This window comes from Centruroides vittatus, unplaced genomic scaffold (genome assembly GCF_030686945.1).
Source record: "Centruroides vittatus isolate TY-2023 unplaced genomic scaffold, ASM3068694v2 contig_634, whole genome shotgun sequence".
Classification (NCBI taxonomy): domain Eukaryota; kingdom Metazoa; phylum Arthropoda; class Arachnida; order Scorpiones; family Buthidae; genus Centruroides; species Centruroides vittatus.
In genome coordinates this window covers 900,295-1,022,228 of record NW_027122389.1, presented here as the reverse complement: position 1 = coordinate 1,022,228, position 121,934 = coordinate 900,295, and the positions used below count along the sequence as shown (strand labels likewise).

Below are 121,934 nucleotides of genomic sequence, written 5' to 3'. Positions count from 1 at the left end.
GCTCGGCCATTTTAATGGGTGGCGGTGGAAAACGGAGAAGCGGGACAGAAAGACTGCGAAAGGGCGGGAATAAAAATTTTTTAATGCGACGAATTAACGAAAATAAGTTTTAATTTTTATATCGTACCCAATATATACGTATTTTCTCCAAAGTTATATTTCGTAATCGCGAACGGCCGAACGTAGTTAAAAGAATGATTAGTCCGGTCCCGTGCCGTCCGTTTACGAGTAATTTCTGGTAATTGTACGAAGTTGCGGGATGGCGGCATTTCCCGATAATAGGGGGGTCCCCGGTCCGGCACTATCTCTCGCTTCCGGGAATACCTTCCCTCTGGGTTTCTTCATAATCCATCCAAATGTCGTATATCTCGGCAGATAAGACGAGGTATAAATTTTCGTCAAAGTTTTATAGTTTTAGCATATATCTGTCCTATAAGACCACCCCCAAACTATCGACGGTCTCTGAATTTAATTTAGATCGGCGATCGTCGTCCGAATAATAACACTATAGCTTATGCGGAATTATGTCCTATTCGTAATTTTTCGAATGAACAAATTTTCTTTTCTTCCTCGCTATTGTTGCAAACGTTCGCACTGACGGACGCAAAAACGTCGTACGGGCTATTCTATTTTGTGGACATGCCCTACTCTCTACTAGTAAATACGGTTTGTCCGTTTTTTATAATGGTTTTAATTTATATAAATTTCAATCTAATTGTTTTTGTATCTGTTCTATAAGACGACCCGGATTTTGGGGGCCCTTTTTTTATGATTCGACTATCGTCTTATCTGCCGAGATATACGGTAATAATAATTTCATTCGACGAGGAACGCGACTATAACAAAAGATCTAGCCTCTACTAGGAGTACCTTTCGCGCTTTATCCGATTTTCCTACGCGGATCTCGAGTTACGCCTTATTAACCACACAGAAGCGTACGAATCATTCTAAGCCGAATTTCGGAGCAGTGACCGGGCCGACCCGAAGATCCGTTAGGCCAACCTCTCGAAGTTTACGTTTTCCCCCAGTTAATGTTTGGTTATAACGGAACGGAAACGTCACAAATACGGCGCCGGGAAAAATGCACACGGGCAACGCGTACAGTACCGTACATCCGGGACTCCAATACGTCACACGCAAGTTGTCTATACATAACCGGGGAAAGTATTGGAATCGTGCTAGATTTGACCCTCCGAGTCCTTTGCAAATCTTCACGTTTTGAGACCTAAATCCAAAAAATCGACAAAAAATTCTGTGTTGGTGTATCTTTTAATATCGCGGGACGAAGTGAAGATAAACGAAATTTGGCACGGTACTTTGTGTATATTTTACAACGAAAGGGGCGGGAGACCGGGACTACTCGGAGGTATCGCCCGGGATGAAAAAAAAGAGAATAAGAGGGGTAATGGATAAGATGGGGTGAAAGACGATGGAGATGGGAGAGACCGTCGGCGCGAGCATCGCAGTAGTTCAAATAGAATAATGCGTGTGTTAGGCTCAAGACCGAAATCGCTCGTCGAGCGAAAAAACGACCACCACGCGTTGTGGTTAAGTTAGGCTAGGTTACTCGGACGGGTTGAAATTGGTTCGGATGTTTTAGTTAGAGTGCCCGATGTTGATCGGGGACGTGCGGCTCCCGAAATGTTTTAGCTGTTACGAGCATTAATCTATCGGGTCTCTATCTGTTAAGAAACGAGGGTCTTCTCGATCGACTTTACGATCGTAACGAATTTACAATTTCTGAGAGTAACTTTATTAATATTCGGGACGTACCCTGACAAATTCACTCTTCGCTCGGCATCCACGTTAACATCTGGAAATAAGCGAGGGTTTATAATGTGTCACTGTAAAAGATACTATATTGATTAAAAAAAAAAAAAAAAAGTCGCTTAAAGAACAAAATGCAACTCGAAACGTCACGTCATAGTTTTTGTAAAAATAAATAACTCTGCAACATTTTCGATTCTCATAAAAAAGACTGATTTATTAATAAAAGTCCCTGACAAAGTAAATTAGTTAGTAAACGACATCTCGAGCACCGCGACAGATTTTTGTAAGACCGCCGACTTCCAGGGGAAAACAGTTAATCACGCGTCAGGAAAACCTAGGGTCGAAAACGTACGTGGGTGGTGGCGGTAGGAGACAAAGATGACAAGTGTCTTACACAAAACCGTTTATTCTAACTACTAAGTTAACTTACATATTATTGGTACAAATTGCGATCTAGATCGACTCTTGTGGTGATAGAGATCTCCGGTTGTCGGTAGTCGGATGCGGTCCGTCTTCCGAAGATGCGTGCCCGGGGCTGGGATGACGAACTGTCTATTGCACTGGACGTGTGGCTTGGACGGGGGTCATCAGCTGGCGGACGTAGGTTCTGGCGTCTATGAGGTAACACTGGTCCAGAGGAGAACTGCTGCACTTCTTCTAAGAACGACGGAAGGAGGGTCCACCCCCTTGACCTTGCGACTCGGGAGTTTTATAGGAGTTTCCCCCCTGAATTTCACCGTTTTGATTGGTTCTATTCTTCCTCTCCCTTACCCCGATTGGTCATTTCTTTTGTTTCTAGGCGAAACTGGAGACCGATCTGGGTCGGGAGAGTTCCGAGAGGTGTTGACGGAGTCTTTGTTTCGTGCTTGTATATTCCGGCCGTTATGGCCCTCTCTTTGACGTTTTTGACCTCACGCGGTCCGCCAGATGCTTCGGTGGCCATTTACCCCCCTCTGTTTCCCGTTTCCGACACTCGTACACGAGCACCTGGACAAAGCTCCCTCTCTCTCGGTTGACATCCCCTCGGTCGTTCATTATCGTGTCGCGTTTGTTTTAGGATAAGTTTTGGGAGAGTTTCTTTCGTGTCTGGTTTACATCACCAACACATGTTCCTGACACGATTTGACTCTCGAAACTTTTTGACTTCGGAACTTTATAATTATTCACCATTTTTTCGCGTTTTTGCGATCCCTACATTTTCACAAATTACGTGTCGAAAAGTAACCTAACCAACGTAACCAGAACGCTTTGTTGCCGTTCTGAAGCGACCACGAAGCCAACATTTTAGAATTAGGATGTTATACTTAAAACCTAATTTTTTTTATTTATTTTATTGAGTAGAAAATTAATATATATTTTTTTATTAGAAGGTAAACACGTACTTGATATATTGTTAAAGTAACACATTAATTACATTTGGCATATCTAAAAATAATAGTCCGATGTCAATTGCAAAAATAATACATAAAAGTAAGAATAACCATAACACATACCAACATTAATAATAATAATAATATATATTGTATCTGCTACAATATATAGTATAAATATAGAAATTTGAAAACTAGAACAACTGAACAAGTGTGCCAGTTTTAAACCAGTTAGGAACTTGTGTTGGAACAAACCTAGTATTTGCCAGAGATATTTGCGAGTTAGAATTTTAAAAGTCCATTTTCTCTCACTCTTAATGGCCGGTGGTAGGCCATTAGGAGTGACGGAAGATATTAATTTCTACGAAAATCGGAAAAATTAATAATTAAAATTTGGACCACGAATTTAATTCTAATAAATGCCCTCCAGTAGCCGAGTGTACGAAACCGACTAACTCTGGTAGTTAGTGGGGGTTCGGGAATGGCTAACGGCCTGGCCACGTAGAGTTTTCCGGGTTTTCTTCACTAAACAGGGTCCGGCTTCCCATAAAAGTCTTCCCGGAATACATCCCCCGACAGATCGCTCTCGTGTCGCGTTGCAGTAACCAAATAAACCAAACTAATTCTAACGAACGATTGTTTATTGTGACAACGTCGCAATGCCTGGCTGCAATTTTTCGTCACAATGTTCTCGGTTCGTTTAGCGGTGTCTCGCCTCTGTACTGTACATCGTTTGCAATAGAGTCGTGTCGGTCATCTATCAAACTTCGTTTGGGGAACATTTTGAATCGAAATAACGTTACCTTTTTCCAAACCGGACGTTCGTATATAGTTAATCCGGGCCTCCCGTCCCTAATCTTTCCACTCGTGGTCTCGACATTTATCTAACTCCTTTCGCCAGATTAACGAAGGACAGGCAGACAGCTGGACGATTGTGGAAATTTTATAGGTTTACAATTTTTTCAAATTGTAGCCCAATAATTTCTTTAAGGTCGACAGCAAATGTCATATGTCAAGAATATATCGAGCCTTACGCGGGAAACCGTAAGTAGTCAAACACGTAATGATGTAGAAAAACAAATTAATCGTTTTAGGATAGTAGTAGTATTGCATTGACAAAAATAATAGACTGAAAACAAAAGTAATTATATGTGGAAAGCAAAATATCAAAAAGACATTTACGAAAACAAAAAGACAGTTTATAGCTATAAGGAAAAAGACTGGGGATCGCGGAGTTAATCTTTAACCTTCTTACGAGCAATCGCACTCCACGAAAAAATTGGTATGCGCTTACGCGAAAGCCAAGCTACAATTTGTATGGGTCACACTACGAAAAGACGTATAGAACCTCAAAATGAGACATTGGTTCGGGAGAACGGTACCGAAACGAAAACGTTCTTTAAATGAGGCTCCGATTGCGCCGCTAGAGAAAATCGATATAAATAGCATTCCGGCAGTAAGAACCACAGCGGTGGGCAAAATTTCGAGATATTGTGAAATGCGGTTTGTAAAGGAGTCAATGTCCGATCATTAATTCTTGTTTTGGGGCGTTATTTTTATTTTGTTCTTTTCTTTTTCTTGGTTCCTTTTTTTTTGTTGTTACGGACAAACTCCCAAGCACCAATGACCAAAAGAACAAAAAACGAAAATTTTTAACTTAGTTTGCATCGGTGCCCGATCCTGGAACATCATCCTATGTAAATTAAACAGTGCGGAGCTACACTGGATGAACAATTAAAAGCGGAACAGCCAGGACCAAAAGGAGAGAGAGGTTCAGGTGACCAAGGTGGTAAACGTCAGTGATAAGTTCGAGGAAATTGTGTTTGGCTGTACACTATTTATAGCTTGAGGAGGAGATAAAACGTTTTCTTTATTATGAGAAAGCTGTACAAGATTTTGATATTGTCTGTGGTTTGTGGAAATTATTAGTTTTAAATAAAGTCCTGGTCTGGTACTTGCCTCATTATTATGTAACCTATTGTTGTTTCCGAAAACGGTGAGTTACAGGTTGCCGAAATATAAGCGATCGAAAAGCGCAAAAAACTATTTTCTTCTCTTTCTTCATTCGGCACTTTTTTTTTGTAACTCTTTCCGCCCTGTGGGCACTAAGAGGGCCTCTTTTAGTAGGCCCATTATGGGTTCGGCCAGGCCCACAATGGGGCGACCGGGTGGTGAGGGACGGGGCCCGACATATCCGAACGGACCACCCCGGAAAAATTCCTGGGAATTATTCGACCCGTTCGGATTCGATCCCGGGTCCCCAGAGCGGCAGGCTGCCACCTTGACCGCTCGGCCATCATTCGGCACTGCAGACGCCGGTAGAGAAAAACTATTGGGTTCAGAAAGCCCAAATTTTAAACTTAAGCCTTTCTGGTTATCGGCCAAACTTTCGGGTCGATAGGTCAAAGTTCACGGGACTTTCCCTAAGAGCTATTTCGGTTTAACGGCTTAATTTTGTGCTTATAAAGATAAAAATTGCACGGAAAGAAATGAATTTTATGCAAAATATTGTCACACGCGAGTGTCCGTTAGACACCTGGTCTGGCTGCCGATAGATGGCGCCGAGCCTAGTCTACGGCACGTGGTAGTTTTCCTTTGTCTAGTTAGTTCGTGTTAGACTTCGTGCTAGAGCACGTGTTATCTAAGTGTCTCTTTGTGATTCTCAATAAAGTTTAAGTATTCCGAGTAGTTCGACTGGACTTCTTTAAAGTGTTCAACGTAACCAAACGTTACAAATGTTACTCGGAATTACAAAAGCTCAAATTTATGCCAATTAAAATTTTTTATAAAGATTTTTCTAAACGGTGTAGCGAAAGCATTTGGTTGGCAGCCCGTTTAGTCACCCGGCGCCGCCGACCAAATGCGCCCGAATCGTACAGTACGTGATCGTCTTATGTCTCGACGTAATGATACTATTATTATACAAAAACACCCGAGATGTAAAAAATCCTAGGTAAAAATTTATGACAATTGAAAAATTTTCTTAGCAGGATTTCTTTGGTCAAGATAAGCTCGGCGCTCGGAAGAAAATTTTTCGATTGTCATAAATTTTTACTTGAGATAATTTTTTACATTCAATTAATGATCTTAATTCGCAGACTGCCAAAAATTTAGTACAATTTGTGCGTGGAAGTTTTGTATTTTTTATAATCTCGAAGAACTATAGACAGCGTGCAATGAAATGCGTTTTTGCAAAACAACCAACTTTTTTCGGGTACCGTCACGAAAGTGTGGAGAAAAGAATTCGACGAAATGTGGAAAAGCTACGAAACTGAGCAATCCGAAGTAGTACATTTGCCAAACACTCGGCAAGTTACCAATAATTTAAAAACGATTCGACGACGTAACGATGACGTTTCTCTTTGCCCGGATCGGGTTACCGACGCGGGGGTAATTACCCAGGTCCGGGCGGAGAAAAGACGGACTCTGGTCGCTTTTAACAAAGCCGGAAAAGCCAGCGACGGACGAGGCCCCCACCGATTTGCCGTTTAAAAAAGACAGCAAATACCGGCCGGAAACAAAAAGGTAGACGCCGGCCGGGAGGGGAGATCGACGTCCGTACCTCTTCGGTCTGCGGAGAGAAAGAGAAAATAATCCTTTCCCTTCCGTAAACTTCGTTTGGACTTTTTAGTTTTTGCCGACTTCGGCCATCTTTTGCCTCTCCGCCGATGAAGGCGGAAACCGCGGAATTGACCAAGAATAATAACCCACCGTTTTACCCGTTTTATTTTATTAAATTATTTAAATATTTCCCATAAGAAACGGTGGGTAATTTTCTTCCGTCCGCCGGGCAGATTTTTTTCTGGCGCGTTTTTGGCTATGTTAGAAAATTCCGAAGTGGGAATGCGGACAGACATGGCGGCGCCCGGAGCGAGTATGACAATTTAAGAAATTTCGCCTTTAGTCGGGTTTTAGTATAAAACAATTCGGGGCCTTAGGCGTCGATCCGAGTTCGGCAGTTATCGTTTTGTCGGCGAAGTATTAAGTACGATAAAAGGCGAAAAGGCCGTCCCGACGTACGGAAGAATAAAGGTTTGGAGAATTGGATCGAGGGTGCCGGTTAACGGCATATTATCATGGAACTGAAACGTAAGTATGCTTTTTAACGGTAAATGGACGTTAGCGTAGAGCTTTCTCGGTCCGAATCGGGCGCCAATTAACTGCAAAATCGACGGTAGTTATTCCCGTTTCGACTGCATTTACGTCTTAGTCCGTCGGCCGTCGGCAGGGAAACGAGCCGCGACGGAGTGCAGCGATTACCGTCCCGAGCATCGGTAAAATTTACGAACCCGGGAGAAAATAATCGAGCGTGGCCACTCTGTGCCCCGGGCCGACTACTTAATCTGCCTATTGTAACGTTTTATTAAATTGGTGCCCGTTTAATTGGCGCGGTTCGGAGGGTTTTACCGAAGGTTGGTATTATCGTCGTACCGTCGTCGCGTTAGACCTCGGACGGAAGTACTATACGTTTCGTTGACGTCGACGATCCTTTTCTGCCACCCTTGCCGTCCTACCCGTAGAAGGATGGAAATTGTAAAATTTAACATTAAATCGTTGTTTTTAATACGAATTACGGTAAAACAATTTACCGCGTCGGACTGGAAGCGACTCGTCGACAAATGACGAAATCGCGTAGATTATAGATGTATTCGTTCTAAATGCTCGCAACGTACGAAATGCGCGAACCGGAAAAAGCGGCACGCGTGCGAACTTGCCAAAAAACGAGGCGTCCGCGGAGGACGGACGGGGGTGCCCGTCGTTTTCTCCTCTACGGGTGTCGTACCGTGCGAGCCACGCGGAAGTCCGGAACGTTACGATCTAATAGAAACGCGTGCGTGGCGTTACGGAAAGCCGCCGCGTCGAATACGTTCCCGTCGTTGGGAAATTCCCGAAAACGACGCGCGTTTTGGTTGCCGTGCCTCGACTCCGGTCCGGCGTGACCGCGGCGACCAAGCGTAACTCGCTAAACCCGAAATAATAATAATAATATAATAATTATACTATTACGATACGGTATTTTGATTATTTCGAGAAGACTGCTATATCTATATATATAATCGAGACGAGTTGATAATAATAATAATAATAATAATAATCAGCGCAGAGCCCAAACGGTTAGGAGTTGAAAGTTGAAACTTGGTACATAGTTACGGTACGTCACAAAAACACACACTAAGAAGGGATTTTTCGAAATTTCTCCCCACGGGGAGAGGGACAGGATTAAGGCTTAACACTTCCATCAACAATAGAAGTGTTAAGTATCAATAGAAGTGTTAAGTAACAATGGAGAACAAGAGAAAGCGACGTGCTAGATTCACGGGCGCAGGAGGAAAAAATAAAAAAAAGAGTAATAGGCTCTGTTAGAACATATTTGATTTTCAAATTTAAACAGATTGATTCGGTTTTTCTCGACCCTTCTTCTTTAGAACATTCGATGAAAATCGAACGATATAATCAGACACGTCGTGAAAATCGAACAATATTACAATATTCGAATTTCAAATTCGACCTTTTATTAGAAATATTTAGTTTGTTGATGAAATTACTCTTTTTCTTTTGTGACTATAACGTAATAATCTTAATCTTTGCTATGGTTACTTTTGCCCAAGCAACGCCGGGCCTATCTGCTAGTATATTTATAAATGTTTTATATTAAATTTTTAGAATCGTTTAAAATATAAATTATTTTATTTACAGATATATTTAAAAAAGTGAGAGGATTACAAAGAGTAAAAGTTATCTATAATTGTTGTATTAAGAATTTCTATAGCACTACTGCGTCGCCAGTTGTTTGTGAAGACGATGTTAAACATTTTAGAACGTTAGAATCAAATCCGGTAAGTACTTTGTTTTGTTTTTTTCTAGTTTGGAAAATTTGGCTTAGCATATGTGAAAAGAGAATCACGATGTGCAAAATTTCTCTTTTGTCGTTTCCTTGTCGAAATTAAATCAAATTTACGGTGGGATGTAACAAATTGCTGGAAATAACTGGATATTTCGGCAAGATAGTGTCCCCGATCGTGTTTCTCGCTCGACTCGAACCTTGTTTACAAAATGAAGTGGCCGACTAGAAGCCCGGACCTTGAACCCTATTGAAAATTTTTGGGGCATTATATCTAGACGGGTATATTCCAATTGCAAGCAGTATTGAACCGTACGTGACCTAAACTCTGAAATTGAAAAGCTTTGGAATAATTTTCCGGACAAAACTATTAAAAATTGTATTTTAACAATGAGAAATAAAGTTTTTGAGTTAATTTTATATAAAGGAAAAGTTAATTAAACTAAATATAAAATGTATTAAAATAAATCAACAAATGCCATTTAGGCTGCTGGGATTTGCTTTTATTTAACAAACATTTTCAAATATTTAAATGTAGTTATTTTTATTTTCGTACAATATTTAATGGTATAATATGTTCCGAGAAAGATCGTTAGCCCGAAGATAGCCTATTAGACTAGGTTGAAAACATTTGCTAAATAAAAGTAAATCCCGGCAGCCTAAACGGTGTTTGTTGATTTATTTTGAATTATTCTGCCGAGGTCGATCGAGACGATAAAATGTATTTTCTTAGCACGATGTTGCCGTCGAGAACGTATCGCACGGGAAACACTTTCGGAGAAAAAAAGGTCAGTTTATTGGCGTGAACGGATGTGCATTTCGGGCTTAATGCCCCTCTTCGGTCCTATTATTACATATTTATCGGCTAATTGATTACGGGTCTAAAAATTTACAGAATGCATTGAAAGTATTAGGATACGCGTACAATGGTTTAAACAATAAATCTTAATTACCGGAAATAGTGACGGTTAAATCAACACGACTTGTAAGAAGATATATACGTAGTTCAAAAAAAGGAGGTGAAAATGGAGCTAAAAATTCTTTCGGCTCCACATTTATACACATTAGGACCATATAACATGCGCTAAAACAAAAAAGGGGTAAACTTAAATCTAAATTTAAGTAAATATTAAGAGGCAGAATTTTTATAAAATTAATAACGGAATACCTGTAGGGTGTGAAATAATTCTGATGCGATGTACACAGAACATAGACAAGATATGAGAGGTTAAAAAGAAATGAGTATTCTCTGTATCGTACACTGAAAGTTTGGCGTGACTTGCACAGTGGAGTATGATAGAGGGAGGGCGAGGGCTTTTTCCTCCGAAAGTGTTTCCCGTGCGATACGTTCTCGACGGCAACATTGTGCTAAGGAAATACATATAATAGAGAACGACGAGCAACCAAGATTTAACGATAAAAATGAGGAAAATGGAAAGCAGAAAATTTTACAGTGTTAGAAAACTCAGAGGAGACTAACAATAACACTTCTCATAAATACAACTCTATTCCATATGTACGTGATGCCATTGAAATAAAGACGACAGATTTATGATCTGTAATAAATCTAAGATGGATTGATGGAATGTAACGTCATTTTTGAAACACGTTCTTTAGCGAAATTATTTGCGTTTGGGAAGTCGAGGACAACTATGCACTTTTATTCGCGAGAGCCAAATCCCGAAAGTACTTTAACAATTACAAAGAAATACAGGTGAGGAATTGGTAATTCTAAATATGTGGCAATAAAGATCATTAAAGATATTTTTCTACGAGGAAGGCGAGAGTTATGCTTTTCTGAAACTACACGAGGGAATTTCCTTCCTCAAACCAATTCGTTATTAAAAACAGTAAGGTAGTCTCGAATAATCATTATAGAACGATCATTTTTCTTATGCTTCTTAGCATAGTTTTGATTTAATATTTTAATAAAATTCTCATCATTTTATATGAATAAATATTTTCTGTTTTGATATGTGTGTTCTGTTTTGACCTCATATTATTTGGAGTGTTTTTAATATAAAATATACACTATAATAGATTTAATAAAGTAAATCTTAAATTATTTGTGTTTATATTTATATTTTTCAAGATTATACATAAGTGATACCATTTAAATAAATATTAGAAAATATTTAGAAATAAAGTTTGAAATTAATGAAAGTATTGTTTAAATGATTTGCAAAATAATATATATTCATTTTAGAAATATTTTTTGTCAGATGAATCATACACTGCAGCATGAAGGCAAATTTTATTCAATCCCTCCCAAAACATACAAGAAACTTTTTACTCTTGGAGGATTTTCAAAATCATATGAAGTTCAGGTAATAAATTGTTGTGTGTCTTCTATATAATATACTCTTTTAAAAAGTATTTTTATCTATAAAGAAACAATAATAATAATATTTTAAAGGATATTTATTATTGTGCTGATAATTAAAAAATGTTTTTAAAATTAGAAATTCTTCTGCATGAATAATTTTTCAAAAGCTATATTTAGAAATACTGGACACAAATGTGCAGAAATTTGCACATATTGCACAAAAATTTTAATGCTTTCAGAAAGCCTACATATTTTAAAACAAATGAATGGATAGGATTCTCTGAATTTATTTAGATAAACAATGTTCTGGTTTTAAGAAAGTCAAGAAGCCACGTTCATTTACTCCAGTCTACAAACATACATCAGATGGCAGTTGATGCATTTACTCCAGTTTACAAATTACTAAATAATAATAGTTTTGAAAATTTTTTTTTTTGAAATTGTTTACCATCACATCATATTTACATGCATTTCAGAATTTCAATTTTTCATAAAAAGTAATGAAAATATAATGAATAGTAATCATATTAATAAAATATATCATATACATATCTTTTTCTTGAATAGTAAATAATGTTTATATATGAGGTGAATCAAAAATTCTTTGCCAACAATGTTTTTCTAGAAATTTGACTGTTATTTCAGAATTTCAATATATATATATATACATGTGAAAGTCCTGAGTGTATCCTGTTTTTCTATGTAGTTTCAGAGACGAGTCAAACATTTCTTCAATTGTGGTGTAAATTTTTGGATACCATTTCTGTAAAATGTGTCCGGTTGTGTATGCAGCCAAACTTTTTTATGCAAAAAATTTGAAGACAACAGTCAATACTTTCAGAGCAGTGAGTGATCTGCTAAATCCTTTTTCAGGAGACAAAAAAGGTGATAATCACTAGAATACCAGATCTGGGCTGTATGAGAGATGATGAAAAATGGTCCAACCTGGGGTTTCCTGGTACTTATCATTCCATTTCTAAACTTCTCACACGGCTAACTTATACTTTGAAATAATTTACAATTGTCCCCATGCGTGGTATTTTTTTCTTGATAAATTTTGCTTGCATTCTTAACAGGTGCACACAAAAATCAAATCACACTTCTGTATTCCTCCAGAATGGAAATTCACAGAACTCCCATCATTTTTGAATGCCCATATTTCCACCACATCTTATCAAACAGTATTAGAAACTGCTGAGACAATGTATAAGGAATTTTCCTCTCTTATGTATATTTTAGTTTAGAATTATAATTATTTTTTCAAAAAAATCAGTTGGCAAAGAGTTTTTGATTTCCCTCGTAAGCGAGAAGGGGACGTAATCACACGAGACCGACTTGATTACGTCCTTATATTCCTTATGCGATTAGTAGACGTTTTCTGTATCGTTAACCGAAGTTGCATCACTCAAAATCATGATTACAGTGACTCTCAATAATTTCATTAACTAAATATAAATATTTTTTCAGTTTTTAATTTACAACAAAAGAATTATAATTTTGATATTGTCTCTTTATTAGAGAAAAATGTTACTGTTTTAATAATTATATCTAATTTTATTTACAAAAAATATATTATGCAATAAATGAATTAGCAGTACTACAAAAAACTTTTTTTAGATATTGATTTAGAAACCATTATTTTTTATATCTTTAGATTATTTCTTCTCAAAATATTTTGTTATTCGTATACAGTTTTAAGAGGATTTTGGTTAAGAACTATTTAATGTTGTTTGAAATATATTATTTCTGTTATTTATGTAAATTAAAATAATTATTTTAAATTATTAATTACAAATATTAATAATACATGTAGATATAGATTAAAAAATTAATTATAAATAATAATTCAAATATTTATTAAAATAAGTGAAAAAACATTTTGCAAGAATATTTTCTATAAAATATTAATATCAATTACCAAATGATCATAAAATTTGTGATATAATTTGGCAATTGAAAGATAGAATCATTGCTTACAAAAAGTGGCACTTACATTAATGTTTCACAAATTCAGTAGAATTTTTGTTCAAATTGTTCTTATTCCTTATATACTTTTTGATTAGTTTGTTTTTTAAAAATACAGTCAAGTTTGCATAAGTTGTCATAGGTCTATATAACTATATATACTATAGGTCAGTTAAGTAGTCAGTTTTCTGTGGTCCTGACTGACTTACATAAGCATTAATGTTAAAAAAACTCTGGTTTGCTCGACACCGATTAACTCGTCACCACTGGATAAATCGACATACTTTTTCTGCCCTACACTTGCTTAGACATCCGATAAGTCGATTTCCCTCCTGAAAAAACTGAGTTTACACCACACGGCTTAAAGTTACGGCAGAATCCAATTTTGCATTTTCTCACCTTTCATTTGTTCGTTATTTGCAGCAAGTGTTTTGCATTTCTGTTAGAAACGAGTGTCCAAAACCTAACGATGCTTACGCCGAAGGAAAAATACGAACTTGTGTCTGAATTTGAATGTAATAAAACTTCATAAGCCGACAAAACAAAACAAGAAAATCTTCCAAGAACAACATTAGTGGGAATTCTAAAGAAAAAAGAGGAAATTAAGAAACTTTTTCTTGGGTTTTTGTCCCGGCTGTCTCGAAAATGCCAGAGAAAGTTGCCGTACAAAGATGTAGATGTTCTGGTACCTCGGCTAAAGCAAATTTGTTTGTCAAATCTTCCCGTTTCGGGGCCGATACCAAAGCAAAAAGCAATGGAAATGACAAGTATTTGGAGTAGAAACGAACTTTAGTGCCAGTGATGGATGGTCAGAGAGATACATTGCGTGTACTGTATAAAGCACTACTGTATTTTCCTAATTGTAGTTTTGTGGTTTTTTCAACTTCATTTTAGTCGTCATATTGAATAACTCGACACGTTTCCACTTTCCCTTGAGATGTCGACTTGTGCGGACTCGATTGTATGCCCTGTTTACAATGATAGAAATTGGAAAATGGTAGGCAAACAATACTATGCTATAGGTACTGATTTATAGTTTTTGTCAAAATATTAGCAGTGTTAAATTTATTTTTCTTTATAAAAGATTGTTGTTTTTTCTACAGTCGACATTGCTTTTTCAATAGAATAAAGGTTATTATTTCTCTTTATTTGATTCGTTAATAAACTAACACCAAATAAACAAAATTCATTAACATATTTTAATATGAAATTAGAATTTTTTTTACAGAAAATAATTCAAAATTTGTTCTTATTTTTAGAATAACATAATTATAGTTTGTCCAATGATATCTAATCTAGAAATTTATAATTTAAATGAAAGAATTGAATTTATTTGATAGTTAAAATTTTTAAAAGTAGCGAAATCAAAATAGAATTATTTGATAACAGCTATAATCTTTCTTTTCTTTTTTGTTGTCGTGCATATTGTAATTAATGATGTAAGAAACGATAAGACGAAGTTAATGAAAGAGTTACTGTTCTAAGCTGAAGGTTTGCGATTCATTTATATTGTTTCACGAACAAAAGAAATATTCTAGTTGTTTTCAAATAGGAAATAAGAAACCAGCATCCAATGAACAAGAATAAAAAGGGTGTTTTTTATGGGTTGTAATATTTTTTGGTAATTTATTACATTAAATTTATTTTTTAAAAGATCTGTAGAAAATATTTAAAATTTTTACATTAATGATTTATGTAAAATAATTAGTTTTTTTATCTTTACAAAATATTATAATGAAAACTTTATATTGTGTAGTTCAAAACTTTTAGAGAAAACTGTATTATGGTGCGTTACCCAGCTTTGCAGATTATGAATTATTTGGAGACTGCAAATTATTCTCTTCCACCCGTTCATTATGTGATTTGTATCCTTTGAATGTAAACTTATATTAGTTGAAATGTTATTTAACAATTTATGATTACATCTATGAGATTTATAACTACCCTTAATGTTCTAAATCGGTGGTTCCCAAAGTGTGCACCGTGACTTTCTCACGGGGGCACCACAAAATGTTATAAAATTTTTATAATATTAGAATTTAATGTACTTGTTAGAATTTGACATAGGGCACCTTGGGAAAATCTGCACTTAGCAAGGATTCTGAGAATCAAAAAAGTTTAGGAACCACTTCTAAATAATAAGTAGAGTGTAAAAATATTACATTTTTACATCTACTTTTAAGAAAGATAAAAAATTTAGAAAATATAATATACGACAGACAGCTTTTTATGCATCACAGTGGAACCCGTATCGAGTTAATTAATCAAAAATATTGGTTAAAGCACAGAATAGATAATGAGCTATTATTTGTGTTATATATTTTGTAGTACCGTATTTTACGGACTATAAGACGCATCCGAATTTTGGAGGCAATTTTTCGAAGAAAAAAGTGCGTCTTATAGTCCGTAAAATACGGTAACTGTTTTAGGTCCAAATATTGAGAATTAATAACAACAATTGCATTTGTTAAAATTATATTTATTATTATATTATTATTAATTTAAAACGTTCTGTTTATTACTTTAAAAATCGTTATATATCGATATCGCCACTTAAAATTTCACTCGGAGATTATCTTAAATGTAAAAACAAGTTTATTACAAAAATCTTTGAAATGAAAATTCCAACAGTTTACTTCTTTCTGCCTGTTTCGGGCAGAAAGAAGAAAACTGTAAATTATTGGCAAATTATTGGTTTCCCTTCCAATCGAAAAATGATTGCGTATGTTGCATTGCGATACAAAAACGAAGTTAGTTTCTGGAATAAAATTTAAATATGCTACAGACTCCCACTTTTATCACCAGTATAAACATTTCTAATGATTTTAAAATGCTGTAAGCTTTTTGTCAGTTATCTCAATGCAGTATTGTAAAGTTCAGAGTATTTCTGAAGTAGAACTTTCAGTTCACGAATCTGAATTCATGTTCCCAATATCTTAAATTTGAAAATGGCTATGGTGCAACTTAAAATTGACAAGTTTTATTTTTTAGCATGCCATTTTCGATGGATTATAGCTAGTTCAATCAATGTAATTCTTCTAATTTTTATTTCTTTTGAATTTAAAGACATTTTATTATTTCGTTGTTATATTTTATACAATGTCGGCATTTTCAAAGATTGGGCTTATAAAGGAATAGAGATGTAGAGCTTATAAATTACAGCAAAGCAGCAAAAAGCTGGTATCCAATAAAAAAAACAAACAAATATTGCCCATATAAAATTAAAAGCTCAGAAACATAACAAAAGTAAAGTGACAGAAAATTATTTGCAAATTAGTTTAAGTGCATTTCATTTTTTACATACTTTTCTGTAAGTAGTAAAATTTATATGTAAAAATTTTTATATTGGTAATTGATTAGCATCCTTTGTAGAAAAAAAGATCTCTGGTCAGTGGAGTGTCTAGTAAAAAGACAATGCAATAAACTGAAGAAACTCAAATAAAAATTTGGGAAACAGAAATAAAAATTATTAGATGGAAGCAACACAATGAAAAATTAGTAAATACTTTCAAGAACTGTCTTCTCATTCAAAATTATAAGATTTGGAATTAATAAAAGTAAAAAATTTTATATAACAATAAAGAGAAAAACAAAATTTGCAAAAATTCATTATTAATATTGCACTAAAAATATTACTTGAATTTTCTTTTTAGAACAAACATCTAATGATCAGTGCTGCTTATAAGTTATTTATTTTACAAAATTACACCGAAGGGCATAACTAGACTAATTATAATAGATGTTTTTCTAGCAAAATGTGGGATGATCTTACCGGAGGGGAAATAGGGTTCTGGTCTTATCCCCTAAAAATTTTTAAAATCTAATACTATTAATGTGCATAGGCTACGGAATGGTGCAAAAATATTCAAAATTTAAATGTTAAAAATTATATATTGGGTTGTTTGTTTGGAAAGTAATTTCATTTTTTTATTACTAGAGGAATTAGTTGAATTTTTACCAGCCAATTTCATTTTAAACCACATTTTCATTATATATTTTGACAGCTGACATTTTAAGACTTATTTGTAAAAAGCATTGTTTGATTCTGTACAATTTTTTTTTCGGTGTCCCGTCGAATATGGATAATCGGAAGCATCGTTTTTGGCATATTTTGCTTTTTCATTACCAACAAATACCAACAAATGAAAATGCTGTTCAAGCAAGAAAAAAGTTGTGGTACACATCTGGAGAAGTGTTGAGAGAAAGACAGTGCCAAAACTGGTTCACAAAAATTTGTTCTGGCAATTTCAATATTAAAGATGCACCACATTCTGAATGGCCAGTTGAAGCCAATGAAAACAAAATAAAGGTACCGATTGAAGCAAACTGCTGAATAATAACACATGAAATCGCTAAGAGATTAAATTTGTCGAATTGAACCATTTATGATTACTTGAAATGAATTGGTTTCATTTCAAAGCTCGATATATGGTTCCACATGTTCTTAAAGAGAGATGCTCTCTTTGGTGGGATTTTAAGGAAATTTTTTTTTTGAGCTTTCACCAGACAATTTAACAATTGATTTGAAGGTGTACTGCCGTCGAGTAAACAAATTGAGTAATATCATCAAACAGAAAAGGCCAGAATTGATCAACAAAAAAGATGTGTTTTACCACGATAATGCCAAATTTCACGCAAGTTTGGTAACTCCTCAGAAACTGTTACAGCTTGGATGGGATGTACTATCACACTCACCATATTTGCCAGATCTGGAACCCTTGGATTATTACTTGTTCTGGTCTTTACAAAAGTTTTTAAACAGTAAAATATTTACTTTAAGTGAGGATGTCAAAAATCACTTGGATCAGTTTTTTGTAAGCAAAAATCAAAACTTATGAATGTGTAATCATGCTACTACCAGAAAGATGGCAACAGATATTTGATCAAAATGGTCAATATATATAATTCAATAAAATATTTATATATTATAAGAAAATTGTTTTTTCCCCCATGAAAAAAAATGAAATTACTTTCCGAACAACCCAATATTTATATAAAAAAACAAATGATCAAACAAAATTTTGCCAGGGGTAACCTGACCACCTCCATCAAAATTCTGTTTGATTATTGGTCGTCCTCTAGCTAAGGGCATGTGTCACACAATGGCCGTAAATGTGTGATGTTTGTAACGAGAGGTACATAATTCCACGAGCGAAATGGTACAAAACAAAGCTTAATGTTATTCACAGTACAAAGTAGTTTTATTCTCTCCGAACAGGTTCTTTACATTGGATCCCAACTTTACAACTTTAAGAATTTTATATACATAGGCATTAAGTACTTGTCCTCAAAATAGTTAATTCGCACATGCACGACAGTCAGATGAGGATCATATTAACTTATACTAACTTATACTATCTTAAAACTAAGGAAAATGGAAGAATAGAAGAAATAAGGAAGGTTAAGGAAAGGAATAGAAATACCCGGGGTTTTCGTAGCCACGTGCTTTTGGGTAGGACACAACTTCAGATCTCCCTCTTACTTGTGATTTTTTCCTTGTAGACCTTTCGTCTATTTTTTTTTTTTTTTTTTTTTTTTGACTTTGTCGTCTTTTCTCGATGGCCCCTCGGCAATTCGCAGTCTTCGATCATCCTCCTCCCATTTTGGAGCACTGCCTCTTTGCTGCCTCTCTCTTCGGGATTCTAACCCAGAATGCCCCTTTTTTTGTCCGTTTGGCTTCAGGGCCCACTTCCTCTTTTGTTCTTAACTTCGTGGAAGAGATAATTCTACCCAAGGGCAAAAGAGTTCGACAAAGAAAGTTCTAGAAAGAATTCAGAACAAAGAAACAGGAAGGAAATCTAGGATTAATTCAAAATAAAATATACAAAATATACAATATCATGGCCGACGGCCACAAATGTGTTTGGGACAGTTTGTGAAATGAATAGATTACAAGACAGTCGTTGATCATTAGACAATTGTTATAAAATGAGAATTTGAAGATTTAAGAAGTACAGCAAGGTTTTGGCTTAGTGAAAATGTTATTTACCAAATTATTATTGGATATAGTGTATGGAATTTGATTAAAAAATACATACATTTTTTATTAGTCCCTTAATATCTGTAGATGGTCGAAATGGAACAGGAAAATCTGCCATTCTCAATCATATAGTTCATTATGCCTCAGAGAAAAACTGGCTGCTACTTCACATTCCTTGGGGTAAGCGAATACAAAAGAATTATTTTATGATAAATTTTAGTGTATTGATTTCAAAAGATATTTGCGAGGTTGAGACCAAAGTTTGAAATACAAAAAACGTGTATGTCAGACATTTGGCACCGTTTTCCTAGAAGTTTGACAATGGTGTTTGGAATGTCAAGCACGGTTCCACTGACTTTCCAAACACCATTCTCAAACTTCTAAGTTTACAGGAAAGTGGCGTCGAACGTTCGACGTACACGTTTTCACATTTAAAACTTTGGCCTCAACCTCCCTATTATTAAAAGTAAAATTGTTAACAAAAATTAATATTACTATTGAATTTCACATAAATTTTACAAATCCATATTCATTTTAATAATGCTGTTAATCTTACCAAGAATGTGCTTGTTATTAGAACACAAATGGTGATGTCACGATTATTTTATTGTAAATTATTTTGTAATTTTAATAAATATGACACTTTTTAACTTAAATATTATACACAATATATTTTTTAAAATTTTAACCTTTACATTCAATCAAATACTGGATGAATGTACTTCTTCTGATATAGCCTTATCCTTCCAGTTAATTTCTTTTACGTTTGTTCTAACGTTTTCGGCCCACCCTGGGCCATCTTCAGGAATATAATGAATGCACGTGTAGAATTAGAACGATTCGATGTATACGTTCTAATTCTACACGTGCATTCATTATATTCCTGAAGATGGCCCAGGGTGGGCCGAAAACGTTAGAACAAACGTAAAAGAAATTAACTGGAAGGACTTAAGGCTTAAATATTATACACAATATATTTTTTAAAATTTTAACCTTTAAATTCTTATTTGTACAAATATAGATATAACAAATAGAAAATATATGTTTGTCATACCCCGTTTTTTTATTTTATCTTAAATCCTATTAGTCTCTTTTTCTAACACCGTGAAATAGAATTTTCTGGCAAAACAATTCTTCATAATTTAGAAATTTCTTCTATCTCCTATTTTCTTCGAAGAAAGTGTTGTTACATCCCCGGTGTTCCTTGATGTATGTAGATTTTTACCGAAAGATTTGGCCTTATGTTAAAATATGGGAATTTTTTAACCAACCTTCTGTAATCTTTCAAAGCAGATAGTGTTCATATTAGTGAACAATTGAGATCTGCTCAGCTTACATAAGTAATTATACACCGACTTCTGTGTATTATGAGATACCAGAATACTTAAGCTATATAATTGAATGCATTTAATTTTTTTGTTACTATGATCATAATTAGATTAATTACAAACAAGATGTCAGTCAATATTGAATAGACATGTTGAAATTATTTCCATTGTTATAAAACAAATACAGTAGGGCATCGATTATCCGACCCCCGATCGACCGACACGTCGGTTAACCGACCGCGTTCTAGTCGGCAAATTCAAATGTCCGCTAGTGATGTGGCGCTACAATATTTGGCTATGTCTTGGCTACTTTAATATTATTTTTGTTAAAATTTTGAGTGTTTTAGATGGCAGCACTGGCTCGACCACGAAACGGAGGCCAGTATTTAAATGAGGCTTCATTTTATTTAACGATGCTATTTAATTGCTGATTTTAAAACGTGTGCGAGATTTAGCGGCAAAAAACGAGGGTCAGCTGTGAAGCAAAAGAAAATTTTGAACTTCTTTTTCTGATTATTTATTTATATATTTTTTTTTATACTGATGACTTTCTGGCACGAAACGTAACGCCTAATCCTGATACCCCTCCTGCCTACAATCTCATTCCTAAGTCAAGACTTAAATACCTTATCTGGGACAATGCCTTGGAGACCTGGCAACTGGATTGGGACAAGATCCCAGAACAACACATAACAAGACGTTTTATCCCAAAGGTCAAGGAACGTACTCACAGCAAATGGATTCAACCCACACATGACTTAGTCCAATTTTTGACTGAACACGGGCGCTTTCGTGCTTACCTGAAAAGGTTTCACCATTCTAATTCTGACTGCTGTCAGCTCTGTGGAGTGCGGGACGGTGTCATGCACTATCTATACAACTGTCCTATGCTGGATGACATTAGGCATCAGTGCATGCAGCATGCCAAAATAAGCAATATAGACTGGCCAGTAAAGCCTGATTTTTTTCTACAAAACAACAGCAACTTTAACTTGTTAAAGAAATTTGTTGCACTCTACTCCATTAGATGTGGGATCCGTTGACCTGCTCTCTTGTGATCTGACTCACTCTAGCCTTGATGCCAATGTTTTTACATGCCTTGCTCTGCTATCACAGCATCTAGACTTTGATGTACAGTAATTTTATTTTAGTTATAGTGCACTTTTATTTTTTTAATCATTTATTTAACTTTAATTTTTTTTTCATTTTAATTCATTTATGTTATTTATTTTATTTTATTTCCCTTTTCTCTGCCATTTTATTGTATCCCTTGTATGACTAACAGCATGTATCTACTATGTACTTTTTGTATTTCTGCCTGGCTGTGCTCAGCGGTGCCAGAGAATAAAGATTATTTTGACTGACTGACTGACTGACTGACTGTATTTTTCAATAAACAGTAAAGTACTGTATTTATTATGTGCAAAATAATGAAATAATTTTTAACGATACAATAGCAACGATTATTATTTTAAAAAAAAACTTTTGTTAGGCTTAACATTGATGAAAATTCAATGCGAAGTAGGTTAATAGCGATATACTAATTACATGGGATATACTAATATACTATACTAATAATGTATTTTTCATACTTTTCGGTTATCCGTTTTTTCAGTTACCCGACCAACCCCAGTCCCCAATCGAGTCGGATAATCAATTCTCTACTGTACTTTAAAAGAATCAATTCGTGCAACATAATTGAATGATAAGGGATTGCAAAGTAGTCAAAAAGACTTCACTTGTTTTCTGCTTGCTTTTCTTCTTCACTAATTTTTGTTTTGTCACCACGAAATAAAGAAATGTCGGATAACTTATTTGCTTTTCATTACGTCATATTCAGTTTTTGTATTTAATATTCCTTTTATGTCAGTGAATAGTTTAATTGACACTGTTTATTTTATTTTATTTTGAATCATTGATTGATAGGTAAATAAGTGTTTTATAGAACATTAATGTTATTTGGAGAATGCAAGGTAACTGAGTTATACTAGAGCAAGTTACAAATATATAAGTCACAAGAAATAGTAAATTTGTCTTGATATGATATGTTTATTTAGAATAGATTTTTGGGCACAAAGTACATGGTCTGTTCCAAAAGTAAGTACTGCTTTTTTATTTGATGATTATGCAGCTTAACACATTATTAATTGGTAATTTCATGTTGCTAGATATGCTGCTTAGATATCTAGCAACATGAAAATACCAATTAATAATGTTGCTAGATATCTTAGCAGCATATCTAGACCTGTTTCAAGTTGATTGGTTAATTAAGTCAAATGTGCACAATCCCTGTTTGTGTAAGATAGTGTTTTAATACATCATTACATTTGAAATGGAGAAAAATCTTAAACAATGTTACGCTATCAACTTTTGTGTGAAACTCAAGAAATCTGCAATCGAGACATTTGCAGATTTAACTGAAGCTTATGGAGATGCCACTTTATTGAGAAACATGGTGTTTAGATGGCACAAAGATCCAGGATAAAGACAGTACTTATTGTTTTTTTTTTTTTTTTTTTTTTTTATAGCCGTGGAATTGTGCACAGAGCATTTTTATCTTTGGGACAGACAGTTAATCAGGCTTTCTACAAAGATGTCTTGGAACGACTTCGAAAACGGGTCAAGCAAGTCCTCAGAGACATTGCAGAAGTTTGAGTGCCCCACTACGATAATGCACCTGCTCGTACGGCACTATCGATTCGAGAGTTTATGGCCAAGAAAAAATCCCCACACTCCCGTAACCTCCCTACAGCCTGGGGACTTGGCTCTGAGCAACTTCTACCTATTCCCTAAGATAAAATCCAAGTTGAAAGGTTATCATTTTGGGACAGTGGAAAACATCAAAAAATTTGCAACCGACGAACTAACATCCTTACAGAAAATGGCTTCAAATACTGCTACGACCAGTGGAAAAAACTTTGGAACCACTGTGTGACCTCACAAGGGTTGTACTTTGAAGGAGATTATTTGTAGTTTGATGTAACTCTTGTATACTTTGAAATAAAATATTAGTACATTTACTTTAGGAACAGACCTTGTATGCTTGAAAATCAGCATTGCAATATATTGTCTGAAACTTGAGGTGCTGTCTAAAAAATCATCATGGAGTTGGATGGAATATGTTTCAATATTTGCAAATGTTAATTATTTCTATGATTGAAAAAATCCAGTAATGAGTTTCTTGACTCCCGCAGCAACATTTAAAACTGTGTGTGGTGCCATCTGTTTACAATCTATAATGATATGGTATGGGTTGTTCATTTTTGGTGTCATTCTAAACTTTGTTTCTGTTTTTGTCTTCACTATCAATAATTTAAATTATAACAATAACAAAAGAAAAAACATTTTATGCAGATATGTATTAAAACAGAACACACAGAGAAACTTTTTATTAAAAAAAAAACACCCATTGAAATTCAATGGGCACATATGATAGTGTGTATTATAAATATAAATAACTAGTTTCAGTGTATTTTGTTATACAAATAAGGTGTATTAATTTCACAAAGTGTTTACTTTCTTAATTACGTAATTTTTCAGAAGTTTTGTAGTTATCGGTACTTGTTTTTAAAATAAATTTAAACTTTCCATTTTTTATTATTGCAAAAGTTTTATTAATATGTAAATAAAGACCATTGTTTTCAGCTCCAAATTGGACTCGGAGGCCTAAGGACACCGCAACTTCTCTTTGGGATCAGGGTACCGACAAAATGGATCTCCCGATCGACTCGGCTCTGTGGCTGCAGCATTTTCACTCGCAAAATTCTTTGTTGCTTCAAGAGTTAGATGTAAGTTATATTAATTATTTGGATCTAATATTTTTTAAATTAGAAGTCATCTTTGATTTCTTTATTTAATTAAAAAGATGATGGTAATTTCTCAAAAAATCTTAACTTTGATACTGAATTTAGAGATTGTTCTGAATTAATTATTTGAAAATCTTGTTGCAACTAGATCTTTTTAAAAAATTTCAATTTATCATAATTGCTGTAATAATTTAAAATATTAAATAGTATAAAATAATTTTTTAAATTTCTGCATGGTAAATGCCATGTTTAGTTTATATCAATTTGAATTATCTTGACAAAGTCTATGCAAATTTTTTATTTGGTGAATATATTAGATGCCATGCAAGGACTACAGTGACTATTACAATGGCATGTTTTTTCAATAATATATAATGCATTTTTTTAAACCTTAAGTAAATTTTACATATTTTTTTATTTTATTTTGTATATAATGGTATTATTTGGAACAAAATTATAAATAATTAGCAGTAGCAGAAACTGCAGATTTATGGATGTTCAAAGCACTAAGGCATTTTAATGCTTTATCTGTGAGTGTATAAAAGTCATTTGATTAGATATAGGTATATGTTTGCAAATAGTCAAATTTCTAGTAATTTTATATACTAGTTTTTATATTAAATTCTTTTAGAAAACATTTATAGATGAAAAAACTTTGAAATAATATGTATTTGATAAAGTAAAATCATCATGCCTATTTGACTCTTAGTTCTTATGCTAGAATATATTTTTGATTTAGTGTGAGGACATACAAGATTTGGAATTAATTTACCATATTTACTTGAATTAAATGATGAACATTTTTTAGGTTTTATCATCTCTAGAAGATAGGGTGTTTCTTAGATTTGATGTAATACGTCATAATGATGATAATCTCTAGTGTCATATTTCTGTCACTAGAAACCATTAATTTCATTGTGTCATTTTAATGATTTCATTAGACCAATTTACATATTAGCAAATATTTAAGAGGTTAACTTAATTCAATCTCATTATAATAACACCATAAATACTTGAATGAAATTTGCAGAAAAAATAGTGCAGCACTCTTTCAAGAAATCTTGCATTTCCAATGCTTTAGTCAACACTAAGGATGATTGCGCGTGAATAGACGTGACCGTGAAATCCAGTGTCGTTCAGAAGAACCTAACATAGAAAGTGAAGAGGTTTCTGACTTTGATACATTGAAAGATAGTTATATATAACTTACTTTTTTGAATACTGAACGTATTTATGTTAACAAAATCGGTTATGTTGTCATAAATACATTTGGAGTTATCTATTTTTTCAAAAAATAATTTTTTGGGGAGAACATGTATAAATTAAGGTGCATCTTACATTTAGGTAAATACAGTATGTCATAGAAAATAAGTAGAAATGGCCAAATAAAAATGAACTGTTTAATTAAATAGTTAATCTGTTTGTTTGTTTGTTTGATTTAAGATAACTTAAGAATTAATACAGCTCATAAAAGTTTGATAAAACAAGATTAATATAAATATTAATAATTTACACAGTTATGCAAATTATATTATAAGAATTCGTTTTTCCTCTGTCCTTATTGTTTTACATTTCTGTGTATATATTGTCTACTTGGACCTTGTTTATTAATAGGACTTATTATACTGATGTGGTTTCTGATTAGCAAAGAGAGGCAATCTTAGTCAAAAGAAAATATCTTTACTTTTACCTGTACCCACTTTTTGTGTGTTTAGACCCGAAGGCCTCTCTTCACTAGGTTCACATTCTATGTATAATGTATAATCTACGTATTCTATGTAACTTTTTTTAAAAACGATGACATTACACCCGACAATAATATTTAAGATAAGATAAAATTACTTACTTTTATTTTATTGTTCAATATTAAAACAACACCAATATTGACATAAAGTATCCAAAAAACAGAGTGTAATGTACCTGTCTTAATGTTTTCTAAATAACACCTGTATGAAATGATAAAACTTTTAAATAATTTTAGTTTTTTATGAAATGTTAAAAATATTTCTTTACTTGCTGATCTTGGTTAGTTATTGTCTTGGCTTAATGTTTTTCCATAATATATCCTTTTTCTGTTATATTTTTCATTGTTACTTTTGCTACTACCCATAATGCTTTCTCTAAATGATACTTTCCCTTGATTGATGAATTTCTTTTCCTAAATTATTAACTTTATTACCTTGTTTTTTTTTATATAAATATGTTCAAATAATTATCTTTTAGATCCATTTCTTATTTCTTTCTTTATTTTACTGTACTTAAATTAATTTCACATTTTTTGTTGCTATTCTTGGCTACTGTTGAATTTGCATTATTTCCTTTAAGTACACTGATATGTTCCTTTATACATATTTTAAGTTTTTTTTTTGTTTTGCCTATGTACATTTTTTTTTGTTCACAACTACATTGAATAGAATATACTACTACTTTTTCTTCTATTATATCAAATAGTCATATAGAATGTGTTTTTCTTAAAATAAAGGTATTACGAATTATCTCGTAGTTGGCTTATGTAACAGAAAGCTCTTCGCTAAAGCCAAACTACGAGTTAATTCGTGCACAGACACGATTCGTCCTGTCACTTCGCTACAGCCAATCGGAGATGTGCGTCTAAATTCATTAGTAATAAATCGGATATAGAGGCGAGCACATCACATTTACGTCTTTTTTGAGAGTGTTATTTTTTATTTATTTTTATAATCAAATTATAAATATCCCAAAATGGATAAGAAAAGACCACTGACTAAAAAACAACTTGATTACTACACTAATCTAAGTGATTCAGAATCTGACAAAATTTTTGGTGAGGATGGGGGAGTTTATTTGGCAGCGAAATGGTCCTGTTACTGTATGTAAATGGAAAGACAAACGAGAAGTCCTTACCATTTCAAACATGCACGTTGTTGAAATGGTAGAGGTGTTCAATCGCAATGGAAAATGTTCGATGAAACCGAATATAATTCGAGATTATAATCATGGAATGTCTGGCATTGACGATCAGATCAAATGCTATCGTACTACACAGCTCTAAGAAAGACTATTAGATGGCCCAAAAAGGTTGCATTACATATTATAGAAATATATATACATAATGCGCACAAACTCTTTCAAAAAGCAACTTCTTCTAAAATAAAACTTATAAAGTTTAGAGAAGCATTCGTCAAAGCGTTGATTGGAGAAGAGATTCAACCAGTTTCAAAAAAAAATTAAATTGCAGAAGCTTCACTATTTACAGAGTATCCCATCTACTCAGAAAAAACAACATCTGACAAAGCCATGTCGAATTTGTACCAAAGCTAAAAAACGCCGAGAAACGCGTTATTTCTGTCCAATCTGTCTTGAGAAGCCAGCCCTTTGCGTAGAAGATTGTTTTAAAAATTATCACAAACAATAAAAATATCGTTTTGCTTTTGATTTTGAATAAACATTTTATAATATTTTCTGTTCGTTTAAATTTATATTTCTGTTTTATAAATTATCACAAACAATAAAAATATTGTTTTGCTTTCGATTTTGAATAAACTTTTTATGATTATATTTTCTGTTCATTTATTAATAAATGTTCTGTTCATGTAAGCCAAACTTGATTTTTTGTTCTTGCCCCTGAAGCTATCTATTCATATTTACACTGATATACTACGAATTACATCGTAGCTGCACAAATATGGCAAGGAAACAAACTACGATATAACTCGTAGGTGGCGTCCTAGGCAGAAACGGTAACTACGAGTCATCTCGTAGATGGCAGTCAACGTGTTAAGTACACTGATATGTTCCTTTATACATATTTTAAGTTTTTTTTTTGTTTTGCCTATGTACATTTTTTTTTGTTACAACTACATTGAATAGAATATACTACTACTTTTTCTTCTATTATTTCAATTTCTTTATTATTTCTATAATATAGATGTTTTTAAATAAATCATTTTTTTGTTTGTATTAAATGTATTTTATTGCTTAATAGTTTCCTTACTCTTTCAAATAATTTAGGAATATAATTTAATTTTGCACATTTCTTTAATCATTATCAAATTGTTTATTTCTATTTTCATTTTTAATTACCTTGTTTATCCATTCATCTAATAAATTTTTAGGGTAATTGTTAAACATAAATACTTTTACTATTATGTTTCTTTTTTTCTGGTTTTCAATTATACTGGTTCTGCCTTTAATTTTATCTATATACATTTTAAATGTATTAAACTTTATATTTATTGGTATATTTGATTTATATACAAAAAACTTAAACAAACACCTTAATGTTCGCTGAGAAATTTATTAATTTAACTAACGTTTTCGGCTTATTCAATAAGCCATCTTCAGGTTTTTAACTTTCGAACAAAAAACAATATCGTTCTATTAAAAGAATACCATAGTTTGAAAAAATTCAAATCATTAGTAACGGTCAAAAAATAAAACAAAGAGGATGAACATGGTAATAAAAATAAATAAATATACATAAATAAATAAAAATGGTAATATAAATAAATAAGTATACAAAAATATATAAAAACAAAAAAAGAAAAAAAGAAAAAAAAGGAAGAACGTGGTAATATAAATAAATATACAATAAAATACAACAAATGTAAGGTAAAAACGTTTTACTCGTGCCCATATATACTACCATCTATCCTAACCAGAAATACTTCCCCATAGAACTCACGTGTCTCTTATAAATTTTTAACTGCATATTTCCAAGCTGAAGGAAGACCTTCTGCGTCCCTTGCGTTAATACATTTATCTCTTAGTTTGCTTCTGTAAATTTCTATCTTTTCAGCCGCTCTTGCCAAAGTTGGGGAGTGTACCTGCTTTATGATTTTCGCCTCATTCCAATGTACTAAGGATCCCTCCGTCTGCCCCATCTGGGCTAATACCGTCGTGTTGGAACCTTTTCTAATATCATATTTATGTTCCTTGATCCTTATTCCTAGGTTTCTAGTAGTAACCCCTACATAATCTTTATTAATACCTAATAGCTGGTTCTCGTAGGGAATCTTATACACACCCGCCTTATCTTCTTTTTTAACTAACCCTTTATCGTTTCTAAGTATTTTATACAAATTCGGAGCTCTTTTCAAGATCACCCTTGTATCCTTAGTTCTTGCTATTTCTTTCATAATCCCTCCCAGATACTTATTGTATGTAAATTTCGTGTATCTGTAAGGCCCGTGCCTGGTGTTCTTATCATTACTGGCCTCAAATTTTCTAATAATTCCCTCAATGACTTTCCTCCTATAACCTAATGTTCCTGCTATCTGTATAATTCTTTCTATCTCTGTATCCCGGTCTATCACATTTTCACAGTATATAAAGGCCCTTCTAACCAATGCTCTAAATGCTGCTAACTTATATTTATAAGGGTCATTAGAGCTGCAGGAACTATAGTAAGGCAACTAAGAGATAAATGTATTAACGCAAGGGACGCAGAAGGTCTTCCTTCAGCTTGGAAATATGCAGTTAAAAATTTATAAGAGACACGTGAGTTCTATGGGGAAGTATTTCTGGTTAGGATAGATGGTAGTATATATGGGCACGAGTAAAACGTTTTTACCTTACATTTGTTGTATTTTATTGTATATTTATTTATATTACCACGTTCTTCCTTTTTTTTCTTTTTTTCTTTTTTTGTTTTTATATATTTTTGTATACTTATTTATTTATATTACCATTTTTATTTATTTATGTATATTTATTTATTTTTATTACCATGTTCATCCTCTTTGTTTTATTTTTTGACCGTTACTAATGATTTGAATTTTTTCAAACTATGGTATTCTTTTAATAGAACGATATTGTTTTTTGTTCGAAAGTTAAAAACCTGAAGATGGCTTATTGAATAAGCCGAAAACGTTAGTTAAATTAATAAATTTCTCAGCGAACATTAACGGGTTCTGCCTTTAATTTTATCTATATACATTTTAAATGTATTAAACTTTATATTTATTGGTATATTTGATTTATAGTTGATTACTTTAAACACTTACACAGGTTTAACATATTTTTTATACTCTAATGTAACTTTTTTCTTTGTATTATAATGTTCAAATAATTTAATATATATATATATATACACAGTCGACTCCGCATAAGTCGACACCCGGATAACTCGTCACCGTAGGTTAATTAGTCTGCTTTCTGTGGTCCCGGCCGAATTACATAGGCAATAATGTTATTAATGTTAAAAAACTCTGTTTACTCGACATCGTTTAACTCGTCACCACTGGATAAGTCGACAAACCTTTTCTGTTTCACGCTTTTTTGACGTCCGATAAGTCGACTCCCCTCCTGAAAAAATGAGTTCACACCGTACAATAAGCTGTGTGGTGTGAACTCGTTTTTCAGGGGGGAGAGTCGACTTATCAGAATTCTAAAAAGTGTGAAACAGAAAAAGTGTGTTGATTATCCAGTGGTGACGAGTTAAACGATGTCGAGTAAACCGAGTTTTTTAAGGTTAATAACATTACTGCCTATGTAAGTTGGCCGGGACCACAAAAAATTCGCTACGTAACCTGACCGGTGACGAGTTATCCGGGTGTCGACTTACGCGGAGTCGACTGTATTTTCCTATTTCAAACTGTATATTTTCCTTAGTTTGATTTGCTTGTTTTATTATTAATTACTCATTTATTTTCGTTTTGTCAAAAATAATTATATGTTATATATAAGAAATATAATATAAATAATACGAAGGCTATTTTTTAAATAAGGTCCGCTTGTTAATAAAAAGAAAAATACTGTAAATATCATTAAAATATATTTTTTTCCGTATTCTACATACTTTTATCTACTTTTCTACATAATTTCCATTTTTGTTTAAACATTTGTCATACCGCTCAAAAATTTTTTGAATTCTGACTTCAGAGAAATCTGCCGCCTGTGAAAAAGCCCAATCCACGACTGCAGTTTTCACCTTTTCATTGTCGTTGAACCGTTGACCACAACGGAACTCCTTTAAGTATCGAAACAAGTGAAAATCACTGGGTGCAAGGTCTGGACTGTGTGGATGATCGTATCGAGTCAAAAACGATAAAGCACTGTCCAATATTTTTGTTTTGTGATCGTCAGAAAGCAATCTTGGAATCCACGAAGAACACAATTTTCAATAATTCAGTTTCTCCGAAACAATGGTATACAAAACTGATCTTGAAATCTGTGGAAATTCAATTGATAACGTTGAAATCGTGAATCGTCGGTCCTCTCGAATTTTGTTATCCACATCACGAACCAAATCTTCAGAAATCAGAGAAGGTCGGCCAGGGCGTGGTTCATCATGCACATTAACTCGCCCATCCTTGAACATTCTAACCCATTTTTGAACTTTACCATCACTCGTAGCATTACACCGTAAACTTCGCAAATCTGACGGTGAATTTTCGCTGCTGCCAAGTTTCTTGCACTCGAGAATCGAATAACAGATCGTATCTCACAGTCGGCGGGAGACTCAATTTTCTTAAACATTTTAAACTTTTATAGCTCAGCATACATACAGACAATATGGCTGCAAACGGCGTCAAAACGCGCGCCAAGCTTGCTCGGAGCAGAAGCGCATGCGTACTGGCGTGATTGCTCATTATTCTCACTCTCATTCACAAACGGACCTTATTTAAAAAATAGCCCTCGTATATTATAAGAAATTAACACTATATGAAACTATTTACTTAATTTATAATTGTATATTTGTTTTGATTTAATACAGTATATTGCAATTTAAGGAATCTTTTTCTGTGATTACAAGAATTAATAGAAAAATATTTAATAAGGCAAAGTTATATATTACAGCTTCGCTTAAGCAAAACTTACGAATGGAGTAAACGTGAGAGTACAAATGAAGGAGAACCACTAACTGCACTCATTGATAAGGTGAATTGTTTTCATTAATGCTATTATTTTTAAGACAATTGTTTTATTTGTAATAAAAAATGTAATTTACTATTAATTAATTAACAAAAGAAATGAAGTAATATGCAGATTTCATCCATTTTTCTTAATTTTGTTTACAGAACATTTTACATTGATGATTTTACATGATTTATTTATGATTATATTATGATTTTACATGATTATGTTACAGTATAATCATTTATTAAAAGTTCTCAATAAATTATCTTTACATTTAAAATTACATTTATTATTAAAATGATATGCAAGTCATCAAAATCTGTGCAAAAGAAACGTGGCTTTTTTCTATGAATGCACTAAGCTTAACCACAGAACACATATGTACCAGTGAACCAAAATGAATAAATGTTTTATTCTAAGTAGGAAAGTAAATTAAATAAAAATTGTCTTGGCGGAATTACAACCAACATTGAATTGTAATTCCACCAAAGTTGATAAAAGTTATTGGTGCTTCTTTTTTCTTTTATCAGATTTTTAAATATATAAAGTTAACACTTTTCGTTAATGTATGGTTCACACAATTTTTTAATGAAACCACTTTCATCCGATTTAAAATAATCTTGAATTTGTGGTTTCATTCCTACTCAAACAAAAATACCAGCCTGTTGGTGTTGAGTGTGCATTTTTAGAGAGTTTAAAAGTTACAAAAGTGCTTAAAATGTAGCAATTGTTATTGTTTGGTAGACAATAATTTTTTCAACTTTCAATATTTGTAGGATAGTTCTATAACATCTTTAGAAAGAAAATCACATTTGATTCCTAATAGTATCTATTTGTACAAATTAAGCTATTATGAAAAACTCACCATCAACCTACACAAAGATCACTTAAATATTGGAAGAAAAGTTTTACTGTAAATTAAAATAATGATTTTAACAGTGGTGTGCCGTGACATTTGATGACAGGGAAGCTGTGTTTCTGTAAGAAGCCGACTTCCAGGGACAATCAGTTAATTGCGCATCTGTGATGGTCTAGGGCAGGGATGGGCAACCTGCGGCTCGCATTCATATATTTTGTGGCCCGCAATGCATAAAATGTGAATAAATATATCAATTTCCCAGCTTAAGGAAGTATGCAGCAAAAATTCAAACATTTATTTCTACAACTTATGTATGTGAATAGTTTTTCCCGCAATGAATTTAGTAAAAATTAAAACAAGAAACCGGCTAACAGCACACGTCGAAACTAATTTAAAACTAGCAGTGACGATATTTAACCAATATTTCCAATATATTACGTTTACATCAGTTCCAGAAGCTAAATTAAGTATACCTTTGCTAATTTATAATTATATATGAATAAATAATTCTGATTTCCCAACATTTTATTTTTCTCTTTCTCTTCTATGCGGCCCGCATCAGTTCAAAAGTCTTAAAATGCAGCCCTTACATAGAAAAAGGTTGCACATCCCTGGTCTAGGGTCCATTTGTATTCATTTGTTCGATAAGCCAGTAAAAACTGTAGACTTCTCTAAATGTATTTTTAATATCACAATTACATTCCAAATCGCTAGCCACGATATAAGGGCTAAAATTAAAAATAAATTATAAAAACTTACTCGGTGAAATAAAATGTGCGGTGGATATACTGTACATACCTGGTACAATATATTATTCAATTGTATTAATATACTTTTAAAGAAAATTATAATTAAATGTAGCTTTGTAAAGAAACGTACATAAAAATAACATAAAATATTCTTTACTTTTTAAATTTTAAAACAATCCACTTAGTCAAATAGTTCGATACGAGTGGCTAATGATGGAATCGGAGACGGTCCAAGTAGGCGTGCAGTGTGTGCGTGCCAAATCCCGAGGGTGCCGATACCGGTCGATGTCAAATGCCTCTTGTCGCATCACTAGTGTACCTGTACCTCAAAGAATGTGACAGGATTGTTGTAAATTTTAAATGTTTCTCACCATAGCTGTAAAAATCTAACTATGTTAAACTTAATACTAAGTAGATTGTCCATCATTTGTTTTCTAACTAATTCGTTTTAGGTCCACAGAAATTTCCAAAATTTACAACTTTTTAGTCACTCTCATTGAACTGGAAAAATTTCTGTCTTTATTATCTAATATTACGAAGAAATCAGTCCCCACTGTACTCGGCTAAAGATTGGTTCGGTTAAGCTTATGTTTAAGTAAAATTCCGGCTTTTTTGGCAGGCTTTTATTTATGTCCCCAATTTCCTAATCTCTTAATTACTTCTTAAGTAGAAATAAGTCAAAACCGGTTACTTTGTACTTGAATATTTGTAGTCTTGGGAAAAAAGTGGAAAGACAAATTTTTATGACAATGTATATATGAATCGTAAATTTAAGGAAAATAAATTCTGGAGCTTTCTTGTACCTTGTGCGCCTCATTCATTAAATTTGGTTGTAAATGATGCTGCCAAAGTAACAGTTAACTTTTTAACATTGTACAAGAATTATACATGTTTTTTCTACATACCCTTATAGATGGAACATACAAAATCGTAATATTATTGGTTTAACATTGAAATTTGTAAGTAATATAAGATGGGAGAGTGGAATAAAAATATCAAATATTTTAATGGATTTTTTTTAACTTTTGTCAACTATACAGAACTATCATAAAAACATCATTCCAGTAAATTCCTATCAGTTGGGTTAAGTTATAAATGTATTGGGTTGTTCGGAAAGTTCGTAGCGATTTTTAAGAGAAATAAAAGAAATTGTTTTAATACTAAAAATATACTTTTATTCCATTATGTATGCGCCATTGTTTTTAATGACGTGTTGCCATCTATGGGGCAGCTTCATGATACCCTCTTCGTAGAACTTTCCAGTTTTTTCCGCGAAAAACTGATCCACGTGGTTTTTGCAAGCTTCCAAACTATCAAAGTTTTTATCATGAAGGGAATTTTGTAGAGAACGGAACAAATGGTAGTCCGACGGGGCAAGGTCGGGTGAGTAAGGGGGGTGGGGTAAAACATCCCAGCCTAGTTCCAATAATTTTTGGCGTGTTCGTAAAGACGTGTGAGGTCTGGCATTATCTTGGTGAAACACAATGCCTTTTCTATTGGCCAGTTCCGGACGTTTTTCTTTAATTGCCATGTTCAGCTTATCCAATTGGGAACAATACTTATCAGAATCAATTGTTTGATTCTGTGGAAGCAGCTCATAGTACAGGATTCCTTTCCAATCCCACCAGACAGTGAGCATGACCTTCTTTGGATGAAGACCGGCCTTTGGAGTTTTTAATGGTGATTCATTTTTCTTACCCCACGATCGTTTTCGGCTGATGTTGTTATAAATGATCCACTTTTCATCACCTGTCACTAAACGCTTCAGAAAAGGGTCATTTTCATTTCGTTTTTCAAGAGAATCACAAATGGAGATGCGATCCAGTAAGTTTTTTTCCGTTAAGTCGTGAGGTATCCAAATGTCATAACGATTCACGTATCCGAGCTTCTTTAGATGTTGAAATACAGTACTGTTTGATGACTTCACTATGTCTGCAATCTCTCGAGTTGTGTAATGAGGGTTTTCATCCAATAATGCTTTGATTTGGTCCTCTTCAATAACAGGAGGTCTTCCTGAGCGAGGAGCATCTTCAAGGCTGAAATTACCCGTTTTAAATTTTGCAAACCACTTTCGAACAGTTGATTCTGATACAGCACTCCCACCATAAACATCACATATCTTTTTTGCTGTTTGTACAGCATTTTTGCGTTTACGAAAAAAGAAAAGAAACAAGTGTCGATAATGCACGTTGTTCGCATCCATTTTTGCAATGAGCCAAATTAAACGCTATTTGAATAATCTTAACGGTTTTTTTGTAACGGACGCGTCTCAAGGTCATTTATCGTAATATTCATTGGTTTGTACAATTCTAATCATTTTTGCGTCAATCGGTGTCTCAACTGTCGGCTATCAAAAATCGCTACGAACTTTCCGAACAACCCAATACTTTATGATTCACATAATCGGGCGAGGGCGGCTAACAGCCCAGAACCGGTCAGGGATAGGATCATTAGAAGCGTTTTACGTGTGTAGCTTCCACCAGCTAAACCATGTGAGGTTGGTACTCTGTAAATGCCTATAATGCTATGTGCCAATGCCTATAATCTAGCTGCTTGGAAGCTAACCCGGTTTTGACGATACAGCGCTTCCATCCCACCACTGATATTCGAATATACAATAGCAATCTTATCACTTATTTCACATGTAGTATAGAAATTTATAATAAGATACATAATGCAATTATAATAAAATATTAATTTTAATTAATTTAAACTACGTTAAAATATGAAAATTTATATTTTAGAAAATACAAGGGAAATGGCGCTTCCACCGTTTCCAATGACGGCATGCCACTGGATTTTAATATATGATTTATAAAACAATGGTCTGTTCATGTATGAAATTAAAATTATATGAAGTTTATCTTTTTAAAACTTAGTATGCCTCTGTGAATGATTTGCACATACGTAAAACAAAAGATTGAATTGAAATGTTATTATTTGAGAAATTATTTTGACTGGAAACAGAGATGTGAAGATTTTGTTTCCATAATTTTCCAAGTAGATCAGTATGGAATATAAATGGTTTTTACTAGAGATGTTTACCGATACTCATATTTTGGGATATTGGAATTAGTTTGTTTTACAAACCAATGTTTCAATCTCTTGTTATTCTTTGTTTTTTGATAGTCACTATTATAAAAAAATATTATTGGATTTAAAAACATTTCAATAAACCAAACTTTTAGGTATCTCAAAACTTAAGACATCTAACAACAACTATAAAACAGCATTCTTCAATCTTTTTACACCTGTGGATTGGCAGAAACAGGAATAATATTTTGCATATTGACAAGGCTAAAGATAAATTTTCTTAGACTTAAGCTGCTTAGACATGGGTGACGTGTATGACTGTCCTAACTGGCCATAACAAGACGCTGGTTACTGTGTATTTTAATGGTGTTGCTTTCCTTTGCATGTCGATCATTTGCTTTCTAGTTGCACACGGCCACAAAAAAATAAGAATTTTTGCAACATGTCGCCAATAAGCAAGCTGATGCAACACTGCAGTGCTGTAAGTGTAACAGCAAGGGTGTACAGCAGGGAAATTATTAGAAGACTGATTCTTATTTGATAACTGTCATGCATAAACATAATTATTTTATAAATTCTTTTAATTACTATTATTATATAGTAACTATAGTATTTTCTAATAATTTTAATATAATTTTGATTTACAATGAACTTAGTTAAACAATTAATAATAAAAAAATAAAAAATACTGTTTATATTAATTACAAGTTTAAAATCTTATTATTTTGTTATAAAATTTCCTACTAGTCTATGAAATTTTTTGTGGACTGGCACCAGTCTGTGGACCCGAGGTTGAAGAACACTGCTCTGAAACATGTTATTTTAAAAGTCTGGCTTAATTAAATGTTATATAAATCTAAATTTTGAACAAATTTATTTAGCATCTTTGAGTTTTGAAAATAAATATCCTTTATGTACACCAAAAGCAATTAAAAAATTTTTAAATCTTATTATACAGGGTAGTTTTTAACCTTCTTAAACAGCTTTTATCATTTAATTAAAGCCAGTGTTTAGTTCATTGCTTTATTCAGTGTTTTAGTGATGTTTTGTTGTTGAAATTTACATGGCAAATGTTAATCCTTACTAAATTACAAATGCAAAACTACCTTAATGTAATGCCCAAATATTGTTTAATGTTCCTTGATTAATATGAGGAAAGATGCTGTAAAAATTTTTATTTTGATTAAGTTTGAAAATTGGCATTTGTTTTTAAAAGTTAAATATTTACCTGTTGGACTATGAACCCAAAGTTGAGTTTTAATTAATCACTTGGCTTTATTTCCATCTTTATTTAGTTGATGTAGTATCAACTAAATAAAGATGGAAATAAAGCCAAGTGCTTAATTAAAACTCAACTTTGGGTTCATAGTCCAACAATCAACAAAACACGGTTTCAAAGAAGAAATAAAAATAAAAAATATAAAAATTAAATATTTACCTCTTGAAATATTGTCCTATGGATACCAAACATATACAGTAAAATCTCCTTTTAACAGATTGCAGAACAATGGATTTCTTGGAATAATAGATTTTTTTTCCAGGTGTTGCCAAATTAATGTATTTTACCTCCTTTTAGCAGATCCGTTACTTGGAATAACAAATTTTTTCTACACCAAATCTATCGTAAACATCACATTTTTTCAATGTACAGGTAATCCCTGTATAACACAGCACTTCTATAGCACAGATTCACAATAACACAGTTTGAGAATTGGGTAAAACCCTTGTACAACATGAAATGTAATAAAAACTATTAAAAGCAAACTTTATCTAATTTGAAAATAGGGAAATCCCCATTCAATAAACGTGATAAAGCTTTTAAGTGCAAAAGATACCTCATTTGACATTTTTCATTCGAGCGCGTATGTACTATCTGATTTTCCTGCATAATTTTCATGAACTATTAGTACGTAAATTTTTTTTCCGCCTTCTGTCAATACACGTGGTCCTTCTCGAAACTTGTTTCATGTTGCCAGATCTTGACGCTTTTGCTTTTGAGATTGCCAGATGTTTTTTCCTTATTCCATACTTGCTTTATTCAGTCACCGGTTTTTAGGCATTGAACCGCGCTTCCGATCGTTGGGACAATCCACACCTTTACAAGTATACTTTAAGACTTGTGTCTCATTTTTGGCTATGTAGATTAAAAATTTTCAGTTAATAGTGCTTAGTGATGACAAAGGAAACATTGTTTAATTTATATTAATACGTATCACTTCTTAACAAAATTTTAATAAAGATATTTATCGTATTTATGAAAATATAATAGCATGTTTTTTAATTTTTGGAACCTAACCCACCTTTTTGTACTAGTTCTTTGTTTCGTATAACACGAATTTGCATAACATGGCAATTTTTTGGAGCATAACTCCCATGTTATATGGGGCATAACTCCCATGTTACCTGTATTTAGTTAATATTTGGGTGTTTCTGGAAATTTGTAGAGGTTGATTATGTACTTGTTACATTTGGGATATGTACAATTGAAGAATTGTACAAAGAGAGTCAGCCGGCCGATACGATCAAGGAGTCACTTAGTGAACGCTCAGTTGCCAGTCCATAGCGCTGAAATTTAGCGAGACCATCAAGTATTTCCAAGTCACGAAGACTTTCCCAATGAGTTTCAGCATAAATGAACAGCCTATACTGTACAGTATAGCCTGTTCGTTAATGCTTAATGTTAGCAATGTACAGTACAATTTTAACACTGCTTAATGTTAGCAATGTACAGTACTGTACATTGCTAACATTAAGCAGTGTTGTATTCAATAGATAGAAGAAAGGCATCGAAAGAAATCAAGATGGACGAGTTTTTTTAACAAATCGTGAAGTCAAGCAAAGGGCTAATGAGTGTATGTAATTTGCTTCTTTTTATGCTTACAGTATGTACAGTTTTTTGTCAGCTTTTTGCACACACATTTGGCATAACATAATATACATGTATGTTATCAACATACATATTTCTATAGGATAAAGAATAGAGATCTCAAGAGACTGAATAATTTCAAGTACTTACATTTCTTATATATTATTAGAGGTTAAAAATGGATATTTTTTTCAAATAACGAATATTTTCCCAGGGGTGTGGAAAATCTGTCGTTTGCGATATAACGAATTCTCGGAATATCAGATAATTTTTGGCGGCCCGAGTAATCCATTAAAACAAGATTCTTCTGTACATAAAAGTTGGATGATTTTGTATCTCAAATTAGCTTAATCCTAGCCACAAACTTATCAAGATTATCGAGAGTGAAAATTTACTGTACTGTACTTAAAAATGTTGGTAAATTCTGGAGACACAGTTAATCTGCCACTAGACTGTACCAAACCTGATTTCATATCTGCTGGTGAAAAGGTTAATGAAAAATGATTTCTTTGAATAAAACATTTGAATTGGAATTTATATTAATTAACTGTTTTCTTTATTTCTTGGAAGAAAATTGAAAATAAATTTATTTGAGATTAAGTATAGGTTAGATATTGTTGAAGACTTTTTAAATTAACTTTTGAAAAATCTTAGGTAGTTTATTTCAATAAAATTAATGTTTTTTTCTTGTTTAAAGGGCGTCAACAGAATGAAGTTTGCGTCAGGTTGTATTGCGGCTCTCTTACAAGAAATTAAACTTCACGTACAAACGGGAAGGTAAAATTGTTTTTTTTTAATATATCAATAATTTATAAAATTTATCAAATGTTAATAGAAATACCTGAAAGAAATATTTCTAAAGTTCTTACTTTTGCATTAAATCGTCAGCATTTTTACAGTCAGTCAATATTCAAATAGAAACACAAAAGAACATTTTCTTTAATTTTGTATTAATTTATATAATGAGATATATTTTCTTTTTTATTTTATGGGAGATATTCATAAACATAGAATATTAAAATATTTTAAAAATATTCAACAACTATTCTATGTTATAGTTGAGGAATTTTGTCCTTTCCTCAACTATAGAATCCAAATAGTCTAAATAGTTAGAGACAATGAATGTTTATTAAAATGACAACTAGATAATACATAATACTACACAAAAGAACTAACCAAATTTTAAAAAACTGGACGAAATAAAATAAAAAATTTAAAAAATGCAACAATTAACAAGAGTAAACAGAGAGACAAAATAAACTTTATTCTGCCCGACGTCGCCAAGCATAGTCAGAATGAATATATACAGGGTGTACGTAGAGGTGACATGCCGAGCAGGAAAACCGACAGTAAGCACGAAAAGAAAAGAAGCTACAGTAAATATAAAATCACGACGTCTCGAGTCGTGCGATAAAACAGGAAACCATTGCAGTTTGAGTGAAGGTTAATCAAAACAAAAAGCTCACGTACATACAGTATGAGAGGATATAGTCTCTGCACAACCCTAATGCAACATTAGACACACAATAAAAGTACATTAATGAAGGCCCGAACAAAACAAACAAAACCACGCACGAACACGGACGCCAGGGCGAAAATGGTGTTCGGACCCCGTACGGTAACAGACACGGAGTAAATGCACAGTACAATAGGCATAAAGATATTATAAGATCTTCGGCAATACAAAGATACCAAAAGTAGGGAAAAACCTTTATCAATGTATTAGTGTTCTGTTAAAGTAAAGTAACAAGAGTAAGTAAAAAGTAGAATGTTGTGAGAGTTCACAATGTAAAACTTGTTCTTTCTACCAGAAAAACTTCCAATTTGAATGTTTGCTTGCACCAATGTCCCACGGCATTCCGTTCGGGCACAAGGTCCGGCTCTACGTGCAGGAAGTTCTAGAGACTTCGGAAAGGGAAATTCCATTTCCATTTTGGTATAAATTACATACCATTTCCGTGATATCATATGCTAAACAGGTTATTACAAATACAGTAGAGCATCGGTTATCCGACTTAATTGGGGACCGGGGTCGGTCCGATAACCGAAAAGTATGAAAAAATACATTATTAGTATAGTGTATTAGGCCCGGTTTAAATACTAGCCTCCCTTTCGTGGTCGAGCCAGTGCTGCCAGCTAGAACATGCAAAAATTTAACAAAAATAATATTAAAGTAGCCAAGACATAACCAAATATTGTAGCGCCAAATCACTAGCGGACATTTGAGTTTGCCGACTAGAACGCGGTCGGTTAATCGGGGGTCGGATAATCGATGCTCTACTGTAATGCATTTTGTATGAAATAATCTATATATATAAAAACGAATGTATGTATGTCTGTCTGTGTGTTTGTTCTTCATGCATTACCACACCATTTATCCGATTGCCACGAAACTTCGGGAAGTTGTTTAATACATTCCCGCGAAGGTTTGTGGCATATGTGAAGACCACCATTTCCCCCCTTTCAAAAATATATTTTTATATGGATTAAGGCTTTTATGTCCAACAGATGGCGCTAACTTCCGACGACCTAAGTTTGCTTTTCTGTGAGAATGGACTAAAGCAGATCATTTTCTATCTATCTATATAAATAAAATATAACGTTCGTTTGTTCTTACCGATTCCTTTGAAATTTTGACACCACGTTGCATTCGAATACGCACGTGTTTTTATATAATATACTTGTCGAAATTCCCCCCACTGGGGGAGAGGGACAGGATTAAGGCTTACCATGAAGAACTCGACTTCTATTTATACTATTTTGCGTGCGGTTTTTTGCGTTTTGATTGCGTTTTAATAGGGTACGTTAAGAGAATGTACACTAAGAAGGAATTTTTTGGAATTCCCCCACGGGAGAAGTGTTATACATTTATAATAGATACATTTTGAACCACAACAACGCGTGGCCGGGTCTGCTAGTCTTAAATATATTAAAAACAAATGCTAAGAATTGTTAAATTTAATATTTGTTAGGAAGAAACTTTCTTAATTTATTTATGGTTTAATTCTTCTAATAAGTAAGATGTGATTGATATAAGAAACTTGATAAAGCAGTCGATGGTAAGTGAAAAATATTTATCTAAGGTAAAATACAGAATATGATGTGGATTTCAATTTTAGCACATGTGCATTTCAAATGAAATTATTGAGAACGAAATCCACAAACTGGATTAGGATTGAACAGTTATCAAAGTTTAATGCATGATTTAATATATTTTTCACTATATAATTGAGTGAATGCTTTTGTTAACAAACCAAGAAAGAATAAATAATAAGCGGGCAAAGTTATATAGTAATACCCCGAACTTACGCGATAGGTGGGACCGAGCGATAACCGCATAAGTCGGGGTATAATTTCGCATATAAATACATACAAGTTATTTTTAACTAGGGCCGGAGACTAAAGAAAACAATAATTTAGAAAAAACTAAGTAATAAAATCTTAGATAATACATATGTATAACAAATTATATTATTAAAACTTAAGGTAAACTAAAATCGATCATAACCAAAAGGCCGGGAAGCGATTGTTATATTATTAAAATCGTAAACCGAAGTTATTTTGATGTAGAAGGCTTCATAAAATCTAACAAATTCGTCTGATGGCTCAAAGATTTTTTTTTCTTCCACAAAATTTCCTCGTAGCGTGCTAATAATTTTTTTTATTTCTCGTTTTGTAGAAAAAATGCGCTCTTCGTTGGAGTCTATATTTTCTAAAATTTGTAACTTTTCCATTGAACTCGGGCTTTCTGTCAAGTTTTCACAGCTACGAGAATTTTTTCTTTACCTTTTATAAATGTTCTGACCGTCGATTCCGGTAGATCAAACTTCTTTCCAATTCACAAATTTTCATTTTTGTATCGAAGTCTTTAATAATGTTAACTTTACATTTCAAAGATAAAGATAAATATTTTTTTCTTATCTTGTTTGATGCAGAAGAATCAGTTCTACTTCATTTAGATGACATAGTAGTCTCTCGAGTCTCCGTAGATATAACAAACGCAGAAATAAATAACACAAAATAAATTGTAGCTATGCGTCGATTCCGCGTGACATGTCCGAACGTGTAAGTTGAACAATAGTGTGGGGGGAGTGAGTAATCGAGAGTTGCGTGGCGCTCAAACAAAAGACGAATCGACGAGATTTCAAAATTGCGTAACTCCGGGTTCGCGTAAGTCGGGGTAGTGTAAGTTGAGGTATTACTGTATATATATATACAGAGCGAGTTTTTTATCTCCAGACAATGAAATAACTTAATTGGATCTCATAATTTTGAGTAAAGGGTATAGACGAAAGTTGTAGGGTTTTGAAGGGCCAACCAATTGGTGACCTTGGATGTGACCTTGACCTTTGAGGTCATTCGGGGGTCGAGTCTGTTTTTTCAGTGGAAACACATATTTTTAACCCAGGCAATGGAAAGAGCGGGAAATTTCACAACCGGATATACCTTTGACCTTATGGTCTAGGTCAAAAGTCAAGATTATTTTAAGGTTTAAATTATAAGCTGTTTCCAATGGGAAACCATATTCTTTATTACTGGAATAGGCAGGGAGGTAAAAGTTACATTTACGTGGAAAGAGCGGGAAATTTCACAATCGACCACGACCTCGAGTACCCCAAATTTGACCTCTAAAGGTCATCTCGAGCGTGATAATTTTAAGCGCGCTCAACAAATGCATCAAAGTGGAAGGGCATCATTTTGAACATTTGTTATAAAATTTTTCCCTGAAACCAACATCTCAAGCAACAGTAAAGTAAAGTAAGAAAAGTAATGAGAAGTAAAGTGACTCACCGAAAACAAGCACAGCGATAGTGAGAGGCAAGGGGACTGAAAATAAGCATCTCAAAAGGAGCAGAAAACTACTATGTCCACATTGTTACTCCTGGGTAGTGCTGAAAGTAGTGAATGCTTTTAAAGTTCAAAGTCATAAGGTCACGAAAAAATGTAGCTTTTACCTCCCTGCCTATTCCAGTAATAAAAAGTATGGTTTCCCATTAGAAAAAGCTTATAATTTAAACCTTTAAATAATCTTGACCTTTGAAGTAAACCATAAGGTCAAAGGTATATCTGGTTATGAAATTTCCCACTCTTTCCATTGTTGTGGTCAAAAATGTGTGTTCCCATTGGAAAAACAAACTCGACCCCGAAATGACCTCGAAGGTCAAGGTCACATCCAAGGTCACCAATTGATTGGCTCTTCGAAACCCTACAACTTTTGTTTATACCTTTTTCTCAAAATAATGAGATCCAATTAAGTCATTTCATTGTCTCAAGATAAAAAACTCGCACTGTATTTTGAATATCTGTTTTCATATATTACATGAAAAATATAAGAAATATTGTACTGTATAAAACTTACTAACTTATTAAAGTTACGATTTACGATAAATTATTCTTTGTGCCCAGATATTTTTACGTTCCTTCTAATAAATTCCCTTTTCCCTCGGAGAAAGCAGACATTTGTCCCATCAAATCAATAAAACAAATAATAATATTAAACGGCTTCAATCACGTGTCGTTACTGCAAATATATATTTAATCAATAAAACGTCATATTCATTTCATTATAATTTTGTACATTTAATTGCAAAGAAAAATAAATTTGGACATTTACAAAGTATTAAGAAAACTTTTTCGATATTGGACAGACCATACTTTCTGTTACCACAAAGAAATATTACCCGCAACGTACTGTACCTAGAATTTCGAAACTTTCCCGAATAGGACCTCCAGAAACTCCGGTTACAGGCGAGCGTTATACTTAGGGTTGTTGATATCAAAATACATACATACATACATACATACATACATTCTTTATTTAGGTACAAAAGTACATTTCTCGGCCCCGCGTATGCATTACCGAGAGGTTTGTAAAATATTAAATAGAGTAACATTGAGTAAATATATATATACATTAGTACAGTTAAAGTAATTAAAGAATAAATAGAATAAGTACATATGTATATGTAAGAACAATATAGTATTTGTAATAATAATTCATAGTGTTTAAATGAATAAATTAAATGAACAAAAAACAAAACAAAACAAAAAAAAAAAAAAGATTATAGTTATTATAGGTAATTATAGTTGCTGAAAACTGTAGGCACATCCGTGGTAGTCATAGTTTTATTCAGCAATTAAAATGTCGAAATGTTTGCCTGTAGGAAAAGCAGAGATCCAAAATGGAGAATGCCTGATGAGTGGTCTACAGGTGATCCAGTATGTCTATAGTTTAAGACACTTTGCCTTTAACAAGGCGCAACTCTCAGACGATGTAGAGTTCACGCACTAAGGGACGACCTAAAAGCAGCACCTCTCAATGCACAACTGAAGCAAACATAAACACATTGGTTTCCACAAAAAACTGAAATTTCGTACTACAGTTAAAAACACGTCGTATACATCAGGGCACGTTGATTACTTGAAACACGCTGAACACTAAGATATCGAGGCACACAGAGAAAACCCATTGCACAGATTTAGGAGCTTGCCGAAACTTATTCGAAGCACACTTGACCCATTGAAAACACCACAATGATATGTTGAGACACACTCAAGCACATTGAATTGATTTAAACATTGAAACACACTAAGCACTAAGCCTATTAGGCACACTAATGCATACGAAGCACATTAAAACACTTATGAACATACTGAAGACACATTGGAGGACGTTGAGGCACTTAAGTGGTAAATTAAGAAAGCTAAACTAAAAGTCTAGAATTCGTTGAAAGATATTATAGACATGTTGATCTCACTAAACCTGCCAAGCGCGTTGAAGGAAATTAATGAACACCACTGTAAAAAAAAAAAAGGTCGGTCGGTTTGCTCCCGACGAGACCATTGAAGATTACAGTAGTTCACCACACCTATAAGTTCAATATCAAAGGAGCACTTCTCCATCGAAACGTTTTATTAATAACGTAGGTTGTTCGTTAAGCATCTCACCCGTAAGGGTTGACACTGACATAGTAATTTCTCTGTTCCATCATAAGCTGTTAAAAGTACATTTCTAGCTGGTGAGTATTACACTTCTTAGAGTGTGCTTTATCAGTACACAGATTGCCGTTCTTAGTGTGTGCTCTGTTAGTACTCAAATTAATAAAACAGGCTGCGGTACAAGCTGGTAGTTAGAACTCGCCAGTACAAATGTATTCTGTCAGTACATATAGTTAATACAGTACTTCCTTTCGTAGGGCAATCACTAAGATAGTTAATGTTTAGTTGATTAGGAGAAAGCACCTGGTCATCGCTTCACTCAAAGTATAGACACTTTTATTAAAGAGAAATTGAGTATAGAATATCAATAATGGATGTAGTATGTAAATGGAATTGAATATAAGCAATGATACACCAAGTTATTTTATACTAAAGATATACTAATTATATATGAGTTGATTTGCAATTTTAACAGTTTGTTTGGCAAGTTTTATAAAAGCATTGTAAACATTTTTGTTTATCCAAATATCTGATAAGTTGCATGGCCATCTCACACCAAGCTCCTCCATCAGTACCCTTAGTTCTTGTCTTTCTCTCTCAGTCATTACACAATTATAGAAGTAGTGTTTCGAGCCATCTATGATATGGCAAGTAGGGCATTCATTCGATGTCCTATTAGTGAATCTGGCCAGATAGCTGGCGAACTTCCCATGGCCAGTAAAGAATTGAGTGGTATAATAATCCGGGGTAAACCATTTTAATTTATAAAATTGTTGTATATCCGGTATGTAATCATAAGTTATATGACTTCTGTTTTCGTTCCATCTATCTTGCCAATTGTACATTGTGTCTTCCCATAACATTCGTCGTAAGGTACGCTGACTGAGTTTATTATAGTTTATTATCAAAGAGGTATTCTCTGCAGCCTGCTTGGCCAAGGTGTCAGCTCTTTCATTTCCAGTTGTTCCCTGGTGGGCTCTAACCCAGGTAACAGTATAATTACAGTTAGATAAGCGTATTAATTGTCTAATCTCCTCAGCAATTGGGTGCAATTTAGTACTGTTTATAATATTAAGTGCTGACAGGGAATCCGTATATATATGTATATAAGCATTGTCATATGAATCCTTAGTCCAATTTATTGCCAATTTAATAGCGAGCATTTCTGCTTGAAAAACCGTGCAGCAAGTGTCTAATCTAATTGTCTGATTATAAATTTCATCATTATTAATATACGCAACAAAGCTGCATCCAACCATACCATTTATTCTTGAACCATCGGTAAAAATTTGAATGTCGGTTTTTTGAACATTATTATCGTCACAATATACTAAGATATCTGGGTTAGTTGTTTCGTAAAATGGAAATGCCCATTCGACTTCATCATATGTTATATTTCGGAAGGTTGTTTGAATCGTATTTCCCCATTTAACTTGCTGTAATTTACATCGCTGAATAACAAACATATCGATTGGTGGCCTTCTAGCTATCACTTGAAGGCTTTGATTATTCGCAGAGCGATAGGCTTTAGTAAGTAGGAGTAGGGCACGTCTCTGTGACGATATTAACTTTCGTTTTGTATGAACTTTACTAGTAGCCCATCCCCAAGTCCCACATGCATATGTGATGATGGGGATGTAAATAGCATCATAAATAATGGCCATTGCGTCTGTGGAAAGGCCCCAATTTTTCCTCGCTACCTGTGCGAAAGCTTGAAAAATAAGACCGGTGCGGTTTGTAATAAACTCGATGTGTTTGTCCCAGCTTAGTCGAAAATCTATAAATACTCCCAGATATTTCAATGTTTTTTCCACTTTGATGACATTTCCGTTCATTACGAGATGAGGTGGTCGCCGGTATAGATTACTGCCTCTTGGTTTATTAAAAACTATTCCCTTTGTTTTGATGGGATTGAAATGGAGTTTATGCTCTATCCCCCAGTTGTATACATTTTGAATCAAAAGATTGCCTTTGTTCTCTAAATCCGCTCTTGAGCGACCACCAATCAACATCATGACATCGTCCGCATAAGCAGTAGAGTGGTCCTGTCCAAAGTCTTCTCTAAGGAAGCAGTCAAAGGTTATGTTCCAAAGTAAGGGTCCGCATACTGACCCCTGAGGGCATCCTTTGGAAACTGATTTTCTTACATAATGCTGTCCATATTGTAGAACAGCCGCTCTATTTCGTAGATAATCTTGAATAAGTTGGAAGATATTGCGTGGACATTTAATCTTTCGCAGTTGGAGTTTGATGAGCGGCCACCATGCGCTATCAAAAGCTTTGGTTATGTCTAAACTAATTCCAAGGACATACTTATTATTCTCAAGTAAACATTTTAATTTTTTAACCATATCCTCTACTGCGTCCTCCGCCGATCTTTGTGGTCGAAAACCAAATTGGATGTTACTGAGGCATTTATTTCTTTCAACAAACCAGGAAAGTCTATTTGTGATTAACCTTTCAAGTATTTTGCCAAGCATTGACAGCAATGAAATAGGCCTTGCTTCATCAGGGGACCCCGACTTTGGTACCGGTACGACTCTCGCAATCTTCCAGGCAGATGGAAAGATTGCGTGTTGGATGCATGTATTATAGAGTCGAACAAAGTGCCGTGGTATAAGAAACCATAATTTTTTCGCAATATCAGCTGTGATGTTATCTAGGCCAGGGGCCTTACCTTTTTTTAAATTGCAAAAAGCTTGGCTTATTTCTCCTATAGAAAACGGCGGCATATTTTCTGTGCCATCTATTAGATCTGCTTCTGTACGGATATGCCTTTGCAAGTTCGTATCGTTCTCTGGATCATCCCCCGGGCAATACGTCTCCAACTGGGAGGTCAAGGTTTGAATTAATGTCTTTGGTTCATTTTCAGTGCCCGTGGGAGCTTTAATGATTTTAGTTTGCCTTAGTTTGTTTGTACACATTTTAGTTATGTAGCCCCACGGCTTTTTAGAAGCTTCTGTACAAAAATCTTTCCAGCTGTTTATTTTTTCTTTCTTAATGGCCTGTTTGTACATCCATTGGTTTGTGAGATAATTATTTTTACGTATTCTGCGCATTTGATCGTCTCTGCACCTTTGGTACATTTTTCTGAGTCGTCGTGTTGTTTTTCGAAGGTTTTCGAGTTCAGCAGTCCACCATGAAACCTGTCTTTTTTGGGGTATCTTTTTCGGGATATATAGGTCACAAGCATTTGTTATTGTATTAATATTATTATCTATTTGTTGACAGGTTTCATTGCGATTTTCTGAATATTGACTTATCAGGTGTGCCTCCAAATAATCTTTCATCTCCAACCAATTCGCACGGTTAAGAGCATATTTTAATGGTAGAACATACACTGGATCTTGAGCATCATCTGAGTTTGAGAAATCAAAAGTAATTAAAGCATGTTCCGTAAGGCTGTCGTCAGTCAGAACTCTCCAGTTAGAAATTTTAGTGTAAGTACTATTGCATCCCACAGAAACATCAATCCAACTCTCACCTCTATGTGAAGTGAATGTTGGCGGAGAGAGTGGATTGTTAATAATTAGAAGATCATTGTGTGTAAAAAACTCCTCCAGTAAGCTGCCACGACCATCAAAAACATCACCGCCCCAAGCCGGTGAGTGTGCATTCATATCACCAGCGATCAAGATGTGTGTACCCCTAAATGCATCAACAATTCTCTGAAGTCTATTAATAAAATCCGCAGAATCAGCGTGACCAGGGATATATACGTTCACCACAATAAGTCTAACCTCATTTATATTAATCTCAACAGTAATTATATACTGATTACTAAACTCAGTGTGGTGCATGATAGATATGTAGATATTTGGGACTAGAATTATAGCCCATGGGTACAAATCAGTCCCTCGAAGTATAGGACAGGTGGTAGGAAGGCACTTAGGTGTGTTCCTGAGACAATATGGTTCCTGGACCAACACTATATCATAATCACTTATATTTTTACTTAAAAGGGAAGTTGCAGCTATGCTTCTTCCTACCTCCAGAAACTCCGGTTACAGGCGAGCATTATACTTAGGGTTGTTGATATCAAAATACATAAGAACGTTACGGATCACAGTGATTAATTACCGTAACGGCGACAAATAGTTACATTTTGGGTTTTTGCACAATATATTAACTCTGCCAGACGTTTTATTTGCCATTCTATCGACATTAACATTACGCTTTCACGTAAAGTGATTTTACGTGGAATGGTCTTAATACATTTACCACTGTTTTTAACGTAGTAAAATTATTTTTACTTTTGCAGGTTGCTGTTTCTTATGTAAAACAGTTATTCATTTAACAGTATGGCATAACTTTAAGTACAAAAGATGGATTTAATCATTTTTTGTACTTTGCTCCGTTTTTACACATGTAATGTTTTTTTATCTTTTCGTGTAACATTTTGAATCAAAAATTACATATTTTGTTTTTTCCTGTTTTTTTTTTAATTTTAGTTTTGATATTCTGTAGTTTTAGATGGCATTACGGGTAAAATTGGCAGAACAAATAGTTTGACCAGGAGGGTAAAGGTGTAATTCAGTTTCTTTTGTAGACGAGAACTAGCTAACATTTCGAGGCAAACCGAAAGCATTCTAAAGTATAATTGTTTTTGAGGAGAAAACTGGCACTTTAGGAAGCTCGGAATTTTATGGAGGCGTTGTCGGACCGAAACCGTCGTTAACGCGATAGTTAAACGTACAGTTTTTGGCGGGAGCAGTTTTCGACACGGGAATACCGCGTAAAATTTTACATAAATATAATTTTGTGGTAAATAATATACCGTCGACTGGTTTTTTTCGTTTTTGAATTTTACAATATTATTGACCAAGGTTTTAAATACTACGTGCAAAAATTCTTTGGATACAATAATAATTTTTTATAGTAAATATAGAAGGAAATTATTTACCGTGTCCGGAATCTATTCTTTCCAAGAAATTGTTTCTCGGGGTAAATTTTGGGAGGTGGCGAACAATCCGACGTTAAGTCAATTAGAAAAATTTAAGTAAAAAAATATCGATATTTTGAATTTTAATTATTTGTTATCATTAATACTAGAATAAGAGATACCAGAACTGTTCCCGTCAATGCTTTCTTTTTTTAATTTATTTTCTCCGGGACAATGGAATGTTTTTTATCATTAGATACGACTTTCTTTTGTTGTTTCAACCGTTGTCGTTATTTTCTTTAAAACGGAATGTTATAAATATCGACAAATACGCGCAATAAAGTATTCGGTTTTCTTTCGAACGCCGTATTTTTTCCGGTCTCGGTATTATAATTTCCGATTTTTTTATTTAAGATTTAAAGACAAGTTACGCGTCTTGGTGGCAATCGACGGCGTAAACTGCTTCTTTTATCCTACGAAATTGAAAAGAGAAGACAAGTCCGTGGTAAAGTATTATTAAAATAATAAAACGTATTACTAAAGCCGTAATACCGACTTTAAAACTCCTTCAGGTGGAACCGGACCAGGTGACGCCGATCCACGCATTTAGGAAACTTTTCGGTAACGACTGGGTAAGTAAGAGTTTTATAATTTCGGAATACGAGAGAACGTTAAGGGCATTTAAATCCGGCGGAAACGTTCTATTTAAAGACACTTCTGTTGGACAAAAACGGGCAAATATAATACAAATACCGTATAAATATTGCTTACGCGTTTGCCAAACCTTTTTCCGATTTTTAGAACATTTTTTAAACATTTCGAAATAACCACGGCCGTAAAAATCTTTTATTTTTCGAACCCGGCCGAATTCGAAAGACGCGTAGATTGCGCGGATTGACCAGTTTACGGTTATTACGTCGACCTGGGCGTTTTAAGATTGGCCTTTCGTTAGTCTTCTACCGGGGGAAAGAAGGCCGAAAGACGGCGCCCGTCGTTTAAGAAGAACGGACGTCTTTAATTCGTATTCGTAGATTTAAAATTAATTCGACGATGGTTACGTCGTCGGTTAAACGTTTTCCGTCGCCCTCCTAATTACCGAAACTTCCGGACGCGGATAAACGAGAGTGGCCGCCGAACAATTAATTATTCGCTTCGATTTCCGTATTAGCGGAGTGGAAATCGGACGGTCCCGCCGCCACCCCATCGCGGATCCGTCGGAATTGCCAGGTAAGGCCGAGGAAATGGTTTGTTGAGTGGCGATTGACCCATTTGTTTTTTCCGTAGACGGACGCGGCGGTGGTGACCACGGTGGATCCGGTGGCCTCGGCAGATATAAAGACCGCAGCCTACACGCCGCACGCTCTCTTGGGAAAAGAGGTGAGTCTCCCTTAGTCCTTCCCCACCCTACCGGAATAATCGTCTTAACCATTCCAAACTCTTCGGAGATTTCCGGAATTGCCACTACCGGGACGGAGTAATTTAAATTTCGACGGGGAAGTTCCGCGTTAAATGGGGGTTTTTACCATCGACCCCTTAACTTAAGGGTTCGCGAAGGTTTGAGAGGGGTCGTACGACTTGGCGAATATTAAAAAAAAAAATTATTTAAAACTGTTAAAAATTTTCCGCAATTTTTACCTTTGAATAAATGTACGAATATGTTTTGAGAAATTACGTAAGAGGCTATGGTGTGTGTGTGTGTATATATACAGGGTGGGCCAGCGAAAACGAAAACGGCAGTGTGTTCGTGTTCGTCCAAGCAAAGCGCTCGGACAGGTCGATTTTACTCTCGAGGGGACATCTTTTGCAATAAAGTTTTTGCGATTCTGAATATTAACTAAACAAACATTTTTTTCGAAATAAATGCGTGTTTAGTTATTACAAAATAAATGAGTTTTTAAAATTTTTTGTCGTCTGTTGTATTCAAAATCGCAAAAACTTTATTGCAAAAGATGTCCCCTCGAGAGTAGAATCGACCTGTCCGAGCGCTTTGCTTGGACGAACACGAACACTCTGCCGTTTCGTTTTCGCTGGCCCACCCTGTATATGTTCCATAGCCTGTTACTTTTATATTCGCGACGGGACGGTTAATCGGAATCGAGAAATCTCGTCGCCATTTCCTATTAAAAACGATTCTTCCACATTTGATAAGAAAATGAATTATTTGTTTCATTCGATTAAAATTTTTTTAAATTACGATATTAACGATTAATAATTAGTTTATTGGAAATTTTCGTGTCCACGAACTAGAGAGTATGTAATGCCCCTTCATACGCCAGGTGACGTCTGTCACGGCGGCTCTAACTGTCCCCATTTTGGGGGAGATACGGGACTTTAGGGTTATCCACGCTTGACCGGCAATCTGTATTCTGTATCTGTATATACAGGGTGTAACAGAAAGGTGATTAATGAATGAACGTACCGTGCACGTAATGTAAATCGTTAATTTTTCTAAATTAAAATAAACTTTAGAAGAAGAAAAAGAAACTTTTAAAAGAAATTTTTGTATCCTCCCATCACTACTTTATCTATACTGTATACAGGGGAGTGCAAAAGTAGGTATACAGCTGATAATCTGAGAAATCCAAATGTTTGGTGTTCATTATTATTTTTATCATCTTTTATTAGTTCGTATTCCTTATTTATTTGTAATTTAATTTGTAAATAAAAATAAATGTTTTTTCTCCCTATCTTCTCCTTTTATGTTTCTTTCCATAATAGCGAGGTTGAGGCCGAAGTTTTCAACGCGAAAACGTGTACGTCGGACGTTCGGCGCCGCTTTCCCGTAAGCCTAGATGTTTGACAATGGCGTTTGGAAAGTCAGTGGAATCACGCTCGACATTTCAAACGCCATTGTCAAACTTCTAGGCTTACGGGAAAGCGGCGCCGAACGTTCGACGTACACGTTTTCGCGTTGAAAACTTCGGCCTCAACCTCGCTAAAAACGACTGTATACCTACTTTTGCAACCCCTGTATATAAATGAATGTTTGTTTGTTTGTTCGCTATACACTCCTAGTCTATTCGTCTCGTCTAGTTTGTCGTTGTGTTCGTTTGTTTTTCGCGCTGTTAAGTAGTATTAAGATGCGCACTCACGTTCAGTTTCATTAGTATTAAGTAGATATAAGTCCTCCTACAAACAGCCACTTGGCATTACCTTCTACGCTTTACTATTCGTGGCGGCACTGAATCATCGGTGTTCGCTACACTCGGGATTTCTTTTAGACCCTTCCGGGGACTACGGCTTTGCAGCCTAAAAACTGCACGCCAACTTCAAACGTAGAGGGTACTGTAGCCAAACGTTTGTTCGTTTGTTTAGTTAAGTTACGGCAACGTAACACTTGGGCGATCCGCTTAGGGGATTGCCTTCCGGGAGGTCTTTTTCGGGAAAACTGGCCCCTATTTAGGCATTCGGATGTAGAGAAACCCGTCCGAGCGAGGCACAAACCCACGACCGAATTCCCAGTATTCGGGGAACGAAGACTGCTTGGCCACTGGTGGGCCGTAGCCTTACGTACTGTACGCCGTTCAGAGGGATTCTATCTTTTTCTTCTATCTTATCTCCCCTTCCTCCATCCTTCTTCCCCTCCCTTTCCCTTACCCTATTTTCTGCCGGCTAAACACCTCGTGTACGGTTGAAGTCTTTCTCGAATGTATGTGTGTATGTATACACTCCTAGGCCTTTCGACCAATTGCTACGAAAGTCGGCAGTTACGATCAAATACTTCCAACTTAGTGTCGTACAGTACATCTCACTCCAAAATGTCTGCGAATCAAATTAATTTTTATTTACATTAGATTTTCTGAGTTACACGTAGCGCCATCTCTTGGCAAAAAACTAACAAAATAGTTAAACTAAATATAATTCTTACAAAGAAAAAGGATATAGTAGACCCTCGATTATCCGCATTGTTCAAAATAAACAAAAATTTTACAAATTTGCTGATCTGCACTTGGCAATTGCGACACTGTTTATGTACTGTACGTGATGGAACGCATAACTTTTTTGTCCCAACAACGTCTCACCCGGCACAGTGGTCCTAAACTTTTTAATACATTTTGCGTCGTAATAAAAATATAACTCGACATACATCTTATATATAAAATTCTCGTGTCACAATGTTAGTTACCTTACTCCTCCGAAACGGCTTTACCGATTTTTACCAAATTTTATATGCATATTCAGTAGGTCTGAGAATCGGCTACTATCTATTTTTCATACCCCTACACCATTTCCTTCCTTTCAAAAATATATTTATATATGGATTAAGGCTTTTATGTCCAACAGATGGCGCTACCTTCGGACGACCTAAGTTTGCTTTTCTGTGAGAATGGACTGAAGCAGATCATTTTCTATCTATCTATATAAATAAAATATTTAATATAACGTATAATACGTATAATATAAGTATAAACGTATAATATAAGTATAAATAAAATATAACGTTCGTTTGTTCCTACCGATTCCTTTGAAATTTTGACACAACGTTGCATTCGAATACGCACGTGTTTTTATATAATATACATGTCGAAATTCCCCCCAGTGGGGGGAGATGGACGGGATTAAGGCTTACCGTGAAGAACTCGGCTTCTATTATACTATTTTACATGCGGTTTTTTGCGTTTTTAATTGCGTTTTAATAGGTTACGTCAACAGAATATACACTAAAAAGGGATTTTTCGATATTCCCCAGCGGGAAAAGTGACGGGATTAAGGCTTACTGTGAAGAACTCGGCTTTTATTATACTATTTTAGATGCGTTTTTGATTGCATTTTAATAGGGTACGTCAGAGAGAATGTACACTAAGAAGGGATTTTTTGAAATTCCCCCCACGGGGGAAGTGTTATACATTTATAATAGATACATTTTGAGCCACAACAACGCGTGGCCGGGTCAGCTAGTATTTATAAATAATTTATATTCAAATTACATCATTTCTATGGTCAAGGGCGATGTAAGGCACGGGCGACGTGGGCCACTACCTACGGCCCGGCGGTCCGAGGGGCCTCGCGCTTCGAAGGTTTACGCATTACTTAAAAGCTGTGAACGCGACGAAAAAATTTTACTCGTCATAAAACGATAAATAGTTTGCATTTTTACGAATAAAAATTTGTCAGTTTCAACTGCTTTTTATTTTATAAAATCCGTCTTCTCGCGCCACCAGAGGGCCTTTAAACAATAGGCAGCGTTAGTGCCGGTCAGTAGTAGTACAAATTCAAAACGAACGTTTGTTTCTCGAAAATTTGATTACGATTTAAATACAGTCAAGGGCGTCACCAGAGGGGGGCAGAGGGGCAGTTGCCCCTCCCTAGACATGCGAAAAAAATTATTTAAATGCGAAGTCATTTATTGCCCGATTTATAATTCCCGCGCGATGCGACTTGAAACGCACACCTATGCGTGTTTATGTTGAATGTAAAAACGATGCCATGCATTTGTAATAAATATAATTTTTTTAAATCATAAAGTGAGCATTTAAAGAGAAATTTAATTATTCATGGTTGGAAACGTACTCGCCGTGGTTGGTATATTCTCGATGCCAAAAAGGTGGCTTTTGTAAATATTGCACGTTGTTTCCGCCAAATCCGAGTTCCGTTAAAGGTGTATTAGGGTCATTTATCGTAAAACCATTTCGTAAGTTTAATGATGCTCACGATCAATGCAAAAAGCACATGAAAACACACTTTCATAAGGAGGCACTGGAAGCTGCTAGATCATTTTTAGGAAATTTGCCTGTCGATGTGCAACTCAATAAATACTCTCAGAGCCGTATTGAGGAAAATCGAAGAATTATAACGTCGATCGTTTCTTGTATTACATTTTGTGGATCCCACGACTTAGCGGTGCGAGGTAAACATTATGGTGAAGGAATTCTTGAGGACTTGTACCAGCTGCGAATTGATGCGGGAGATGTGGTTTTGAAGAAACACATCGATCATGGGAAGAAAAATGCAAGCTATCGATCGGTTGATATCCAAAATGAAATTATTAGCATTTGTGGAGATGTGCTTAAGGAAGATATTATAAAAGAAGTAAAAGAAGCAGAAGCATATAGTGTATTAGCAGACGAAACAGCTGACATTTCTGGAACAGAACAGTTATCTATTGGACTGCGTTATTTTCATGAGAAAAACAACGAAGTCCAAGAAGTGTTTGTTGGATTTGTTGAGCTAAAAGGTCTGGATGCGAAATCTATCGCACAAACCATTGATGAATTTTTGACAAAAGAAAAACTTATTCCAGTAAAATGCGTTGGATTAGGATTTGATGGTTGTTCGACAATGTCCGGAAAAGAAGGTGGTGTACAAGCAATCTTACGCAAAAAATACACTAAAGCTTTGTTCTTTCATTGTTCTTCGCACAAACTAAATCTAGTAATCAATGATCTCAATGCTCTGCCTGAAATTCGGAACACCATAGGAACCACGAAAGACATTATTTCATTTTTTCGGGAATCAATTTTGAGGAGGAAGTTAATACCTAATATTTCCACGCTCTGCGAAACAAGGTGGAGCGAGAAACATAAAACCATCAGAGTTTTTAAGGATAATTTTCATGTTATAATGGAGGCCTTAGAAACTTTATCGCGTGATGGAAACAGCGCGACTCGAAATCGTGCATTCCAGCTCCGTGCCGCCGCTTCGAGAGTTTCGTTTATTCTGTGCCTTTTGTCGATAGCCAAATACTCGGTTTTGACGGAACCCGTGGTAAACGTACTCCGGTCTGTAACTTTGGACGCGATCGAGGCCTCGCAGCACATTACGAACATTATGCAATTGCTTAAAAGACACCGCGATGATGCCGATAAAGTCGCGGATGAAATTTTAAGGGATGCTTTTGTCATTGCAAAAACACTCGGACTGGAGGAGGACGTGACATCAGTGCCGCGCATTTTTGGAAGTCAAAGTTATCGAAGCAACCATCCAGCAAGAAGTCCTTCAGAATACTGGAAAAGGTCTTTAATAATACCATACCTGGACTCCATTATTAATTCTCTTAAAGGACGATTTGCAAAAGAAAATACTCCATCAGTCGCATTATCTAAATTACACCCGGCGCAAATGCAAACCACGTCCATGGAAAGTCTCACAAAAGCTTGCCAAACTTTCTCTCAATTTTACGATTTACCAAACATAAAATACGAAATTGAACTGTGGCAACAATTGTGGCAGGATAAACCCAATGTAACCGAGCTGGCCGTCGTGGATGTTCTTAAAGTAACGAAAACTTTCTTTCCCGAAACGAGTAAAGCGCTAAAAATTTTGATTACTCTACCGTGCACAACGTGTATTGTAGAGCGATCTTTTAGCAGCCCGAGACGGACGAAAACCTGGCTAAGAAGTACCATGGTGGAAAGTCGCCTCAATGGTCTCGCAATGATGAGTGTCCATAGAAAGATCATCAATGAGAACATAAAGGATTTTAATAATAAAGTAGTAGAAAAATTCACCAAAAACCCAAGAAGATTATGTTTTAATTAAAATAATCTTCTTAAGCTTCTTAAAATTTATGAATCGTTTTTATTTTACCTACATACAATTCATATCATCTATCAATTTATATCATCTTGCCTCCCCTGGCCCATTGGCTGGCGACGCCCTTGAATACAGTACAGTATTTTTCGATTATCCGGACTACCTTCACCCCCAGATAGTCCGGATAATCGAGGTTCTACCGTAATTTTCAGAAGTATATATTATATTCACCGACCTTCCGCGACAACGATATACCGCGAAATAGATGCGCCGTTAATGCGACAGCGCGTGCAGCGCCGCCCCTAGATTTTGCGGGGCCCTTTCTAAAAATAAACTAAACTATTAGTAAAAAAATCAAATAAGTAAAATAATTAACGTTAACTGTTCAAAAATTTATTTAAACAAAGTTGCGGAAATTATAAAACAAAAAGTGTAAAAAAAATTTTTTAAATTGTATGTCTGTTTTTATTTATTTTTATCTTAATTTTTTAAACGAACCTTTCGCACTATTTTATGTACTGTTAATTTTGCGGGCTTTTGTTTCGGCAAAACCTTTTATCGAATCATCGCATTTAATTTTTCACAGATTTCGTGCTCGGTAGACGAAAGTGTCAGATTTGTTAATCGTTCCCGCGACATTGTTGTCCGTAAATACTTTTTAATTAGTTTTAATTTAGAAAAGCTTCGTTCTGCCGATGCCGTCGACGATGATATTCTTAAATAAACGGCCAGATTTGGAAGAGTCGTGCGTATTTCTCGGCATATTCGAGCGCTGCGCCGGTGTTGCATTTTCACTATTAGTACAGATCGAACAAAAAATTTAATTTTTTCGTATAAACCGACTCCATTTAGATCACGATTATCGCGCCTTAATTTTAAATCTAAATCCGTGCAAAACTTTTTAAGTCGGTCGTCTTTCGTCGTTCGCAATACGGCGTAATATTGTAAAGAAATCCGAAAATAATAATCTGATTTTCTCGGAGGGGTGGGATGTTCCGGGATCGTCTTCCGATACGGTTGATAATTCTTTAGTTTTCTCGTTTGCGCTAAGAAAAAAAAATCTTCTCGACCTTATTCGTCATTTATAGCTCCATCTTCATTCGATAACGAAAGTAATTCTTTGTACGTAATTTGTAACTCTTCTTTATTTTGTACCCTAGTTCTAGCTATAGCCAGATCGTTTTCTTCGTTATCAGTTTTTAAATATTTTAAAAGACTATCTTTTTGGTGACTTTCTTTTTTATTTTCGACACGTTTTCTTTTCTGGTTACCACTTAAATAATTTGTATTTTTATCACGATCTTTATAAATTAAAAAAGTACCATTAAGCGGCATAAATTTGTTCGATTAAAACATTTATTAGCTTACGATATGCTCGAGTGTATAAATGTCCCGCGCGACGCTAACTACATCGACCCGACTCGGCGCCTAGTTTTGTTGGTAGGTTACGTACTGCCAACTTACAATTTATATTATGAAAACTATTTCTTTTCTCTCTATTATTATTTTGATTCTAGAAATCGAGATTCTTGAGACTTTTTCGGTGTACCTCGCAATTATATTTTAAAATGAAGTTTTACGTCGAAATACGAGTCGTTCCGTTTTAATTATAAAACATTATTACGCCGCATCCTCTTACGAGCGGGGCCCGGAGCGGTTGCCCCAATCGTCCGGCCCCGGGGACGGCCCCGAATGCGTGGAATGTAGTAGGGTTTTGCCCTCGTACTGTCCGTATACGTCGTGCTTTTTCCGTTAGCGATAGAGTCGAGCCGCTTATCTAACTCCGTCGGGGGAAAATTTTGAATCGAAGTAACGTTACTTTCGTTCCGAGCCAGAAGTTCTTATATGGATTAATCCGGGCCCGCCGCCACATCCGTTCTCGACTTTCGTCTATCTAACTCGGGGCCTGGCCGCCCCAAATTGTTTCGCGGGCCGCTTTGATCGCGCGTAACGTTACGGTGGGTCGCAATTTAGTCAAACACGCTTTTAAAAAAGTAAAACGAATACAAAATGAATAAGATTTTATTGTTATACCGAGAGTTCGTACTCGCACTCGCGCGTTATAACAGTGATGCAAATTTTCATTTATTTAATTGTTTTGGTGTAGGCGTAACGGGAAAGAAAAGTTTTAATACTGTAGATATATGATATCGCTTAGCGGGCCACGCAGTTTAACGCGACGGGCCGCGGGTTGGCCGGGCCCGATCTAACTCTTTCCTCGAGATTAAGGAAGGACGGATAAATAGGTGACGACGGTGGAAATTTATAGGTCTACGATTTTTCGAAATAATGCGAAAATGCGATTAGAAAAGCGAACGTACCGAACACCCGTATAAAGCAAATACTGCAATATAATATAACAGAAGGGTTAGAAGTACGAAAGAATCTAATAATCGATCTTTGCCGTTACTTTTTGCCGAGCAACGCCGGGCTCGTCCGCTAGTTTATTATATTTCGAGTGCCGGACGGAAAAAACTTTTCTATAAATGGACCGGGACCGATGGGGATAAATGTCGGGAACCCGCGTATTAAACGTATAAGGCGAAATTCTCCGGTCGTATTTTATTTCTGGGACGAGCCCCTACCCGTAACGACCGTCCCGTTACGTCCGGGGCAACGAGTAAATAAGCGTGGGATTAGCGGGAAGTAACGACCGGGACCTTAAAAATAGACGCCTAATTTCGAGAACTTATTATTTATTAATAGTAATTAGCAGTGACGATCCGGTGTTTGCCGGCGCTTTGTGCCCGACCGACCGGTAATGCTACTAGGAAAGTCTCGGGCCATTAAACTTCCGTGCCGACAGAAATTAGGATGGAAACCACTTACACCACTTACGTAAATTTATATTTATCAAAACGAACCTCGAAGTCCGGCGGGTTACGGTCCGTACGTTTTTTTAACGCGCGAAGAAAAAGATTTATTTTTACTTTCCCGGCCGTCGGTCAAAAAATGATTCCCTCCACATTTTTACACTTTTTGACTTAGGACACCTCGAAACGTCGAGAAATTCAAAATAAATAAAATAAAATAAAAATTGGGGAGTAATTTCTGTACGTATGGATGTGTGTGGGGCACGATTTCGTTCACCCTCTTCGAAGCTTTTTGTCGAAAATTTCTGAAATTTTACAGGAAAATTTGTTTATTAGAGGATCGACGCTATTAAATTGTGGTGGTTAAAGATCGAGGGGGTGGGAGATAATGGGGTGGGGTGTATTTCCGGTAGGGTCGGACTTAATGACGATTTTTACCGGTTATTAGCATTTACAATTCTATTTATAAAACTCGCCGTGCTCAAAGTTAAGCTTTTGGTCTCTATAATAGTTAAAAATATAAAAAGTTTTAATAAAATGTGATAACGGGTGGCGCCACCAAAGTTTTAAACGTTGCCGGTTTATTTATTAAGACAACTTTTTTCGGCCCGTCTTTCTACGCAATATTTTTATTTTTTTCTTTCCTAGGAATAAGTAATAGTAGGTGTTAGGAATAGGAAATACTATAATTTGGCCAGTGGGAAAAAGACGCGCACTCCGTTGTTTAGCGCCGGTTTTTTGGACGTTATAATATAGTAAATTAATACGGAGCCGGGTAAATTCCGGTACCGGCGACCGGCTTTTGTTTTTCTTTTCCGGAAAATTGCCGTCTAGCGCCGGAACTCGGTCTTATTAATAAGACGATTTGTAAAATGTTCCAGGGATTCGATTGTTTGGATCCGTTCGTTCCGATTTTGGTGGAAAATTACACGGAAAAGGAAATAGACAGCTGCCTGGACTATTACGTAGACAGAATGTGGATTCAAAATGAAAACGGTGGGTTTAATTCTTGAGCGACGCGCAAATTAGCTTTGGGATCCCACTCGAGATTAAGGAATAAACCAGTAATTCTTTGTTTTTTTCCCCTCAGGTCGCGGCGAAACGGGAAGGAAAGAATTAAAATTCCTCAGCGGCTACAATCCCCGAAGTCTGCAGAAAATCTGCGCCCCTATCTGAGGTCTTTTCCGACCTCTTAACCTAATTGTAAACATTGTTAAATATTTGTAACTTGGAAAAATAAAATGGAAACTTTTACCCGCGATTCCTTCGTTCTCGGCGCCGGCGAATAATTCTAACCCGGGAATTCTTTCCTATCGAATTTTTCCCGATAAACCCGAACCTTCCCCACCGCCGTTAGACGACGACCGTTCCTTAATCGTAGACGAATTAACCAAAGGGCGCGACGGTCGTTCCTCCCCGCCCGGAAGAGTCCGAGTCGGGTCGCGGGCTGCCGGAAACGACGCGTCTGAAGCGTTCGTTCCCCTTCGGACGGACGACAAACCGGAAAAATGCGGGTCGGAGGAACGGCCGGAGCTTCCGTCCGGAGAGACGGGAAGGAGGCCCGGACGGTCCAATTAAGGGGATAATGGGGTCCAAGGTCGAGCCGCGGACGGCCGTCAGAAGGGTGGAAATGGCGACCGGCGTCTATCGGCATCTGAGACTGGTCTACTCTCTGCTGGCGCTACTGGGCGCCGTCCTGGCCCTGGACTTCTACCTGACGTTGCGCTGGGCGGGGGAAGGGCCCGCCCGGGAAGGAGGCCTTCGCCCTCCCCCTCCGGAAGGGGAGGCGCCGGCCCGCCGGATCAAGAGAAACGGACGACAGTACGTCACCGAGGAGAACGAGCCCAGCGTGGAGTTCTTCCCCAAGCCGCAGCCCACCGACGAGGCCGACGGATACGTCTGGCTGACCTCTTACTCCAGGATCCCGGTGAGTGGCCGGGGCCGGGGCGGCGGGCCCCTCCCCTGGGCCTCCCGCCCGGTCTCTGACCGCTCCTCTCGTCCCCAGCTGGCCGTTCTTCAAGAGTTCTGCTTCTCCACCAAGGAGTTCTGTCCTCCGGGAGATCCCGGACCTCCGGGCATCGCGGGTAAGTAGCGGGGGAGCGGTCGGCGCCCCTCCGCCCTCCCTGACCTCCCCGTCCGCAGGAACGCCGGGTCGAGTGGGAGAGAAGGGCGACCGAGGAGACAGAGGACTTCCAGGAGACCACGGACCCCGAGGAATGGCCGGACAGCCGGGCGGACCCGGGCCCCTGGGGCCAAAAGGTATTTATTCTTTTCGTTTTTCCACCGGCGTCGGCAAACGACGATAAAAGCGGGTTATCGCCGGTTTCTCGATTTATGGATTTCGGCCAGAAGTCTGCGGGGGGGAAGATCTTCCCCCCGGCTACGGAAACGGAATTCAATTCTCGTAATTGTAAAATGTTTGCGTCAATATCGAAAAACTGTTTCCGGCGCGGACGGTCGACCTCTTTATCAGACTTTAATCGGGCCCTTCCCCGAACCCAATTAAAGGATTAAAACTCGTTCGTTAATTGCCGTTAACTGGGACGTGAACGAACGCGTCCATTATCCTTCGGTCGGCGTTTCGATTCGAGTCCTTGGTTCGGCGTGGGACGGGTCGACCGGAAGAGAGGGACGAAGATCCATCCTTGGGCTCGGTTATCGGCTCCGGCGTCGTTTCCTCGATCGACCCGGGAGCGGTCGACCTCGTACTTACCGAGCCGAAAGTCGGTCCTCCGTGGCGAGGGGAAAAGGGGGCGAAATTACGAGACGTAATCCTCTCCGCCTCGGAAAACAGGGATGCGAGAGCGGAAACGAGAAGGTCCGACGGAAGGAAAACGTAAAGGGCGGGGGCATTATCGTCCTCCGGCTTTCCTCGTTTTCTTCTCGTTGCCGGCCACCGGATAACGGTCACGCGCCGCGCCCGCTCGGGCGAGAAAGCCCGACACCGGCCCTTTCTAATCGATTTTTGATCGACAGGAGAACCGGGAATTCCGGGCACCCCGGGTCTGGACGGGAGGGACGGACTTCCGGGAGTGCCCGGTCTGGACGGAGTGCCGGGAAGAGACGGAGTGGACGGAATTCCCGGCAGAGACGGCATTCCGGGAATACCCGGCACCCCGGGGAGACCCGGACTCAACGGGACCAACGGTAAGAATCTCCTCCTCCTCCTCTCCGCTCCTTTTCTCTCACCCGACTTTCTCTTCCCGTTGCAGGAATCCCCGGCTCTCCCGGACCCAGAGGACCGGTCGGACCGGCCGGACCCACAGGTAAGCCTTTCTTCGTCTCTAATAACAAACCGAGGACTGCCGCCGGTTATTTTCGTTACCTTAAAACCGTTTACGATTACGGATAAAGGCGGCCCGGTTCGTCTCCCCGCAAATTCTCCCCTTTCGGCCCGACGCGCGACTTGGCTTTTTATCCGGACCCATCCGCGAGACGGGAAGGAGGTTTCTGGCAAAATGTCGGTTTCCCACCGCCATTCTTTCCGATAAAAGAAAACTCGGCTTTAACGAGTTTCCGTTTCTTATCGGATTTATTTCGACTGCCAAACGGAGCCGAGTGCACCGGGGTTTTTCGTCCTCCGTACCAGAGGCAAAACGACAAACAAAAAAAAAAAAAATGTAAATACTAACGACGAATAAAACGTCGTTAAGTCCGACACTACCGGATATAAAGTCCATTTCCTTTATCTATTATCTGTTCGACGTTTAACGGGGCCCGCGGGCCCGAACCCGGAAAATATGCAAAATGGAATAGAGCGACGAGTAACGAAATTATTATAAACGTTAAAGGATCGAAAGATTGGTTGGATAAATTTTATTAAACATAAATATAACAATACGAAAGGCGACTTAAATCGAGAAACGAAATTAGAATCGACTTTAGTTAACGACGGACGACGGATCTAAAGTTTTTTCTACGTTTTCCGGCCGAGTCGTTAACTAAACGGTGGAAATTGAATTCGTTTAATAAACCGCGTAAGAAGCGTTATCGTAAGATCGGTGTCTACGGTTCGAAACATTTATCTTATTTTCTTCTAGAAATGGCCTAAATATTCGGCCTTACGTCCTTCCGTAGGAATAAATTTCAAAAAACGTTCGGTCGGGCCTCGACCGCAAACGCTAATCGACGCGTACGGAATACTATTTCGATTGCCGTAACTCTTCGACCACGAAAGAAAACGTTTTCCCTATTATTTCTTGGCAAACGTTGGCGGATAAACGAGACGACGCACCTCGTCTTTCGTTACCGTAACTTTTTAAGCGTTCTTAAAAGAAAGGATCGTATTCGTTTAAGTTCTGAATACCTAAATAATTTCCATTCTTAGTAGATCCGAGCCATCGATTTGTAAAAGGAAGTCCTCTAGACGCGAGAAATTCTCTCGCTTCCGTCCGGTAATGTTTTTCGTTTCGTAATCGAGTCGTAATTCGCGCTTCGATAGAACCGAGACTTTTTTCGCTCGAAATAAATAGTTAAACACTCTTTTCGAGTTCTACTTTGTTGGCGAGATTCGATTCGTTCCGAACGCTTCCGACGGTCGAATCCCGAAGGCGAGAATCGATCGTGGTTAGAAAATAACGGACGAACGCGTCCGGTCGACGGCGAGTGGCCGAGCCGTCGGCGCCCTATTAATTCTCCCTTTCGTAGACGACGTCGGAAAGATCTTACTTTCTGCTTTCGCCTCTCGATAAACGCCGACCGATTTGGCGAAATTTGCGTCTTCGTTACGGCAAACGCCGGCGTCGAGTTCTTAGCGCGTCGTCGCTTTTCTTTCGTTCGGCTACGTCGGCGAATAAAAGCGTAATCTCGATTCCGCTAAGAAATTTAAAATTTTATAATCGGCGTCGTTATAATAATAAAAAATATTTTTGACATTCCGCGCGTAAAATTTGACTATACGCGTTGTTTTTAGTGGGTTAAGTACGATTATAAATACGAGAGTGCGCGAAAATGGTCTAAAAAAGCGCGTCGCAACCGAAACGATACTTGTAGAGTATCGTCCGGACGGTAGACGAATAGCGTCGGCAACTCCGGCGCGCTCGTCGTCGGCTCCGACGGCGCTTCGTGCCCCGCCGTCGTCACGCGCGCGATCGAGCGACGTTGGTCACCGCCTCCACCCGCACTCGCGCCCCGGTCGCCTAAAGTACTAGTTTGAAAATTCGAGTTAAAACGGAAAAAACTTACGAGTATACGGAGTAAAAAATTTTTAGCGCGTTCTACGTTACGCGTAACATTTATTTTATTTTACCTTCGAAGTTACCGATAATAACAGAAATTTCCCACTCGTCGGAGTTGGGAACTTAAAAGCGCGTTCGCCCGACAGATCCGCCAGTTCCGTCGAGGACCGAACTGGCGCATCTTTCGCGTAACTACGGCTTAATAATGGAGTCGTATTTTTAAAATGTAATTAACGAGTAAAGAATTTTTAAAAAATTAATAAAAATCGGATTGTCGCGATACGCTTTAAGTCATTCTAACGAACGTAAAAAAACCGAATAACGTTTGTAATAAATCGTAAAGTAATTTCTTCTCGAATATTTTTTTGCCGATCGGAGCGTAAATTGAATTTTTCTCCATTTGTGTCGGAAACCGCTTAAATTTTTTATGGCCAAAGACGTCATTAGTCTCTTATTTAATCGTTTTTTAGTATTATTTATACGGGTACCCGTTTTTGTCGAATCGATTATCGAAACTTAAACGACGTGCGGTACCCGTTACGCATTTTTGAGCCATACGGCGAGACTGTTCGTCACCGTTTACATTTATCTCGCCGCGCCATTCCGGAAACGGTGTTATTTTTGGCAACTTGGATATTTTTATCGATTCTTCCGCCGCTTTTCGCCACTCCAAGGAACGCGTTCACGCGTTTTTCCAGTTAATTAAACGTTAAATAATATCGCGTATAAAAATACTTGGCGGTGTCGATAAAACCATCCGACCGAGTAAGATTATTACGGAAACGCTAGAGCCGGTATTGTAGAAAAACAACGTCTTTCGTTTCGGTCGTTCGTCGTTACGCGTAATTCGAGTCGGTGACTAATTTGAAAAATGTTTTCTTTTTTGGCCCGTCTCGTAAGACCGCCTTTATTATTGGTCGATTCTCCAACTTTTTCCAATTTTGAATTCGTTTCGACAAATTATTGACTGTTATCGAAGTCGGTAAAGTGCGCGTACCGATATTACCGACGATCCGATTAATTAATTTTAAAAAATGTCGGCGAGTGTACTTCCCGGTCGGCTACTCGTTTTTACTCAAACGTTTACGCGTAGAATTTTTGAATAAAAATGTGATTATTAAATAAACGTACATTTAATTAATGGCAGCTCGAAAATGTTCGACGAGATAATCGCTTACCGTAATTAATTCTTTTAATTAAAGGAAATGTTTAGCGGAGAAAGCTAATTGAAAAAATTGACAAACGTTAACCCTTCGTTACGAATTCCTTAAGGGGGCCTCTCGGCTTCGCTCGGCCCGGGGCCTGGCGCGTACCCGAGACGGGCCCGCGTTTATCGCCGAAATTTAACGGCGGCCGTCTTTCGAGTTTGGCGACTTTCTCCGGGACGTAATCCGAAATGGCGGGAGGAGCCGGAAATCGACTTCGTTTCGCCTTCCCGTAATCCGTTTCCGTCGCCCGGAGTGGAGCGGGGCCGTCTCTTCGTCGACCCTACGTTCGCTCGGACGCGGGCGGTTTCTAGAAATAAAACGACGGACCTTCTTTTAGTAATCGAACCCGGACGCGGTGCGCTGACGGGAAAATGTCTTGGGTTTTTTAGGACTTCCCGGAGCCAGAGGACGGAAGGGCGTTCCCGGAAAAGCCGGAACCCCGGGTAAGTAAAGGACTGGGAGGAAAGTGGCGCTACCTAGGCGTTTTGTTCATTCGGCCGTGGGTTTCAGGGGTACCCGGAATCAAGGCCTGGACCGTCAACGGCACGGAAGCCACCAAATTGCTGGGTAAGAAGCGCTTTTGTCTTTAATTCCGAGGCCCGCAGTCGCAATTAGTCTTTTCTCGGGTTTAGTTCCCCCGTCCATCGTGGACGTGCAGCAGCAGACCACCGTCAGCGTCCAGGAAGGAGAAAACGTGGCGTTGAAATGTTCGGCCACCGGAATTCCCGTCCCCGGTTACTCCTGGCGAGCGACCGACAACTCCACCATCGCTCTGGACTCCTGGAGACGTGAGTAGGCTCGGACGGGAGGGATCTGGCCGCATCCCACCGTCCCCTTCTTCCTTTGCAGTGTCGTCGGTGGAGGGAAATCGCCTCGACTTGACTCGAGTCAACCGAGACCAGATGGGCACTTACGTCTGCATCGCCTCTAACGGAGTTCCTCCTCCCGCCTACAAAGAAATCAAACTGGAAATAAACTGTGAGTCGTTATTTACTTTTTCAAATTTTCTTTCCTCTAAATAGGACCGGGCGATATTATCGCTCCGAGGTTCCGTTAAACTCTGACTTCCTCCGTTTTTCGATTTTTCCCACCCGACGATTTTATCGGAATGGCCGAAATGTCCGGTTTAACTCGCATCAGTTCCTCCCCTGATCAAGATTCAGAATCAAATGGTGGGCACCAGAAACGGAAGTTACGCCGTCTTAGAATGTTACGTGGAGGCTTATCCCACCGGCGTCAACTACTGGTTGTACGGAGAAAGCAGGCTGCTGAACCCCAACTGGAAGTACAAAATAAGCCACAAGGAAGACGGTTATCGCACCACCATGACCCTCAACGTCACTTACGTCGAACCTTCCGATTACGGACTCTACAAATGCGTCAGCAAGAACTACAAGGGGAAGACGCACGGTGTTTTCACCGTCTTCGGTGAGTGCCGTTTTTCCGTCGGTTTGCGCCTCTGCCGCCCGTCGCCGTTCTTCGAATTTTAGCCCGGGAGACGATAATAAGTAACCCGTTGGAATTTTAAATTTAGAAATCGACCCGTCCATCCCCACCAGGAAGCCGCCGAAAGAACCCACTTTCGTCGTCTACGGGCAAGGTGAGTATTCGCCCGGCGTTCTCTCTCCGTTCTACCCGACCGTCTCACTCCGATCTCGTGGCAGCTCCGCCTCCTCCCGCCGTGGAAACCGAATGTCTTCCCTGTCCGCAGTGTCCCATCACCCACAGCTGTCCGTCGCCGGATCAAGGTTCGATTTCTTTCGGGCAAAACCCACCCGTCGCATTTCTTACTCGACCGTTTTTATTTCGCTTTACAGCCGGACACCCCGATCCCGGACACGTGATCAACGTGGGACCCGTCAACGAAACTCTGTGGAGGTCGCTGCCGGCCCGGACCGAAGGTGAGAATTATCCGACATTTCGGTAAACGATAAGTGATTTTTGAAGCGGGTAATTTTTAACGGTTCGTTCTCTCCAAGACTGCATCTTGAGCCAAGTGGGAAAACCCGTGTTCTTCCGCTCGACCAAAATAGAATACGGAACTTGGATGCAAGACACGTCGCCTCTGTACACGGAACAGAACGAAAAGTTTTGGGTGACTCTGGACAACGAGAAAACGTCCCTGTACGAGTACGACCGGAAGGACGACGCCAAGAAAGACGGCTACAGCCGAAAATATTCGCTGCCCTACGCCTTCACGGGCAGCGGCCACGTCATCTACAACGGATCTTTCTATTATCAGCAGGAGGGCACCAACAAGATCGTGCGCTTCGAGATGGCCACGGAGACCACGGGAGCCCTGGTCATTCCCGACGCCCCCTACCGCGACTCTCGCTATCTGTACAACACGCGCTACAACTACGTGGATCTGGCGGCGGACGAAAACGGACTGTGGATCGTCTACGCCAATCCCGTAAACAACAACACCATGGTCATGAAGTTCCATCCTTATAAACTTCAGACGGAATTCGTGTGGAATCTGACTCTCAACCACAGGAACGTGGGCGAGATGTTCGTGGTGTGCGGCGTGCTATACGTGGTGCAGAGCGTGACCGAGCGGAACACCAGAATATCGTCCGCTTTCGATCTGTATAAAAACAGATCGGTGGAAGTGAATCTGGATTTCACCAATCCCTTTCGCCAGAACATCATGATTTCCTACAACCCCAACAGCGAGGTCATTTACACGTGGGACAAAGGAAATCAGCTGATCTATCCTTTGAGGTTCGTTCCCAGAGGAGACGAAGAAGACAACTGACCTTCCTCGAGATTTTCTTTTTTTTTTATTTTTACCGATTTGGGCACGGCTTAATAAAAATTGTTTTTAATTTTTTAAATCGCCTTCGACCGTCCGTCCAAAACCTATTTTTCGTTTTTCTTCGACGCGGTAATATCGGTTTCTTCCGTCTTTTCGAGCTCTTTCCGCCGGCGGGCACCGATACGGCCTTCGTAATTACCTAACGGCGGCCACGAAATTTTCCCAAGGATCGTCCACCAAAAGTACGTCGATGCCGATTGGGCCACTGCTCCGGTGGCGCGTTATAGTTTCGCGGGGCCGTGGCCAATTTGATTTTTGGGCTACGGGGCCCCGTAGGGTGTCGACTCGGGAATTTGTCGGCTCGAATCTTTTCTCGTAAAAGATTGGTTTGGGGGCCCTTTATTCCCGTAAAATAACGCGCCACTGTACTTCTCGCCCGTGGCGGAGCCGGTGTAAAGCCGGATGCACACATGCGGCGCGGCAAGGAAAAGCGGCAGAACGACGTCACTTTTTCTCGCCGCAGAGGTCTATTTCGTGCCGCTTTTCTCGTGCCGCGAAAGTTGGTCGAATTCTATCTTTCGCGGCGGCCGCCGCCAAGACGCGTTTCTTTCAGCCAATAACATTTCGTCTGGCAGTCACGTGAGAAAATACAATCACGCGGTGTTTTAATGGCGGAAAGTTCGACGCGGTTAACCGAGATAACTAACATCAGAATAAAGAGGAAAGAATAATAAATTTAACACAAATTCTACACAGATACAGTAATCATATATTATTTAATTCAAAGAACAAAACAACCGAATCTTACTCGAAATAGTATTCTTTATCGAGAGATCTTAATCGAAGAATAAGCCTATTTTGTACATCAGTTCTTTATCGATCCAACAAAATATCTCGGCAAGATTCTTGCCAATACGACATCTCTAATCCAAAATATTCGTTCGAATCTTCGACGAAATCTTCTAGCTAAATAAAACGAGCCGTACAAAACAATTTGTAAACACGTGGATAGCGGAGCGTCGATATCGTTCGCCATCTGGAATACTGAACGCGTGCGCCGAAATGTAAACGGTTTGCCGCTTGTGTGGTCGTGCTGCCGCGCGGCGAAGACGCGTTTGCGTTACCGCTTTTCCTTGCCGCGCCGCGTGTGTGCATCCTCCTTAAGGCGTTAGAAATTGCCCTCCGCTCTGCACGTACTACGCCGAGCGGAATCTTGGCATTTCAAACAACAAACGTGCCCGCGCATATTCTAGCCGGTCACACGAGTACGAAAACTAGAAAACTACTTCGACGACGTCTCGAATCTCGCGGAAGCGAGGAAAAAATGCAGACCGAATTTTCATTTATCTAAACCTTTAAGATAAAACGATAATCGTCGATCAATCTAAACTCGCCTCGCTCCGAAATTAATCGAAACGAAAAATGACCCGATGAAAGAATTTTTCCTAAGGCCTCCCCGGAATAAGAACGAAACCGAGGTTAATTTGTCCGCGTTCCGCGGTAAACCGTATTTATGAAATTAAGCACCGGTTCAGAAATATCTGCCATTTTGTCAGGCAAAATCATCTTACATTTTCGTCTATATAATATGTATTGTTTGTTTGTTTGTTTGCCACGCCAACTCGCTTCTAACTTTCACCGTGTCGTACGTACCATCCCGTAATACCCACTTGGTTTTTATATATAGATTCGTTCGTGTCTACGCGTCAGATTTGCTGGCTTTAATTGTAGCGCCATCTGTTGACAAAAAGTAAAAAAATAGTAAACCAAATATAATTCGTACAAAAAAGGATATAATCTATATATATAAAAACGAATGTATGTCTGTGTGTGTGTGTGTGTGTGTGTTTGTCCTTCGTGCATTACCACACCATTTATCCGATTGTCACGAAACTTTGGGAAGTTCTTTAATACATTCCCGCGAAGGTTTGTGGCATATGTGAAGATCACCATTTCCCCCCTTTCAAAAATATATTTATATATGGATTAAGGCTTTTATGTCCAACAGATGGCGCTAACTTCAGACGACCTAAGTTTGCTTTTCTGTGAGAATGGACCTAAGCAGATCATTTTCTACCTATCTATATAAATAAAATACAACGTTTGTTTGTTCCTACCGATTCCTTTGAAATTTTGACACAACGTTGCATTCGAATATGCACGTGTTTTTACATAATATACGTGTCGAAATTCTCCCTACGGAAGGGAGATGGACAAGATTAAGGCTTACCGTGAAGAACTCGGCTTCTATTTGTACTATTTTACACGCGGTTTTTTGCGTTTTTAATTGCGTTTTAATAGGTGACGTCAACAGAATATACACTAAAAAGGGATTTTTTGAAATTCCCCCACGGGGGAAGTGTTATACGTTTATAATAGATACATTTTGAGTCACAACAACGTGTGGCCGGGTCAGCTAGTTTTATATATACGTTACGTTATATCGTATTCACTTAATTACTGCCACGGACGGATGGTAGCACTCGCGCGCGTCTAGTCGGAAAGGTTACGCTGTAAAAACTACGTACCGTACTTGGTTTTCCGCATTTCGGACGTTTTCGTTTTCGATCGGTACTTTCTGTAAAAAGCGGTATTTTCGCATTTTTACAAGAGGTTGTTTTATTACTTTTCCGGCCGTTACGTTAGTGTATAACGAATACTAAATTTAAGCACCGTTTAATTAAAATTTCGAGCGCAATCGATTTGTTTACTATAATCTATTCTATGTTTATTAAATAATTAAGAGATCAGGGAATAGGGACATAAATAAAACCCTGTTGAAAGAGCCAGAATTTTACTTAAACAAAAGTTTGACCGAACCAATCACTCGCTCAGTACAGTGGGAAACTGATTTCCGTGTACACCTGGTATTAAAACAAATTAGTTAGAAAACAAACGACGAACAAGCTACTTAGTATTAAGTTTAACATAGTTAGATTTTTACAGCCTTTTTTTTTTTTTTTTTTTGTAACTCTTTCCGCCCAGTGGGCACTAAGAGGGCCTCTTACAGCAAGCCCATTATGGGTTCGGCCAGGCCCACAATGGGGCGGCCGGGTGGTGAGGGACGGGGACCGACATATCCGGACGGACCACCCCCGAAAAATTCCTGGGGATTTTTCGACCCGTCCGGATTCGATCCCGGGTCCCCCAGGGCAGCAGGCTGCTAACCTTGACCGCTCGGCCATCCGCCCGCTTAGATTTTTACAGCTATGGTGAGAGACGTTTAAAATTTACAACAGCCCTGTGGCGTCCTTTGAGATATACTAGTGAGCGACAAAAAAAAAACATTTGACATAAAGTAGATACTAGCTCAGCCAATAATTAGTCTAATTCACAAAATAACACCTTTTACTTATAGCTTAGAATATTTTATTGAGAAAACTAAACGTTTTCGGCTTACTCAATAAGCCATCTTCAGGTTCTAACTTTCGAAAAAAAGAACATTATCGTTCCACTAAAAGAATACAATTGTTTAAAAAAATTCAAATCATTACTAACGGACAAAAAATAAAAAGGAAGGACACGATAATATAAATAAACAAATATACAAAAATAAATAAAAACAATGAAGGAAGAACATGGTCATATAACCTATTGAGATCCACTACTAAAAAAAATTTTTTTTTTTTTGATGTTTTGTTATATTATTGACCTTTGGGTGTCACTTGTTAGTAAATTATCATTTTTTTCAATTTTTTTGTATTCGGTCATTAAAAAATGGTATGTGTCATATATGACACAATGGATCTACTTGTACAAAATGCAAACTGTTCTGTTCATGTAAAAATGGTTTATTTGACTGTTTTTATACAATAATTGACATTTTATATTTACATATGACATGCTTTGAAGCACTTTTTATTTGTCACAAGGCACAGATGGATTTTGCATTTGATACAGTACACTGTAGCTCATACACTTTTATATCAGTGCATTTGGCTGCAGTGATTTTTGCCATTTGCAATGATTTCTGGCATGCGTTTTGCTCCACTTTTGCATTGTATTTTTCTGGGATGTAAAGTTGAAGTATTTTTTTATTATTTTCCTTTTCTTCGTCATCTTCACTATTCATTTTTTTATTTTCTGTACTATCTGAATGTAATAGCCATTTTGACACTTTTACTTTAATTTCAAATATTGAAGTGAGTTATTCTTCTTCTTTTTTATTGCTCTGCTATCTCTTCTGTAAACTATCCAAAAATTTTCATTTCATCAGCAGTAAAGTTCAAAAGTTATTCCAGGTGAATCAGTGATATTTGATTTGTGCATGTCATCATCAAGCAATGACATCAAAGAGATTTTCAGAAATATAATTTAAGAAATATTCTTCAGACTCACACTCCTTACCCTTTCGGGGTTCTTCCTGAAATGCAGGAGCTGGTAGCAAGGGCTTAAATCTATTTGTATGGTGCCATGGTGGAGTCTGTTACTGCACCGATGTCAAGAAATCTTCCTCTATTTACGTAGCTGAAGAATCATTTTCATCATCGTCAAATGTATCATCTAATGACTTACGTTCTTCAGGACAATTTGGTTGATAAATGTTCTGACTGGTTCAAATGTTTGGTCACTGTCTTCGTCACCGGACCTGCCTTCCAGTCCACACAAAATTCTATCAATATCAAGCGTCCTATCATGTTCCTTCCTTATTTCATCTGTTCACACTGAAAAATTTATAATAAATGTCAATGATTTAGTTTTAATATATGATTTATCATATTAATAATTTATAAATTCTTAACAAACAAAATCCTGCAGACCAGATAAATAACTATACAAAAACAAATGACAGAAATTACTTTATTAATTTATTAATGAAAATAAATAATTATTTTTATTAATAAATTAATTTAATAAAAAATGAAAATAAATAATAGAATACATATTGCTGACTAAATGACAAAATAACTATAAAAGTAAATAACTTGCCAATATGAAAATAGTTCATAGGCTGTAATGTAATTATTGTAACACTAAGAACCAACGTGTCATATACGACACATTCAAAAGTTAGCTCATCTCATGAAATACTGTTATTAATTACTTTTTAAGTAGAAATAAGTCGAAACCAGTTACTTTGTACTCGAATATCTGTAGTCGTGGGAAAACATTGGAAAGACAAATTTTTACGACAACGGATACTTAGATCGTAAATTTAAGGAAAATAAATTCTAGAGCTTTTTTGTACCTTGTGCGTTTCATTCATTAAATTTGGTCGTAAATGATGATGCCAAAGTAACAGTTAATTTTTTAACACTGTACTAGAATTGTACACGTTTTTTCTGCATCTCCTTACAGATGGGACGTACTAAATCGTAATATCACCGGTTTAACATCGAAATCCGTAAGTAATATAAGACGGGAGAGCGGAATAAACGCGGAATAAATATATCAAATATTTTAATGGAGTTTTTTAAAACTCCTGTCAACTATACAGAACTATCGTAAAAACGTGCCAGTAAATTCCTTTCGGTTGGATTAAGTTATAAATCTAGTCCAGGGTGGGCAACCTTTTTTATAACACGGGCCAGAATAAATTTTACGTTTTTTCCGCGGGCCGTAGTAGTTAATCGACGCCTTCTCGCGACTCGTAATTTTTTAGTCCGCAAATACGAAATAAATAAATAAAAAGTTAATTACTACATTTATTTTTTTTATCGTTTTCGAAAATTACAAAGAATTGGAAAAATAACTAATTAATAGTTATTTTTCCAATTTAATAATCTATTAAAGATCTCGCGGGCCGGATAGAAACTTTTCGCCAGCCGTAGCTGACCCGCGGGCCGGGGGTTGCCCGTCGTCGATCTAGTCTGCTCGCGATTCGCGTAATCGGGCGAGGGCGGCCGAATATCTAGCAGGCAGGCGGCTAACGGCCCACAACCGGTCCGGGATATAAAATTGAATGCTTGATGGTGTGTCGCTTCTACCGGCTAAACTGTGACGTTGGTGCTCCGTAAAGCGCACGCGCCGATGCCTATAATCTGGCCGATTGGAAGTTGACGGGCGGGCGGCTAACGGCTCAGAACCGGTCCGGGATATAAAATTGGACGCTTTACGCGTGTATTGCTTCTACCGGCTAAACCGGGTGAGGTTGGTGCACCGTAAACCGCTTGTGCGAATGCCTATATAATCTGGCCGATTGGAGACTGTCCGGTTTCGACATTCCTTTCGCCACCGAATTATTCGAATATACAATAGCAATCTTATCGTTTTTTTCACACGTAGTATAGAAATTTGTAAAAGATACATAATGCGGTTATAATAAAATATTAATTTTAATTAATGCAAAGTACGTTAAAATATGAAAATTTATATTTTATAAAATACGAGGGAAGGTCGTTGGAAGGTGGAAGGGGCGCTTCCATCGCTCGCAACGACGGCACGCCACTGCCGCGGTCACTCTCGGTACTGCGGAACGGCAATTTTGATGAATTCGGCGCCGTAAAAGCGGGAAAGCGGTTTTGTCGGTGAATTTCCGAACACCCGTCGTACTGGTTTTAATTACTTTATCACGTTTTATCGTCTGTTTCTATATTGAAAATGTTTTATTGATATTTATTTCCGTCGATATAGAAAAAGTAAAAACGTTTTAATGAATCTAAAAGTGTGCAATTTTAATATTTATCGAATCTTTAAAAATTAAATTTCATTTTAAACTTTTTGTTTTACGCGGTTAACCGATTTGGCCGGCGAGCTTCTACAAATTATACAATTCTGTCCATTGCCGTAACGCAAAACATTTGTGAAAACAGAGAAATCCATAACCTCGAAACATTTCGTTTAATTAAACTTTAGACTATAACGGTGCAAATTTCCTACGGGATACGATGCGTAGGCCTACACGAACTATAGCTGGGAAATACCGATGTAATGTATTTATTAATTTCCGTTTTGCTTTCGCAATTCCATTGGATTTGGGCTCGAGACCGAAAAGTATGTCCCAAAATAAGAGCAAAGACCCCTTTCGTCGTCTCCGAAGAAATCGCGCGACGACGACGCGACAACGAGTCCGGGTATTTATCGACTCGTTCTCTCTGTCGGTTCGGCACGCTCGTAGCGATAGACTCTTCCGCCGTTCTACGCTTTTGTAAAATAGTTCTAACTCGGCTAAATAAATTGTTGTTATTTAACGTTTAAATGCGTAGTGGAGCGCGTCGTTTCCGGCGCGTGGTCTCTCTACTCCCTCCTCCGTCTAGAACCCGACTATCGTCGTCGGCCACCGCTGGCGCCGGACTTACGTGCGGACTTAAAAGTCGCAATTCGGTTAACGCGACCCAATCCCGAGGACTTCGGTGCCAATTTCTAATTCGATACGCAATAACGAGGATCAAACGGTAATAAAAGCCAGAATATTCTTTATTGATATTTGAATATTCGAATTACAAAGTTTTTGAGACGATCCGACAGAAATTAAGGAAGCGAAACCGGAAGATGGCCGATATTCGGTCCACCTCGGAGTCAAACTGCAAATATTTTAAATTAAAATTTTAACGCTTATAAATGGAAGCAAATAGTAATTATCGTATAAACAATTAAAACTAAAGCGATTTTATTCCGTAGTAAATGAATAAAATTCTGTTTTATTACGACGGTACCGACCTCCTTCGATTCTAGTTAATTTTCTTTCCTTCGTCGTCTGGTAAACTACCGCCGGCTGGACCATTGGCCATTCTGGGCTCACGTCCATATATAAAAAAATCTCTAATCTTCCTTAGAAGGTCAAAAAATCCCTCTAAATGTACATAAAATCCTGCGTTTCTTGCTTCCACGTTAGGTTCGTCACGTCCTTCGCTACTTTCTACGAAAATAATCACTGAAAAAAAATATATTTTTCTTAATGACTTTAGTTACAAATAAAGTTAAAACCTCCGAACGGCGGCCGGCATTTTCTAAGAATTCTTCCTACAAAAACGTTTTCGAAAAAAGGCCACTGCGTACGGACGTCCATCGATGCGGGTTCGACTATATTAAACTATTATAAAGTACGTCTAAAGTTACTTTATAAACGTTACTTACCGATAACGACGAGTGTAAACACCGACTTGTACATCTTCGCTAGTTCCGCTTCCGATTTTCCCGAAGGTTTGCGCCCAAAGAATACCGAAAGCGCGCAATTCGTGCCGCTTTATATAAGAAAAATATGCAGTTTAGTCGGAATTTCGTTGGTCGAGTGACAGCCGGATGTGGATCAAATTCGCCCGTGTTGCGCGTGGCAATGTGAAAACGTCCAATCGCGCGACCGCTTATTGAAATTTACGTATTTTGCTTCGGTAACTAACCCGATTCCGTGCCGTAAACGTGTCTACCGAAAGAATATTTCTATCCGTATCGATGAGAAACCGGAAGACTTTTACCGAAAAAATTCGCCAGCGGACTGCTCAAAATTTTTCGTACGAATGTCGAAAACATCGAAAGCTCTTTATAAACTTTAATCGCAACAAAATTATTTCTCGAAATATTTCTTGTAGAGAAATACCAACCTTAATAGATATTTCGGGCTCTGTTTCCGGAGATGGACGTAAACTCGTTGTGGCTTTAAGCCGTAATATAAAGTACAGAGGTTTCGCCAGTGGACGAATGGAGAAACCACCGAACGTCGGTCGTAGGTTCGCGCTTCGCTAACGTGCCGACCGCGTAAATTTTTGAGGTTATTCGCGTTTCTAACAGCTAAATAGGAGCCAGTTCCCCCGTAGAAAGTCCTACCGGGAGGAACTTAACAGATACCCGTTGTGTCGAGTTGCCTATTCCGTTCGTCCTATAACATACGACGGGTTCTTCCCCACCGAGTGACGATACGTATAAAAAGTATGACACTTTACCGACACATCGCGGGGCCCGACGTTATCTATCGTTAGATGTAGTTTGTTTATTTTTCACGCTTCCTCGCCCTTCGCTCGCTAGCTAATGGCCTTAATTGTAGGCCTGCCCGAACCCCCGACGGGTATAGGAAAAGGGGATTTGTTATTCGCGGGGAGGAAGAAGAAGTATTGATGGGATTACCCAACGCATTACGCGGGCGATCTGTCACGAAAAAGAAGTTTTCTACAACATCGACTGCAATTTATAAATAATTAAAATTAATCGTGTACTGTACTTCTGGTACACTCAAACCTGTTTTTGTGCGGTCTTTTCTTGCGCGATTTTTTATACGCGCGATGTGTTTTGCGCAATTATTTTTGTGCGGTATACCAATTCGATCGAAATTCATATACCGCGCACAAAAAATCGCATAAAACAAATCGCGCAAAAAAAGACCGCACGAAAACAAGTTTGAGTGTGTTTAATTACAATTCTATTTCGTTTTCCTCTAATTCAAAATTGCCCGGATTACACGAAGCTATAACGCGCCATTGTCGAGGGGTGTACGCCGATGCTCCGAGTTTGCAATAATTGGCATTTCGGTGAATTTCTCCTTTGGTCGACCGGCGGGAAATAGATGAAAGTTAAATGAAATTTAAAAATACGGCAACGAGCTACTGAACTTTCCCGGCGACCTTTAAAATTTTGGCGACGCCATCTGTTACGATATTTTACTTTAAAACGTTTTTATTGTTTTAACTCTTATAAAATGGCAAAAAGCTTAATTTTTAATAAGTTTTATATTAAAAAAAAATTCTAAGTGCTCATAATAAATAAAATCTTCATTAAGTCTTTTCCTATTGGAGATACACACGACTGCAATTGTCTGCCCACTCCTTCGACATTTAACGGCATCGATATCAATAATTCACAAACCCGCTTGCAAAATTTCAGAAATTTTAGATGAAAGACAACCGAGTTATTAAGCTTCGAGGGGAGTGAACAAATCGTGTTCTATACACACAGAAATCCACACATACATAAAAAAAACGTAATCCTTTTGCATTTCTCGGCGTTTCGAGGTGTCCCGAGCCCAAAAACGTAAAAATTTTGATGGTCATTTTTTGACCCACGGCCTTACTTTCCCTCTTTTGTATATCAGCCAGGAAAAAAATTCGAATGTAAATAATAACGATGGATAAATCACATATTACGCAAAGAATGCGGGGTAATCTCGACTGATAACTCTAATTATACACTATGTAAAGAGACGTTTAGCGGACCAAATGCTACAAAATCTGCTATGGTGAAAATTGCAGCCGTTTGGAAGATATTTGCGTGAAACAAACACGAATGTCGGCTCACCATTACGGTTCTTTAGGCGCTTCGAATTGTGAAAATTCTTTTATTCATTCAAACATTATTCTCGAGAATTTTCTTTATGACATTTTACGTCCGAAGGTTTTTCGGGATCTATTCAAAATAATAATTTTCGGCCAGAACATCGCGAGTTGTACCGGGCCAACTGCGAGGCAGCCGAATGTCGAGAGGCGGGACCGACGTATCCGAACGGAGAAGACTCGAATCATCCGACTCCTCCGGTTTCTTACGAGATCCGCCAGAGCGATCCACTAGCACCCGGCCATCGAGACGCGTGGAATTTTTCGGCTGTCGAAATTATGTAAAAAGGGGCCAGTTTCCCCATAGAATATCTTTCGAGAGTACTTTACTTAACGTTGTTTGGGAAATTGGTACCTAGATAGATGCCAATTTCCCGCGCAATGTTCTTTCGGGAGTCATCCCCTTCGTACGTGGCCACGCGCACGTTTTCGTTAATCCCATCCCATTTATCCTATAATTCCATTCATAGAATCGCTCGCGAATCGTATAATCGATTCTACGAATCGTAAAAGGCGAATAATACACGGCAGAAGCCCTTATACTCAGTATTCTGAGAGGAAAATAAGATATTATAGTATTTTTAAGTGTTTATTTAAAATATATGATCTTCGACCGAAATTAGTACAGTCTTGCCCCCGTACCTCGTACTTTTTCGTTAGCGATAGAGTCGTGCCGATCATCTATCTAACTCCTTAAGGGGGAAGACTTTTTAATTGAAATAACGCGCGACTTCTGGTCCAAAGCCGATGTTTGTATATAGTTAAACGAGGCCTTCTTCTTCTCGTGTCTCGTCTTTCGTCCAACTGTTTTCTCGAGAGTAAGGAAACACGTACGGACGACAGCGGAAATTTATGGGTCAGAATTTTTTCATATTGCTGCCTAACGAATTCGTAAATATAACAAACATTGTCAAAGTTTTGCACTTGCCGACGTTGACAACATTCAAAATTTTGCAATTAACTGACGGAGTGAACAGCTGCCCGACCACGTCCCATCGCATTTCCGTGTCTGTTGTTTAAAACCAATAAACACAAAAATTATTTTTAATAATAAATTTTTTAAAATTTCGTGTTTTTCTTAATTATTTCTTAAAGTATACACGAGAATGCGATTTTAAAGTAGGGTTACGGCCATTATCGGAAGTGAGCCGACCTCTTTCATTAGAACCCATCGTCTATATTTTTAAATAATCCTTTCTCGATTTAAGTGTGGTTCGAATGTTTTAATTACGTCCGAAGTCGGAATGAGCTAAAAGTTTTCCCGTATTTTATACATTTTCACATTATAAAGGTAACTTGGAGTAAGATTTACACAATCTTTTAATGTAAAATGTATAAAATACGGGAAAACTTTTAGCTCATTCCGACTTCGGACGTAATTAAAACATTCGAACCACACTTAAATCGAGAAAGGATTATTTAAAAATATAGACGATGGGTTCTAATGAAAGAGGTCGGCTCACTTCCGATAATGGCCGTAACCCTACTTTAAAATCGCATTCTCGTGTATACTTTAAGAAATAATTAAGAAAAACACGAAATTTTAAAAAATTTATTATTAAAAATAATTTTTGTGTTTATTGGTTTTAAACAACAGACACGGAAATGCGATGGGACGTGGTCGGGCAGCTGTTCACTCCGTCAGTTAATAGTAAAATTTTGAATGTTGTCAACGTCGGCAAGTGCAAAACTTTGACATGTTTACCATTTTATAAGTAAAAATATTTTAAAACATAAATAATAAAATGGATAAAATTAAGCAAGTTATTGATGAATAAATGATTATGAAGTATTCTATTGTACTGTACTGGTCAATGACTTAAATTGAAGCATTCAATAAAAAAAACAAGCTTTATTACGCCGTAAACAATGAGTAGACAGTTGTTTCGCTTCTTTTCTCGAACTTGCTACCAAGAAACAACCGATACAACTCTTAGAGCAACGGCAACAAAATAAATTAATAGAAGTAATCAAAAATAAAATACATTCCTTAAAATAACAGTACAGGCTTACTATAGTTATCTAACATTATTCGTTTACATTCCAACAAACTATAAAACCTATAAGTATTGTGACAAATACGTATGTAGTAATCGATGTTTTGTTCCGTGATGCCGCGGTTTGTACGAGACAGAAATGTTACGCGTTGTATTGGAAACAGTTTAAACGTGGTTAAACATTTCGGCAATGCGATTATATAAGATAGTTGCATCGGAAGCGCTTAATTTAACAAGACCAAAAAACTATCTCGAATGACGTCGTCTTTTAAATACCTTACAACTAAGCGTAAGTGTTTTGTCGCGGTCCGATCCGTCGATTCATCCACGATAAGGAAAAATTTCTTATTTCGTAAATCTTCACAAACCCGAAGAAAACCCTCGTTACCGGTAAAGTACTTCGCAGTGGCTGTTGTTTTGGTTCTGCTGCCTGCCAATCCTCGAGTAATCTTTGAGTCGGGACAAATGTTCGTAATTAATCTCGGCAGATGCTCCGTGACTAAGAAAGACAGGTTGCGCTCTGCTACGAATGTCGAAAGGGGTATTTCCTCCGAATAACAAAAAACATTAATACTGTAATACTAAATATAACAACGGTAACGAATCGATTAGTTTAATTTATTATTTTTAAACTGCCACAAAAACGTACTTTCTTTAATTGATGCCTCCAATTGTTTTTTTACTTGGGTTAGCCACCCTTTGAACTCCGGCAGGGCTTCCCACTCGTGTTTGTAGAATTGTTCGTATTTTATTTTAGTAACACCGGTAGTACTAGAGCCTTTGCCACCACTATCGTACTCTCGGTCACTCATTTTTGGATTTCTAATATTTTTTTTAATTATTCGCACCAACTCTCGCGACAGTTCACTCAACGAATTATAGAATGACGTCAAAATAATCTGTACTGCTCCTATTTATATCTTCGGGTGCTGAAATTTTTCGGAGATTTACAGAGTTTTGTCTGGTTCTGTTAAGATTAACCATATTCGTTATTGTAAACCGCGCTTTAGTTAGGCGCTGTCTGTTCATTTTTTTGTATGTCCGACCATCCAAAGACCGTTTGTTTATAACTCGAAACATAATCTTGTCAGTTGTATATACAAAAAGTAAATTGTTTATCATCTGATAAATGTATGCTTTTATTTCGTCGATTGTTCACGATAGCGGACGTTTTTTGTGTAGAATCCAAGTCGGACGCATGTAAGCTAATAAATGTTCTCGTTAATTTTATCTCGCCTTTTGATTCGTTCGCGGTTACAAGAAATCACCGCAGGTTCATTTTAAAAAATCTTCTTTTAATTAGTATGCGCTTAAAAAGAGTACATTTCTGGCGATTTCTGTTATAATGTAACCAGTGATTATGTTACTACATAATAGAGGGCGCTAAACAGATCGGCAGAAATAACTTTCTATCGCAATAAAGTCTTTTACAATATATAAGAAATGAAGGTAAGAAATGTTTTATTGAGAATTTTTAGATACATTGTAAATAAAAAGTTTCTTTTTTGAATTATCGTCGACTTCTTGGTGGATTTGGTGCTTCGATCGGTAGATCGGTAGAGCGGACCCAAAATCGGTAGATCTACCGAAAATTCGGTAGACGTAGTAACAGTGGATAAGAGTTAAATGTATCCGCCATTTTTTTTCAACAAATTTTCCGTGAGTCAATGCGCGACGTTCGCTGCGTCGCGTGATGTGAACGAGCGCCCGAGGTCTTTTACTTGGACTTAAAACGTCAAACGTGTACTTCTGCTTGCGGTACAAGTTTAACGTTTGTACTTGCGCCTCAACCTCTTTATTATCTCGAGAGAGCTATCACTCTCTCGTGGTAATGTTTGGTGCTTTCTCGATGTGCTATAGTAGGACAAAGACGTGTGCTCGGATCTCGTATCCTCACAGTTTTTTGAAAAATCTTGTCTTCAACGATCGAGTTTTTATAAAGTTTACTACATTTACTACTTATTCTAAGACGGTTCAATGTAGTACTCGGATATTTTGACGCGAGTGCTTCCCTGTCGGGTCTACAGTACATCGGGTCTTTGCTTCAAAAAAGTGCTTACAATCCTCCGTAACACCCGGACATAGAACGAGCACCATCGGTACAGATACCAATGCATTTGGTTCACTACAAATTATTTTCGGATATAAAAAGGATCGCGAGCCTTAGCACCGGCGGTGATACTGTTGCAAAAGAGTCTTCTACAACGTTATTACTATCTATAAACCGTACGTAGCGAATAGAGTAAGCGTCGTTATTATTATCCGTGTCCTCAATCAGCTGCTACCCAAATTCCTTCCTTTTATTTTTTCAATTAACTGAACATTGGAAGTCCTTCGCTATGTGCCGTATTCTGTGACTGATGGTGTTATTGGACAAAGGCACTTTTGAAAGAAGCTTCCCCGCAGACCGATCGTAACGTTCGCCATATCTACAGCTGCCCGGTAGAATGATTTTTTCTGCCACGGTACGAGGCTTTTTTACATTTTGCGATTCTATGTGCCACCTGTATTACAGGGTTAATGATTTGCACCGGGTTTGCACTCTTATCACATCCAATCGAAAGTGGAAGTAAACTTATGAAAATTTTATATTTCGTGGCGTCCTTGTGAGGAAGCCGCGGTTTCCTAGAGCGTAGGGCGCCGCGGCGCACACTTTGGGAACCGCTGGACTAAGGTATTCGCGTGCGATTTTAATCAATAATCCGGCAAGTCGGAAGAGAGAGAGAGAATTCCGAACGTTCTGGAAACTTCTACAAAGTATAAATTAAAATAAAAAATAAAACATATAGATACGGCGGGGTGACCGTGGCGGACATTTTTGTCGATAGAACGTAATAAATTGTTTTACGTTCCTTCGATATTTGCATCTCGCAGTGGAAAGAATTTTAGGCACGCTTCCGACGGCCTGTAATTATTTTTGGAGAAAGCGCGGACTCTAAGGCTCTACTTCCGACCTTAGTTTCGGCGCCCCGGCTGGGTGCCCGTCGGCCCGCTCCTTAATCCGGCACCCGTTACGACCGCCGAGGAAATTGTATTATTCGTTTTGCCGAGTTAAGGCAAGGCGAACGATATCGCCGGGTGGAAAAAGATGCATTTTCCACGCCGGTCCCGACGACGTAAGACGTTTAAACTTTTTCCCTAATTGGTTTGGCGCCTATCGCCTTTGTCTTTATATGGAAACCGTGGTTCTTACAAGACGTACTGTACGTTTTTGAAATTATCCTTTTTGAATTCGGAATTCGTTTCTCTCCAAAACAGTGGCGTAGCGTAGTGGAGGCGGCATTTTTCACAATAAATAATAATATCTTGTAAAAATTTGAACCATTTCATTTCATATTTTTGTCGCACCTACGATTGAAATGAGCACGGAATTTTCCATTACTTATTCTGTGACGAAACTGGGGAATTCCCCTTTCTTAAATGAATGTATAATAATGACATCTTGCTCATTGTAGCGACTGACAACATCGTCTGTACTGACTTGTAGGGATTCCCCGAATTTTATTTAAGGGGGCGAAATTTTAAGGAGTCGGCGAAATTTTCCTCCGCCCCGGGCGGCTGACACCCACGCTACGCCGCTGCTCCAAAAGATTCGCGTACGTAATAATGCAGTTACCGGTTCATCTTTCCGGTACTATTTCCCGTCCGGTAAAATGTTTTAATAGAACCTAATGCGGAGTGCCGATAAATCCCGAACGGGATTTATCGGCACTCCGCGTTAGGTTCTATTATGTTAGTTTTACAAACGGACTGGCCAGAGGGCGACGAACGCGGTCGCTGGACGGGAAAGTTTGACATTGCCTTCGTTCGCGGACTGTAAAAGTTGGTTTTCTTAAAAAATATTTCGAGTTTTCTGGTAAAGTCCGGTTCTATTCGGTGGTCCTTTGCGATTATAAATCGCCAGGTACATTACACGCGTGTAATTTATGTGTAAATCGATTTGTTTCGTGTAATTCTCCTAGATTTACCATCGACACGTTTTCTTACCTTTCGAACGACAGTCGTTTATTAAGTCAATCGTTCGGTTGCTACCGAGCATTTGTTAATAGACGTAATGCTGAATGGTAATACAGGCGGCCCTCGACTTTCGCACATAATTGGTTCCTGAAAGTCGGATGTTCGAGAGTAGAGGGATGTAAAAAAATATGCACCAAAAACTGTGTTTTAAAGTATTTTTTACCAATATGTATACATAAGAAAGGGTTAATGTTACCTATGGTAGCGAACGTGGCGGCTCGTCTCCGAAACGGCGGGAACGCGCGTTCTAATCTAACCTAACCTATTCTAATAAATTACCATAATTATTGCCAACCAAATGATTAGAATAGAGTAATTTATTAGAATGGGTTGGGTTAGAACGTGCGTCCCCACTGTTTTGGAGACGAGCTGTCGAGTTCGCTACCGCGGGTGACGTTAACCTAAGGAAGTTAACGAGGCGCGTTTAAGTGCTTTTGGCTGTTTTCTTTATAAAGTTGTCGAGAGTTAGTCGAATACCATATCTCCAGGTTGTTTTTTAACCCGGGAAATTTTTCTTATCCTGGGAAATCTTGCAAATTTCTTAAAAATTCACTTTTTTCTTATTTTGTGTTAAGGTTGAGGAAATTTTGCAAATAGAAAGTATAATTAACTCAAACTGTCAGAACACATTTGTATTTATTAATTTTAAACCTACTTATTAGTTTTTTAAATTTTTGCCGGTTATGGCACGTCGCAAATGGTCGATAATCGATACGTGGCTTGTTTGTGGCGGGACTCTCGAAATTCTTTACCCGTAATATCTGGAATAATTGTCCTTACGCTGTCGTAATTTTTAACCGTGCCCGGTAGCCTCGACGACTGCGTGATGCCGAGTTGTGCAAATCGGGCGAGGATGCGGAAGAGTACGAAGTCTGCGGATGTGAAGTTTTTCTTCGTAACCCGATCGTTAAAGACGAACGAACTGCCGAATTATTGGGCAACGACGTTTCCGTTAAAGCAGTCGAGGTAGACGAATCGAGAATACTTGAGAACAAAGGGAAGTACTACGATTTCGAAAACAAACTAGAAATCTTTCGGGATACGGGTGAAAAACACGTAATATTTGTCTTCTCTTAAATGCATTAAACACGATTTCGATTGCGTCGATTGAATAGGAAAAGGCATTCTTGGTAGAGAGACTTTTTGTTACTAAAATAAGAATTACCGTATTTTACGGACTATAAGACGCACTTTTTTCTTCGAAAAATTGCTTCCAAAATTCGGGTGCATCTTATAGTCCGTAAAATACGGTAGGTCGTGTGATCGAAGTATTGACCATCTTTGCTTTTTAAAATCTTATAAAAATTTACAATATTTTGTATTATATTTTATTTAAAAAAACAAAATTTACCTTCTAAGTTAGAAGTTTGATTTAAGTTCATTTTTTTTAATTTTCAACTCAATTCTATGCATTTTTTTGTTGTCTGTTGTCATTGTTGTCGTTGTCATCGTTGATGCAGTTTCCAGCAAACTTTAATAAATTTTTTCTATTTATGAAAATTTCTATGTAATTCAAAGATAATTTTTAATATATATTTTACACAGCATTATTAATATGATTTTGGAGGTTACAGAATGTATTAAACATTAAAAAACAAAAAATAATTATATCATTTGATTTCATGATATTTTGTATATCTTAAAAATAATTAATTTTGTTCTGGGATCCCGGGAAACAGTTCACTTTTATCCCGGAATCCTGGAACAAGCAGAAGACCGGGAATGAGAAATCTGGTACAAACGTCCAATTGAAGGAAAAGATTCGCCGTTTTTGGAACGTTTAATTATTTCCATCTTTGTCTCGATCGAATGAAGTTTACGAGTCCTAAATTTCTTTTTGTTCGTATCAACACTGCAGTTTCTCCGTTTCTCACTCGTGTTTATCAATTTATAAGGATGAAATATTTAAACATAAACAAATAAAATTGGCAAAAACACGCAACACATTGACGCATGCCCCGAAACTGTTTTGACCTCTTGCTCGGAACAAAACTGTAGTGATTAGGATTTCGAGAAGTTTGCTATTGTAGGAAGTAATGTGTGTCTCGAGAATGTAGAGCGAGCTACTGCACTTTGTAGTGTATGAGCGATTCTGCATGGAAGCAAATTTTTTTTCATTATCGACAAAAATATTTAAAAAGTCAAATTTTTAAAAAACGTGCGAAATAGCGAAATTGTGCAAAGGTCGAGGGTTGCCTGTATTATCGAAGTATTTACCTGAATTCCAGGACGGAGCTCAAAGATTGTTGAACGCTGCACCGAAAACCCTGTGTCGATCCCATAAGAACGATTGTTACTCCACAATTTCTCTAAATGGACAAAAGCGTTCGGACGAACCGTCTTACGTCATTAACGTAGGGTTTTCGGTTCAATTAGAGCGTTCGACATCTTCAATGACACCGAAAACCCTGTGTTAACCCTATTTTTAATGAACCTTTTCTGGACTGCACCTCTGTTTTCCGTCTTCTCCACTTCTTTAAATGCTTCTACAAAAAAAATTCCACATCCTGGGACGCTGTCGGGGTTTCACACCTTCTCTGAAGCCGGGGCTACAGTCATTCCCTCCAGAAGAACCGGAGGGACGGAGCAAACCCGTTCTGCCCAATGCACTTTTCGGCATTTTTCCATTAACAAGACTCCGATCACGTACGTACGGTGACGGATGAGATTTGAGCTCCGGTTGAGGGGTTTGGCAGCCCCCGGAATTGTCAGTTCCCGTATACTGGCAAAAAACTTAAAGGAACCTTACGTGTACGTGCGACCTATTGCCGGATATTCTGTTTCCGGAAGGTCGGTCATTTGACGTGTCGTCGGGGACACCGTTTGTTCTCTGTGCTCCATCTAGTACCTCGGCCGGCACCTTCTCTAAAATGTTTTTCGGGTCTTTCCGGGCCATCCGCCACGAGTTTGCGCCATCGGGCAGTTCATATTTAAAATAACATAGACGACGCGTTACGCTCGTAGTATCGGTCGGTAAAACTTTTTAAACGTTTCAGGTAAAAGAAAATGCCGACCGTGTTTCTTTTGGATGTCTCTCTTTCCATGACCAGGCCGATAACCGTGCCGGACAGCACCGAGCCCTATCAGCTGCGTCACTTGGCCATCCATGGATTGAACTTCATGATAGATTACATGAGTACGAACACGAAATTGGAATTTTCGGCTTTGGTATTTACATTTTTTAAAAAGTATTTTATAATTTATTATTATTATATTTTAAATATGATGTAAAGTTAACGTTAGCTGTAATATTTAGTCATTGCATGTAAATAATGAAAAACTGTAATGAGAGAACTGTGGGGACTTGATAAAGATCAATTAAATGAAGAAGTACGCCCTTTGATTTCCAGCAGTAGTTTAATACGATAAAAACATCTTTGACTCGTTTGTCGATTTTTCTTGGTCGGGACTAACGAATCGAATATAAAAATAGCATTTTGAGACCAAAATGGAACAAAATAGAAATTTACAAACTTGGATATTCTAAATTTAAACAAATTTATAAACAAATAAATGTAAAATTTAGAATTGATGTCTGGAAAACCTTGTCGTTGCAGCGTCGACTCAGAAACTGTAATTTAGTCCTGGCTCTAAATATTTTAAAAACCGACTTTTTTTTAATCCCAAATGCTATTTTTATATTCGGTTCATTATTCCTAACCAAGGAAGATCGAAAATGTTCTTACGGTATTAAACTACTGCGGGAAGTCAAAAGGTGTGTTTTCTTATCTAATTGTATTAAATCCGATTCGCCTTGAGAATACTTTGATTGATAAAGATATATGTATAGATCAAAATTTTTACTTAAAGAAATTTTTGTTAAATAATTTAATAAACATTTATTAAAGCATTTATAAATGGCTGCAAAAATTTTGTTAGAGTTAAAATTTGAATAATTAAATTATTCGGGTTTTATGTTATGCAGATTCTGTTCAGTCATTACATTTTCAATATTACTTTTATATTAACAAAAAATGTATTGCCCCTCTTCAATTTTTGAGTGGTTACATTACGTATCTAGTGGCTCGTTTGGCAAGTACAAAATATTATATTCATCAAATTGAGTTTCTTTTATAAATAATGGACTTTGTATGCACTCTTTGTCAGAAAAGTTCTGGGACAAAGCTCGTAAAAAATAGAAAATTGCAATTACCAAGTAACGATCCTACCTCCTGTCAAAGTAGTCTCCTTGGCTATCTATACACAATTGCCGACGTTCCTGGAGGTCTTGGAAGCAAGCAGAGAAAGCTTCAAGTGTGATGTTTGTTTGCACAGTCCGTTGGATGTCTGTTGGATGTCTGCATATCTTGACGAAATGTCCCTTTTGGTTGCAAACCTTTGTCGGAAAAGTGTGATTTTTTTCTCGTTTCCGCAAGTAAAAAAGCAACCAAAAGGGACGTTTCGTCAAGACGACGCAGACGTCCAACGGACTGTGACAAATGAGCTAACAAACATCATACTTGAAGCTTTCTCTGCTTGCTTCCAAGACCTCCAGAAACGTTGGCAATTGTGTATAGATAGCCGAGGGAACTACTTTGACGGGAGTTAGGATCGTTACTTGGTAATTGCAATTTTCTATTTTTTACGAGCTTTGTCCCAAAACTTTTCTGACAAAGGGTGTACAAATTAATTTTGTAGAAATCACAGAATAGATTGAAAATAGAATAACTTTCTTAAGCCAACTGCATTAGCTTATATAATAGCAACCACAGTATAAAATTGAATCAAATATTTAAATCTGTAAATGACAGAATTGGTTGTATTTAGGCAAGTATTCACAGTTGTTTAGATATGAATACTGTTATTATAACAAAAATTTTCTGTAAAAATGATTTGCTTTTAAAAACATATTGTAAATCAAATTGTAATGATTCAATGAGTGGTTATTTAATTAAGAGACAGACAGAAATAGAAGAGATGAAGTGGTGGGGTACAAGCCTATATGTGCAATATTACGCCCGGCACCTCGGTTCTGGGCTGGTAAGCCAACATCGTACCGTGCACTTCTTACGGGTGGTGCACCAAAAATTTGACTAGATTTTTCTCCCTTAAATGAAAAATTTCTTCCAAAAAACTTTATCATTAGGTATAGAAGGAGAGTATCGATAAAAATTATGTGAAAATGGGTGAAATCGAAGGGGGTGTTTTGAGCTATTCGGCTTTGAATGTGTTAAAACTTTGTACAAAAAATGTTTGAATTAAACACAAACTGAATTATTGTTTCATTCCTTTACCTACAAAATGCAAAAAACTGCATGTTTGTATTTTACATACTTTCTGAGATGTATGCATTGAGGTAAATGGCTTTTCCAAAGAGTTTGAAATTTGGTTTATAATATAAAGTTGTCAAAAATGAAAATTTTGCAAAATGATATGGCATAGCTTCATACAGGTGCAGAATGAACCCAGTCTTTGAAAAATGTCAAATCCTGCATCAAAAGAGCCAATTCCTATCTGACGTGAATGACCCAGTTGTAATGACAAGTTGGTAAATAAATCTAAATGTAGGAAATAACATGTAGAGGAATAACATAATATTAATAATGAGGAATTAGTCAAAAGATGAAAATGGCTGATTTCGTATAACAATGATAAAAAAAATTATATAATGTTTTTCTCTTTATTTGGAGAGAGTATAAATTTATAAAGTGATGGAAAAAATTATTTAAATTGGCTAATTTGTACACTTATCCAAGATAACTCATTTTAAGCTATTAAATGTCTCAGTGTAATACAACAAACTGAAATGTAATACAACAATACACTGCCAGAAAAATTAAAATTATTTATAAGTATTGCATTAATGGTTAAATACCAAATTTGCAACAATGTACAACATCTACCAAAGGCAAACTTATTCTGTGAGTTCTTCCTTTTTGAGCTCTGATGATTTTTAGCTTTCCTTTAGAGGTCTGCAATCTTTCTTTAAAGAGTACCAAAGGTTTTTGAAGTAATTTTTCACGAGAATGCACCATGGATCTTATAGGTCAAATTAGTTTTGGTTTTGCACCATCTGCACAATCTACACTCTACGTAGTGGTTGTGGCAAGTGCATCACTTATGATATACACCAAAAATCATTCAAGAGATAGGCAACGTAGCAAACATACTTAAGCTACGATCACAATTTGTAACAATAAAAAACTGCACTTTTTTGGCATGTTGTTCTCGTTTTCTCCTCTATACTACATACATACGGAGAAGAAACTGAGAAGAATATGTCAAAAAATGCAGTTTATTACATATAATTATATTGAACTTAAGTAAGCGAGTATTGTTTCACACCATAGGCTCACCAATACTATCAATTAGCACTATTGCACGAACCCTACTGTTTACAGTTATGAAAGTAAAGGAAAAATGTTTACAGCATAAGTAGGCCCGAAAATCAATATGAACACTCCCCTAATATTCTGTATGTCCACCTCGAGCTTTAATAACAATTTTGCAGCGCTTTGATGTAGAATGGACGAGTCTCTTCGAGTGTTTTATATCAAGCTTATAATGCCAAACTTTCCTAATACAGTTTTACAGTTGTTTACTTTTAGATCTCTTCTCTGCAGTTTTCATGCCCTTGGTATGTCAGTAGTTCTCAATATTGTTGAGATTACAACTGTTACCTGACCAGCATCTTATCTGGCTTCTTGCAGGAATGCTTTGCCTAAACAATAATGTTTGTGTCATTTTAAGTGACAATAATGCTAACAAAAACTATAGAGAACATCCAGCAATGAGTCCCGGCAACATTTAAAATTGCATGTGTGGTGCCATCTGTTATGGTATTTTATTTTTAGAAACTTTATATTTTTAATTATTATTAAATGGCAAAAAGTTTCATTTTGAAGGTAGGGATGGGCTTTATAAAAAATTGTAAACGCTAATAACGAGTAAAATCGTCATTAAGTCCGATCTTATTCGAGATACAAAATTCGACCCCCTTTTTATCTCTCACCATGTTGACCTTTAACCACCAAAATTTAATAGCATTGATCCCCATAATACACAAGTGATCTTTAAAGGAGCCGAAGAAAATGGCGTGGAAGTGGAAGGAAGTCGATTATTTGTCAAAACAACAATATTCCGGAGATTCTAGTTTATGCATTCAAATGATGAGACGTCGTCTATTGAATGCTAAAAGTTTATATCGAAAAGATCTATTCGCTCGTTACGTCTGCATTAACGCTATACAATTTTCGGCTAATGGAGAATTGCTAGTGTCTGGTGGTGATGATCGAAGTGTTTTGCTTTGGAATGTTGAGAAGGCTATTTCAGGAGTCAGTCATCCAATAGCAATGTTAGGAGAACATAATAGCAATATATTTTGTTTGGGATTTGATACAGGCCATACAAGATTATTTTCTGCGGGAAATGACAAACAAGTTGTGGTTCATGACATTGAAACAAAAAAAACTTTAGATGTCTTCTTACATGAAGAAGCTGTTTATGGACTATCTGTTGATCCAATGAATGATAATGTTTTTGCAAGTGCTTGTGGTGATGGACGAATTTTGATATGTGACATTTGAGAACATGTACTTCAGATCCTTTTGTGCTTGCAAATTACAATTCAACTTTTCATGCTGTCATGTATAATCCTGTAGAACCAAGATTAATTGCAACTGCAAATTCAAAAGGAGGAGTTGGTTTATGGGAGGTTAGAAAACCAAATAGTTGTTTATTGCGACATGGTGGCTGTTTATCGACCCAAAGTTCAACGAGTGTTCGTTTCAATTTAAGTGGCACCAGTCTTCTAGCTTTAAGAAGGAGGCTTCCTCCAGTTTTATACAACATTTCTTCACCATATCCTGTTGCAGAATTTGATCATCCTGGTTATTATACTTTATGTACAATGAAAAGTTGCTGCTTTGCTGGTGATTCAGATCAGTATGTAATGTCTGGTTCAGATGATTTTAAATTGTACATGTGGAAAATACCAGTAGAAAATAAAGGTATATGGGTAAATGAAGCGCACTTAGTATTGAAAGGTCATAGATCAATTGTGAATCAAGTAAGATACAATCAAGCAAATACAATTTTTGCTTCATCTGGTGTAGAAAAAGTAGTTAAGCTTTGGAGTACCTTTCCATTACCTGGAGGTACTGGATGCATAAATGGAGTCAAAGATGGTATGAGAAGAGTTTATAGTCCAGAAGAATATATTAGTTTAGTTTTGGAAAGTGGACAGTTAATGACTCATGATTACAGCCATAAATCAATACAGAAAGATCCTCAAATGATGGCATTTTTTGATTCATTGGTTTAAAGAGATATAGAAGGCTGGACTATTGATTATGATAATTCTAGTACTAATTCAGATTTGTCAAATTTAAGTTTTGAAATACAATCAGATGGCTCTGTTTCTTCCTTGCCAACATTTCCATCATCACCTTCGTCATCAGGAGATGAATCCATTCAAGAATCTCCGAAAAGCAGTGGAAGCTTAAGTCCTCAGACACGTTCCTATATTTATGCTCTTACTAGTAGAGTAGAAGCTAATTTGCAGAGTTTGCAAAATGCAAATAAAAATGAAGAAAAGAAAGATGAAAATAAAGATTCAGAAGAGACAAATTTAGATAGAATACCTGAACTTATTGCTCAGAAAAGACACGAACAACTTCTTAGAGTAGTGAAAACAACTCTAAAACTTACAAAAAAGCATTTAAAAAGAAAAAAAATTGTCGGAACATTCGTCAAGTAATAATTTATCTCTAGATTCAGATCACGAGCTTCGTAGTCTAAATAGTGCAAGGAAAATATTAAATTCAGTTCTTCGGTGTCAGAACAATTGCAAAATAAAGAAAGAAGGAAAGCTTTACAGCTGAAACTAACCAAAATATTACGAAGTTACAAACAATATTACAAACCTCCCTGCACACTTTCAGAAATTTTTGACCAAAAGCACAGACATTATTAAACTTCAAAGAGGGTAAACAAAATTATGCCCCCCGTGCACACACACGCACACACACTAAAATTCATACATGTAAAAAAAAGCTTCTGAACTTTTTTGCATTTCTTGACGTTTCGAAGTCCTCCGAGTCCAAAAATGTAAAAATCTTGGGGGTCAGTTTTTGACCGATTGCTTGCCACACTTTTCTTCTGTGGTGTATTAATATAACAACCGAGAAAGTAAAAAGACACATTATACTTTATTTACCATTTTGATACAGTGACACAGCATAGCATTGTCCTAGAAAATTCAGGATTTTTTATTGAAGAACTGTTCTTTGATTGTTGGAATTAACTTGACAGATAAGATGTTTGTGTAGCATTTACACATTTACATTTATATGGTGTATATGTAATAAACCATTTATAAAGTGTATATTTGTATATAATGTATATAATTTAATGTATGTTTATATTTTCATATATTAAAGATAAGGCATCAAACATTTTCATTTAAACCATTAAAGTAATTTGTCATTTATCTTTTAAATTATTACTTTACAGTTCTTTGCATTAAAGTGTCATGTTATAGTATTATGCTGGAAAGTTTGGCAATTTATTTTTTTACTTATAACGCTTGGAGTGCAATAGCAATTTTAGTTGACAAAATTGGATGCGTTTATTTGAATTTGTACACTCGCGCCGGTCACTTTTTAATCGAGACGACTAAAAACTTACGGTGTGCTCTAATTTTCGGTCGACAAAACTTGCTTTTCAAAATAGAAAAAAAGGGAATCCAATTGGTCACAAAGCACGAAACATTGTTCGGTTTGCCCCTAATGCCAGTGAATCGGCAACTGAAAAAATCACCAATTTTTGTGTTTATAGAGTCAAAATTTAAAAATTACTGGTAACATTTTGAAAATTTATTACTTTACTAGCAATAAAAAAATTTGGTAAATCTGCAATTCATAGTATTTGGTCTGAATTTTTTATTTTTTTAAAACCCAATTTCTTATATAATTTTATATGCTTTTTCTAACTATAAATAATTATTTAATAATGTAAAACTTTGCTTTTGTTTTCATCTTATTTAATAAATCTTGTTTCTGCCTCAGTAAAATTGATTGATTACATTTATTAATTGTTTAGAATAGTTTTGATTCAACTAACTAAACTTAATGCTTTTAACCAAAATTTGAATTATTTGACATAAATTATGTAATTAAATTGAAAAATTCTATTGATGTATTAAGCCATTACTTGATGTCTACCATTGTCAATTTTAAATTTATTGTGCCAAATTAAAATTTGATGTTTCTATAAATGTGAAACATTTATCTTTACTTATGTTAGTGTTTCGACGATGTGACGGCTAAACAATTAACTTAATGAATAATTCATAATTTTAAAAAGTAGAAAATATTAAAACAAATTGTTTCAGATGGTCTTTTCGTCACTCTGGGAATTAGTTGTGCAGTTTACTAGAGATTTTGAGAATTTAAAGACTGAATTAATGAAAGTGGATTGTTATGACAAAACAGATATAGTAAGAGCATTAATCGGAGTTAGAGACATAATTTTAGAGGAATGGGGTGCAACTATGCCTTGTCAGGTAAATTATCAATTTTATATTTTAAATTCTTTTACCTAATTTACCAATAAACTGGAACAATTGACACTAACACCATATGTACTTAATGAATATCTGCTGGTGTAAGTGGGTATGGTGTTTGTTTTTGTTAGTGTCAAATTATTTTACAATAGATGAATCATTAATTGTGTTGATTTAACTTTAAATATAATATTTATAATGGAATAATTACTTTTTTTTATTCTTTTCTATACAGGTAATATTAATAACAGATGGCAATGTAGGGATTGGTACCACTTCGCTTAAATATGCGTTGGAAAAGTATTACGGCAAAGACGTCGAAAGCCAGGATAAACTGTTGCCTTTGCCGTTTCCGTTTCCGTGTAAACTGCACGTCGTGTGTATCTCCGACGTCGTTCACCAACATACCGTATCACTTTATCAGAAACTTATCGACATTGGCGGAGGAGGAGGACAAGTATTTGTTCCAGAGGGTCAGCTTAGTTTTAAATCCGTTCAGCAAGTATTTCACAAACTAACGGAAATGTATTATAAACCGTTCCAAGGAAACCTTTATTGTGGAAATCTCAAATCGCTCGTATCCTTGTCGCCCGCTCCGGAAAGCTACAATAAGGCACGGGATTTCGAATGGATAAAAACGGAAGTTTTCACCGATATCGTCATATGCGGTTTCTTGGATATCGCCGACGTTGCTAGTCCGCCGGTTCTTTCTAGACATTTGGTATTACCAATACCACCTGCTAAAGGTAAGAAATTTTATTTCTAATAAATACAAAATAAAAAGTAATGATGCAATTACAGTAAAGTTTTGGTAATTTGACACATATGGGATTATTAGGGTGTCAGATTAAGGAGATTGCTGAATTATTGGAAGTAAGATGAATTCAGTAGTTTAGTAATTTGGAAAGAAAACATTTATTTGAGTGATTTTATTTGCAAAAACATACATAGTGTAGCAAGAAAATATGAGAGGAAAGCAATATTATATATTAATGTATAAGAGTCCTGAAATTAATCTTCGGTTCTTTTAAAATAATTTTCAGCTGTTTTTTGCTGTTTTGTCATCTGAGTATGTTGCTATTACCTATGATCTGTTGCCAAGTTGGTGGATATCACACTAAATTTAGTGGGAAATTGAAATGACTTTGGGAGATTTAGTGGGAGGTGCAGTAGTTTGATGAGCAATTTTGGTAAACTGATTTTTATATTTAGTCTGAGCATTAAGCAAAAACGCCTTAATTTCAGAAACCCCATAGTTGCCTGATGCAATAACTAAAGAATTACGTAACCAAAATTTGTGAAATTTTCTGAATAACTAATTTGTATATAAGAGATCAGCTGTAGAGTTTTTTGTAAAAACTGGTTAAGTGGTTAAATAAAGTATAATAAGGACTTAGTTTTTTAACCAATAGATGGTGTTTTTATGCATACACATGTTATCTAAAGAAAAAGCATGCATAAATAGTTTTTCTGTTTCCTTTACATGTTCTTTTATTTTCTCATTTACATTTTCCAAACATTCTTATTAGTAAATTTTTTTCACATTTTTCATTTTCTATTGTTTTATTCTTCAGGATACACTCAGACTCATTGAATATTATATAACATATAAACCTTATTGCTGAGAATCATTTTTACTACTTTAACTAAAGTTTTCAACCTGATCAACAGGCCATCATCAGGTTATCAGTTTACTGGAACGTTTACAATCGTTCTATAATCGAACCAATATGCAATAACAAATTCGAATTTAAAACTGTTCGAACATTTGGTTAAAAATCAAAATATAAAATATAAATAATATAAATAATCATTAAATACATATCAAAATAAATAGAGTAGAACAAAATAAAATAAAATACAAATATAATAACATAAGATATAAAATTACATCGACCGCGCGCTATGCATCAGATTTTACTAGCCATTATTGATCATATATTTCCATGCCATTGGTAAGCCTGTGGCATCCTGTAGTTTAAACATTTGCCACTCGGGCTGGATTTATAAATTTCGAACTTTTCCAAACTTAATGCCAGAGTTGGTGAACACATCAGTGTAACGATTCTGGCCTCGACCCATTCGACTACCAAACAATCTGTTTGCACCACTCTGGATAGTGTTGTAGAATAGTGTCTTTTGCTTATGTCATACATGTGTTCCTTAAGCCTTTTGTTGAGGTTTCTGGTGGTGACACTCGCATACTCTTTGTTCAAACCTAATTGATCATTTTTTATAGTATCTTATATATTCCAGATTGTTGTTCCTTCTTGATCATATCCTTGTCATTCCTAAGCAAGTTATAAACCGTGGGAGCCCTTTTGTATAGTAATTTTGTGTTCTTGTAACCTGCAATTTCTTTTATAATATTTGACATGTTTTTTTGTGTGAACTTAGTCACCTTGTTGTTCATATCTTTCTTTGTTTTCTTTTTGCTAGGATCAGTGTAAAAACTTATTAATCCTTCAATGACTTTTGCTCCAAACTTCAACATCCTAGCCACAGCTCTAATCCTATCTAACTCTTGCAGCCTGTCGTATGTGTTGGAACAATAACGGAATGCCCTTCTAACTAGAGCTCTAAATGCTGAAAGCTTATAGGTATGTGGATCATTGGAGGTTGAAGGGATGTATAACGGATTGTGAGCTATTTGGAGGCATGTTTGTTTATTTCTGCGATATCTAGCAGTTGCCTCCTGTGAAGGATATAACTCTCCTTGCAAACTTTAATGATGAATTTTTTTCTCAAGGACACACTGCTTTTAGTACATTACAGAAATGTTTCACTTAACTATATCTATGAGACGACAACTGTTCAAGAAATATATTAGTGTTACAATTGGAAAACTGAAGTAGCAAGAATGATAGGCATTAATGACAAGAAGGAAGACAATTTTATCTCCATTAGATATAGAAAAATTTAAAGATTTCATATGGTTATTTCATATAACAAATCATTCCTTGCACAACCTAATAGACCAGTTGCAAAAATTTCTGCAGAACTTAATAGCATTTTTGCAAAAAAAGTATCAGAGGAACAATGCTTGCAATCAGTATTATATGTATCTATTTGTTGTCACACAATGCTGAGAAAAAATCTATGAATTGATGCTGGCCTTGTAAACAGATCTCTTGGAACGTTGACATTCTGTACAGAGAAGGAAGAAGATTGCCTTCATTACCACTGGCAATAATGGTAAAATTCAATAAGTATATAGGATCAACTATAAGAAATAGAGCATTTCCTATTCAACCAAAATAGAAGGATAATGATGTGGATTGCACAAGAAGATAATTTCCAATCTTGGTTGCATGCTCATTGACCATACACAAAGTTGAAGGACTAACAGTGAAAAAAGTAGTAATTGACATAAGAGAAAAAGAAAACATTACCGGACTATCATACTCTAAGCAGAGTGAGAAAACTAGAAGATATGATGGTAGAGCCATCTTTCAATATTAATAGAATAAATAAAATTGAAACTATGAAACAAGTTTTTTGACATTTTTTGACTAGTGTAATGTATAACCAATAAATAAACAAGTTTTTAAATTCATGTATTTAAATTAAAAATTTTGTTATACTTTAATATATACACTCTAGGGATTGTAAATTTACCGAATTTTTCATTTACCGGCAATTCAGTAAATGAAAATTAAAATACCGGTAAATTTTTTCCTGAAAAATAAAATTAAGGCAATAAAAAATATAAGTCATTTTGATTTCCATTTGACATTTTGTATTTCAAACAGGATATTAGAACAGAAATAAAATAATACAGAAAAAATAAAAATACAACAGGAAGTAATATATACGTGACCTAATACCATTTTTATTGATTACCAGTTTTTTAATAATATAACTTCTCAAGAAACTTAAATTATTTAAAGTCTTATCGGCTAGATGTTATCTAACTGTTGTACAAAATAATCTAGATCCCGAGAATACCCTTTCTGATTTAACACTTGTTGGACGAATGGTATATTAAATAATCAAATACTATTTGAATATACTTCCCCCGTACTTTTTCTTGGCGGAAGTAGTCTAATTCTTTTTTTACTATTTGTTTCCAATCTTTCGTGTTTTTTGCTTGTGGAACCGACTCTTCTTGACATTCTGTTTTTTGTTTGATAAGGTCATAGAGTTTCTGCTTCATTGATAATTTGACATTAGGTGTAGAAGTATCAATATTTTCGTTATCTGACTTTGAATTGGAATCCAAATCAGGATCATTTAAGTGTCTCTGACTACTCTCAACAATAATCGAAAGTATTTCAGCAATGCTTTTGATTATTGATGCTTTACTGTTTATATTAAAAATGTCATAATTTTCTTGACCCGACAAAACCAAATTAGGGTCTGTCAAATAGTGTAACATGTCCGAATAAACAGTCCTTCTCTCCTTTATGCTATATATTAATGCTTTTTTTAGTTCAATGCTTAAAAATGTATTTTGGTTGGTTAATTCACCCAACATAAATTTCAAAGTAACGTCGGCTACATATAAATTAGTCTTTTCATTGCAGTGTTTCGACGGCTAACTTAATGGGTTGCAGGGTTGAGATTATATTTGTAGTAATTTTATTTCTCTGTCATTGAAATCTAAGTTCAGTTTCAAATCTATTAGACTTTTTCGGACAGCATCTTTAAGTAATGAAAATCTTTCCAGCATGTTTAGTAAGCTATTCCACCTGGTTCTACAATCTAAAATTAAAGAAAGTTCTTTTTCAATAATTTCTTTGACATATTTTTGTAGTAATGTATTTTTGGTTGGCGATTTTCTAGAGTCTTACTATCGTATTTTTGTAATTAAAAAATTTAATTCTGCATTTTGTAGAGTAAGTTCGGTACAGCCAGTAGTTTCTTGGTTTATTTCAACGTTATCGTATTCAATGTCCGAATTATCAGAATCAGAATCAGAATGTGTAGTAAGTAGTAAATTAGCATTATATTCATCATCATCCTGTACATCTGATGTGCTTATATTGTAAAGAACTTTTATGATTGCAATTTGCAATCCATGTACAAGACATAACTAATGGTTTTTATTGAGTAATTTCATCGTTTTCTTCATGGCGGCAGTTCCGTCCGATGTTATGCAGACAATATTTTTCAAAGAAATTTGAAATTCTTTTAATTTATTGTTTATTAATTCTGCGCATACCTCAGCAGGCGCGGGTCCATAAATTCGACTAAATCCAAGATTACCCAAAAAAATAATACATATTTTGCACAATCTTAAGGCATAACATTAGAATCTAGTAATAAACATTTGTATTTAATTATTTTAAACAGTTGTTAGAAGTAAAAAATTTTAATGTTAGGCCTACTTTACAATAATATTGCATTAATGTCCTGTCATAATGTGGTGTATTCAAAATTGCTATTAATTTAAAAAATACGTGAAATATTTACGTATTATTATTTTTAAATATTAAAAAAGGAAATATTTACTTATTCTTTAAGAAAAGCGTTGATTGTAGAGATATTAAACCTTTAAAAATCTCAAAAACTGCAGAGCAAAAATCACATATGAGAACTAGCGCTTTCTGTACGATTTACAGCGCCTTTCAAACCCAAGAAAGTTTGAATTAAAATTAAACAAAAAATATCTCACATAAAATTAATAATTAGGTATGTTGTTGCTTACACTTACCTGTTTTTTCATTTTCAATGTCCCTTTAGGCCTTTTAAATATCTATAAACGCAATATTTTCTACATAAAAATTTCTAGTATGGATTTTTCATTTACCGAATTACCGGTAAATTTTGAAATTTACCGGTAAGTTTACCGAATGATTTTTTGTCAATTTATCGGTTAACCGGTAAATTGGTAAACCGGTATACAATCCCTAATACACTCAGACTTTAAATGCCTTGCATTCATCTAGTTTTATATTATTGGGTTAGAAGATACTATATCTTTTTTGAGCAGCCTAAGATGACAAGCCAAGCAATTTTTAATTTCATATCCAAGCTTGGGTTTGATATCATTAATGAGGTGTTCAAACTTAGTGGGAGCTGGAGTCTGAACTAATGAGAAGCTTGTCTATCACTCGGCAACAATGCTTGTAATACCCAAAGAGTTGACTGGTGTTAGATTACTGGGTGTGTTGAAATAGTGAATGGCTGAATTACCAAGATTCTACTGTGTTTAATATGTATCTGTCCGTGTCTGTACTGTATTTAATATTTGTGAATAGTATGCCTTTGTCTGATTCTGTTTAATGTTTATGACAACATTAAATCTGTGGCCTTTGAGAACTTTTTTCAGTCTTGGGAACAGACTCCTTGTCTGCTGGAACCAGGTCAGGGAAATACAGAGGGTTGGAATGATATGAACTTTCTATATTTCCCAGACTGTCTCCGTGTTTTTTCAGAAACTGCTGCAAAAGTAATGCTACGTGAGCAGGTATGATCTCATGGCAGGTATCCACTCATTGCTTTATCATTTCTCTGTATTTTTCCAAATGATTTTCTTCAAATGTCTCAGAACCTCAGGGTAAATTCTTTTCTGATTGTTACCCTGAAGGAGTGTATTCATTGTGGATAACATTTCTGGAAGAAAATTCGCTGAGTTTGGTGTTAAAATAGTTCCTTTTGTACTAACACAAGCACTTTCGACAAGTTTATAATTGTCGTCCTCAGGTGAAAAGAACGATTTTAATGGAACGAACGTGCAGAATGTTCCAAGAAGAACAGAATTTTTAAATTCAAAACAGGTGTCCGGTAATTCCATTACAAACGTGCAGTAGTTTTTGACATGTTCGATTTCTTAAATCTACGGTGCAAGCGGCGCATGCGTGGAATTGACACTGCGATGGCGATACGATGTTAGGGCGTGTTTCGTTGTTTAAACATCGATACAATGCTACCCACATCCCAGGTAGATCAAGGGTGGGAACATTGTGTGAGGACCGAATTAAACCGGCCAGTCTGATTTTAAACTTTTATTGTTCGAATCCCCTCGAGAGATAACGATCAAGATCAGAGATAGCGATCAAGCTTCGAAGGATGTACAGTCTTCCGCCGTCAAACTCGCTTCCCTCCTCTCCGGATCCGACTTCCAAGTCACGGAGCCCGACTCATCACCCTCCGTCGCGATTGGTGATTGCAGCGGACGAGAGCGGGATTATATAAGGGGGGAGATATCAGAGAACAGTGTGGCTGAACATAGGACGACGAAAAATGTCCCGTCGAAACCGGGCCGAAAGCGAGGGCCAACTTGAAGATGCCGATGCCGCCGAAGACGAGCCTGACCACCCCTCCGCCCACCGCCAGCGCCGAAGAACAACCAGCGATCGCTATCGATACATCGACGAGGTATGATTCCCCCAACCATTGTGAACTCTCTCTCTCCCATGATTAGGGACGGGATGCGTAGCTTCTGCTGTAGTAGGTTCTATATTCCAATAAATCATTATCTGTGTTGTCCTGTTATTACAGATATTGCCTTTTCTTATCGACGACCCCACGCACTTCCTCCACTCGACCTGACGAATAATTACCCGATCCCGACAAGTCGGGATATCAGAAAAATTAGCCATCCTTGACAGTGGGGTGGGTCTTACCGACCTGAACGCCGACAAAAAGGAGGTACGACACCGTCCTACCTCTCGGCATTCCCACAATTGCATGCTTCCATAGTGGCTGTGAGCAGTGCTTCTCAGATGAACACAAGTCTTCGATTGTTGCAGCATTTTAGTATTTCTGTTTTGGACCACAGAAGGACTCTTGCAGTCAAAGAAAACTAGAAGTGCTTCAAACAAAAGTTTCTTTGATGCACTTATGGTTTGATCTTGTCAATTGTTTTCTCATTCTGCTATAATGATGGTTTTACAGAACATGGATTACTTTTAACACATTCTCTTCTCTCTTTAAAATGATAGAACCATTAAAATGGCCAAGGCATCATTTCTGTAGGCTATTTCCAATGATTCAAACATTTCCTTAGTGAATAATAAGTAAACTTATATTACATACCAAACTCCAGCATATAATATATAGTTCATAATGAAAAACAAATGTTTTCAGTGGGTTTAAACTACTATTGTCAGGTTATGGCCCTCTTTTGAATAACAATCTTAAAGAAGGAACACTTTCAAAACTAAGAATGCCACATATGATGGAATCATTCACACATTATGGGTTTTGGTTGGTCAACAGTGTCTGTAGTGTCTGGCCTTGTGGGTGGTATTCTGGGTCTCAAATAAGGCTTTCCAGGCTTGTGCCAGAGAATAGTTGATCACAGAGCTCTCCTTTGTAGCTTGATTATATTTCAATTTTTTCCAGATGCCAAATACATGATTTTTCTGTCAATGGATTTAAAAGCTTTGCCTAGTCTGGATTCTAATGTAAGGGTGGAAAGAATGGTGGTGATTTATTCTTTTTTAATCAAAGTTAAGTGCTCTTAAAGGCATTGTGATAACAGTCCTGTGGCACAATGTACTATAGCTTCTTGTCTATTCTACGGTTTATTAAAGTAAAAGATGTCCAAATGTATATGCATTACTTATGAACAACAAGGACACCCTTGGCAAAAACAATCTTTCAGGCATATACACCATTCCTTTAATGGACCATAGAATATGTCAGGAAATTGTTTTACTTATAGTAAAGACATTAAATAAGCTAGAGTAACATCACAAACATAACAGGGATGTAGCTTCTACACATTGCTTATAGACAAACTTATTGCATATAGGAAGTGTTTTAATCATCAGAGATCCTATGTTCAAAATTAGTATATCTGTGTTGTTTGTGTAATGTCTGTTAATTTACTGAGATCTTGTTTTTGATTTATGAACACTATAAACACTTTCTATTTCTAGTTAACCTTTATTTATATATTTGAATACAGTAGAGAGTCGTTAATCTGAACCCCGGAAATCCGAATCGCCGGTAATCTGAATGATTTTCAGTCGGACTGTGTCGTTCCGAATCGAACGTTTTTGATACTAGATTTACTTCTAAAGTATAATTTTCATGTTTTTATATTCTTCAATATATTTATTTTGTTTGTAATAAAATAAAGAAATAATTTTTAACGATACAATAGCCTCAATTATTATTATAAAAATTTTCGTTAGGCTTAAAATCGACGAAAATTCAACACGAAGCGACATGCAAGCGGAGAAAAATTCAACACGAAGCGACACGCAACGGAGAAAAATTTGAACATCGGACAGGTTAATATATTTTTTTGTACGTAATCGGTAATCTGAACAAATCACTAATCTGAACTACCCCAGTCCCCAACTGATTCGGATTAACGACTCTCTACTGTAATTTAAAAATTTTATTATTTATTTATTAAAGCCAAACAAAATACTGAATTATTAGGCTATAATATGGCTATGCAGTTATTTAGTATTTAGACCATATTATAATCTGATAATTTGGCAGTTTGTTTGGCTTTAACTATAAATTGGGTTTTTGAGTTAATGTTCATATTTATTTATTTATTTTTAGAAGAAACAAAGTTAACTGTTAAACCAGAAATAGAATCAGGTCTAGAAGATGAATCAATGTCTAATGATGAAGGAAAACAACCTTCTTTCTGTGTTTTGCTTCATGGAAGTTTAAAAGTTGAAAGTATGGTAGCATTATGCCAATTAAGGTAATTTATATCTGATGTTATCAAAATATATAGCATACTAAGTATTATATGCTATACAATAAATGCTAATGTTTCTGTTTACTGGTTAATGGCTTGTCTTTGGGCATAACTAGATGTAAACATTCCTTTTATGTATTTTTATGCTCTGAGATGGGTCATTAATCAGGTCAGAAACATTTCTAAACCACCACTCGCTGTTAAAGGTATTTCGTGATGACTCTATCACATGATTGATTTGTTGGCAAGAAGAAAAAATGATATCTTTCATACTTGAAATCAAATTTAATTTTATGGCTTTAATTTAATATTTAAGAATGCTTTATATTTGAGTTTACTTTTTATGAATTATTTACTTGCATTTGAATATATTTGGTTGTATAAATTAAGAATCAAAAGATTCTTACAGAAGTCAAACTTTATTGCCTCATTAAATGATTTTTTTTTTTGGAGCTGCTTTGCTCCATCTTGGATTCAAATACAAAAAATTTGAATTTAATAAAATTCTAAAGAACATTAAAAGACAATAAAGAACAATGAACGCAATAATTGAAAATTTAAGAATGTTTTAAATATTTATTAAAATAAATAAAATAAAATAGTATAAAAATATAATAAAATGAACTGAAACTATTAAAACAACAGTAAAATAATGATTGCACAGATGAACATGAGGTAATTAGTTTCAATGACATTACAATGTCAACAAATTAAGAGTCATGCTAAACATTAATTGGCATTAATGTATTAAAAGTTTTAAGTTATTCTTCAGAAAGGAGCTACTTTGTTTTATTCTTTCTTAATTGCTAACTATGATCATTTTGTATTTATAAAGCTGGCTCCAGACATTTAGTATTTGCTGAATGCTGAGCAAACATTTGACTAATACCAAGTAGTGTGGATGATTTACTTGTTACTAATATTCAGTAGTCACTGTTTCCTACTCCTTGTTGGTATGTTGTGCCAACAAATAGACAGTTATTTGGCAGTTGGCAAATACTTTAATGTGTGGAGCTGGCTTAAATCATGCCCACAGATCACTATTGAACCCTCTTTTTTTCCATCCCGAGATGTTGCAATTATATGCTTTTTTGTGATTTCAATGGGCTTCTCATTTGCTAAGGTTATTTTCTCTCATTGATCCATGCTTCTGGGTTTAAAATTACTTCTTCCTCTAAGACAGTGTTGTGTCTAAAGTTTTTGATGTCCATTTTATGTTTTTACTCTTTCATTCAAAAATCTATTCATATTATGTATCTACTATTTACCTGTTATTGGTATTCTATAGACACTACTTTTCTGATGTTCTGTACTGCTCTGTTCTTGGGATTGGCATCTCGTGGCCTCTAGCACACATCTGCTGGTGTATTGCCCTCCCAACAAGTACTTATTCCCTGTTTAAAAAGCCACTTTTCCTAACAAAAAAAGATGCTTTTTACAGGTTCTTGGTTTTATAGTTACAAGATCAGTCCTTAAACCCAAGATGAGTATCTTATGTGAAGCAATGCTGGACTTTCAAAAAGAATATAGGGAGCAGTTTCATTCATCATACTACATTCATTCATACATACTTCATTCACTTGCATTCTGGAAAAGTGGTCCTTCTTCATAGATATCCATTCTGTATGTTTACAAAGATGATAGTGCCAGTCAGAAAATCAACCATTACTCTTATCTGACTTTCTATCTAACTTTAATAAGTTAGTTTTTGATTTTATTGAAGGTTCTTTAATTATCAATCTTGAACACTTATGTCCTGTGGTCTTATTCCATTTATAAGTAGTTTTCTTAGATTTTCAATATTTTAATACTCTTTTAATTGTAGTTCTTGTGATATCACAGAAAGTTTCTACACTGGCACTTTTCTGATGAATCTGTTGGGAATTTTTTTATTTTGAAGAGCATTGAATGACAAGCTTGATGTTTTTTTTAGGGATTAGTAACCTGATCAGTTTTATATTTTTCAAATGTGCAAGCAGTGTGTTGCACATTTGAAAAGCAAAGTTCAAAATGACTAAGCTAATTCCATATTCTTTTTCTTTTCTTGTTGCTCTTTACTTTGAGTGATATGGAGTTGAATCTATCTGACAAAATGTTATGTTTAGTTCTTTATTTAGTGTGAAGACAATGTTATTTTATTTAACTTCTTAACACGCCGGGATGAATATAAAATCAACCTTACTTAAACCACATAACTGGAGCAAAAATGTTTTACTAATGCGAATGTTTTCGACGCCCCTTCTGGACTCTTCTTCAGGCTTTTACATAAATCGTTGCAAGCTGTTTATTCAATTTTTTGAATTTCATTTAGAAGGCATTCGATTTCTGATTGAAAACGTGCACGCATTCCAAGATATTCGAATATCGGATAATCGTACGAGATTCTAAATGCGCACAAAATTCAATTCAAACCATTAAAAAACCAATACAAAATCAAATGCTATCATCCATTAGGACTTGCCATGCCGTGGAAAGCGACATTTCTTCTTTAAAATTAATGCATGTGAACTTGCAACCCACCTTAAGGTGATCACTTTAATCTGTCCGGCTTGGGATGGTCTTTTCCATTCCTTAGTGTGCTGTAAATGGATGGACAACTCCTGTACACTATACTGATCTTACGTTTCTTGGCTATTGCATTATGTATTGATTTGAAATGTGGGTTATAGGTGAGGGGGATTCTCTTCCTATCATCTTCCTTTTCATTTTTCAGTATCTTCATCCTACTAGATGCTACTTCTGTTTGTAGTTTTCACATAACCTACATATGCAAACCTGCCTTAAAGTGATCACTTTAAGGCGGGTTGCAAGTTCACATGCATTAATTTTAAAGAAGAAATGTCGCTTTCCACGGCATGGCAAGTCCTAATGGATGATAGCATTTGATTTTGTATTGGTTTTTTAATGGTTTGAATTGAATTTTGTGCGCATTTAGAATCTCGTACGATTATCCGATATTTGAATATCTTGGAATGCGTGCACGTTTTCAATCAGAAATCGAATGTCTTCTAAATGAAATTCAAAAAATTGAATGAACAGCTTGCAACGTTTTATGTAGAAGCCTGAAGAAGAGTTTAGAAGGGGCGTCGAAAACGTTCGCATTAGTAGAACATTTTTGCTCCAGTTATGTGTTTAAGTAAGGTTGATTTAATGTTTTAAATTTGTAAAAAGAGATATAATAAAATTTGCATAGTGTTTAATTTACATATTCATTTTATTTTTGTAAATTTTTAGAGAAATAAAATAATATTGAATGATTTCATATGAAATTTAATGAATAAATACTTTTATAAATGTCTACTTTTGATTAAAATAAATTAAACACCAGTTTATGCACATACTACATTAAAATATTTGTTGTATGTGCGTAAATGGTAAATGGTGTTTAATTTAACTATTACAGGAATGTTTAGGTGCTTGGATGAAAAAATAAATAATGATAGAGAGAATTTTTTGTTTAGAAAATTTGTTTATATTAGTTTAATAAATATTTTATTTTAAAGGGCAGATTGGTACGGAATGTTATATTCTTGGGCAGACAGCAAGAAAAAGTCAAATTTAATGTTGTCGACATTTGAACCAGGTGAGACTTTTATAACATATTGTTTCTGCTTAATATTTTCTAAAAGAAAAATGTTTTTTCATTTTAAAATTTATTTTAAAGTTTCAGTTAACGGGTGCTTTTAGTTTATTTTAGATCAGTGTTTCTCAAACTGGGTTTCATGAAGGGGAATGTAAGAGTGAGGTTAAAATGCATAATAGCAGAGAAAAACAATTTACTAACATTCAACATTAATCATTTATCTTCTATAAGTAGCAGATATGTAATATCAATGGCGCGGCTTCTTTATATTGCTTAAAAATCAATTTCTTTATAAAAAGGTCTTTATTTTTTTAAAAAAAGAAAGACCTTTTATTAAAGAAATTGATTTTTAAACAATTAATCATTTAGCTGTTGATAGTACCCGAACAAATTCATCACTGCTTCATTCAGAAGCCTTTTAAACGACGAGTAATTGCTGCTATTTCATTCTATTTTTTTAAAGATACCAGAAATTGTAGTTCAAACTGACGGGATGGGATGTGATCAAACAAGGGTTCCTTGGTAGATTATATAACTTTTTTAAAAGATTGTGTGTGTTGATTGAGTCGATTGAGAAACACCGATTTAGATTTTAAGGTTTGCAAAGAAATAATGTAAACTATATTAATTACATTATAAAAAATAAGTTATAAAAGATAAGCGGGACACTGTAGATCCCCGGTAATTAATCAATCTATATAATGTTTATAAATAATTCTGTTACCTGTTTATTAGATAAATAAATTCTATAATTAAAATGTTATTCAAAATTTATTTATGAGCAAGAGTGCAATTAGAGAAATTAAAAAGTGACTGTAGTACTGTATTTTCAGATAATTTTATAACAAACAAAGATTTTTGATTTTTATACTTGTAAATTTTCTCAAATAAATTAAGAAATACTAATATTATGCAGCATTTGGAAATACAATCGCTACAAATTTTTGAATTTTGATGGACAATTACATGTTCAAAATGCCGTACAATGCCGTAAGGCATTTTGAACACGTAATTGATGCAAATGGATTGCACATTGAACGGATGATGTGAATAAAAATCTTTTGCATGTTTCCATTTTGTGTTTCTTGTTTTTCGTGCACCATTTTTGCACCTAGTGGTAAAATTCAAACTAAATATTTTTTTTCATTTTCCTTTTCCCCGTGGTCCATATAACATATATGCCAAGTTTCACCAAAATACGAGAATGGGGTCTAGACAGGTCCGAGTAGTGCGACTTTAATTAAAACCACTCCGTACTTTAATCTAGTAATTTTGTTTAATATAACTACATTTTTGAAATTTATTTATCGAGAGTCACTTATTACTTCGGTTTGTATCGTCTTAAAGGTCTAGACGTCATTCCCTGGCTGGGAAATATTCAGAATCTCGGACCGATAAGTCTGGCCAATCAAAACGGAGACGAAATTATTTCTCTTCCTCTTAAACCTTCGGAAAAGAGAAGTTATGCGCAGAACTGCGTGGTCTGGATCAAACAAACAGGTCTTCAGGTAAGAATTGAATATGTTGTGCTTAAATATAATTTTGTAGAATGAAATAAATGCATACAATTAAAAGCATACTTTAAAATACGGTTAAAAACACTAAGAAACTAAATAAATTGCATCAAATACCGTAACACACAATACTTGCAGCGGTGGCCAATTGTTTAGGACCAAACATGATTTTTGGCAAAAATCATTGATTAAATACAAAAAAAACTGAAATAAATAAACTGTTTTGCAAAAATCAATTGTTCGTATATGTATAAGACATTTGTAGAACACGAAGTAATTTGCATAATTTGTTACGGAAAAGTTACGAGTTGTTTACGAATACACCCACATCTGGTCATTAGTTCAGGACCGGTCACAAACAAAGTAAGTTCATTCCAGAAACTTACTAAAACATATCAAAAAATTAAAATGTAATTAAAGTAATATATATTTTATGCTTCAAGATGGGCAGAGGAAAGAAATCCCGAACTTCGTCAAAAAATTGTAAGTCTTAGTAGTAAAAATATCAGCTGTGCCAAAATTTCGACAACATCGGGGTGCAGCAAAACGTCACGTATTTGTGCAGCGAAGAAGCTGCGGGAAGAAACCGGACGTCTTTTGGATCGGCCTAAACCCGGAAGACCGAAAAAAACCACCAAACGCACAGATCGTAGAATTCGCAGAATAGCAAAAAGAAAATCGCACACTAACATCGACCGATCTCAAATTTTAAACGATAAAACGTGGGATGCCCGAACTTAGTACCCGTACCGTTAGGCATCGATTAAACGAATTTAATCTATTTGGGCGAGTTGCAAGGAAGAAGCCACTCGTATCACCGAAAAATAAACGAGCTCGTCCGAAGTTTGCCGGCGAACACTCAACTGTGACGAGTCAAAACCGGCAGAGCGTGACGCGGTCGGACGAAACGAAGATAAATCCGTTTGGGAGCGACGTCGCAAATGCACAAGACGACAAAAACCCGAGGAATCTCCGCGTAAGTCGGAGGTTCGGAGGTGGATATGCAACGGTGCGGAGACGTTTTTCTTCGTACGGAACTGGACCATTCACTTCGTAAATGGGATAATGGACCGATTAAAATACAAACAAATTCCGGAAGACACAATGCCACCATTTGCCGACGACAGTTTGCCTCCGAAGTGAATTTTCCAACAAGACACCGATCCAAAGCACACACCAGTAAACTTGTCAAAAAGTGGTGTTGGGATAACCATCTTAGGGTAACGGAACGGCCCGCCCGATCACCAGATTTAAACCCTATCGAAACGTTACGGGGTGACGTAAAATCTGCTTCGAAACATAAAAAATACCGGAATAGAAACGAGGTATTCGTGGAATTCGAGAAGCTCGGAAAATCATCCCAGCCGAGCGTTTGCAACGATCGGCGAACTCCGTGCCCCGCCGTTGCTTATCCGCGATAAAAAATTTCGGTTATCCAACAAAATATTAGTTTTTTTCCTAAACTTTGTTATTGGTCCTAAACATTTGTCCAGAGACAAATTGAACTCGTTGCGCATCATCCATTGCTGGAGTAAAAGTAATGTTTTGTTTATGAAATAAAGGTTATAATTTTATCAAATGAAAACAAAGTTCATATTTTTCCCGAATTTTAGTTTCATTTGTTTGGTTTTAGATTCCACACAACTCGGTTTTCAAAATAATTGTTAATGATCCTAAACAATTGGCCACCGCCGTACGTTTTTTCGAAAATTGATTTTAACACAGCCAAGTCCAATTCATCTTTTTCGACCAATCCCGGAATTTTTCTAATCTTTGTTTATTGGTAATATCAAAAAAAGGTGTAAAAATACCAGAATCGTAATTTCACCTTCTTTTGTAAAAGCTGCCATACTCTCTCGAAATTTCGAATTTTATTTATTAAAATGAAAATTAAACAAAGACAACGATTTCTTTTTGAGAGATTCGATCGTAGTCACGGGTCAAGCATTAAAAGGCCACGTTTGTTTAGAAATATTTTCCGGGCCTTTTGTCTTTAAACTGGTAAATATTTTTTAAGAAGTTTCATTTTGAAAAACTCAAATTTATCAATGTCGATAGCTGCAATAAATGACGACGACGACGACGAAAGTACACATTTTTATGAAACTTTGTAGATATAGTAACAGTCGAGTTTTTAATTCCTTAGACAAAAATCGATTATTAATTAATTAATGCCAGTGCTAAACACTCAAATATGTTCGACAGATACAAGAAATATAAAAATGTTTTGTTTATTTTCGGTTCACCGCGGCTGGAGGGGCTCTTCCGGGCCTTTGATCCATTCTTCCCGGAAAATTTCTCGTTTTCCTCGGAATCGTTTCCCGGGCCACTCCGGGTGACCGCGGTCCACCACTTACGCTTTTTTCTAATAAGGTGACCGTCCCCCGCCGATTTTAACCGTCTCGGCCTTCCGGTGCCATCGGGCGTTCCGGTTTGCTCCGGTATATAAAAGTTCGTTTTACCACCGCTTCCGACCATTCCTAACCTATGTCGTTGCTGCCGTCTCCCAGTTGCTTCCTACGTAACAGTTGTCGAATGCGTAAGTAACGACCAGTAGAACGGGCGGATGGAAAACGTTTGTCTCGGGGTGGGGTGGCAAGGCGAAGTGGTTTCTTCCCTTCTATTTGATCCTTTCGTTACCGTCGTTTCGAGAACGTAATTATACGTAATTTTAATAGAGGTCGGCCATCCAAAACTCTATTCTCTCGTAGCTAACGATGTTAAATTGGGACGATAATCGAATTTTCTAAATATCCATTAATTAGCCAAACGTCGGAAATATCTGGAAATTATCCGACTTCCAGCCATTTTTTCAAATATTTCGGGATGAATAATTAAATAATCCGAATTAATTTATTAATTTTTGATAAAAGTTATCGAAAGAGGCAATTTTTCCTCTAAGCTCCGCCGCCGCGCACTGCTCAAATTGTTGCCGGGCACGAGAATTTGTGCGCCGCGCAGGCGAGCACGCGCACCGATTTCAATTGTTGTTTACTTATTTCTCACTCTGCAACATGATTTCGATTAAATACATTAAATCATTGACAAAAGATAATATTTTTATGGAAGTGTGTTTTAAAATGAATTTTAATCTCTACTTTATAATTATTTTAATTTTTATAGAAATAAAATAAGATTTTATATATGTATATGCTCGGAGAAGTATATGTTCCGCTCATCTACAAAAAAATTAGAGGGAACGTTGGATAGAGGGCGGTTTTTGTATACTTTAGTGGCAAATTTTCCCTCCAGTTATTTTGTAGGTAAATTTAGCATTCGTTTATAAATTCGACGAAAAGATTTTTTTATTTAATTTGTCAGAAATCCGAGAATTTCATTTTTACTTCGTAAATACATTGTTCTGGAAATTTCCACGGGTGTCGTGTCGTAACAATACGTAGTTTTTCTCGTAGATTTCGACCTACCGAAAACAAATATGCCCTTCGTGGGTCAAAATGGGCTTTGGTTTTCCAGAAAACGCGACGCAATACCCAGTACGTAATGGTAATGGATGTTCGGACAACTTCGGGCCTGTCAGAATTAGCAGTTACGTATTCCAGTTAAATTTGGCGGGATTCCGGCGAATACGAAACTGGCGCGAAACGTAGCCAAATTATTCCGCCGAAAAAGAAGTGGGACGTCCCCAAAAGCGGCATCGGTTTTTTAAACGCCCTTGCCGCCAATCGCCGCCCCTATTTACCGAACGTTAACGGCTTTAATTTTGCGTCGTGCGAATCGTGCCGAAATTTTCGGCGAGGACGTGCCCGATATATAACCCGGGTGGAAGAAGCGGCGGCCGGATCAAAGGCCGCGAGTGTCAGAAAATTACAATTTGACCTTCGACCCGCCCGCGTAATTAACCGGTATCGGCGTTCGGAGTCTTTTTATCGCGTAAATCGTTAGCGGAATAAAAATGGATTTTTAATTCCGTCCGACGTAAAATTACGTTAAACCTTCTCGGTTTCTATCGCAGGCCGACATCCAGAAAATATTAAGACACGCCAGAAAATTGCCGGAGAAAACTCAGAATTTCTACAAGGTGAGAATTTTAAAAGTTTTGTTATTTGGTACGAATGCTTCGGCGTGTGTGTGTGTTCGTTTTTGCATCGACTTAAGTATAAATGTTTAAATATTAAACCGGCGAGTCACGGAATTGTTTTGCCAACGCCGATCAATTTCGTTTTTTCTGTCTTGGCGTCCGACTGCGGGGTGGACGGGAAGTAACTACACGCGGACAAAGCGCCGTAATATCTGTACTTTCAAAACAAAGGTTAGGAAAATTTTTCGATGCGTGCTTATTAAATGGAAGTACAGACGCCTGCCTTAAAATTCAGCGAGAGTTTCGGCCCCCTCAATTTCGTGCCAGTGCGTTAGGGCTTTGCGAGTCCCCGGAAAATTTGAATTAGGAGCCGGTGTACGATGTTTGTTTGTTTGGTTAAGTTACGGCAACGCAAACTCGGACGATCTGCCAGGGGGGATGCCACGTGGCCTGCCCGTCCCGGCCAGGCGCCAACCCACCGTCCAACTCCCAGTGTTCGGGAATGGAACCGTTTGGCCACCGGTGGACCGTAAGGTTTCGACCCGGGGAATTTCTTTTTTGGAAACGTTTTCTTCGTAAGAAATTGGTTCGAGGCTCCGATTGCCCCTTTTACTTTCCGTCCACCCCGTACTAGCGGATAGGTAAAAGTTAAAAACGGCAAAACGAATCCGGACGGCCGCGGGTAAGGAGATTGTATTTGCGCGCGCCGTTAAGAAGTTGGAAAATATTTTCTCAGGAATTGAACAGACTCCGAAGAGCGGCGCTGTCTTTCGGTTTCTACGAGTTGCTGGAGGGGATGGCCACCATCCTGGACCGGGAGTGCACCCTGCTGCCCGGTTCGGCCCACCCGGACGCCGCCCTGCAACTGACCCACGCCGCCACCAATCTGAGAGGACTGGCGGGAAGAGACTACGGCGTGCCCATCGTGCCCATGAGGACGAAGTTCAGCATCGACAACTGACCTTCCTCCGTAAATACCCGCGCTTTTTAATAAATCTTTTATTTAATTAAAACTAACATTTTCTTCCGTTGTAATAACAATACGGTATTACGTCTTTATCCTTTGCCAAAGTCTAACGCGCCAGTCTTTGTCGTTGGCTTAAAGCCAACGACAAGGACGGAAGTAAATCCGGAACGACACCTTTCCGTGGTTTTCGCTTTTTGTCTCGTGGCGCTGGTTACGTCGTCTTCTGGGCTAATTCTAGCTACGTCACCGGGGACCGGTAGGTGGGAATTTATTTGGCCCGTAGAGTATAGAATAGGGTATTGCGTCCGTGCAAAAAGACCGACAGAGAGCCCGTGGCTTTACCGTTATAATTGACGGGATATTTTACTCCGTCTGGGAGAGGGGCAGGCGTCCCGTTTGCCTCCCTACTTATGTAATAAAAGTCGAAAGTTCTTTTAATTCCATTCGAAATTGGCAGAAGCGGAAGACGGGCTCGACCCGGCACGGAGAATCCGATTACGACGATTTATTTTATTTCGGCAAAGATTAAAGCCACGGCTCCGCCCGGACGTTAGAACGGAAATCGGCCGTTTCCCATTTCGTTTCTGACTGTCGGAGAACTTTTTCGAACGAACGAAAAGAATGGAGATTTCCATTTGAGTTTTTTAAAAATGATCACGGTTCACCAGAAAGAACGACTTTATATTTCACTGGAAATTCCCGTCGGGATGGATTTACGAATTCTTCCGACACGAATGGAAGAACCCAGGCGTCCTTTATTATATTTCGTAGACCGCGCATTCCGCTTTTACCCTCGCCGACCGTGGAAATGTCCCGTTTCCGGGTTGGCCATTAACGGAAATAACAGCCACGCGCCTAGTGTCGTACTAAGTTTTTAAATTCGGAAAATTAAAGTTTGTTTAATTTTTTATTTACCTCACCAAATGTTTTTCCGCACTTGGGAATATTTCGCTTCGCCAAAGTTTTTTAAAAGAGAGCTTAGTTTAGTTGTTTTTTCCGATCGGGACGTCGGATGTTAACGGATTTCCGCAACATTAACGATTTTCTAAGAAACGGTTACTCGTAGAGAGTATTTAGGACGAAAAAGACGTTATTCCGACTCGTAGCAGTAAGTGAAGACGGAAATATTTAAGAAAGGAACTGTTTACTAACGATTGGCTTTCCGTCGTTCCGTTCTTTCGCCCGTGTGGGTCGACTAAGGCCGCGACTCCACTAGCGTAAAAACGGCCGTAAAAGCTTTTAATCACGTGACCGTGATATTTTACGCCCGAGCGGGTCGTAAAAGCGAGTCGAGCCGTGTTCAACTTTCGAAGCGAATACGGTACCATTCACCAATCGGAAATCGGTGAAATCTAGGTCGGTGGTATTCGATCTATGGGTCGCACTGTTAAAATGTTTGAATATCATCGATCTAGGTCATTGTGACACGCAGGGCCGGATTTACCCACTTCGGGGCCCTAGACATTTTCTTGCCGGGCCCCTTCCCTCTCCCGCAAGAAGAAACGTAACACATTTTCTTTAGATTTTAGAATTCACAATAACCATATAAAAAGCAATATATTTTTCTAAAACGAATTTCTTAAGGTAAATACAAACAATGTTCGAGTCCTTTTCTGACATCCTTTATTCCAACCGGAAACCACTAAACGGGCGACTTTGAAGGCAAAAAACCTCTAAAATAACACGAACACTATCAGACAATTACACGCAATTTAAAAAGGATCTCGACGCCGACCTGTTATTGTAGGCTACGGCGTCTACAAACATGAAAAAAACCGCTAAAAATCACTCACGACAGTATTCTTGTTGACAATATATTTTTATTATAATATACAGTTGTCCAACAGAAAAGTAAACTATCTTATTTACAAATCTTTTCAAAACAAGACAGTTTGACCGGGCCCTAGACAAATGAGACAAATGTCTAGGGACAACCTACGGCACGCGTGCCCAAAGTGCCACGTAAGAGAAATCATCTGGCACGTAATGTATCGTACGATTTCTGTCCCTTTCAATCATCCTTTCTGTTTATCACCCAATCATCATTTTTTCAATCGGATTTTTTACATTTATTCGAATTAAAGCGTATTCGTTTAATTTCTTTAAATATCATTATTCGAAGTCTAAGACGTTGGCACGCATTAACATCTTTAAAGCTAAGTATGCTTACAATATGGCACGCGGACTCAAAAAGGTTCGCCATCCCGATCTAGGTCATTGTGACACGGCGCGAAAATGGCGGAAAACGAGCTTTGTGTGCGTTCTCTAGTGGCTACTCTAGAATAGATCTGGAAAGATTTATCGAAAACATCCGAAAGTATTCGTGTATCTACGACGAGAGGTATCCCGATTATAATAATGGATGCCTAAAAAACGCGATACGGACGGCCAAAGGAAATTCCTTCAATTTAGAGGAGTGTATAATAAAAAAAGCTAAGCTTGTAAGTGCCGTATGTTATCTTAATAATACGATAATAAAAGTTAATATACGAAAGTAAAGATATTATTTTTACTACATTTGTAATTATAGTACAGAAAAAACTGGTAGAATATAATCATTGTCTTTATATCGATATATCGCGTATACAACCGTACGGGCGTAACTTCGACAGCACCGTGGCCGTAAAAACTAGAGCCCTCTATAAACGGTGTGTGGTCAACTGGGGGGTCAAAATATGATTGGCTACTGCCGATCGCGTGGTTTGTGGACGCCATTACGAGGCCAGCTTCCGATCCGCTTACGACAAGCGAGTGTCAATCGGCTATTTATTACGATAATAATAACAGGATTGGAAACTTTATATACCGGGTAGTTCCAATCTAAAATAGATTCTAAACATCGAGTTAATTCTTACTTTGCTATACCGACGTTAGAAATCATTATTTTAGCCTTTAGATCTATCGATACATCTATATCGCTCTTAAAGCTACCGCATAAAAATAGATCGTGCCGGGTCGATCGGCCATTAATTGCTCAAAATAGAGCTCCCGAATTCAAACTGCATCGATTTCCAAGTGATAAAGCTAGGAAAAAAAGCATTGGCGATTAAAGTAAACAGGCTGGATGAAAATAAGAAATTATGGATTCCTGGATTTATGCATTACTTTGTCAGAATTTTTATGAGAAAGGACTTCCGCTTTGCCTACCTATTTAATTGTACATCGCACATTAATAAACTAAAGCTAAAGAGTATTAATTAAGTCTGTTAATACGTTTTAACCTTTATAAGTATATTGGTTTAGTGATGCGAATATTTACAATTAACTCTCATCGGTTCATTTTGAAAAAGATCGGGAAGGATGGAAGAAGATTGCCGAAGCTCGATGCCGTCCTACACTTTTTTCTCGCAGACCTGCACCTAAGAGAAGATGCTCCGAATCAAAAACAGGGCGTAGAAACAATTGCGAGCGCATAGATCCGACCTCGGACCACAGTTACGCTACAAATTATCTCCTACGACATCTACGCAGCCCAGTACAGGTAATTTATAATATAAATTTAAAATATTCTGTATTTTATTTTTATTGCATACTTTGATTCTTTTTGATGAAAATGCCGAAGAATGTAAAAGCACGAACGAAGACGAAGACGACGAGACATCCGGTCCGGTATTTCGAGACTCCGGTAATCTCGTTAGCCAGCCACCGTCACCAAAATCGAAACAAATTAATGAATCGTAATCTCGATTGCATAATGCATTACATAGAGTTAAAAGAGTGCGGAAAAGAATAAGGATCTCTGTGAAGAGATAAGAAAATTAAAGTCTAGAGTCAACACACAGGGTACAAACATAAAATTAATTTTCAATCCCGATCAAATAACAGCCCTCGGAAACGTGTCAACACGGAAAATAAAATGGCAAAATAGTGCGATAAGAAAGGCGCCGCAGTTAAAATTTGCTCGTGGAAGATCGGGCTACGAAATGTTAATCGAACGAGGCTCGCCTCTTCCCTCTTTACGGACATTGTAAAGACGACTACAGAACACCGTACGGGGAAATTACCCTTTTTATTAATAAATGATCGATATTTAGTAATTATCCGCATTCCTTGCAAAAAATGCAGAGAATCACTATTTGTTACTACGTTACGCTACGTTACTCGAGTTTTTCTCGTTGAAAAATAAACTTTATTGATTTTTTTTTATAATTTTTGTCTTTAGTTGTTATATTTTTAAATTTAAATACATATTTTTCAGATTATTTATATCGCGATAGTGCTGCGAATAAATGTGATCCACTAAATATAATTTTTTAATATTTTCACTTTTTTGCTTCTAGCCCCGTTATTGTTATATATTTTGTCCATCACTTATAAACTACAATTATTCCGAACATAATTAAAAATGTTTAACTTAATACGACTTCTTTCCGAATCTAATTTCTGTTTTTATCTAACATCGCTCGTTTAAATGCCAAGCAGTACCGTGACACTGCGACTTTGGCCTCAAAATGGCGTCCATACGTAGAGTGGCCGTACTCTGTTTATATAGGGCTCTAGTAAAAACTTCGCTAG

At 36.5% G+C, this 121,934-nt stretch overlaps 4 protein-coding genes across 6 annotated transcripts; all 4 read left to right on the top strand.

Moving 5' to 3' along the window:
* Positions 1-7,003: 7,003 nt before the first annotated feature.
* On the top strand, positions 7,004-63,094 carry mRpS29 (mitochondrial ribosomal protein S29). Its single transcript, XM_067275789.1, has 13 exons — positions 7,004-7,229; positions 8,838-8,977; positions 11,205-11,309; positions 15,030-15,138; positions 19,341-19,433; positions 24,227-24,369; positions 32,167-32,247; positions 40,431-40,510; positions 51,969-52,059; positions 52,127-52,186; positions 52,839-52,931; positions 62,722-62,836; positions 62,931-63,094. The coding sequence occupies exons 1-13, from the start codon at positions 7,217-7,219 to the stop codon at positions 63,014-63,016; spliced, it is 1,209 nt and encodes a 402-aa protein (XP_067131890.1). The 5' UTR covers positions 7,004-7,216; the 3' UTR covers positions 63,017-63,094.
* A 293-nt stretch (positions 63,095-63,387) lies between these two features.
* On the top strand, positions 63,388-71,062 carry LOC136979760 (gliomedin-like). Of its 2 annotated transcripts, XM_067275788.1 has the most exons (14): positions 63,389-63,767; positions 63,846-63,924; positions 63,983-64,099; positions 64,817-64,987; positions 65,053-65,106; positions 68,615-68,668; positions 68,736-68,792; positions 68,858-69,013; positions 69,075-69,203; positions 69,366-69,653; positions 69,760-69,825; positions 69,890-69,973; positions 70,043-70,126; positions 70,205-71,062. In XM_067275788.1, the coding sequence occupies exons 1-14, from the start codon at positions 63,426-63,428 to the stop codon at positions 70,981-70,983; spliced, it is 2,460 nt and encodes an 819-aa protein (XP_067131889.1). In that variant the 5' UTR covers positions 63,389-63,425; the 3' UTR covers positions 70,984-71,062. The 2 variants fall into 2 exon arrangements, with proteins under 2 accessions (XP_067131886.1, XP_067131889.1); XM_067275785.1 differs by having other exon boundaries at positions 63,388-63,924.
* A 15,855-nt stretch (positions 71,063-86,917) lies between these two features.
* IntS14 (integrator complex subunit 14) lies at positions 86,918-117,469 on the top strand. Of its 2 annotated transcripts, none has more exons than XM_067275783.1 (9): positions 86,918-87,001; positions 90,193-90,364; positions 97,530-97,700; positions 97,936-98,446; positions 107,172-107,319; positions 110,820-110,899; positions 112,247-112,407; positions 116,387-116,452; positions 117,189-117,469. In XM_067275783.1, exons 2-9 carry the CDS (start codon positions 90,203-90,205, stop codon positions 117,411-117,413), a joined length of 1,524 nt encoding a protein of 507 aa, XP_067131884.1. In that variant the 5' UTR covers positions 86,918-87,001; positions 90,193-90,202; the 3' UTR covers positions 117,414-117,469. The 2 variants fall into 2 exon arrangements, with proteins under 2 accessions (XP_067131884.1, XP_067131885.1); XM_067275784.1 differs by lacking the exon at positions 86,918-87,001 and adding an exon at positions 87,002-87,083.
* LOC136979737 (DDB1- and CUL4-associated factor 5-like) lies at positions 94,212-96,072 on the top strand. The gene is given in 2 exon segments (XM_067275758.1): positions 94,212-94,716; positions 94,719-96,072. Coding segments are annotated over 2 exon segments (1,665 nt in total). The 5' UTR covers positions 94,212-94,227; the 3' UTR covers positions 95,895-96,072.
* Positions 117,470-121,934: the final 4,465 nt, after the last annotated feature.

What these genes read in the sequence shown, in the direction of transcription:
- mRpS29 (XM_067275789.1), top strand. An exon ending in GAACGTTAGAATCAAATCCG is followed by an intron (nt 8,978 to 11,204) that starts GTAAGTACTTTG and finishes ATTTTTTGTCAG; the next exon opens with ATGAATCATACACTGCAGCA. An exon ending in GCTACTTCACATTCCTTGGG is followed by an intron (nt 19,434 to 24,226) that starts GTAAGCGAATAC and finishes CATTGTTTTCAG; the next exon opens with CTCCAAATTGGACTCGGAGG.
- LOC136979760 (XM_067275785.1), top strand. Translation starts at nt 63,426, where the DNA reads ATGGGGTCCAAGGTCGAGCCGCGGACGGCCGTCAGAAGGGTGGAAATG. An exon ending in CGGACCTCCGGGCATCGCGG is followed by an intron (nt 63,925 to 63,982) that starts GTAAGTAGCGGG and finishes CCCCGTCCGCAG; the next exon opens with GAACGCCGGGTCGAGTGGGA. An exon ending in CGCTCTGGACTCCTGGAGAC is followed by an intron (nt 69,014 to 69,074) that starts GTGAGTAGGCTC and finishes CTTCCTTTGCAG; the next exon opens with TGTCGTCGGTGGAGGGAAAT.
- IntS14 (XM_067275783.1), top strand. Translation starts at nt 90,203, where the DNA reads ATGCCGACCGTGTTTCTTTTGGATGTCTCTCTTTCCATGACCAGGCCG. An exon ending in GTGCAACTATGCCTTGTCAG is followed by an intron (nt 97,701 to 97,935) that starts GTAAATTATCAA and finishes TTTTCTATACAG; the next exon opens with GTAATATTAATAACAGATGG. An exon ending in GTAGCATTATGCCAATTAAG is followed by an intron (nt 107,320 to 110,819) that starts GTAATTTATATC and finishes TTTATTTTAAAG; the next exon opens with GGCAGATTGGTACGGAATGT.